Raw genomic sequence first — 144,179 nt, forward strand, 5'->3', positions numbered from 1 at the left:
TGTCAGAACCTGGCCAGCAGGGTCCGCTCCACTGCAGATCAGCCTGAATGACACCTCATGGCAGGAATATGAGCGTGAGGACCTGGAACAGTTCACGTTGTCGGTTCTGAACCACATAGTGAACTGCACCAACTCAGCCACCGTGGACAAACGTGTCCGGGTCTACCCCAACACGAAGCCATGGATGACTGAGAAGGTCCGAAAACTGCTCAAGGAGAGGTACGACGCCTACTCAGCGAAGGACACACTGCTGTACAGCACCACCAGGGCTAACCTAAACCGTGGCATCCGGGAGGCCAAGGCAGACCACAGGGAGAAGATTGAGGAATGCTTCCTGAGCAACGACTCCAGGCGGGTGTGGCAGGGGGTTCAGCACATGACAAACTTCAGAGCCAACAGGCTCACAGCCGCGGAGGACGACCCCCTGCTGGCGGAAAAGCTGAACTCCTTCTACGCCCGGTTCGACGAGGGGCGAACGGAGGTAACCACAACACAAACACCACTCTCTCCAGCTCTCAGCAGCCTCACCCTCACAGAGCATGAAGTGAGACGCGTGCTGAAGGCGGTGGACCCCAGAAAAGCCTCAGGGCCGGATGGTGTCCTGGGACGGGTGCTGAGGGACTGCGCCGACCAGCTGGCCGGGGTTTTCACCAACATCTTCAACCAGTCCCTGTCCCAGGCCACCATCCCAACCTGCCTGAAAACCTCAACTATCATCCCAGTCCCGAAGAAAAGCACGGTGAGCTGCCTAAACGACTACCGCCCGGTGGCACTCACACCAATCATCATGAAGTGCTTCGAGAAAGTGGTCCGGGCCCACATAGTCACACGCCTCCCGCCCAACCTGGATCCATACCAGTTCGCCTACAGAGCCCACAGGTCCACAGAGGACGCCATCGCGACGACTCTCCACTCCACTCTATCCCACCTGGAGAGGGGGAACAGCTACGCGAGACTGCTCTTTGTGGACTTCAGCTCTGCCTTCAACACCATCCTTCCAGACAGGCTAGTGACCAAACTACTAGACCTGGGACTATCACACTCCATCTGTGCATGGATCAAGGACTTCCTGTCTGACCGCCCCCAGAGGGTGCAGGTGGGCTCCGGCTCCCACACCTCCACAGCCCTCAGACTCAGCACTGGGTCCCCCCAGGGCTGCGTGCTAAGCCCCATCCTCTACAACCTCTACACCTACGACTTCACCCCCGTCCACCCCAGCAACTCCATCATAAAGTTTGCAGACAACACCACCGTGGTGGGCTGCATCTCGGGGGGGGACGAGGCGGCGTACAGGGATGAGGTGGAGCAGCTGGGCAAGCTGTGCAAGGTTAACAACCTGCTGCTGAACCAGTCAAAGACCCAGGAAATCATCGTGGACTTCAGGAGGAAAAGATCTGAGGTCCAGCCCCTGCGCTTCGATGGAGGGAGCGTGGAGAGAGTCTCAACCCTCCGATTCCTGGGGGTGCACATACAGGATGACCTGTCCTGGAAGACCAACACAGCAGCCATCATCAAGAAGGCACAACAGCGGCTCTACTTCCTGAGAGTCCTCAGGAAATACCACCTCAAACAGGAGCTGCTTGTGACCTTCTACCGCTGCACAGTGGAGAGCATCCTCACCTACTGCATCTGCGTGTGGTTCTCCAGCTGCACAGCCGCAGAGAGGAAAGCGCTACAGAGAGTCGTGAGATCGGCCTAGAAGATCATCGGCGCCCCCCTCCCCTCTCTGGAAGAGCTGTACAACACACGCTGCCTCAGGAAGGCCTCCAAGATCTCCAGAGACCCATCCCACCCTGGGAACGAACACTTTGTTCGGCTGCCCTCGGGCAGGCGGTTCAGGACCATGTCCGCAAGGACAAATAGACTGAAGCTCAGCTTCTACCCTAGGGCCATTCAGGCCCTGAACACAGCAAAGACCTAGGTTCTAGGCCCTGGACAATCTAGACAATTTGATGGCAGCTACTAGATCGTAATCAAGTGCAATACTGAAACACAACTGTGAACATTTCAAACCTGCAAACTGCGACACTTTAAATGAATGTGCAATATGACAACCCTCGGGTACAAAGGTTTAGAGATAGGAAATGTTAGGATATGTATAGCATAGCATAGAGTACAGCACAGTGTTTTATTTGTATAGTATAGTATAGTGGATAGTGTACATAGCCTTTATTTATGTAAACCAGCTATTTTTCCCTTCTTGTTTTTAGTAAAAAAAAAAATCCTAGCACCAGGGGAGCCCCCCCTCCCAAATTTCGTTGTATGGTACCTGTAGTGTACTGTATTAATGACAAGAAAGACCATTCATTCATTCCTTCATTCATTCATTCATTCATTCCTCATTCCATTCCTTAAGCTGCGAGCTCCTCCAAAACCTCCTTAAATCATTAGTTTTTTTCTCTACAACGTCCTGTTTGTTCCTGAGGTAATCTTCATGCTGTCTCTGTTCGGATACCTAACCTTCCTCATCCTTTGCAAGTGGTGTGTGCAGTGGCGGCTGGTGGTGATACCGAGTGGGGGGGCTAATGAATCCATTAGGCCTAGGGTCTATACCAGGGGTGGGCAATTAATTTTCACAATGGGCCACATGAGAAACCGGGACTATTGTGGAGGGCCGGACCAGTAGGCTGAACTTAATTCTGCTCAATATTACTTTTATCGCTTTATAAAAAGCAGTAAATGATATGGTTTTGACTAGCTGCTACTGGTAAGAATACATGTTACGATAAGGCTATACAAATGTGGAGTAGGTCAAATATAGACGAGCAAGAGTGCTCATTTAAACACTGAAACTTTTTTTTCTGACTTTTATTCTGAAACCTTTTTTTCTGATTTCTATTCTGAAACCTTTTTTTTCTTCTGACTTTTATTCGCAAACTGTTTATATCTGACTTTTATTCTGAAACTTTTTTTTCTGACTTTTATTCTGAAACTTTTTTTTCCGGACTTTTATTCTGAAACTTTTTTCCGCTCTGACTCCGCCTGACTCCACACTGACATGATGCTGTTTGACTACAGCTCCCAGGATGCAATGCTACACACTGCACAGGTTTTGGGTTTCTGCTTTCAACCTCAAAAAAAGGTCCTTGAACCTTGAAGTCCTCTCTTGTTTGTATATTCACCCTGCTAACCGCTTGTTAAGTCTGACGTCAAAAGTGACGTTTAGCAATTTCCGAGTCCAAACCAGAAATTCCCTCCACCAGAGTACCTGTGAACTACAGCGGTAGAATGACAGTTTAACCGTTTTTTTAGACTCGGATCTATTCATACAACAAGGGACACAATACTTTCCCGTTTTCTCCATATTGTCAGGGTATTTGAGCCTCGGAAAAGCGCTATATAAATATAATTTATTATTATTATTATTTCGGCATTTCGAAGACAGCGCCTCAGCCAACGTTGGACCCGGAAACACGTCACGACTTAACAAGCGGATGGTTCCCAGGCAGTGGAGGGTAGTGGAGGTAGAAATCGTAGGGCAGGTGTCGTGTATTCTTATTGATTATGAATCAAAGAACAGTTAGTTTAAGACACTTTAATTAGTTACAGGCAGATTCATACATTACATGCGTTCTCCATGGACATCAGGGTGGGAAGAGGGCTCTCTGTGTTCCTCTCTCCCCTTTCCCCTCCAGAGGGGAGGGGCCAGCGTGCATGTGTGTCCCTGCCCACCCCCCAAAGGTCCCTGCTGGTCATCTGTGTCCCTGCATGCCCTGGCATGTGTGTGTGTCTAAAACATACCACATATTCATACATACTACAGAAATATACTACACATCCCCCCTCGGACCACCCAGAGGGTGTTCCGAAACTAAACTACCATAAAACAAAAACAAAAACACAAAACCCCACAAAACATCCCAAAAAAAATATATATTTTTTTTTTTTTTAAATAAAATTAAAAATTAAAAAATAAACAACAACAGACAGAAAAACTACACCAACACACAACACAAGAAGCACAATAACACAGACCAACCCAGGACCAGTATTAGGAACCAAAGATATCATAAACAAAAAATAGAAAACAACCAATAATAAAAAGAATTTTGAAAATAACAATCACAATTAAACTAAACACAGTTTATCATGCACAAATCAATACAGAAACTTCCAACGACCGATGTTTTCTTTGTCCTTGAAGCGTCGGGGTCAGAGGTTACTAGCACTTGTACCCAGTTGGAGAACAGCCTTTACCGCTGTCTCAGATTGATAACACTTCCATAGTCAGGAGCTTTCCATTTTCGTTGCGCTAGGAACAGAACCTCTCTCCTAGCTTTGTATAACCACCACATCACTTCTCAACTGACCTCAATCACACGATATAGAAACAAACAAACAATACACAAATAATGACATTCAGTCATCATAACACATAATTCTCCAACAGTAAGCATAGGACAAAGGGAATGCATTAATGCATAGATCTTCACCTCAGGTGAGGACTAGTCTTCTGAAAAGTTCATTAACGTGGACTGAGTGACTGATTTTCCAAAAACAGTCAATGAGGCCCTGCCTCCTAAGAAAGTCAAAAATCATGTCTGCTATAATAGGTGCTCCTATCTTGGCAAAATAAGTTTCCCATGCCCCTAAGACCGTTTCCAGCCATGCTATCATCTGCTGTCCATTCCCGTCGTTCCCTTTGATCTGCTGCTTCACTACCCTATTCATAGTCTTTAATCTTTTCCTAACTGGTCGTCGTCCGTCAGTGTCATTGAGGTTAAGGCAACCGCCTGGTCCCCTCCCACGCTGATCAAGGTCTGGGGAGTCGCCCTCAGCATCATCTGAAGCATGGTGCAGGCACTCGCCAGCATCCCCAGTAGCATAGGTGTCCAGGCTTTGGACACCCCCAGGCTGGACCTCCAGACTGTCAACACTCTCTGCTTCGTTGGTTTCTGGTTCATTGGCATCTGGACAGCTTTCCGCTGTCCCCTCGGTTTCAGGCACTGCCGGTAATGTCACTGGCTGTAACACTGGCATTGCCACTGGCTCTGGCAACACCACAGCATCTCCTCGTAGCTCCTCCTTCTCAGGTTCTCTGGGGACCTCGGCACCTGTTGGCACAACATCCTGCCTACTCTGTACATCCACCCCCCTGTCCACCACCCGTGGCCCTATTGGGGTAGGGATATGCCCAGACACCACTGGTGTACCCACTCTGATGTTGTTTCTCCAACAGACCCCACATTGACCTAAAGCATGGTCAATCTGTTCCATCAAATATGGACTCCAAAACCCATATTTCTTGGTGATCTTGCGTCTTACCTCCCCCCTAGCCACATGTGCTAATCCATGAGCTTCCTGTATTAACATGCCTAATAAATCTGAGGGTGCTACAACCAACCCCTCATGATTCCTCCACAGACCTGTGTCATCCTGACTTGCCCCCCTTGCTAGCCAAACGCTCTTGTCTAACGTAGTTACTCTACTCTGTAACATCAATAAATCCTCAAGTGTGACCATGCCCTGTAATTGCTTTTCATGTGTGACCAGAAGACCTTTACCTGCCTTGTCTGCTCCTGTAATGGCTTTGGCTGCATCTTCTGCAGCCCTGTTACCTTGTGTGACATGTGATGAGTCAGACCTGTGTGTGGCACACTTCACTATAGCTAATTCCTTTGGCTTCATCATGGCTTGTAACAGCTTCATGATCTGTGCGTGATGCTGTATAGGCGTACCATCAGTTCTCTTAAAACCCCGCCCCCTCCATACAGCTCCATTAAAATGACAAACATTATGTGCATAGGCAGAGTCGGTGTACACTGTCACTCTCCGTCCGGTTCCCAAGTTGCATGCTTCTGTGAGGGCAATCAATTCAGCCAACTGGGCTGAGCAAGGCTGAGAAACTGCCTCAGCCTGTTCTACAATAAACTTTGAATTCTGTGCTTTAACTAAGGAATACCCAGCGCACAAAGTTTCTCCTACCCCGTAACAAGACCCATCAACCCAATATTCTATATCAGCTCCCTTTAAAGGCAAAGCTTGTAGGTCTGTTCTATGCTTAATCACTTTGGCTGTCGATGGAACCTGAGCACCGCTGTCAGGTGTGCATTTTACTGTACAGTTCAATTGGCATAGAGCATCTCTCCCTAGCAGCCCTGTTGGCGTGTGTTCTGACACAAGTGTTGACAGAGTTGCTCTCTGTCCCTTGTACTCTAAGTCTACAAGCTCAGTTGTAGGAATCAGCTGTTTAATTCCCTCAAATCCGATTGTCTTCACATATTCTCTAGACATAGGGAGGTGCGTGGCGCCTTCAGGCTTCTGTGTCACCACCAGCTGGCACCTCCCACTCGGATCTTCCGGGCACCCCTATAGGCCAGCTGCTGGGCCTCCGTAAGGGTTCATCACTCCTGGAGCAGGTGTAGTAGGGGGCCAATATCCTCCTCCTTGGCTCCCCCCTGCGCCCCCCTGGGGCCTGTTGCAGCAGGCACAGGCTAGATGTCCATTCTGGTCACATTGGCATGGTTCTAGCATCTCCTTCCCTGCTGCTGTCCATCCCCCTGGTGGTGGTCCTTGGCCAGGCTGTGTGTACATCTGGTATGGAACCGCTTGCACCCCTGGTGGCCCTTGTGGGTATGGATACCCCCCTTGTGGCCCCTGTGAGTAGGACTGGTAAGTAGCAGTCTGCACTCCAGGTGGCTGTTGCTGTGGGGCTAAAGCCTGCACTCCCTCTATGTTCCTCTCGCTTTCAGTCAATTGCAAATGGGTCAATATTCTGAGGGATTCTTCGTCTCGTGCCTTCTGTATCTGAATGTTCTTTCGATATAACTCAACTTGATGAGATACGTGGTCTATATAAACAGCTTTGTTCATGTGTCGTAGCCCCACCACTTCTGCTAGCTTATCCTTAACTGGGGTAGGAAGCCCTTCTTGTATTTTTTCCCTGATTATGGATTTTTCTAAGGGGTTATCTTCAGCGTCTTTCCCTGTCACACTTCTCCATTGAGAGTACACACGGGCAATATAACCCCTGGGATTCTCATCCCCCCCCAGTGGCTTCACAATGATATTGTCTGGGTGAATGTGAGTAGGGTAGGTCTCTCTGATTGCTTTCCACAGCCTGCCTCTGTTTGCTGCGAAGAGCTCTGGATCATAAACTGATGTATTGATATATCTATGAAGTCCTGCCTTCATCAATATTTCCTGCATTGTATCCAATCCTGCAATAAAAGCTAAGAGTCTTTTCAGGTCTCCCATCGCGGCCTGCGTTCCTATCAGTATCACGTCGACTTGCGCCGTCCAAGAATGTCCTCCCTCTTGAAGAACTGGGAGTTTCTCGATCACTTCAGACAAATCTGTATGATGCCACGGATGATATTCCATCTTGTTACCCCGAATCAGCACTGGACAGTTCTTTAATGTATTTGATGACATTCGGTGACAATCTCCCTCTTTCTCCGGGCGTCTTCTCCCACCTTTCCTTTCGGCTGTGGCTATCATCTTCCTGCCCTGCGCGTTGTAGCCTCCATCTGCATTGTCGTCATCACTTGAGTCTGCACTGCCATCTTCGCTGTCATCTTCCTCGTCACTCCTGTCGTCCCCTTTTCCCCTTGGCTCCTTCTTCTTCTTCTGGGAATGATCCTCCAGTGCCTTAGCATATGGAGGGGGACTGGGGGCAGGACACTGAGCTATTTTCTGTCCCTCTACCTTAAATAGATCTAAAATAGCTAACTCTAACTTGCGTTTCTCTGATCTAATCTTTCCTCTTTGATGTGCTTTGTGCCCATTGATAAGTATTTCCAATGTTGCAATTAATTGTAAATTAATGCTGCCCTCTTTCGGCCACGGCTGTTCAATGTATGCCCAACGGCTATTCCATTTCGTAGACATTTTGCTAATTTCCCTAACAAGAGGATTCATTTTTTCCACTACAGCCATAGGGGATAACGTAGCCAACATTCCACGATGTTCACTAATATCTTTTAACAGCTTCGTGGAATTCGACCCCATTCTACTTGGCTCAATATGCTGACAATATTCTATATTAGATAAGGTGTACGCTTCTTACAACCCACCTTATTTTGTCTTGTTTGCTAAACAAATGCTAGTCCAATATAACTGTATTAACCATCCCCACAAAAACCCTGCAACTTCAGAATAACAGACTTGCCTCTTGTGTATGTCAGTGCAGTATTAACTTAAATCTAATCTCTGTGTAAGTACTTTATACTTAAATGTGTTTCCTAATTGTTTATGAATGTATCTTAATTACTCATTCAATACTAATTACAGTTCTGGTCAACACAATTATTAAATCACAAAAGCTGGTCACACCTAAGTATTCACTGACCCACAAAAACCCTTTTACTGCTTAATTATCAATACAAACTATTCTGCTATTCTTAATCAAAAACTGTGGAAATGACCTAACTAAAATAAAAGATGTAAATTACAAATATTAATTATAACCTGTAAAGTAATCGACTTGTTATTTGGAAAAGAATGAATGATTAATTATTAATTACACACTTAAAGAAATCGACTTGTCATTTGGAAGGAATAAAATGATTAATTATTCATTACAATCTGTAAGGAAATCGACTTGTTATTTGAAAGGAACAAAATGATCAATTCTCAATTACAATCATTTATAACCATCTATTTATTAATGTATCGGACTGTTTCATCGACCTCAGCTGTATCTCCCTGAGGATTTAGTGTTTTAAAATGTATTGTCGTATTTCGACCAGCAGATGGAGCTGTGCTCCGGCTAACGCGCATCGATTGCGCATGCGCCAACTCTTAGCCAAGGCTATGAATGTTTTAACCGTAACTCTAAACTATTTAAAACACCCCGAGATCAATTCACTATATCTCTATCTTTTCTCTATCAATACTAGTCTATTTGTATGGTTTTATCGCTATCTTTAAGAGATGAGCACTGAAATCCATCAAACTCAGGCTCCCCTCTAAAGGAATGTTCCACTGTGTGTCTGCGCTTTTTGCAAAGCAGAAAGAGGGAAGGGCTTTATTGTTCTTGAAAGCCCACGGCCGTATTGGGGCCTGCTTAAAACAATCTCTTTAAACGATTACTTTTCACGACACAGCAACATCTTTCAATCCAGTTAAACCACTATTTATCTCATTCAAATATTCTACGTTCACGCTTCCCTCACAAAGATGGCCTCTGTGCGTGTCCTTCCCCAAGGACAAAGAAAAATGGCGTCTAAGAATGGACTCTCTGACACACTGCAAATGGCGTCACGTTTCCCTCATAAAAATGGCGTCTAAGAATGGACTCTCCGACACACTGCAAATGGCCGCCCACACAACGGCGTCCTCTCACACAGACAAAGAGTAATGGCGACCACAGCTCTGCTCATATGTTCTTCACTGCTACAATAATGCTCTTTCACATATCTTACAAAATAGACTTCATAATCCACCCACACTCCAACACATAAACACAACCTCACCGAATCTTACACAGACACACACGATATTCCAATACCGTACAAACAAACCTTACCATTAAACACTATATTTTACAAAAAACGGGCTTCCAAGTCCGGCTCTCACCACCCACCCATCAGATTATGATTATGAAAAGTTTGCTTCTATTCCAACAAGATTACCGTTACACAGATTCTTTTGACTATAACTTATCTGAGATTTACAGTTTATTTTAAACACACCAATCGACTAGAGAGAGATTTCTGCAGAAAATCTGCCTTCTTCGTCGAATTGAAGAGTCCGCACAATACTGTAAATTAAGTTATATTAACTCCGTCGCTTGCTCGCCATTTACTGTCGTGTATTCTTATTGATTATGAATCAAAGAACAGTTAGTTTAAGACACTTTAATTAGTTACAGGCAGATTCATACATTACATGCGTTCTCCATGGACATCAGGGTGGGAAGAGGGCTCTCTGTGTTCCTCTCTCCCCTTTCCCCTCCAGAGGGGAGGGGCCAGCGTGCATGTGTGTCCCTGCCCACCCCCCAAAGGTCCCTGCTGGTCATCTGTGTCCCTGCATGCCCTGGCATGTGTGTGTGTCTAAAACATACCACATATTCATACATACTACAGAAATATACTACACAGGCTCATTGTAATGCACGGAATGGAATGAGGAATGGTATCAGACACACGTGTGCTACCTCCAACAGCCTCCACTGTTCCCACAGGATGTGCTGCATGCCTTTCCACTAAGTGGTACTACTGTCCTCTTAATCACACACTGGTACCACAGAAATCCCTGCATCTCTTCAGAACAAAACATAATACGTTTTTCTACTACACATGTTTATTTGTCTGTAACGGCGCAGATGTTCTTTGTGGTTGTTGCTGTGCTGATGGTGACCTGGCTTCTGCTGGTCAAACCTCTGATCTTGTACAGAGAACACATATGGCGCTTTTCCACTATCGGCCCGGCTCGGGTCGGGTCGGCTCGCTTCGGCGCGCTTTTGAACAGTTCTGGTTTTCCACTATACACAACAGACCAGGAACGAGTAGGAGGAGTAGGCGATAGTAGGCGGAGTTACGCGTCATAAAAGCGCGCCATGGTGGTGACGTATATTTTCACAAGACACAACACAGCCACAACAATAGCAACATGGAGGAACTTGAAGCTATCGTATACTTTTTCCTCGGCATGTGGTATATTATTAACCGTGTTTTTTTTGGGAGAGAAAGAGAAAGAGAGAGAGGAAGCTATGTACACATAATAAAGTCATGTTTTTTGAACCCTTAAAACCACTGCCTTCACTTGTCTGCTTTATGAACTGTAGTATCATTGTGTGCCGTGTTATTCACGGACAAACACGGTGCCCGGAGGCACCCTTTGCGGGTTAATAAACTAACTTGATTTCCCCGGATCAACGGTTCAAACTTTAGTCCGTCAGTGTGGTAACTTAAGCCGCTGCAATATCAAAACTGGCGCGCTCGTACCTCCTTCTCTCCAAACATTTCTCTCAAAACAACCTGGCGGACTAAAGTTTGAACCGTTGATCCGGGGAAATCAAGTTAGTTTATTACACGGAGATCACCAAGACTCTTTCATCACCGTCGTATGTGGATCACCTGGTCATCACAAGTGTTGACCAACCCTATTCTACTCTACGCTCATCGCTGTTCCACATCTCTCCCAAGGAACGGGTGAGAGCGATCTATTTTGTTTTCTTCTGGGTTTTATGCAATTGCCTTTTTGGGGGGGTTTAATTAAGACTGATCAGTCTCGTTGCGCCGTGCGTTTTTTCCGTCCTGCGTTGGATTATATGACTTTGATTCAGCCTGGAACCCTGTGGACGGGCCTAATAGGCTAGGGTTGTTGAGACTCATTTTCTTTGATCCAGCTATAGTTCGCATTGCGGACAAACGGGACTGGTTAGGGATTGTTATTTGTGTTGTAATATCGTTGTTGTAAACTTTCATGTGATTTGGAAATACAGTTTACTGATGATTCAAGCCATTGTTTTCATGTCATATATCAATTCATTACTTAAGCAGAGGGAAGGTAACTCTATCCATAAAAGAATCCGAGTTTGCTATAGCACAGATTAGTTCACTACAGGTCAGATTGTTATAGATGTTGGTGTCATCTAGTGGCTCACGGCCACACTAGCCTCTCCCCACCACTAGGGGTTCCTCTCAGCCAAGCAGCTGGTGGGCCTGTACACTTTACTAAGCCTCCTATCAGGATGGACTTCCCATTCTTTGGGGGTTCAAGGGAAGTATCAGATGTGATGAACTTTATTGAGAAGTGTGAAACATTTCTAGCGATCAGACCGCTCTCAGATCCAGAACTCATTGGAACGCTGTCGATTGTTCTCAAAGGACCAGCCGTGGAAAAAAAGAAGGTCCACAACTGGACAGTTTAAAGAAGCCTTCCATGGTGCATTTCTTACCTCTGATTACATGACGGAGGTGGAGGAGAAACTGAGGGATATGGTCCAGACCCCCACCCAATGTCTGCGAGATTTTGCCTATGACTATCGTGCACTCTGCTTGAGGTGGAAGTCTGATATTTCAGAGAAGGAGCTGGTGAGAAAAATCCTCAACAACTGTAACCCCAGGGTGGCCGGGTGTCTGAGAGGCACTGTCGACACGGTGGAACAGCTAGTCAAGGTGGGAACGATGGTGGAAAAAGATTTTTCCTCCTCAAAAGATTACTGGCAGAAAGTGAACCAACAGAATGCCAATGAGAAGGGATCGGGATGAAAAAACTATCAGAACAAGAAATAGCTAAACAAGTCAAACAGAGGATGGGAGTGTGCCAAGCCAGACAAGCCAAATATTACAATGCCCGCAGGAGAGGTGCACAATTCCTGCAGGGAGATTTGGTCTGGGTCAGAACACACCCTCTCTCAAAACAACCCCTTGTTACTTCCTCCTTGACCCCTCCCTTATAGTGGACAGGTGCCTCCAAAAGTCGCGTCTTTCCCCGATTAACCCGTACATTGCCAATGGACATAGCATTGAACATAGACAGAAACACATGACCTTTCACCACACATTACAAGTTTATTTTTCATTTACCCACACCATATACAACTTTGAGGACATTTCAATTCAATAACCCCTTTCATAAGTTATTTTCTGGGTAATTAATTATAGTGCACCATATACATTTATGGCACATGTGGCATTGCCACAACTTATTCTTAAACCACTCTATTTCTAAAAAAAATAAAAAAATAAATGCTACTCCTGTAGATCTGAAAGAATTTGACAGGCATAACAGTTAGCCAATCCAAAATGGCACGGTGGAGCCATTGCCATATACCTATCCAATCCTCAAAGATCTATAGGAGAGGCGAGTAGGAGCTATAGGTACTAATGGTTGATTTTTTTTATATTTGACATGTGCTTGTTTGGGACACTTTCTTACCAGCAATATACATAATCTTTTTTGAAATCATCTACCTCTTTACCATGGTGGATATTATTTAGATATTTCTCATGACCCCAATGACTCCTCTATATTTCCCCGTGGCAGGAGAGTATGGGGGATGTTTTTGTCCACCGGGTTTTTTGTCTACCAGGCTATCCACTAGGGGTGTAACAAAACGTCATTATCTGTGTCTGTATCTGTTTAACCCCAAACATATCTGTTTAAATAGCTGTATTCGGATAGACCGGAAATGGGCGTGGTTTATACCGGAAGTCACACAATCTCGTATTTTCGAATGTTTGTGCCTTCAAAGCTTCAAATTGATTTCATATTCTCATATAATTCATTATTAAATATATTTCCGCATGCTCATACTGTACTTTTCATCTCTCTCTATCTTTTTAATTTTAATTTATTTTATAACTAAACGTTTTAACAACTGTCTGAATCCCACCACCACCCTTTAACTGGGGTTAACAATTATTTTAAAAAATAAATCAAGGGAGTAGGTTTGGTCTCAACATTGGTAGGGACCAGATCAAGTGAAGAAAACCATGCAGGGAATTATATTTTTTCTAATGAAAATGAATAGTCCCCAAGGCTATGAATTTTGGATAAGGCTGGTATGGCTTACTTACTCCCTATGTCCATGGCACTGCTTGCTTGAGGATCCCTGACACTGACTGAGTCCTAAAGGGAAAACAAAATGTAACCTCAACTGTTTCAAGATTAGCAAATTATTCTTTTGCATATTGTGTTATAATAACAACTTACAACTATGTCAATATAAAAATAGGTAGACCATCATACCAGAATGGTTACATAGTCCATCATTCATAATAGCATGTTTAATCACACAATCATTTTATTCTTTTGAAAGTTTGCAAAAACTGAGATTAAAAAATCTCTCTCTGCCATCCTTCCTATCAGTAAACATACAGATTAGTGTAGCAGATAAAGTAAAAAATAATTCACTTGTGGGTAACATTTTGTGATAAGAGTGTACCTCTTGAGTCTTTATTTAGACCCAAGTTTATTGAGAGTTTATTGACTCTCAAGGAACACTTTTTGAGCTCGCGGAGTCTGTTCATGGTGGCTGGCATGTTCAATTGTCTGTTTGGCTACAGATGCTGCCTCATACTGTGTGACTAAGTGACTGACTTCAGGGCCGGAGAGCATTTGTCCCAATTTTGCTTTCATCCACTTGTCAACGAATTCCCTATAAAAATGCATTTAGCCACCCCACTGCTGACAGGAGGCAGTTAGAACGTGCAAGGTTATGTTTAAAGTATTTGAGCTACTGTCACAACCACTTCACTTGAGCTCTCCCTACCTATGAAGCAAATAAGCTTTTCTCCTTCTGACCTGACAGAACAAAGGTCCTCTTTTTCCTGTTGTTGACAAAAGCCAAGACCTTTTATCCACTTGTCAATGAATTTCCTATAAAAATGCATTTAGCCGCCCTACTACTGTCAGGAGGCAGTTAAAACGTTGCCATTACAGCTCACCCACTGGCTGGAAGATTGTTTGAAGGTTGTTGGAAGTGGTTTAAGAAAAAAGAAAAGAAAAACTTTAGAAAAAACTTTTGCCAAGTCCCTGGGTCCAGAGAAATCGAAGGCTCTTCCTGTGTTCCATGCTTTTACTGCCTGTGACACAGTCACATTTGCATTTGCAGCCAGGGGCAAGAAGGCAGCATGGGACACCTGGAATGCCTATGACATGGCAACAGAGGCCTTCATGGCTCTGTCACAGACTTCAAACAGCATACCGGAGGAAGTTGTCTACTGTGGAGCGCTTCACAATTCTCCTCTACAATCGCACCAGCAGCCAACTCAACAACGATGAAGCCCGTTTTGAGTTATTCACTAAGAAAGGATGGGGAATGGAGCAAATCTCCCCAACAAAGGATGCATTGGTGCAGCACCTAAAAAGAGCAGTGTACCAAGGAGAACACTGTTGAGGACAAACTCTTGTGGTTGCCCCTGGCATCCCATCACCAACAGACTGGGGTTAGATGGATCCAAGTGACTGGAAACCTTTGTGGGCAACTCTTCCAGGCAAGCCAGTCCATCCTTGAACTTTTGAGTTGTGGCCCGCAAGAAAGCAAAATGCAGGTGGAGGCAAGCAATAGAGGGTGCAATAGTGAAAGGATTTATCCAATTAACACATGACAGCGGACTGACAAAGAGAGAATACACTGGGAAACGTGAGAGACAGTGTGTGACAGGAGGCAGGACCCTATAAAACACAAGTGAACAATGATACTCACACAAGAGACATCCACGCTCCAACTCCTTTCCACCACCGCTCCACCTACTCACACCCAAATCCAAGACCCTACCCAGACCTCTTCCAACACTCTTGAACTCAGACCCACAAGGACTCCCTTAATTAAAGACTCTGATTTGGCATAGTCCCTCACATACATGTACAACACGTCCTCCATTTACATTTTGCACCACACATAGCTTTTGCACCACAAACACTTAGTACACACATAGCCTAGTACACACTACATTTCATTCCATCCATCCAGGCACCCACACACTATACACTAGTTTAGGTTTAGTTCTATAATTTTTTGGGGCCTTTGTCCCAGTGCTTCTGCTTCTGTGATCCCTGGCAGATTATGAGGTCACCACTAACTATTCACCTGAACACTTTATGATGTTGCAAAATACATTTTCTTCCCGCTATGGCGGAAAGGAAAATGGCCGCCATGGCCACCTGAACCCTTTATGATGTTGTATATGGTATCATTGTAATCCTTGACCTTCAAAACATAGTGGTAGACATCATCTGTTCGGTGTTGTAATGTTTGGTTCAGGAGATATGAAGCAAAATACTCAATTCGGCTATGGCGGAAAGCAGTCATGGAATGCCTCTTATCCAATCAAATTACTTGGTCCCTTTATTACGTTGAGCCCAGTGTGCGCTCCGGCACTCTCAGAGAGAATTTACCAACCATCATGTCAATCGTTTTTTTTTTCTCTCCAAATAATATCAAGCAACTTCGGATAGAATCTGTATCTGTTTAACTCTCATTATTCGTGCTATCCGAATACCGTATTCGTAATCTTGTACATCCCTTCTATCCACACGATAGAGTACTGCCTCTGCTACCTCCACCTGTGGGCCCTCAGTCTGGGTCACGCTGGTAAGGCCTGACCTCTACTGGCAGCCAATGGTACTACTCTGTAGAAGATGCCTAACGCCAAAAATAGACAGCAAGCGTCAACCTCATGCGGAAATGCTGTGGTTTCCATACTGGAAGCGTTTCTGCTAAGGTTCTATTGTAGAGCTGCTAATGCCAGCCCTATAGAATAGAATAGAATAGAGTAGAATAGAATAGACTTTATTGTCGTTGTACAGTTGCCTATACAATGACATTGTAGTGGTTCTTCTAAAGGTGCAAAAACAGAAAACATTCACATATTCACAAACATATACACATATAACATATCACAAATATTACACCATGACAATTAAAAAGCGAAAATGCTATAAAACAAACTAAGAGACAATGAGGTCCGTGGTGTCAAGTGCAAATAAAGACAACAATCTTAAGAAAATAAAAACAACTATAAATCAAGCTAAAAGACATGAGGTCAGTGGCGTTATAATACTATAATAATACTGTAAAATATATATAAATAGGCACTTAGAATAGAGTTATTGCACAATCACATTTCTATTGCACTTTTTCCCCTGAAGATAAACATTTATGAACATGTCTTATGTCTATTGTTCAGTGTCATCCATCCTTAATGAGCAGTTCGAAAAGTGAAACGGTTATAAGCAGAAACTAAGCATTCATTCATTTGTCTACCCCTCTTTCAGAGCAAGAGTACTGACAGTTTTTCTCTATCGCTTTAACACGTTTAGTCAAAGCATAGCTCATTTTCACACAGATCATCAAATGAATAGACACTTGTAACAACCAATTGAACACTGGTGTGCACAATGGAAAACACTATGATCAGCGGAAAACAGTACTTTGATAAGATTGTCAGTAGGCCTTTTGCATTTTCAGTGTACATACAGTAGCCTGTTATAAAAACTGTTATGTTTTCATACTCAAATATAAAACATACAAATACAAGAATAGAATGTTTTTTAAATTCTGAAATACTCTATATATCTCAGCAAACACAATTGGATTTGTAAAATGTTCTTCATACTGAACAAACAATAGAAAAAAGAAAATAAGCCTTCTGCATATACTGTAAAGAAAAAGAAAGTGAGGCTGCATCATCCTGCCTTTCGTTTGGCCACAGGCCTCTGTTCTACCTTTCTCTGCAAAGTTGGCTTCTATTGTTCTCCAACACAGGAGAGCTCATCTCATCTCCCTTAAAAGCTCCCTCATCTCATCTCCCTATTCTAACATAACCTAATTCTATTCTAACCTAACCTTAACCTAACCCTATTCTAACCTAACCTAACCCTATTCTAACCTAACCTTAACCTAACTAAGGCTGCCACGATTAGTCGACTAGTCACGACGACGTCGACTACCAAAATCGTCGCCGACATATTTGGTAATCGCCGTAGTCGCATGTTTTTTTGGAGCTGAAATAAGCGTTTTGTTTTTTTTTTGCCTAGCACCAGGGGAGCCCCCCCTCCCAAATGTCGTTGTTTGGTACCTGTACTATATCAATGACAATAAAGACCATTCATTTCATTCGATAAGCATTCGTTTTTCTTCCCTGAAGCTGCCACTGGCTAGCGTCTCCCAGTGTCTTTGATGTACATGCGCAGTGTCGGTCATCCGGGGCACATGTGACTTCCCCGGAAAAACAAACAGAGAAATGTCTTCCTGTCCTCGTACCTCTAAAGTGTGGGAGCATTTCAACCACGACGTTGAAAAAAAGAATGTAAAATGTAACATTTGCAAAGCTGAACTCGCTTATCATGGCAGCACGTCTATGATGCGCGAGCATCTAAAAAGGAAGCACGTTGTGGCAGATGACGAGGAAGACGATGGCTCGTCTCGGTAAGCTAGTTAGCTTGTTATTGGCTAACGATATCATTACGTTAAAAGCCTTCTTACATTATTTTACGTTGTCATCAAAGCGATACTTATCAAATAGCTAAAAATGTTGTCTTAACGTTACAGTGCTAAGAAGGCGCGTTCTACTATGAGATGAGTGAAGCAAAGCAAAACTTTTGTACTCTGTACAACTATTTATTTTTATTTTTTTGTATTCTTTTGGTTGCCTAGTGCCTAGCCTACCTCATTTTACTCAGCAGTTTGCACCCTCTACTACTCTTTACATTACATTACATGCAAGTGATGCCAGAAATAAATCTGCAAAGTTCATAAAAATATCTATTTTTGAGTGAACAATCATTTTAGTTGTCTTTATTTTTAGTTAGCACATGCCTACAACAACAACTAACAACTTCAAACTAAATTTAGAAGCTGATTTAGAAGATGATAGCTAAATAAGAGCGATTGAGTAATTGTGCGATAAGCTGTAATTTATGATCCGATTAGTCGACTAATCGTTAAAATAACCGGTGACTAGTCGACTATGAAAATAATCGTTTGTGGCAGCCCTAAACCTAACCTTATTCTAACCTAACCTAACCCTATTCTAACCGTACCTAATGTTAACCTAACCCTATTCTAACCTAACCTTTGTATTCTGCAAGACTCCATTCACATAGAAAACGGTGCTTGAGGCTTGAGCTTGTTGACATAACTAGTCAAGTCAAGTCAACTTTATTTGTATAGCACATTTACGTACAGCAATGCTGAGCCAAAGTGCTTCACAGTAAAAATAGATAAAATGCAGGAAATAAGTAAGCACAATGCACACATACAATAAAAAATATGGTAAAATTAAAAGAGAAGAAAAAGGACTAAAAACAATAAAACAATAAGACAATAAGAGCCAGGGACCTACAATAAAAACTAAAAAATAATAAAAGCCAGGGACCGATAGCTAGGTGGGGGGGAAGGCTAGGGAAAACAGGTGTGTTTTAAGGAGAGATTTAAAAATCTCCAGGGTCTGAGTGGCCCATACGTGGAGGGGGAGGCTGTTCCAGAGTTTAGGTGCAGCAGCCACAAAGGCTCTGTTCCCCCGGGTTTTCAGCCTGGTTCTGGGCACCACCAGCAGCAGCTGGTCTGCTGATCTGAGGGATCTGGAGGGGGTGTGGCGGTGCAAGAGCTCAGAGAGGTAAAGGGGGGCCAGTCCATTTAGTGCTTTAAAAACGGTCAGGGATAATTTAAAATCAATGCGGTAACGCACAGGCAGCCAGTGGAGCGAACACAGAATTGGACTAATGTGTTCACACTTTTTAGTCCTCGTAAGGAACTAAACTAAAGCATCAACGACAGAAAATAGCACATAATGTGTCACTATGTTAATCATTGCCTAGTATATATGAATATATTCTTCCTAGTATATACTATATGTCAAATCTCAATTATGGTACATACATACATTTAGAAAAGTACGGTTAGGTTTGGTCTGATGTGTGGTCCTTTTTTAGAATGGCTGGCCCATCATTAGATAGCACTGTAGAGCAGAGATGTGTATTGAAAGTCTATAAAAGCCCAATGCCTGTCTATGCCTAATATAATATATAATAAGAGGACAACATCACATGAGTTATTCATACAGATTCAGCATGGACATAAATAATTATACATGCACATAGAAACATCCATGCAGTGTGCATGCATTACCTGCCAAAAGTCTATTACTCAGTCATGGTTTCATCTCACAAGTGTAACTCCTCACAATCCGGACAGACCAGGCAGGCACACAGGTTCCAACCACCACTAGGGGCACTACACACCGTATGCAACCATGGGTAAATCAATTCAAAACACTTTACCAAATGATAAAAAGCAAACGATTTTGATTAACTTCAACCTATAACTTAAATATAATTTATAACCCTGTTACACAAGCAAGCAGCATTCAGCAACAAAACACTAGTTCCATCCCACGTTTTTTTTTTAGACATTGCCCAGTATGAGAATTTCCATTTATAAACACATGGTTGTTAGAGAGGTATTTTTAGTTTTTGCATGCTAAATGTCTAAATGCAAAGCACTAATGTTCATAGATGTTTCTTTTTATAATTATGTGAATACAATCTAGCCATAGTGTTGGTCCAATGGTATCTGTGAAAAGGTCTTCTTGTCAGGATTCTGGTAAATACTATACAACATTAAAGTCAAATTAAAATCCAATACGTGGATCCAATAATCCCCCCAATAATCCAGCCTCAACTCAAGCTGGCCCGGGTCCAGGACGAGAATCAGAACAGTATTGCGCTTTCCTGGTCTCTGGCCCAGATAGACCAGAACTGTGCTGCTGTGGACTGCTATTACCTATATGCCTACCAGCAGGTTGCCTCGGCCTCCAAGGACTCAGCCCCCTCGTGTCCCTGGAAGAAGCTCGGCGAGGTGAAGGCTCTGCCTCTGCCGATGGCCTGCGCACCCTCTCACAGTTGTCTGGGGTCAACGTACTACTTTGCGGTGTGTGCCAGAGATGTGTACGTACGGACGCTGCGGACCGTTCTCCGGGCCACCCCCTCCTCGAACGTCTCGAGGTAAGCCTCCGGGTCGTCGTCCCCCTCCGTCATCCGCTGCATCCGGATTCGGGTCCCACGGTGCCGCCTGCCACGCCGTGGTCCCCGTTCCCCTCCCGGCCGCGGATGATGGCCCGGAGGTCCGCCCGGTCCTCGGCCTGGGCGCGGGCCATGTCCATCAGGGCGTCGTGGCTGACCCGCGCCATCGCCGCCTGCTGCTCTTGCAGCTGTGCCAGGTGGGCGAGTACATGTCCTAGGGGCGACCCCATGCCCCCGCCTGTCCGTTATATTGGTGTTGGGTCCGCCTCTCCTCTGTGCCTCACGTTGGGCGCCACTGTAACAGGTTTGGTCACAGAGGGAGACGGACAATAGGACTGGCGGGTATAAGAACGGGCCACTGGCTGATAAATGTCTCTTTCCGCTGAGCCTCGCTCAGGGGCAAGTATATCCAGCTGCGGACATCAAATCCATCACCCGGAAACTTGATGGACCGCTGGTTTGCAGTGCTTTCCGTTCTCCGTTCTCCGTTCTCCGTTCTCCGTTCTCCGTTCTCCGTTCCGTACTCCGTTCCGTACTCCTTCGCTCGCTCTCTCCTCCACCCACTGCTCTCCCGGGGGAAACAAAGCAACACATTAAGAGGGCGCTTTGATGAGGACCTAATTGGCATCAGGCGGTGACAATTCCGCCCCCATCCCCTTCACCAAACCGTCCTGTGGCTCCCCCTGCAGGTCGGAACGCGCCATGTTCCCCACAAAGACCTTATAAAATGTATATAAAAACTGTTATGTTTTCATACTCAAATATAAAACACATAAATACGATAAGAATAGAATGGTTTTTTAAATTCTGAAATACTCTATATATCTCAGCAAACACAATTGGATTTGTAAAATGTTCTTCATACAGAACAAACAATAGAACAAAGAAAATAAGCCTTCTGCATAATACTGTAAAGAAAAAGAAAATTAGGCTGCATCCTGCCTTTTGTTTCTGTCTGGCCAGAGGCCTCTGTTCTACCTTTCTCTGCAATGTTAGCTCATCTCATCTCCCTTAAAAAAAAAAACTCTATTCAAGAGTGTTGAATACAGATGAAAACCGGATAGCAAAAGTGATAATAGCTGAGATGACGTGAATTTCCAGGGTATATTGATCAACTGTAAGATCACTTATGTTGGGAGCAGGACATAAACAATATACTGTATATGGGCTCTGTCCTTCTTAGTTGTATTTGCCACCCTGACCGTTACCCTCCTACTGGCCATGGTGGGGCTCTCTGCCTTCCTGCACACCCTCAGCCTGCACTGGTAAACTTAACCAGAACCTAACCATACCTAATCTAACCATACCTAACCTTAACCTAACCCTATTATAACTACATCCTCAGACCTTACTGGTACCCTTACCTAACCTTAATCTAACCATATTCTAACATAACCTAACTCTATTCTAACCTAACCTTAACCTAACCCTATTCTAACCTTAACCTAACCCTATTCTAACCTAGCCTAACCCTATTCTAACCTAACCTAACCTAACCTAACCTAACCCTAATCTGACCTAACCTTAACTTAACCTTATTCTAACCAAACCTAACCCTAATCTGACCTAACCTTAACCTAACCTTATTCTAACCAAACCTAACCCCAATCTGACCTAACCTTAACCTAACCATTATTCTAACTTTACCTAACCCTATTCTAATCTAACCTAACCTAACCTTAATCTGACCTAACCTTAACCCAACCTTATTCTAACCAAACCTAACCCTAATCTGACCTAACCTTAACCTAACCATATTCTAACTTTACCTAACCCTATTCTAATCTAACCTAACCTAACCTAACCCTATTCTAACCTTACCTAACCTAACCTAACCCTATTCTAACCGTACCTAATGTTAACCTAACCTTATTCTAACCTAACCTTTGTATTCTGCAGGACTCCATTCACATAGAAAACGGTGCTTGAGGCTTGAGCTTGTTGACATAACTAAAGCATCAATGACAGAAAATAGCACATCATATTCAGACAAATCTACATTTAACAGTAGGAAGAGACGTCAACTATGGATATGGCTCAAATAGTCATCTGTTGTTGTTGTTGTTGTTGTTGTTGTTGTTGTTGTTGTTGTTGTTGTTGTTGTTGTGTCTTACTTGTCTTTAATGCGGTTAAATTCCAGAACAAATTCTACAAAGGATCAGGTTACAAGTTCACTCCACTCGCCTTTGAAACATACAATATACAGTGACTACAGATTACAGTAGTACTCAACCTATTTCACTAGTCACGTAGATACAGTATGTGTCATTATGTTAATCATTGCCTAGTATATATGAATATATTCTTCCTAGTATATACTATATGTCAAATCTCAATTATGGTTAACATACATTTAAAAAGTAAGGTTAGGTTTGGTCTGATCATGTGTGGTCCTTTTTAGAATGGCTGGCCCATCATTAGATAGCACTGTAGAGCAGAGATGTGTATTGAAAGTCGATAAAAGCCCAATGCCTGTCTATGCCTAATATAATATATAATAAGAGGACAACATCACATGAGTTATTCATACAGATTCAGCATGGACATAAATAATTATACATGCACATAGAAACATCCGTACAGTGTGCATGCATTACCTCTTGATGGCGCCAAAAGTCTATTACTCAGTCATGGTTTCATCTCACAAGCAAGCAGCATTCAGCAACAAAACACTAGTTCCATCCAAGTTTTTTTTAGACATTGCCCAGTATGAGAATTTCCATTTATAAACACATGGTTGTTAGAGAGGTATTTTTAGTTTTTGCATGCTAAATGTCTAAATGCAAAGCACTAATGTTCATAGATGTTTACAAATATAATTATGTGAATACAATCTAGCCATAGTGTTAGTCTAATGGTATCTGTGAAAAGGTCTTCTTGTCAGGATTCTGGTAAATACTATACAACATTAAAGTCCGCAAGAGGCGAGTGTGACTAATCGCGAAGCATAATAGAGACAGTAGGTTGAGACATATTTTCATAGAGACATGAAATTCATAGAGACATACAATTATTTAAATGTAAAAAAATAAAAATAAATTGCCATTTGGCGCCCTAGGCGACCGCCTAGTTCGCCTATGCCTAGGACCGGCCCTGCCTGCAAAGGTTTAACATATAGAGTTGACTAATACATCTCTGGGTTCAAGGATAGTTGAGCCGTCTCCCCTCCTCTCTGACGTTAACTAATTGGCCCTGAGAAGACCATGGTAGAGGAGGGCTTGAGTGCTTCTCTGGGGCAGCAGATACGAGGGCTAAATTGGTCCTTACCTTAGTTATTACTGTATGTGCATCATTTCATTAATCTCTCTCAACGTTACATAAAATGGGTATAAACAACAGAAATACACAAATAAAGGTCTCGCCAAGGAATTGATTTCATAAGATACAGTTGTATCTCATCAAGAACCATTGTTCGAATTTAGATTAGTTAACTGATGGGTTGTGAGAAGTGAAGGGACAAACTCCCAACATTGCGGAAACACCTAATTTGGTTCTCAACAGCACCATCAAAACAAAGGATATTCCATGATCATAAAGAGATCAGAATACTGGGGGGACACATCACAGTATATGACCACAAGAACAAAACATACTCATCTTCCTATCTTCAGCAGATCATGATTGTTATCAGTCCATGGAGCCAGGGCCAAGGAGCCCATGTCCAGTGTGCTGTGTAACATGAGGTTGGGTCTGGTCTGCTGTGTAACTGACCGTGTGTGTGTCTGTGGAACCCTCCTGGTCACAGTGGAGGCTCTGGCTCTGTTCCATCCCCCCACGTCTGCCATGGGGTTATTCTGGGCACGGACGCCAGGGGAGGATGGTGGAGGTAGACATCGGAGGACAGGGGCTCATTGTAATGCATGAAATGGAATGAGAAATGTGGAATTCCACCTTCCATTCCATGCATCCCCTCCTCCGATGCCTCCACCAGCCTCCACGGATTGGAACGCACAGTATGGCTGGCCAAGGCTCCTCCACAGTACAGTATTTCCCCCCATTGGATTGAGTAGCCTATGCATTGGTCTGACAACGCTGCGCTTTCACTAGTCAGCTTAGGCACTCTGGCACATGGCTAACGTGAACAGGAATGAGAGCTTTAAAAGCAATTAGTGTGTTTTAGCAACGCTGGCGGGTTTGGTGAGTCTGGTGCAGTTGGTTTGTAGATTTGCAGTAAGTGGCAGGAGAGAGGTCAGGTGAAAGCAGGTGAATTGAACGGGGCTTTAAAGGTGGTTGATGGAGTGTGTGAGAGCAGACGTGGTCACCTCACCTCTCTACCTTCATCTGTTATTCCCAGCCAGGACCACTTATTTCACTGGCTGAACTGCTTGTGGTTCACGCATGGTCGAACTCTACGGAAGGGTAGCAATTTGGAGGGTTATTTTGTGTTATTTTGTAGGTTCTGTGTGTGTGTGTGTGTGTGTGTGTGTGTGTGTGTGTGTGTGTGTGTGTGTGTGTGTGTGTGTGTGCGTGTGTGTGTGTGTGTGTGTGTGTGTGTGCGTGTGCGCGCATGCGTGCGTGTATATGTGTGTGTGTATGTGCATGCAGGCGTGTGCGTGTGCGTGTTCGTGCGTGCATGTGTGCGTGTTCGTGCGTGCATGTGTGTATGTCGTGTTGACCCAGCGTTCGACTGAAAAGCTTTTTTCAATGATTAAGCTGATAATGAAAACAATGATTAAGCCGAAAATGAAAAGATGAGGAGCAGTGTTGTGACATGTCGAGGGGGGCATGTACAGACACTGAGACTCACAGTGTGAGATCCAGAAGAAGAACAAAAAGAAAAAGACAGTTGACCACCGTGTTTACACAGCATGATACAGCACACAATCACATACACTGTTAGAAGTAAGTGACTCAACACACGTGGATGGCGTTTTGAAACCATAGAATGTGGTGTACTGTATCAACAGACACTCACTGAACACTTTATTAGGAACACCTGTGTCAACAGTCCGAGCTGGTGGAAGTGGTGTAATGGTGTGGGGAATGTTTTCTTGCCTGTTCAATCAATCATCGCTTGAATGCCACAGCCTATTTGAGTATTGTTGCTGACCATGTGCATCCGTTCATGACCATCATTTACCCATCTTTTAATGGCTACTTCCAGCATGATAATGCACCATGTCACAAAGCAAAACCCATCTCAAACTGGTTTCATAAACACGACAATGAGTTCAGTGTTCTTCCCAGTCACCGGATCTGAATCCAATAGAACCCCTTTGGGATGTGGTAGAACAGGAGATTCACAGCTTGAAAGGGCACCTGAATCCATGATGCATGGATCCATGAACATGTCATCATGGACCAGAATCTCAAAGGCATGTTTCCAACATCTTGTGGAATCAATGCCACGAAGAATTGAGTTGGTTTTGAGAACAAAGGGAAGCCCTATCCAGTATTAGTATAGTGTTACTAATAAAGTGTTCAGTGGGTGTATCAAACACAAGAGTGTTTGGAAACTCTTTAGCAACACTTTCTTTCAACAGTGTACAGCCCACGTCTGATTAATGCAACATCTTTGGAACTTTCTTGAACCAAAGCATGCAGTCATCCGTTCAATAACAATGTAATTGAATTGGAAATGAAAAACCATATTGTCATAACTCCTACATGAATGCATTGGAGTGCTTTTGAAGTGGGAACAACTCTTCAATTAATGAGCTTTTGTTTGCAATTCATAATGAATGATAACAAACTACAAACATACATACATGTGTGATTGTTAACAATTCAATATGTTGATATTAAGGTTACAGTGGACATGTCACAACTCGTAAACTCGGGCATCATCCTACTACGTCCAAGTTTCACACTTGGAACTCTGCCTTAATGGTCTTTCTAGTGGGTATTTCCCACTCAGGAACTTGTATCTCAGAGTTTTCTACAACTGTCGAACGCACCATTAATCCAGAATTGAACTGCTTGTAAGGAAATGTTATCACTAACCCTATCAAACAAGTCTGTCTAGTAACCATAGTGTGAGAAAATGTACAAGGGGCCTCAATGATGTAGCTGTATTTTAACTGTGTTTCATTACCAGGTACTCAGTGTGCCATACAATACTATACAATACTATGTGCCAATACATTTGTTACTTGACTAAACACTTTTGCTTGCTTTTGGAAATGCAAGCCATCTTATTTCGCAAGGGCGAAATTATTATGTTTTCGTCCTGTTCAAAATCACCACGTGTGACTGTTTCTTTCTGGTCTGAAGGCCCTTCAAAAGAAATGTCATTCACTGTCACCTAATGTACAACGATGGAAATCCATTTGCCATTTGGCATAGTACTCAGAAATGCATTGTTTGCAAAGTGATCAGCCATGCATGTACAAAGCCTTTTAAACAAGAAAAAGGACCGGGAGTAACACTTGAATAATAAATGTAATACATTTACATCAAAAGTCCAGAGAGTGTCCTCCATGTTATGACCAAGCAACAACACAGCACATGTTCTTAAAATACTCTACATTGTATATCAACATTAACAGTGTTTGGAAACTTCAGATGGAAGAGTGTCCAGTTCTTTCAATTTTGCACATGAAATTATTCCAAACATTATCGTATGGGTGCTCAAACACCTCAAGGTTTGAGTCTCTGAGAGGTGCTTCAAAAGTCTTGATTTATTGGTGTAACAACACACCATGTCATGTTTCATACATCCTAAAACATGTTTCAAAACCTTCACAAAGATGTGTTTCGGTACTTGTTTTTGAGGCTTCAACAGTGTAGTTCCAGTGTGTTTTTTTAGCAGTGTAGTTCCAGTGTGTTGCATGTGGGGCCCTGTAGCGGCCTGTACTGTGGTTGCACCATCAGCCCGCAGTTACCTGAAATGAAGGCTTCAGACTTGTAGAGTGTGGGAAAATGCTTCATTTCAGACAGCCGCAGAATAGCATGCCCAATTGTTTCTATAACTACAACGAAATGTAGTTTGGCATCTAACCAGAACAATAAATGCTGCAAATAAGCACTTGTCATAGTGCAAAAGACATCATATGTAGACAGTGCATGGTATTACAGTATGAGGTATTACAGAGAGTATAAATAAATATAAAAGGTGATATACATGAGATGAGTATCAATATGACATGTACGGGTGATGTACAGTATGGTATGTACAGAACAAGGGCAATAGGTATTGTGCAAACACGCAGTAGTGTGCAAACAAGCAGTAGTGCAAAGCTAAATTCAAGTCCTGAGTGTGCGTATTAATATGAAAATATGATACAGAACAAGGGCAATGGGTCTGTACAGGGCAAACAGTCCGTGGCTGTGGTGAGTCCTCTGCGAAAGCTATTCAGCATGTCTATGTTACAGAGTCATCAGATGTTGTGTCTAAATATGTATATTTCATTATTATCATTAGCATAATTAGACCCGAAATGTTTATACAGTACAGGCCAAAAGTTTGGACACACCTTCTCATTCAATGTGTTTCCTTTATTTTCATGACTATTTACATTGTAGATTCTCACAGAAGGCATCAAAACTATGAATGAACACATGTGGAATGATGTACTTAACAAAAAAGTGTGAAATAACTCTAAATATGTCTTATATTTTAGATAAATGTTTGTTGTTAATAAAATATATAATAATAATAATATTATATATATAATAACATATTATTATTAACACATGTGTTAATAATATATTATATATATAATAGTATTATTATATATTTAATAATATAATAATATATAATTATAATAATAACATATATATATAATAACATATTATTATTAACACATGTGTTAATAATAATATGTTATTATATATATATATATATATAATATTATTATTATATATTTTATTAACAACAAACATGTTTTATTTTATTAACAACAAAAAAGCAAAGGGTGGCTACTTTGAGGAATCTAAAATATAAGACATATTTAGAGTTATTTCACACTTTATTGTTAAATACATCATTCCTATATGTGCATTCATAGTTTTGATGCCTTCAGTGATAATCTACAATGTACCAAATAGTCATGAACATAAAGGAAACGCATTGAATGAGAAGGTGTGTCCAAACTTTTGGCCTGTACTGTACAAATATTTAAAAATCTAATTCTGAATACAAAATGCAATACTGCATGTTCTATGCAAAAAGGCAATACTTTCTTCTAACGTGACAACTTCTACAAGCGTGACAACTTCTAAAAAGTCCAACATTTCCCACGTTCAAATGTTCTGTTGACAGTGATGAATGTGTGTGCAAACGAACAATCTAAAGAGATGTTATCATAACAACGTTATGTGTTATTTGCATCATGCCACGGAGTGTGACAACGCAGTGCGCTACTTACTTCTTCCCAAAACGGTCCTCCTTCCCAGTGACGTGGAGAGAGTAGAAAGTTGCCCGTTCTGCTTTAGCGGAGAATGAAGAGAGGGTCTGAACCCTCAACTGTCAGAGCCAGAGAGAGAGAGCGCTAATCCCACCTGGTACACCCGCAGACCGTCCGATCTCCAAACGGGACTAGATTACATCCATTTAGCGGTGTGTGTGTCATAGATCATGGAGAAGTTACCCCAGCGATCTCACTGAAGAGAAGCACAATATCAAACCATGCGACCCGGAGCTGGACTAGTTCTTGCTGCCCTGCTCAGCCTGGGCTGTTGTCTGACAGCGGAGAGGATAGGTAAGATCTAAGACTCTGTCCCGTCTTTGCTGGGTTGGAGAGGGGAACTTTTGGAAACGAAGCCATCGTCAAAACTGTGTGAGCTTGTTGTACAATAAGGAACATTCTCCTACAACGAAGTGCTTCATTGCTTATTGCATAAGTAGAAATCGTAATCACTGCATGTTATATGAAGCCTCGCATAATATCTCGTGCGCTTAGAATGATAAGGTTCTATCTCCGTTTAGGGTAGTTCAGAGATATTGAGCGTCAAAGTTTTTACATTCCATTATGTTCTGTGAGATGGAACCTTTGTATTTTATTAATTACTAACTCAAAAATGTCAACATTTTAAAAATAACACCACACAGGCATTAATAAACACCTAATGGATCAGATTATGTAAAAAACTCAATTTTGACAAAAATGGAGATAGAACCTTATAATTCTAACCTCACGATCTGTATTGACGAGTGGAGTATATCCTGGAGGCACTAGTTAATTTTCTAACGAATCGTATTTAACACAACCCAAGCAGAACATTTCCTTTCTCCAGGCACCCATTAAAAAAGCTATTGTAACACCTTGTTGAAGTCACAATGACAAATTCTTTTGGGGGGGGATTTTTAGTAACATTTCTTCAAGTGACTTAGCCTAATATTATTTTAGTGATTTACAAGCCTCTCTTATTAAAAAGGCTCTATCCCTACAGTATGTGCAACTCTATTTCTTGTAAGAGCAGTACATTTCATCAGATTTGTTGCAATAAGAATTTCATAATATTTTGGAGAATTCCCACTAGGACTAGAGTTTCTGTGTCCATCCCTCCCTGTCCATGTCTTAATAGTCTTGGCACACTAGTCACTGTTGGGGGCGAGAGGAGAAAGCTGGTCCTTTAGTTCTGCCAAAGTTGGGTCTCCCATCCAGATGGCTCTGAGAACAGACAGACAGACAGACGGGGTTCCCCACAGTGGAGAGGGGTGCAGGGACGACCTCTCACACCCCTTGTTTCTCTCTGGAGCCCAAACAACACTGCTGTACATACAACACAAATAAGGATTGTGGTGGTGATGTTTATTTATTTATGTGTTTCCTCCACTCCAGTGCTTTTTACAAGAAATCCACTAACAGTGTCATTTATTTGTAAATTAGCAGGAGTAAGAATTGATGAAGATTGTGTTAATGTACCACAAAATACTTCCTTTTTGGTTAAACGTATTTGAACGAAGCTACAAAAGGCTGGCATTCTATACTGTATTAACAAATCAATGTGTGATTTAGTGAGCTTCGACGCTTCTCTTTTTGGGTGGATACATTTTTCAATTAATATAAAACGCTGACATGATGTTCCTGTAATTTGCAGGCCTCCCCATCAGTGTGAGATGAGGACTGTGTTATTGTTCATCTGTGGTTTAGAATAGCTGACAGCTCTATCTCTTTGTCTGCTGTCATACAGCAGCTAACACAATGGCTAGGGTGAGGAGGGACCATCTCACAAGGCTCACACCCAGATACTGGATGGATGGTTCATGTCTGCTTCAGATTACCATCAGCCGGCACTTTGAATTGACAGACAGGTCTTCCGTCCTATAATGTATCTTTCAGATCTCGGTTGTCACCGCGGCATCACCTTATTCAGCCAGATCGGTCAGACACAGGTTGGTCAAGAGAAAGATGTTTTTAGATGATAGCTCTACGTATATCTAAAGTATTAGGGTTTCCAGTGCCAGCCCTCACCTCTCTCCTTGTATGTGTTCTGACCTGTTACAGTAAAGTGGCATGGGTTTTAACTTGACTCTGTTGTCAGCCCTATGCCCTGCAAGAATATCTTGCTTCAATCAACGGAGGCTAGTGGAGGTAGAAATCGGAGGACAGGCTCTGTAATGTAATGTTCTTGTAATGCAAACATTTGATACCATTCCTCATTCTATTCCATGTCCATTCCCAATGAACCTGTCCTCTGATTTCTACCACCACCAGCCTCCTCTGACTTCAATAGTATAATAAGAAAGTTACAAACATGTAATAATATTTAAAACAAGGTCACAATGACACATCCATTGTCAGGTATAAATTGAACACATGAATTGGATGTGATAGAATATTGAACAACTCTTCTTGAATAAATATTTATCTTGCCTCGCTAGCGGTGATGCTTCAGTCGTTTGGGAGTCGTATGGGGAGCCAGCTCTGTGTCTGTCAGTCTTAGACTACTGTGGAGGTGGCGTGTGTCTGTCTGGAGGACAGAATGGTATTGTTGTCTTATTCTGCAGCTTGACTCTCAATTGCCCCCGTCTGCATGTCACGGTAATGTTATTGTGCTGACGGTCATTATGGACTTGTTTTGGTCTATAATGAATGGTGAAATCAGCTGTTACATATTAGAAAGTTGACATTTGAGGAGAAGGCCTTCTTAGTTTGAAATAGCCTATTTAGCCGGAACAGAGATAAAGCACAAGGTCGGAACCGTCACAGAAGCCAGACAGTTCACCACAAATGATCACATTGGATTGCAGCAAAAACAACGGAGGGCCTCTACAGATTCAAGTCAGGGGTTATGGCCTCTAATCCAGTGGATGCTAGACTACTATCCTTTAGACAAATGATTAGAATTCCTCAGATTCCAGGAGGATAAGACTCTTGTAGTACTTGCTACTGTAATAGAGGTGGTCATATGGCGCCATGGCTCAGCTAGCAGGCAGGCAGGGAGCGAGCTGGGAGGACATCCCGTATGGCAGACTACAGGAACCAGGATATCTGGATATTATGGCTGCTTGCTTGGGGTTGTGGTGCGCAAATTCAACAATTTACAAGTTGATGTCACAAGCCACCGGGGGAAAGAATAGTCTTTATATTCCAGGACATCAGTTCAGTGATCTGCGACCATTTCACTGTTCAGTGCTCGGCTTTGACTGGAAGCTCTTTTGTTATGGTTTTCACAAAGACATGCACCACGTGTCTCCATTCAATGCATTGCCAAGACAATCAACACTTGGCTTGAGATGTTGCCCTCTTGCATATCAAGAAGCTTAGACAAGAAAGCCTGGGTATATGATTGAGGTTTCAGGGTAGAACCATGATGCACATTTAGGAAAAGGGAAATCTCTTCTATCAACAGATTAGTGAAAGTCTAGTCGAGTTAGGTTCAGGTACAGAATACATCCATTGGAATGACATTGCGAAGGAGAGCTCAGTAGAAATGGTTAAGTAGAGAGTGGTGAGTTTTGTGTCTCCGAAACGTGTAGCGTCATGTCGACTTCCAGAGCTGTTGTATCTCCAGGCTGACACTATTGTCAGTTCCTCAGCAGCCAGGGCAGTATATCAATCAGCTCCTTCTCTCAGAACTAAAACTACAGATTCACATACCGTGTCAACCTTGTCTTTATTTATTGAATTTGATTCCCATGTCTTGGGACAAGCTGTATTATAAGTTATAACAAGCTGGAGACCCCATGTCACAGTGAACTGAAGACTATTCAATCTGTCAAACAATATCTTACTGAGTTGTTTTATTTACTTCATGACTTGGCTCCCGGGTTGTTGACCTGTTTTTTTCCGATTTTGTTCATCTGCCAACCAATACCCTGGTAGTTGTGTCTTCAGCAGTAGGTCTAATCAGCTATGTGCCTGAACAAGGTCGCTGTGTCCAGCCTCGGTATGCTGGTATTCAGATACAGGGTGCGTCTGTCATCGTTCTGGCTGGCCACAGCTCTGCTCTTCCCTATCTTTCGCCTCGATTACATGTGTGTAACTCAATTACTCCATTTTTGAGAATTTTACTCAGTCTAAACAACCAATCAAAAGACAGTAAACACCAATAAAAACATGGAGTCAAAAATCAATAAAGCACTTGTCAGCGCATTTAAGCATTTAAACCTGGCCTTTCATTGAGTGTTTGAAAAGTGAGCAAAGCTCCATTGATTTCATGCGTGAGAATATCTGACGTGAATATCACATCACCTCAGGCAAGGTCACTAAGGAGCGTGCCTGTTCTATAACACTTACCACTGTTTTGTTGGAGGTCATTGAATACTTTTGATCAAAATATGTATCAACAATCTAGATGAGGTGGTCCAGTGGTCTAGCACCACGGTCTACAGTGCACACGTACTGTGTTTGTCCACATGGGTTTGAATCCGGCCCATGCCCTCTTCTCCTTACTTTCCTGTCTATCTTCATTATCTCTATTCAATACAATGAAAAATATGAGTGGGACTGCCTCATTCAAAAAATATAATAACCTTAAAAAAAATCTGCATGTATCATTTCTATGGATCTTTTTCTCTAGCCTATTGCAAAACCCTAACCAGCACAATTGACATACATGATCTTATCTCAACACACTGACAGGTCCTATTTTCCCAAGGTTTGATATTTTTATCTGCTAATACATGACATCATAAAGGTAATTTATTGGACAAGTTTTACTGGATTAGTGTACATCAGATAATACTCCTCTTATACCACCAATTACAATGCTCGAATGATATTAATGTATTATGTGAAACGTCTGTACATAAACCCTCTTTGTTCTTTAGAGTTTATGTATAACTCTGGTAAGGCGGGTGAGCTAATTTGATTGATGTTGCATTTAGTATGAAAGTAAGAAATAACAGATTGGCCAGTTAAAGTAGTAGAGTAAAGTGTTTCAAGGTCATGGTGTTCTCTCAGTGTCAAAACATGGAGCTCTGTGATGTCAAATCAAGGTCGACACAGGACAGACCGTGTCGATGGAGGCTGGTGGAGGTAGAAATCGGAGGACGGTCTCATTGTAATACATGGAATAGAATGAGGAATGGTATCAAGCAAGTGTCCTGTAATGCATTACAATGAGCCCCTACCTCCAGCCTCCCCTGGGTTGTTTATATCACTCTGTAGAGATGTTATATGAGTCATATGAATATGAAACCTGATGTGTACATTGCAATGGCTTCTTGGAGAGATGATCTTGTTCTATAGACACAAATTAAGTATTCTGCTGAGTACAGACACGTATTAGATCTGCCAGACTGAAGGGAGAGGCGTTTCTATATGTACTCTATATGTTACGGTACATGTGGGAATACGGTACAAACTAGGGTTAGGGTTAGGTGCTACGTCGACTTGGTACATGCTGGCATGTCTAACGCTAACCCTAATCCTAACCCTACCCCTACCCCTAACCCTAACCGTAGCACCCTAGGCTAGCACCTAACCCTAACCCTAGTTTTCCCACATGTACCGTATTCCCACATGTACCGTAACATATATACCAGTTGTTCATTGTATTATCTTGTTTAAGGCGCTTCTAACTTCATTAGCTAAATATGGCGATTGCTGTTGGTACATTCATTTCATTCTGTGTAACATTCCAGGGGACCAGTGATCAGACAGAATGTTCTTGTCTCTACATAGAATATGTGAAAGAAAGGGAGACAAGATCTAAAGCCTTATCTCCAATCTGAAAGGGGTTGTGAAATTCCTGGGTGAAATGAGACTTCCTCATTCTCGGTTGAAGCTCTTCCAGTGAGGTTTTGTTGTCATACGCAACAATATGACTATTGACAACAGTTAAGTAAATCATCTCAGTGAAATATGAGATGTACACCTGATAAAGAGAAGGGAAGGGGAGAAAGAGAGAATGGAAGAGTGTTGTTTGTTGAGCACCTTCTCCTGGTTCAGAAAGTGAACCCTCCGAGGGTTGTTTTAGGCCAAGTGTCAGGTTGCAGGTGAGTTTTGTGAGGGACTTAAATTTGACATGATGTTTACAGCTACAGACCTGGAACATGACAGATGATATTAATATGTAGGTGAGGTACCATCGCTAACACGCCACAATGGCTATGTCTCCCTGCCAATGACAGGGAATGAACCCAAAATAGAGTCTGTGTAGAGTGATGAATTTGTTTATGGAATGACGTGAGTGAAGGAATTACACTGTTTTATCAATATACCTGACAGTGACTCCTATGCCAGTGAGTGTTGTGAGGTTGTGATGATCAGGGGTACTACTGTAGGATGATGACTCACACAATATATTTCTCTCTGAGAGGATCTAGTCAACTGACATGTTGTCCTGTTTAAACAGCAGAGTCACCCCTACTGTAGTCAACTTGGTTTTCTCTTCCCAGTACCTGAGAGGTCAGATTGTTCGTCCTTGTAGCAAAGAAAACAGTAACACGTTGTCCTGTTTAAACTCCAGAGTCACTAACCGGTCTCTATCTCATTTCAGTGTTGACTGTGTGGAGGTGTCTTGGTCATCCAACCTTTAGACTAGGGTCATCTGGTCACGTGCCATTTCCATTTAGACCCTCCCATGTCCAATTCTCTGTATCTCCCCACATCTCTGACCTGCCACGGTAAACATTCTAGTTCTCTGGGATTTATCAGAGTATAATGTGCATAACAAGATACAGAAACTCTTATTCAATGTTTCTCAACCTCTGGACTGTGGTCAGGCACTGGTCCCTAAGAGTGTCCTTGTTAGCTGGAAAGATCTACTCAGTTGTAGAGGGCTAGTTTTAATATACACTCCAAGGTAGTATATACTGTGTATATGATACTGTTCCAGTGTCATTCAGAGAGAGGAGAGGTCAGTGTTGTGGTAAGGACAGGATAAACACTTCTGAACTCACGCTCTCTTCCGTCTCACGGTCAATATCACACTGGTGATGTTAAGTGGTGGGCTTTGATGTGGATGATCTGCTGTAAGTCCTATTGATTGGTCCCTGGTACACCTATCGATCTACACCCCATAGGACTGTGTGTTCGTGTGTGTTGCCACCCATAGGGTTCATCGGACACATGCTTGACTTCCAGAGATACAGCGACTTTGCGTCGAACTGTAGGGTACAGGCATCAAGACTGGAGCCCTGACACCTTCGATTTTTTTTCAGGAATCTACTTGCAAAGGACATGTCTGAGCCAATGTTTGTAAAGGTTGTCTAATTGATATGCCAATAGACATGCAACTACACCAACTGCTCAGCGTCTTTGAGCCTCGGAAAAGCGCTATATACAGTATATTTAATGAATTATCTGAATGATTATTACCATCAATTGGTAATCAATCAAGTTCATTCCTATTTAAGTCTCGGGATTTCAGCCTGAAATTCCAGCTTATGTTCAGGTCATTTAGGGAAAGCATGTGACTTCGTTGATCCACGCCCAGTTAAGAGATCAGGCTAAGAGAATAAGTGTTGTCATAGGGAACAGTAGACAAACATTAGCCCAGGGGTTGTATTAGGATCCTGGTGGTAATATACTAACCTGCACACCTCCTGACCTTCACAACCAGTCACATCAACGCCAACCAGGCCAGACCACCATTGACCGACTACAGCGGAGACAGGTTGGCACCCAGGCTAGGATGATTATTCCTGTGCCAATCATGGTTTGCCTGATCCCACTCTAAACATAATCGAGAGAAGATAGCGTGGACTACAGAGAGAGAGAGAGAGAGAGAGAGAGAGAGAGAGAGAGAGAGAGAGAGAGAGAGAGAGAGCAGAGAGGGTGGTTAGCAAGGGTTAACTGCTGGACCAGACCAGAGAACAGTGCGCGTGTGTGTGTGTGTGTGTGTGTGTGTATGTGTGTGTGTGGGGGGGGGGGGGGTTGGCCTTGAGAGGGAGTACAGGACAGATGATGGATATGTTGGCCAATCGCTGAGGAGTTGTGTGTGTGTGTGTGTGTGTGCGGGTGTGCATGAGTGTTGGATCAACATATTATTATCTTTCAGATACACACACAACCTAAATATTGTGTAAAAGTACACTGAAATACCTACCTATGCAATACTCAGTTATTTCAACTTAGAGATGTCAGTGTGGAATGTAAGCGGAACCGCAGGCGATGTTCCCAGGGTGCATTGCTACAACAGAGACCTGTTCAGTCAGATACTGCATTTGAGGTATTCTCCTCTAGGGTTGCCTCTAGGGTTGCCAAACGAGGGCTAAGTACACCCTAGGCCCAAATATACAACATTAAGACTAAGTACAAAGTAAGTCTAAATACACTCCAGGGGCTGTATAGTGTACACATCGAGATAGAGGTAAACACTACAGCGGAAGTGGACTGTATAAGTACACGACGCTACAGTAAACTGTATCCGGTGGTGAAAATTGAATGATTCCAGGAAGACTTACTTTGTCTTAGTAAGGGCAAATAATTCAATGCTGAAATACGCTATAAAAGTCCATACGTCACAAACCATAGAATGTAAAACAGAACAGAACAGAATGGAAACACTTTAAATAAATAAATAATTGAGACAGATGTCAGTGTATTATCATTGTTGGCGACCACAAATCTGAGTGATAAACATATTCTGATTCGCTACAAGGTTGACTAAGCTTTTCAGGTTGAAGTAAATTTAGTAATTTACTTGAATTTACGTTAGTTACCGTTCAGATTACACAGATTACGCAATCATTACGCTGACAGCTGTCTCCAGTTTACCGTAGTTCACATTCTGCAGGTTGTGATGTATGGACTTTCACAGCCGGAGGGTTCCCTGCCATTCTACCACTGACTATAACCTATCCAGACTTATTTACATCTGTTCAATGAATGTCTGACTTGTTGTGGGGTCTTGATACAAACACGTGGCTTTTGAGATGACAATGGAATGATTTGAGCGGTGTGGTCAAGACCCAATGAGCTATAGGAGTGTCCTGAATGGTCATTCTGTTGAGGGGACACAGACAGGGTCTTCAGTATTAGGAGGACTGCATTAATAGGAGTTCAGTAGGTGTGAATTAGACTCTAATGACGTCACGTGAAGGGAAAGTTAGGCCAGTTTTTATAGTTAATAAATCAGGGATACTCTGGCAGAGGATGAATGAAACCTTCCTTGACAGTTAAAAGAGACACCGGTGATGAGCCGCCCACACACATACTCCACTCTCCGTGTTTCCTGTGTGAATGAATGACTTGGACCCTCTGTGTGTGTGTGTGCTGTGTGTGTGTGTGTGTGTGTGTGTGTGTGTGTGTGTGTGTGTGTGTGTGTGTGTGTGTGTGTGAACCCACCATGCAAACAACCCCAGTATGAAAGTAAAGCCTCTCCTGTCCCAACATCCAACCACTAACCTCTCAGTCCGTCCCCGTCCCCCCATCTTTCTCTCTCTCTTCCTCCTTCTGTTCAGAGGAAATATGGCACAGTCTCAGGGAATTCCACACTGCCTTGTTAGGAGGAATGAGGGAGGCAGGAGAACATAGAGATACATAGAGAGAGCTCTTAGGGTCTGGTGTCCTCAAGTAGGGAAATGTAATTTAATTTTGTTTAAATTATGAAAGTGCAGATTGTAAGCATTCAAAAGATGTGTCATAGAAATATAATTATATTTGATGAAGATATGCAAGAAATGATTTGAATGTTGGTGCCCCTCAAACTAAAGAAACTTACTCTGAATCAAAACACACACAAAAACAGCTGCTAGTAGCTAGCAAGCTAGCCAGGAACATTGCTATGAACATCGAACTGCATGTTTAGCACATCACAACTTGCTGATAGAACATCAACATGCTAAAAACACATAACTCCACATAATTAGATGATCACACAGTCCTTGCTTTTGCACACGTCCTAAAACCTAAGTAGCACTTACCCTGTAACCTACAACAGACTATACAGTGATTCCAATTCACAAATGATAAGTAGGCTATTTAGTGATCCTAAAACTGGTGTTTGTTATATCGAGTGGCCTCTTCAACACTTAAACTTTTTGTAATATGCAAAAAAACTATTTCATAGGTCACACACACACGTCACACACACACGCACACGCACACACACACACACACACACACACACACACACACACACACACACACACACACAACCAAGGTTGAATCCCAAGGCCTCCCCCCAACAACAAAAACATTGACTGGACCCTCTTCTCTGATTTCACAATGCAAAGAGAGATCAAAATAACTGAGGATTTTCCCCAAAACTTTTTGTGTGTTCGCAGAGCCTTCGGCTTGTCGAGAGACTACGAATGTTGCGAGGTCAGACTCTTATTCAAGGAGACTGAGGGGGAAAAAACACACACACACACACACACACACACACACACACACACAAGCACACACAGGAGCTTGTTGAGGATCACTGTGGCATGTCTGCGTAGTGGAAGCTGTCCAAGATAAACTTTCCTCTCAGATCAAACCTGTTCTTCTCCAAACACAAACAGAGGAGGATCAGCGGGGATCAGCTAAAGAGGATCTAACATGCTTATCCCAGGAATCTGAAGGCCAATTAGCTTTAACGTTAGCGTTAACGTTTTTTTCCCCCCCAAAGGCTACACTCTGTAGGTTTGGAAATAGGAACTAACTTCATATGCTCTCTCTCGTAAACGAACATCATCGATATATAGGCAGCTACTATATAGCGGCAATTCTGCCCCACATCTCTACAGCTCCTTGAGGAGGATTAGAAATGGGTTAGGGGGGTGAGAGAGGGTAGAAGGGATGGAGGGTTTGGATGTCCAGCGGCCATGTTTCAGAGCAGTGAGTGACACGTGGAGAAGTGATTCAGTTCCGGGAGGAGTGTGATCAGTACTCTCCTTCGTCCTTCGGTGCCTTTCCCCCTTGGGAGGCGATGTAGGGGAGGACACATGGGTGGGTGGCACGGAAGGAGAGGAGGAGGGAGGGGGATAAAGGACGGTGTAGGGAGAATAGGATGAATAGAGGGGGAAAAAGTAAGATAGGGAGTCAGTGAGTGGGATGAGGCTGGGATTATGGACTGAAGAAACAAACTGCAACAGGAAGTGTGTGGAACCGGGTCAGGCTCCTCCGGGAGGGCAGAGAGAAATAAAAAGAAAGAGAGAGAGAGCGGGGGTGTGCTCAAATATGAGGAAGAGAGAGGTGATTTAACTCTGGTGAGGTCAGAGTCGAGGAGTGGTTCATATCCATCCAGATGTCACTGAGATCTTCCAACGGAAGTGGAGATTTAAAAAACTAAAAACAAAAAAAAAACACAGTAATGACACATCCGCTGTCACGGATAAGGAATGAATTAACAAATAAATGATTGCATTTTTTATTCAACCCATCCCTGATGGGATTATTAGACACTCTACACACTGCTATCCACATCCAGACACTTCATTATTTGAGCTAGGATGTGTATCCAGATGTCATATTACCCCTGGGTGACATTGACCATCACTGAGCTGCATAAGGAACAGAGAACAGAGGCTAAAGCCCTCTATGTGAATGTGTGTGTGTGTGTGTGTGTGTGTGTGTGTGTGTGTGTGTGTGTATGTGTGTGTGTGTGTGTGTGTGTGTGTGTGTGCGCGTGCGTGCATGCCTGTGCCTGTGTGCGTGCTGGCGTGTCACTATTACAGCTGTGTTGATCTTAGTGACATCAGAGAGAGAGAGAGAGAGAGAGAGGCCGTTTTGGGAGAACACAAATATGAGCATGCCGATAGGGAGCTCTCGAAGGCCTGTGCAGCTTTAACCCTATGAACTACATGTATTTCTCTCTTTTAGGTGATCCCATTCCCTATAAAGTGGATCAGTACTTCGACTTGATATTTACACCAATTAGCAGACACTTCAATCAAAAGCGATTTAGAATTACAGAGGCTAAGTGCCTTACTCAAGGGCACACTAGTGGTGGTGTTCTCAGATGGGATTTGAACTCATGACCTTCTGATCACCAGTCGAACTCATTAACCACTAGGCCACCACATTCCCCCTGTTGCCTTTTCATGAACGGCAGTTGCAGCTTTCAGTACATTCGATGCTAACAACCATTAGCCTGTCATAACAGACGACAACTTACTGCAGCAGCTGTGTAATCACGTGAATATGTTATGTTCAATAAGTCATCTGGCCTATTGGTTTAGGGGGAGCATACTGAGATGTCAGATTAGGGAACCCGCAAATCTCATATTTGACTTATGATCATAAAATTGATAAAAAAAAAGCTTCCTGAGAAGCTGTACCAGCTACTAATATGAACCATACATTCTGTATCAGACTGATTGAATGATTGGCTCCATCTCTCTACTCATACTGTGAGGGATCCTCTCTAGTCCCATGATAGATTAGACTGGGGACGACTATTCCCATACCTGCTGCTGCCCTCTACCCACTACACCTCCCACTGACTACAGCATCTGCCTCTCAATGCACAAACACATGCACGCACGCACAAATGCACACACGCACACACACACACACACACACACACACACATACATACACACACACACACATACAGACATACACACACACACACACGCACACACAAGCACACACACACACACACATACCACACACACACTTATTTCTTTGACAGCACAGAGGGAGTGGGAGTGGGAGTATTTAATTTCCCATCGTCCTTACTGTTACAGTAATGATGAAATGTAGCAAATTTGTTTCCTTGCCGCAGTTTAAGTATGTGTCAATCACTCTCCTTAGAGCCTCGGTAACCTGCCCGACCTGTTGTAGAGAGACTTTCAGACGGTTCAGAGATAGCTACAGTAGATAACAGTGGGATGTGGTAGACGAGTCAGAGACGAACTCTGCCCAGTCTGTTGTTTAGGTTGAGATACGTGTGGGATTGTGGTCTTGTGGTTTGCTTTTGTCCAAACACAGGAAATGGACAAAACACTTGGCAAAGTCATTTTAATGAGTGATGATTTGACAAATAATTCTCTCTCTCTCTCTCCCTCCCTCCCTCCCTCCCTCCCTCTCTCTCTTTGTCTCCCCCTCTCTTTCCCTCTCCCTCCCTCCCTCCCTCTCTCTCTATCTCCCCCTCTCTTTCCCTCTCCCTCCCTCCCTCCCTCTCTCTCTCTCTCTCTCTCTCTGTCTGTCTCTGTCTCTCTCTTTCTCTCTCTCTCATCTCTCTCTCTGTCTGTCTCTCTCTCTTTCTCTCGCTCTCTCTCTCTCTCTCATCTCTCTCTCTCCCTCTCCGTCTCTCTCTCTCTCTTTCTCTTTCTCCCTCTCTCTCCCTCTCCGTCTCTCTCCCTCTCCCTCTCTCTCTCTCCCTCTCCCTCCCTCCCTCCCTCCCTCTCTCTCTCTCCCTCTCTCTCTCTCTCCCTCTCCGTCTCTCTCCCTCTCCCTCTCTCTCTCTCCCTCTGTCTGTCTGTTGCAGTGTGCCAGGGTATCAGTAACAGACTGACTCTCCTGGGAACGGTGGACGACCACTACAACAACCTGGTGAGGATGTACAGTAACTGCACCGTGGTGCTAGAGAACCTGGAGGTCACCTACATACAGGAATACCACGACTTGACTTTCCTCAAGGTAAAGGCTGAGGTCCTTCATTCATTTACCTGGTCTCCTTTTCCATGTCGCCCTGGCTGTCAAGTCTTTGAGACACTGAATTTCTTTGAATTTCTTTGAACAGTGTTTGAGACTCTGAATTTCCTTTGTATGTCCTTTGTGCCTTTGCCACCCCTGACATGTTAAAAACTGAGAAAATACCTTATAAAATAGCTGCTCATCTTCTTTTCTTTGAGTTTCAAGTTTCCTCTGGCCTGCATCTCGCCAAAAGTGTGTCTGGGGCTTCCACTGTAGACACATACAGCACACATGATGATGTCAGTGTCTTCTCCACTATACAGTCCATCCAGGAAGTGGGCGGCTACGTCCTCATCGCCCTCAACAAGGCGTCGACCATCCCCCTGGAGAACCTGCGTCTCATACGGGGCCACGCCCTCTTCTCCAGCAAGTACGCTCTGGCCATCATGTCCAACTACGAGAGGAACCACTCCTCCCAGAACCTCAACTACACCAGGGGACTGAGAGAGCTGCAACTGACCGGCCTCACGGGTGAGTGAAAACCCTACCTGTGTAAGATAGGGTACAGCAACAGGGTACAAGGTACAGTTGATCCTTCTACCCCAGGTTCTTAACCTTACCTGTTCTACCTGCCCCTGTATGCCGTATGCTGTACAGAGATTCTGAAAGGAGGCGTGAAGGTGGCCCATAATCCTTTGCTCTGTAACGTGGAGACCATCCAGTGGTGGGACGTCATCAACAAGGCCAGTAACCCCAGTATGGAGCTCAAACTGGAGACCTACGGACGGCACTGTATGTATGACACCTCTATTATTCAAATTTACGGTCATAATCATGATTATCTATGATTGATTATTTGTTTATAATGACAGTTTAGTGATTTACAAAAAAGTCTTCCTTCAAAAACATCTGTGTAGAGTCCGTTTCTTGATGTGTGTTAGATAGGAAGTTCATTGATCCCAAAGGGGAAATTAAGGCCCCAGTGAGAATTGAACTCACGACCCCTGGTTTACAAGACCAGTGCTCTAACCACTGAGCTATGAAGCCTCGTCTGTTGTGACACAGCTGTGTGTGTCTGATGTGACAGGTGAGAAGTGTGACTCTGGCTGCTACAATGGATCATGTTGGGCAGGAGGACCAGGCCACTGTCAGACCTGTAAGTATTTAGACCTTCACACACTCTTCAGCATCAACCACAGTCATTTGCTGTCGTTTTTTCCACACTAGCAGTGTCTGTAACCACAAAGGACTTTGGTGGAGACTAGTGGAGGTAGACATCAGAGGACAGGGCTCATTGTAATTGCATGGAATGGAATGAGGAATGGTATTAAGTATTAAACACACTGCGTGCCGGCCTCCCCTGGAAGGTATACACGTTCCATTGAATAGAGTTATATTGTTTTGACGGCCTCTGTCTCTCCTCAGTTACCAAGATGACGTGTGCAGAGCAGTGTTCTAGGAGGTGCCGAGGACCTAAACCCAGCGACTGCTGCAACGAGCACTGTGCTTCTGGCTGCACCGGACCCAGGCCTACTGAATGTCTGGTGAGACCAAACACACACACACACACACACACACACACACACACTTGAATACTTTATTTGGTTCCACAAATCATATTACACAAACAGGGAATCAAATATTTCGGGGCTAAGCAGCACTGAACACTCAAGGGTACACATAACACCTCCTTCTCCACACGGCCAAGACACACACACACATACACACACACACACACACACACACACACACAAACAAAAGATACACTAACAATACTGGCGTGAGGTGATGCTATTAGAGATGTTTACAACCTGCAATACATCAAGCAACAATACACACTCGACGGTTTAGTGAGTATTATCCTTTATGATAACTGACACGTCCTGATCCTTCGTTCTTAACAGCTTATGTGAATGTTGTTCCTCTTCCCCCAGGCGTGCAGGGACTTCCAGGACGAAGGGACGTGTAAGGACACCTGCCCTCCCCTCATGCTGTACAACCCCAACACACATCAGCTGGCTGTCAACCCCAACGCCAAATACACCTTCGGTGCTACCTGTGTCAAGACCTGCCCACGTAGGACCCTCTAGCTCCTCGCTCTCTGTTGTGTGTGTGTGTGTGTGTGTGTGTGTGTGTGTGTGTGTGAGTTTCTTTTAGTGTGGGGAAATCTGTGTGTGTGTGTGTGTGGGTCTGTGGGTGTGTATGTGTTTGCGTGGGTGCGTGGGTGGGTGTGTGACCCAGCGTGTGCTTGTTGTCCTCTGTAGATAACTATGTCATCACGTACCACGGAGCGTGTGTGAGAACCTGCAGTGGAGACACACACGAGGTGCAGGAGGGCTGGGTCAGAAGGTGTAAGAAGTGTGAAGGACCCTGTCCTAAAGGTACAGTACTCTGAATGGTCTAGAGATCTAGTGTAGTGATTGATTGGTTTATTGGAATGAGTTTATTGGATCAAAAAAACATATTGCAATGTTACTACCTACAGGTCTGTTGGACAGCTAATGGCTACTATATACAGTGGTGCTTGAAAGTATGTGAACCCCTTGTGCAATTATAGATTTTTTTTTTTTTTACCATGAAATCTAAATCTTTATGTACTAATTTCTTTATAATTTAGTTTTCCCCGCGGTGGCGTAGCGGTCTAAGCATTAGCCACTAGTGCAAGCTGCCCACCGGGGACTGGGATCGAATCCCGGTCTCGCCAGACCCGGATATGGCCGAGGCACACAGGGAGTGGCATATTGAGCGGCCGCTCCAGAGGGCGGTATAGGACTATTTCCGGACAAGGATCCGTCGCGCAACAGCGCCCCCGGGGTGCCGGAATAACGGTGCTGGGCTCGAGGAGCCAGTCAGCTAGTCTGCCTGGCGATCTCCTCTGGGGCTGCCGGCCACGGGGTCGTGCGGCGGATCCTACGCAATAGGCAGGGGATAATTGGATGCTAGGTTGGGTTCAATTGGATACCAAATTGGGTGAAAAAGGGATAAAATCTGAAAAACTAATTTAAAAAAAAAAAATGTAGTTTTCCTACTCCACACATGATTCACTCTAAACCAACATATGGAATTAGTAAGTATAAACCTGTTTATGTAAAAAAGACTGGTTCTGATTAAATAAAGATTTCATGGTAAAAACAAACAAAAAATCTATAATTACACAAGGGGTTCACGTACTTTCAAGCATCACTGTATAGCAATCATTCTGTAAAAATCATTAGAAAATTGACTTTGTTGAGAACTTTTTCTTCCTGATGGAATTATCAGAATTATCAGAATTATCAGAGTGTGAACTTCTCTATTACAAATTACAGTTCCTTATTGCATCTCTATCTCATCTTCATAAATCAATCACATACCGTCATGGTTTGATGTACCATCAGCCTTGCCTCACCCTTTTGTCTTGCTATAAAAGAGACCACAATTGAAATAGGTACTAGACCTTTTTCTACCAATCAATCAAATCAAATCAAACCTCATGATGCCAATCACCAGCACCTTGAGGAGATGATTATTTCTCTTGTCCCTTCCTAGCTGTATTGTCTCCCAACCCTGGGTGCTGCAGTAGAAGAGAAGTGATGTGACTGTGCTTGTGTTCCTCTCCTGTAGTCTGTAACGGACTTGGAATGGGTTCTCTGACGGGCGTCCTGTCAATCAACGCCTCAAACATTGAGTCTTTCAAGAACTGCACCAAGATCAATGGAGATATTTCAATCATTGGGACTTCTCTACTGGGGTAAGGTGTTAAATCCACGATGGTAAAGGGTTAGATATACTGTGGTAAGGTGTTAGATATACTGTGGTAAAGTGTTAGATATACTGAGGTAAGGTGTTAGATATACTACTGGAGTAAGGTGTTAGATATACTGGGGTAAGGTGTTAGATATACTGGGGTAATGCCACAGGTGTGACCAATGGCCTTGATAATCAGATCATATTACGTCAGCTGCTGTTTGCCATATCTTTACTGCAACTCTAAATATGCACTTGGCGTCATTAGAGAGACTTCCTGTAATCTGTGTCCTGATTGGCTCTAACAGTGACAGATACACCAACACACTACCAATGGATCTTTCTAAACTGGAATACTTCAAGACTGTCAAAGAAATTTCAGGTAACGGTTTGTTTTTATGTTGTTATACAATTACTATACAGCCGTGCAAAGGCAAAAGGCAACAACTTACCTTTTTTTTCCGAAAATGAGTTTGAAATGAATGAAATGTTGGTAGAGATGGCTTTGAAAAGCAGACACCAAGACACCAAGGCAATCTACTACTGCTCCCATTATGCGATCAGAATGCAAGCAAAGCATTGAAAACAAACGATAACTAGATGGCTTGCCAGCTATAAGTAATCATAAATCATACGCAATGAATGCTTTTTTGTGTCATGCAAGCTAGTCAGTGCCAACCTGTCACAGCCCGACACTGACAGCCATGGAAACAGCACGAGTGGGTTAGGACTCGCATGGACACACAACACTAAGTAGCATAATCACACACACAAAACGAGCTCAGCAGTAACAATTCATAATTATAGCCTAACCCTACCCATACCCTAACCCTAACCCTACTCTTTCTTGTAACCTGATAAAAAAAAAAATCCATTGCAAACAACGTCCTCTGAGAAGTTAAATGCTAGAGCATTATACTCGCATTACTCACTGGTTTTCAACACATTAAATTATAACATAACATAACATGAGTCAAGTTTGAGCTCAATATTTTATTATGTAGATAAATAACTACAAATAACTATAAAAAAACTAAGAATTGCCACATTTCCAATATTCTGCCTACAATTTATTTGGCTGCATAACAAAACGACTTTAAAGTACATTTTCTCAGTTCTACACTGTGGCGACATACGGTCTTTTGCCTTTGTAGAGCAGTATAATGGTGTTTAATGAGTTAAGCTTGTTATACTATAAGGATGGGGCTTTCTTAGAACTAATGCAAGGTTACTAAAGAAATGTGATCACACTATATATCATATAGTCATGTATTATTATGTTGTGATATGTAAATGTTTCTAAATGCTTTGATAAACTTTCTGTTGTTTTGCTGTGAAGGGTTTCTGCTGATACAAGCCTGGCCAGATCACCTGACTTCTCTAAGTCCCTTTGAGAACCTGCAGATCATCAGAGGACGGACCAAACAATTGTAAGCAGCAACATCTACTTTAAACTATTACCCTGAGATACCCTGTCATGATGTTTAAGAAGCGAATCTGAAATTCAACTGTACTTTTCTCTCTCTCCTTCTAGTGGCCAAGTGAGTTTTGCCGCCCTGAACGTCCCTCATCTGCAGCACCTTGGGCTGCGTTCGTTACGAGAGGTCAGTGATGGCAACGTGGTGGTCAAGAACAACCCTCAGCTGTGTTACACCAATGCAGAACACTGGAAGACACTGTTCAGGTCCAACAAGCAGTTCACCAGGGTGGGGAACAACGCAAACCCCAGCGCATGTGGTAAATCCTTTATACACTATCTATACAACTGCCCACTGGCTTCTGTGGTTAGATTAGCAACTAGCACTGCCGTAGCTATATGGACCAGATATTAGCATACATTTAGCATACTTTGTTAATACCACTATATCACTTAAGACCAGGACCCTATCATACCTATCACCATTGTTGGATAGACCATTAGCTCTAGATATGTTGTTGTATAGACCAGTGGTTTGCAAACTTTTTGTGCCCAAGGCACACCGAAGGGCAAGCCAAAATCCCACATGGCACACCTGTATTTATATTCGAGCTGAAAAATGAAGTAAATAAATGTCACAAGCTATTAGATCTCACACTAGATCATCTCTTAAAAGAAAAACTGAATAGAATAGATAGAATACATCTATTAAAATGTTTGTGGTATTAGTAGTTTCTGCGTATTTCAGAAAACATGTGATTCAACAAGCCATTCCGATTTTTCCGTGTCTTTGCTACGTCACGATTGGCTCTCATCTGCACAACATTTCCCCCGCTGTGTTCATCCGTCTGCTACATTCGAAGGGAATCTCCAATTGGGAACACAGGGATATTTATTTTTAAAATTGGATTCACCTGGAAACCGTGTGTTTTTTCACCGCGCTGCCACACAGCGAATCTGCAGAAAAAACGCTGATGATTTCCCGACCTGTGAAACAGCCCAATTTTCCTTTGTATTGGGAAATGAGTGCTACTGGGAAATATATAATATATAGTCAATTAAAATAGTAAACAAAAAAATGCAGTCATAACATTTTGTATAGTTGCAATAATAATAATGCTTGTATGCTTGTCACAAAATCCCACGGCACACCTAGACTTGACTCACGGCACACCGTTTGGGATCTAACTGGTATAGACCATTAGCTCTAGATGCGTTGTTGTATACCATTAGCCCTAGATAGTTAGTTTGTATGAGGAGAGTGCAGTATTCTCCATAGAGCCTCAGTGTTCCTCTCTGTTCCTGACAGTGCTACAGAACAGCACCTGTGATGAGCAGTGTACTGAGGAGGGCTGCTGGGGTCCCGGCACCACCATGTGTTTCTCCTGCCAACACTTCACCCGTAGGGGGCGCTGTGTAGGAGCTTGCAATGTCCTACTGGGGTGAGTTAATTCAGAGATGGGCATATATTTAAATCATTTTGCATAAGTAATGGGACAGTGAAGCATTTTTTTCTTTTTTCTTTTGGCTCTACACTCCAGAACATTTACTAGCTATGAGTTTACTATGAGTTTTATTCTGTACATATTGCTTTCACCATTCAGAAATGGTGTAAAAACACTTTTTATGCATAGTCCCCCCCCTATTTTAGGGTAACCAAAAATAATGGGGCTTGACAGGTGTTTCTGGGAAGTCAGGTGTGTCATTTGTGCAGTCTTAAGAAAGCTGTCAATGTCTGCTATTGATTCTAGGCTTTGCATTTGCCTTGTCTGTCAACAAGAGGACCAAAGTCAAGTTTGTTTTAAACCATTCTCTTCTGGTTGTTTGTTTTTTCCAGGGAGCCTCGAGAGTTCTTGGTGAACAACACGTGTGTAGAGTGTGACCCGGAGTGTATGGCGGAGAACGGAACCCAGACCTGCCGTGGCCCCGTACGCAGCTTAATCTCAAATATACATAGATAATCATGTGATATTGTACTACAGATAGATAGGCCTATACGTAAGGTTAGACAAATACAGTGAATTCTGTGATTTTGTGTTGGTGTTATTACTGTGGAGATAATACTGTGGAGAGTTAAACAACAAGAGATGCACAACCAACAATCATTCCAAGTAGACCTATACTGGTTCAAAGTCACACGACAGAAACTTGACTAACCCATGTCAACACCTTCCTGTGCCCTGCCTATCCCAGGGCCCTGACCAGTGTCTCCAATGTGCCCGTGTCAAAGACGGCCCTCACTGTGTCTCTCGCTGCCCTCACGGAGTGCCTGGTGATGGCGACACGCTGATCTGGAAATACACCAACGCCAGGAGGGAATGCCAGCCATGCCATGAGAACTGCACCCAGGGGTGAGAGATTTCTTAGAATGTTTAGAGTTTATGGAACAGAATTTTACGGAGCCCCCCTGGGGTCACATGGTAGAAAAAAAATATTTGATGTGTGAATCCGTTCCCTCGATTTAGTAAATCTGTTCCCTCGGTTTAGTAATCCGTAACAAATTACTAAACCGAGGGAACGAATTACTAAACCGGGGGAACGGATTCACACATCAAATATATTTTTTCTACCATGTGACCCCAGGGGGGCTCCGTAGAATTTCCTATTCATGTAATATCGTTTTTTTCCCGAGAGTTTAGTTTAGTTTTAGTTTAGTTTAGTTGATTTAGCACACATGAAACGGTGCAAGGAGAGAACGGAAGCCCAGAAGGCTTGTACATAGTTCCACTCCCGTCGATAGCTAGGTTTCAAGAATATACCACAAAGAACACTTAATACATGTAAATAAGAGTAGTAAAAAAGAAACCGCAAACAAAACCATATCCGTGGGGCAAAAATGGTAGAGTATCATTGCCTTCTCTCTCTCTCTCTCTCTTTTTGTAGATGTTCCGGGCCAGGCTTGTCTGGCTGCCACACCAGAGGGTGAGTATCAGACAGCAAACTGATACAAACAAAAGTCATTATGCACATAAAAGGTATCACAGTGTACAAAAAGAAAGGACTGTGTAAACAACTTCAGTGTTTAAGGAATCTTTTACTGTAAACACTCGCATAAGTTTCAAGACCTTGGTGCTTGCCTACTGGGCAGCAAAAGGGACCTGCCCCTGCCTACCTGCAAGCAATGGTCACCCCCCACCCCCCCCAAACTTCAGCCTGTTCACACCGCTCCTCCACCTCTGCTGGCTGACTGGCCCCACCCACCTCTACGCCTACGCGGCAGTCACACTGCCCAGTCACGTGTCTTCACTACACTGGCTCCCTGGTGGTGGAACGAGCTTCCTAAGGTTGTCAGAATTGCAGAATCATAGGGCTGCTTAGGTGGCGTAGTGGATTAAGTGTTGACCATGTACTGCAGAGTCCCCGGTTCGATTCCAGCCGTGGACATATCCTGCATGTCATCCCTTCTCTCTCTCTCACCCATCCTTCCTGTCATAATCTCTACTGTATCTGTCAATAAAAAAGAATAATATGAGTGGGACTGCCTGTATTGCAGAATCAGTCCGTCGGAGACAGAAGACCCATCTCTTCAGGCTCCACCTTAACTGCTCCTCCTGAGACATCTACGACCCCTCTGCACTGTGTCTCCGGAGACACCTGCTTCCCCCTCATACTGTTTCTCCTGAGACATCTACTACCCACTTGGCCCTCTTGTTTTTAGTCTTTTTTTCCAAGCACCAGGGGAGCCCCCCCTCCTAAATTTCGTTGTATGGTACCTGTACTGTATTAATGACAATAAAGACCATTCATTCATTCATTCATTCATCATTCACTGATTCACTGAGCATAGATTACTTTTCCTGCTACGACTGGTGGATAGATGATTCACTTAGTCAAATGTATTGAATGTAAGTCGCTTTGGAATAAGGTGTCTGCTAAATGCCTGAAATGTCAATGATAACAGAATTTTCACTCAGCTCTTGTAATGGTTTACCCCTTTGATCTATCACCCAGTCTGAAGCATTTACATTTGACATTTTGGGCATTTAGCAGACGCCTTATTCCAAAGCGACTTACAATCAATACATTTGAATACTAAGCAAGTGAATCATCAATCCACCAGTCGTAGCAGGAAGAGTAATCCAGCTCAGGCCCGGGGGCCATTGATAGAAGGAAAAACCTTCTATCACCTTCTTCTAAACCTTTTTTGTTTTGTTTTTTTGAGGAAAACAGAGAAACAGTACAAGGGGGGCAATAGAAGTTTTTAGGGACACAGTAGAGGGGAAAGCGGGTGTCTTCAGGAGACATAGCAGCAGGATACATAGCATTAACATGTTCGCGTCGTACCAACCTGTATGCTAATTGGTTGGATCGTTCTTGTCACACCTAAATTGACTCACCTTCACTGGGTGTGACGGAAACCAGTTCCAAATGGTTGGCCTGTTTAGCATTAGTTCCCTACAGAGTCTTACATCTTACACCGGTTTAGAATAACACACACTGACCACCCTCGTGGCTATCCTCTCATCCTCTCAGGGCTCACATCCCCTCTGTGGTGGCTGCCAGCGTGGTGGGAGGTCTCCTGGTCTCTGTTGTCCTGGCGCTGGGCATCTTCGTGTTGCTACGGCGAAAACGCATCAGGAGAAAGAGGACTCTACGTAGACTGCTGCAGGAGAGAGAGGTAGGACACACACACACACTCACACACACACACACACACACACGCACACACACACACACACACACACACACACACACACACACACAAACTACAATGCTAGAGGAAAGACTTAGTGTAGGCACATCATTATAACTGTACAACTACAGGTATGATAACAGGTATGATTTGTTGTCTTGCTATGTTGGTTCTATAGTTGGTCCAACCCCTGACCCCCAGTGGAGAGGCACCTAACCAGGCGTTACTCCGCATCCTGAAGGAGACAGAGTTTAAGAAGATCAAAGTGTTGGGATCAGGAGCCTTTGGAACGGTCTACAAAGTGAGCAGTCTACAGAATTGGTCTTAGATCATAGACATTTTTATCATATCCCAATTGAACCCAATCGATAGACAGGTTGTGAGTCAAATGTAGCTTAAGTGTGTGTGTGTGTGTGTGTTTGCGTGTGTGTGCGTGTGTGTGTGTGTGCGTGTGTGTGCGTGTGCGTGTGTGTGCGTGCGTGGGTGTGTGCGTGCGTGCATGCGTGGGTGTGTGCGTGCGTGCGTGGGTGTGTGCGTGCGTGGGTGTGTGCGTGCGTGCGTGGGTGTGTGTGTGCGTGGGTGTGTGTGTGCGTGCGTGCGTGGGTGTGTGTGTGCGTGCGTGTTTCCCACAGGGCTTATGGATCCCAGAAGGAGAGAACGTGAAGATCCCAGTGGCCATCAAGGTGTTGAGAGAAGCGACCTCACCTAAGGCCAACAAGGAAATCCTGGATGTGCGTCAGTAGAAGAGCCTCATGAATCCACTGATTTGATATTTTCACCGTTTGTATTTTCTGTTCCATGACTACGTGTGACTGTATGTGTGGTGTTGTACAGGAGGCATACGTGATGGCGAGTGTGGAGCACCCGCACGTGTGTCGTCTCCTGGGTATCTGCCTGACGTCCACGGTGCAGCTGGTCACCCAGCTGATGCCCTACGGCTGTCTCCTAGACTACATCAGAGAGAACACGGACCACATCGGCTCACAGTGCCTCCTCAACTGGTGTGTCCAGATCGCCAAGGTAGCTGACCTTCTCTGTGTCTCTCTCTATCTTCACTGTCTCTGTGTCTCTATCTCTCTATCTTCACTGTCTCTGTCTCTCTATCTTCACTGTCTCTGTATCTTTATCCCTCTATCTTCATTGTCTCTGTGTCTCTATCTCTCTATCTTCATTTTCTCTATCTATCCATCTATATATTAATCTATCCATCATCCCCTCCACACACACACACACACACACACACACACACACACACACACACACACACAGACACACACACACACTCCTGTCTCCTGAGTACAGCTCTTCTCTTTTTCCCAGCCTTGTACATGACCTTGCCTCTGGCTGTTCTCATGCCTACCTGGGGGATATCCAGCAGCATACCTCCTGTATAGTGAGCTTACTGAAGCCTAGCGTAGCCCACTGAGGACTCGTTATTGAAACACACTGATCTCTGATTCTGCTCTCAGTCTTCTCTTCTCACCCTCTTATTGATTCTATGGAAATATGTTCAACAAAGGCACGTGTCTAACTATGAGGTCAAACAGTGTTTTGTATAGAGGCTGGGGGAATTCGGCATCTTAGATACCTTTTAGTCTTATTCAAAGTCGTCTTCCACGGAAAGGTCAACTGTCGGGAGGTATGTTAAGCTGCCTGGCCTAAAGGACTGTGTGTGTGTGTGTGTGTGTGTGTGTGTCCAGGGTATGAGCTACCTGGAGGAGCGTCACCTGGTTCATCGTGACCTGGCGGCCCGGAACGTTCTAGTGAAGACACCTCACCACGTCAAGATCACTGACTTCGGCCTGGCCCGGCTTCTCACCGCCGACGAGAAGGAGTACCACGCTGATGGGGGCAAGGTGCTGATCACATGACACTCATGTTGATGCCACTGTTCTAGTTGGGACTAGACTGCCCCTTGTGACTCCTGCAGATATGCACGGATGCCTTCTGATTAGCCATGTGGAATTTTCTGAATGCTCCATATTATTGTTTGCTCAATCCAGGATCAGATCGAGCTGGTTGACCTCCCCTATGTGACAAAAAAATCTGCCCGATAGATCTGATTCTGGATCGCAAATTCTGATCCAGATTAAATGTTTTGACAAACACAACACTGTTGGAGGGGTTTACTCATCGTCCGACAGGGTTGGGGATCAGGGGAGATGGTGAAGGTAGAAATCGGAGGACGGGCTCATTGGAATGGATGGAATGGAATGAGGAATGGTATCGAACGCACAATGAGCCTCCCATCCTCTGATTTCTACCTCCTCCAGCCTCCTCTGTTGGAGATGTTGGAGTACCGGGAATGTTTGTGTGGTTCGCGGCCCTCTAAGCAGGGACTTAACGACCGGTTGTATGATCTCCACCCCTACTGTAGGTGCCCATAAAGTGGATGGCTTTGGAGTCCATCCTTCACTGGACCTATACCCATCAGAGTGATGTTTGGAGCTACGGTGAGTCACACAGGACAAATGTATATTAAAACGCGTATATTAATGGCACCCAGATTTCTCATGACTAGTTCTAGAACCTATAGTCAAAAGGACCCATCCTATGTCTGGCAGTATTGAGTCAATACCTTGAGTCTATTTTAATTAATACCTTTGGAGTTTATAAAGACCTATTAAATGTTCTCATATAAATCTCATATCCCTGGGGCGCTTAGGTGGCGTAGCGGGTTAAGCACTGACCATGTAACCGCATGGTCCCCGGTTCGATTTCGGCTGGGGACATATCCTGCATGTCATCCCTCCTCTCTCTCTCACCCATCATTCCTGTCTAAATCTTAACTGTATCTGTCAAATAAAATGAAAAATAATGAGTGGGACTGCCCCACTCAGAAAAAAATTACTTAAAAAATTAAAATCTCATATCCTATTGCTGCTGTCCCCCCCCGCAGGTGTGACCGTGTGGGAGCTGATGACATTTGGATCAAAGCCCTATGATGGGATACCAGCCAGTGAGATTGCAGGGGTCCTGGAGAAAGGAGAGCGTCTGCCTCAGCCTCCCATCTGTACCATCGACGTCTATATGATCATGGTCAAATGTGAGTTATCTACCGTCCACGTTAGCAGTCATCACAGGGAGAATATCATGAGAAATGATAGAATGGTACAGGATGTGAGTTGGTGTAACAGCTGTTGGGCTTGATGGCTCTAACTGTCCATCCAGGCTGGATGATTGATGCTGACAGCAGGCCCAAGTTCCGTGAGCTCATCGCTGAGTTCTCTAAGATGGCACGCGACCCGTCTCGCTACCTGGTCATACAGGTAACATTGCGTACTGAACCTTCCAGAATCCAATATGAATACAACATCGATGTGTTAACTGAAATGAGGTTTAAGTACAGCTTGGCTTATTGTCCGTGTGTTGCTTTTGTCCTGTGTACCTCAGGGAGATGAGCGTATGTACCTGCCTAGTCCCACAGACTCGAAGTTCTACCGTACCCTCGTCAGTACTGAGGACATGGAGGATGTGGTGGATGTTGAAGAGTACCTCTTGCCATATAAGGCTAACGGACAGACAGCCCAGCATCTCACGTCTACGGTAAACACGCACGCACACACACGCGCGCGCATTCACGCACACACACACACACACACACACACACACACACACACAGTGTAACCATCCTCTCTCTCTCCGACAGAACGGCCATCCTGTGATGATGAGAGAGAACAGTGTCGTCCTGCGCTACATCACAGACCCCACGCAAGCTTCTCTAGAGAAAGACTTCTCCGCTCGGCCAGGTATCCCAGACAGGATGTCACATCTGTGTTAAACCCACATCGGGACAGACATTATCTAGGTGGGACAGTATGCGACGACAGCATGTGACATCATTTGTGTTTTTTTTCATTGTGTCTGTTCCAGAGTACATGAACGAGAGCAGGACCAGACTCTCTGATGTGATGAACCCGAACTACGAGGACCTCGTGTTTTCACCCCTTCCTGATCTGGAGCCAGAGTCAGACAAGTACCTCAGCTCTCTGAATAGTGTACCGGAGGGACCCGAGTACCTCAACACCGCCCGCTGTTCGCTCCCCCGCACCGTCTGCGAAAGTCTGGATAACCCAGACTACCAGGAAGACTTCCTGCCCTCGGCCACGCCCACAGACAATTACTTCCTCCCGGCAGCAGAGAACTTGGAATACTTGGGTCTGAGTGCAGCGCTGCACGCACCTGTACGCTAGACGCGCCTAAACCTATGAACCCTAAACCTGACCTAAACCAGACCCAAACCAGATCTAAAAGGACCTAGAGGACTGATGCCAATCATCAGTAAGGGTTTGTGGACAACTGTTTTTTGTTGTTGTTTTTTTTTTTACTTGTGTTTTGTGAGTGACTGGGCATGTGTGCTTTTACATGAGACGAGGCGGCACAGAGTCTGCCAAAGCTAAGATGGCGTATGTTCTCAAACTGACTGTCCTGGAACATGGGTTCAAAGTTCAGGGAGTGACCCTTGACAAAATGATGACCTTCTATTGACTGAGGCAAGAATGTGCCAAAGCCTTGACGTTACTGCTATGTCCCGCTTCTAATGTTCACTGTTGTTTACTGAGCGCCCAGGGCAGGGACGTGGAATTGAGTGTTAATTTGTTGTCGCCGTATAATGTGAACGAGGAGGGAGCGGACTACACACTGAAAGACTGACTGTTAAAGGCAGGGTTGGAACCTGATGAACCCTGTGCTTCCCTTGTATTATATAACCCACGTTCCACACCGTGGAACACTCCCGTGTTGTACAGTATATGAATGTTGTTGCTGCTGTCGTAATGTCCCCGATTAGGTCACTAGCGTGATTCCATTTTTAAGTGATAGTGTACAATTGAATTCATGATGATCATTCTGTTACTATGAGTAGGCCTACGGTAGGTCTGCAGCAGAACGGTCAAATGGCTTCGGTCATTCAACAACACAATAACTAGTAACTAGTATTTTTTCTTTAGATTTGAGGCATTGATGCTCTATGATGATATTCGATATCATAATAGGAAAACAATATTGTAACAGTGTTATTTCTGTTGTATGTTACCTAAAGCAAGTCAATCTATGTGTACTGTGGCTAGAGGCTCATTGAACAGTTGAACAGTTTGAAGCCGCTTGTAGTAAGTACATCAACATGTCATTTATGTGTTGGAAGGGATCACATTTGATACCCTACCATTTAATGATCCATATGAATGTTTAGCTTTTATGGATTATTATTGACAACCTTTTGTCCACATACAGTAGAATGACAAACATCTGTCACTATGCTGGACTAGTTTTAAATCTGTACTAGTTTGCTAGTATCACTTTCATCATTCACAAGATACAATATGTTAATTTTTCACAATTGCTTGAGCACATTTTCTTGAAACAGTATTCAACTTTTCAAAACAGTTAAGACTTCCACAGTTGCCAAAACAACACATTCCTTTTAGAAAATGCACTACAACTCTCAAAACAGATGTCACAAAAGAAAATCAGTTCCACCAGGAATTCCATCATTCATTTCATAATGACACACTAAATAATAACTATAACCATCAATATGCATTGTGCAGGTATTATTAACCTGACTGACAGCATGACTGAAAATAATGTTGAAGAAATCAGTCAGAATTTCACTCAGCATAAACACTTTCCATTTTGTGTAGCACTGCTCTGGTAACAGAATACGCTTACTATAATTACACATTAAATTCATCTAGAATATTCATAACCAAGCAGGTAGTCACAAAAAACAAGATTGCATTACTAAGTCAGTTGAACTGTTGAGAAATGTACAGGTACAACTGTTTGTGAGTTTACAGGTATGGAATAGAGATTCACTATAAATACCTAGAGCTGTAAGGACAGTAGTATTTCAGTTTTATTTCTCAACACTTACTCAATGGATGTCTGTGTCTCATGTAGAACGTTGTTAACTTTTTGTAAAAAGGTCATTTTGTGTGAAAGCAAAGAGAAATTATTAGCAAAAATGTTTACTGTTGTGCTCATGTATGTTATTGTGGTGACCATAATGTGAACTCCAGTTTCAATGGTTTCAGCAATGAGAAAAACTATTGTGATGTAATATTGTGAGATAGAATCTCTCGTAATTCAGTGTTCAGTCGTTGACCATTTGGAGTCAGTATCAATGGAGAGAGGACAATGGGTTTAATAATTTAGGACAATTTTAGCTGTCTATCCTACATTCAGAATCAGTGTTTATATACCAATTCAAATACATGTTCCTACAGCAGATGGGGAATCTATGTTTGCATTAAGTTACGATAATATGTACATAGCTTCCAGCTAGACTTTGTCCATCTTCTGTCAAGCCTCTTTTTTACCAGAAACGCGGGTTTCAGTCAATGCAGTTGTGTCGGTCGGTCAGTAATGTAACTAACTGCCCCTTGTGACTCCTGCAGACATGCACGGATGCCTTCTGATTAGCCATGTGGAATTTTCCGAATGTTCCAGATTGTTGTTTGCTCAATCCAGGATCAGATCGAGCTGGTTGACCTCCCCTATGTGACAAAAAAATCTGATCCTGGATCGCAAATTCTGATCCAGATTAAATGTTTTGAAATACTGGGCCCTGGAGTAGTTAGTGGCTGATTCGGAGCTCAGAATACTCCACTCTCCGTTAACTAATAGTCTGACAGTTTCCTTACCTTTCCTGTGTTTCTCCACCCTTGTGCACTTCACACACTATATGATGACGTCCACTGTGATGTTTCTGTATGTGTGAGACATGATGCTTTAAAATAAAGTAAAGCCATTGCATTTTCTTCAGCTGCGAAGTAGAAATAATCTGTTTTACTTCAAATATGTACACACAACAATGATCCAAGAATACATTGCTTTTGATAATCAAACTGCATGAACAATCCTCCCCTCTATGGTCCATTCATACGTTTGATCAAGCAGACCAAGAATCACAATTCCTCATACATAATTGAGTGTTATAATATACACAAATATGACTTACAGAATTATGCATAATAAGTTAATATTGATGAAAGTTACACACAGGCATGAAGACGTGATGACAATGGAAACATAGGAAACGATGAGTGAGTCTTCCAAAGAAGAAAACGCACAAAAAAAAGATAATAAAACCCAGGGATTGATCTATGTCCAAGTCTCAGGTAAAACCCTAGGGTTCATAGTCCTTATTTAGTAACCTTTGACGCTGGTGGAGGAGCATGGTCACTGTGACCGGTCAGACGGCGGCTGGCTTCATCAGGGCTTGATCTCCAAACACCTGCTTGAAGTAGACCACATGTTCCTCGCAGTGTTCACCTGTAGACCAATCAGAACATGGGGGGAAGGGAGGGGGGGGTCGGAGGGGGTTAGGTCAGCCAATAAAACACAGTAGTGTGTGATTTGTGTGTGGTTTGTGTGTGTATGTGTGCGGGCAGGTGTGCGTTAGGCTTGGACGGTTTCCAATTTTTGATAGCGTTAAACCGCCCCCAAAACCGCAATTTGCTGTTTAACCACGATTTAGATATCATGACTGTATCATTACTATTTTCACACAATGACAAACATGTGCCTATAGCCTCCAGTAGGCTTATCAAATAATAAAAAAATAAAAAAAATGCCAGTAACAATGTTAGACTATTGTTCAAGTCTATTCTAGGTTTTTTGACCGAAGAACAAGAATGTTTTGTGCAGGCAACGGTCTGGGCACGCACGGTAAAGTCTTTCTGTTTGCCTCAGTCATTATCGTCAGAAAGCGTAATCGGTATTGCATTATGAGGCTATATTATTGCTATATGAAGCTACGCTCCTGTTGTTCCAACAGCTCTTTATAGAACATTTCCCACTGTTCTATCATATCACACACCTGTGTTACGTCACATTGTCCGTCTCCATTGCTTCATGTTTGATATAGTTCACTGGTTGTTAGGTCCTCAGGTATAAAAAGTTGAATGAATGAAAAAACAATAGGACAAAATAGTCATCCAATGTCACTCGTAGATCGGCGAAAATTACAGCGTACAGAACGCTAGAATGTTAATTTCAAAAAGTTTGTTTTAAACACAAAAGACAGTTGTGACACAGTGAGAGCGGAAGTCACGTGTGAATGGAAGAGGAAGTGGAGGGAAGAAAGGACACTGTTAAGGCGTTCTTAAGGTGTTTATTATATATAGCAATTTCTGACGGTTTTATGACTATTGACAAAAAACTTGGCTATTTTGTTTAGAACCGAGGTTTACGGTTTAACCGTAAAACCACCCAAGCCTAGTGTGCGTGTGTATGTGTATGTGTATGAGAATGGTGTGTGTTACCTGGGTTGAATCCAGGGTTCCCTCGTAGACGTAGGTTCCTCTGTTCGAAGAACCTGAAGATGGTGTAGAAGAGCATCTGATCTTCAGTCTGCTGCGCCGCGTCGAGGAACTTCCGGGCCGAGATGTTATCGTGGCCTCCGACACTGCGGATGAAGCGTAGCGCTCCCAGAACCTGCTGCTTGGACAGCAGCACCTCCACTATCTCATCATTAGCTGTGGACAGTCTCTGTCACACACAGATACACAATGTTACACATTGACATTCATATGATACAGATCTGTGTGTGTGTATCTGTGCGAGAGAGAAAAGTGAGTGAATGAGTGAGTGAGCATACGCTGTATGTGCATGCGTGCGTCCTACCTTTAACATGTCTAGGGAGAGCTGGTGTGCAGGAGGGTAGGTGCTCTCCAGAGACAGGAGAAGACAGGCCTGCCAAGAAGTCACACATTTAGGTACATTTAGCCTTGCCAATCCAGATGACTGTTACCCATTAGGGTTCGACAGTAACGCTTTTTTTACTTGCCCGGAGCAAGTAAAACATTCGCTGGGTTTGTTTGTGCGAGCCCGACGACGCTGCTGGATCCCGCACCTGCGCCGTCTGCTGTTCTTTCTGCACACAGGTAGAAATATCCAGGATCTAGCAGCGTCGTCGGGCTCGCGCAAACAAACCCGGCAAATGTTGTACTTAATCCGGGCAAGTAAAAAAGCGTTACTGTCGAACCCTGCCTATGTCCTCTGTGTTTCCCCACTCACCAGCGGTTTAGAGTCACTGAGCACATGGTACTGGAGGAACTGGTGCAGCACGTAGAAGAGGTTATGATGAACCAACGTCTTGATGACCAACTCGTACAAGTAATGCTGTAGGGGAGAAGAGGCGATAGGCAGTGTGTATACATGTTCACAGACCACAAACATAAATCAAGCAACGGTGAGGTGATTTTGCCTCAAACTAAAATAATGTTTGCATGGGAAAAAATGTTGCCTGACAATATTGCGTTGGTACCTGTACAGTGATCTGGAACTGGTTCAAAGATCTGATGTACTCCATCAGCACTGCGATGATGAACTTATGAGACACGCCCTGTGGAAGAAGCGGAGGGTCAAATCTCACCCATCTGTCATCTACTGTATAATCCTCCCAGAAATACTAATATGAATTATTATTATTATGATTACAACCCAGGTTTGGTTGCTTCTATCCATCAAGACTAAAACGACAAACCGACACATGAAGAGCTCTATGCTGCGTTCTAGTCACCTTTCCCTCTGTGAAGGAGGAGAGGACGTGAGTGTACATGTCCGACTGGTCGATCACCGCCTGGGTCCTGACTGGCCTCTTCTGAGCAGCGTTGCCTCGACTGGGACCCGCCTCCATCGCCTGGCAACAGAGACAAGAGCTTCAGAGTGACTGAAAACCCCATCAAATGACCTGACAAATAATGACCACTGTGAATGCCGCCAACGCAACGATAACATTGACGTAAGCTCATGTCGCTACCCATCAGGACATTGAGTTGCAAAATGTCTAGCCGATTGTCCAAAGTAGAGTGTGTACATTAGCAAAATGAGTGACAGCATTTTGGTTAGGCAGTGCTTCATCTGGGGTTTAGGGTTAGGGTCTAGGCAGCAGTACTCACCACAGTGTAGCTCTGCTCCACCTCTAGATATTCCTTATAGACCTGGTTGAGTTTGTCAAAGACTGTAGCAACCACCGGTAGACTACCTTTATCTCCCTCTACCAGCACTGAAACACAAAGACAGACACGCCGGTGAAACACAGAACGCATGCACAATCACAAGGCACACAGACATCAGACATGGCACGCACGCACGCATGCACGCACGCATGCACGCACCACGATTTGGGGAAAATATCTAATTGCGATTTTTCTGACAGATATTGCGGTTGCGATTTAATTTGCGATTAATTTTGTTTAAAGCCACCCAATGGAAGTTTATTGTAAAGTGCGGCCATATCTCCGGCTAGGAAGGTCGTATCAACGTTTGTTTGTAGGCTACATGTTCAGGGGACTTAGAGCACAAATTGGCTCCCGTCTCTAGCACCCCCACAGTCCGAGCTACGAGTGAAATAACTAAACTTAGATGAAACTTCTGTTGGGTTGCTTTAAAGTCAAGCTTCAGTTTCAGGTCATGTTCTCACATGAAAGTCTGAATCGAGACCCGGAGCAAGTGGATGAGTTCGCAACAATACTTCTCGGATTTGCGTTCTCACAGCCCTTCATGTAAACAAAGTAACATACGCAATCGAAGCAACAGACGTGGTAGTTGATTGGTCAGAAAAATTTAGAATTGGCTGTTGTCCCTCTCTTATCCAGATGTTTTCCTATGGACAGCCTCGAGCAGCGTTCTCACCAAAAGCGAAAATGATGGATGGGTTGGAAAAAAAACAAGAAAAAACATTGAATCCGACGTGCTGTGTAATGTATCCCAAATCGCAGGCTTTGCGATTTGCTAATCGCATCATGTCAAATTTGGATTTAAGATTTGGATTTAAAATCGATTAATCGTGCAGCCCTAACACACACACACACACACACACACACACACACACACACACAGTCTTACTCTGTGAGCAGACAGACAGGATGACCATCTTGCAGTCTCGTCTCCGCAGGAGAAAGTCCATCAGTTTGCCCTTGTCCTGTAGGAGGTTGACCGCTGGTGGCAGCTTTACCTGTAGATACCACAGGTAGCCTGTTGGGGGAGGGGGGGGGCACAGCAGAGACAGGTTAACCATCAACCACCTTCCCCCTCTAGGAAGTACTATAGAATTGAAGTGATCGGTGTAGGAGGGTCTGGGGTGGTTTTTTGGACAGCATACTGTATGCCAAAGAGCGAGAACATGTCTGTCACACATTGCGTGCCGTTGCTGCTCTTACCTTCGCTAGCACTGATGATGATATCCGGTTGAAAGACGCTCCAAGATGAAGAGTCTGAACGTCAAGAGAAACATCTGAACATCATCAGTTCTCAGTGAAAAACGATCCAAATATTTGTGTGTACTCCCTCATAAGACACACACAAAGCGTCTGGTGTGTCAGCTGACCTGACATCCAGTACAGCCTTAAGGCAGCAGACAATCTGATGGGTGAAGTTTGTTTTTTTTGGCTCAAAGGATACAGAGTTCACACGGTACAGGAGGCTGGGTGGGAACAGCGGAGGGACCTAGAGGAAGAGACACAGGGGGTTCTTTTAGTGGAGGTGGAGGAGGAGGAGGAGGCGAGAGGATGTGAGAAGGAGGAGAGAAGAGAAGTGGGTTTAAGATGAACCAGAGAAGTGTTTAGAGAAATAGAGATAGTTGGTGGGGTTTAACAGACATATACGACACAGGGGAGTCAGTGAGAGAAGGACCAGGCGTGATAGATTGTTACAGAACAGGGACAGATTGGTCATGTCAAGATGGCGGGGAGAGGGAGAGAGAGGAAATGTACACACGGATAGAACAAAGGAGCAGATAGAAGGTGAGTCTGTCTGTCATACAGCAGAGCGATAAAGTCATAGATTGACAGCAAGTAAGTGGTAGAGAATAGCAAGAGAGAGAGAAAGACACTAATGACAACTAACAACGTAGATAGATTGACAAGAGAGTGAGAGACAGAGAAAAAAGACATCGATAACAACCAGTGTAGTTCGATACGAGACGTACCTGTGAGAGGGATCCTGTAGGGGTGTATAGACCTGGCAGGCAGCACCGGCTGGTGGATGTTGACAGCACAGTCTGGTTCCCTCAGCTTGATGTCAAATATGATGGACGTCTAGAGCAGAACACCTCATTATCAGCACCGGCCCCGACCACGTCTCGTCGGACAGGACCACATCCGTTCATAACAACCTCATCACAGCCACAGCTGCGCCAGGGCGACATGGGCTCAAGCCGAAGCACAGTCTCTCATCAAAGTCTTCCCCTCATGAGGGGAAAACCACTCATGTAAAAAGGGTAGGCGCATTAATATAGTTTTTTGTTTGGTACTTTTGAGTTTTCTGTTAAGATGCGTAAGTGACATTTTGTTTATAAAAGTTGCAATGTTTTGATTATGTACTCATGGGGAATAAACAAACATACATGTAAAAAGGGTAGGCGCAATAAGCCATGGCTTCAGCCTACACCTTTTTGGTCCTGGTGTTACGCATTGTGACTGTGTACATTTTTAATAACTGTATTATGAATTGACCAAAAGAAACATTCTCAATCAATCAATCAATCAAACATGATCTGAAGTGAATCACCTCACAAGGCCTTGAGAGAGAGAGATACATTTAATGAGAGAGACACACACAGCAGACAGACAGGCAGGCAGGCAGACAAGAGGCAACGGGGGGGAGAGGTAGAAAGTCCGACAGGACACTACAGGATAGGACAACCTTGACAGCATGGGAGGTCTCTTACCTGAGAGCTCTGGTGATGAACTACGACTAGGTTATCCACCACGTTGAGAGCAAACTTCCCTGTGGTGTTGAGTTTTAACACGTTGGCCTTCTTACAGGTGCCCTCTCTGTGGAACAACAGGTATGGCATCAGAACAGCCTGTTGGGGGTAATTACCCTAAGATGTTTTTTTTTTTAATGAGAGGGTACCTGGGCAGGTGATCATATTGAAGGGTTTTACCTGGGCAGGTGATAAAGGACCACCTCGGCACAGGGACTGTTGGCTGTTCTGGAGTGGTGCTTCAAGTACATCACGTACAGCTGCCCGTAACTACCGTGACAGATAGGGGGAGAGGAGCGATTAGCAGATAGAACAGGTGTTTTACGACAGGCTGTGTCACAGTTAGACAGTTGGTCGGTCGGTCGGTCAGACGGTCAGACTCTCTCAGGCTCACTTACATGGTGGCGACGGCGATGTCCCTCTCAGACAGGCTGAGTTTGGCAGGTTTGGGAACCGCTGGCAGCTCGATCTCAAACTTGGACATCTTAGACATTGTCCCACTCTGATAGAACAGAATGACATTTAGAGAGAGAGAGTGAGAGAGAACAGAATGACATTTTTTTTGTAATCAATTATTTATTGCAAAACAGTACACATGGAAAAACTCACATTATTACACCAAACAAAATAAGCATCTGTCCTGATTTTCTTTCTTACCCTTATCTTCCCCCCTTCCCCACTATAAACACATGAGTAACCCCCCCCCCACCCCATGGCGATAACATCCCTTCCACCCCCCCCCCCCCCCCCCCCCCCCCCCCCCCCCCCCTACAAACACAGTCACTCCATCAACTCTTTTATCTTATGTATTGCAGAGGTCCATGTTTGAATTGTCCTTTCTTTAGCTCCATGTATTCTGGCTATAGACTGTTCAACAGAATGACATTTAGAGAGAGAGTGAGAGAGAACAGAATGACATGTTAGACAACAGTGAGGTGACGACTGACGACTGAGGGTGTGTCCGTTTGTGTTGAACCTCCACTCACCTTGAAGGCGAAGGGCTGCAGTATGTTCCCCTGCACGGTGGTGGACAGCAGTATGACAGCCGTCTCTGGACAGTACATGTACCAGTTTACATTGATACTCTGGCTCTTCAACAGCTTCAGACTACGCTTGTCAGGAAGCACCTAGGGTGGGCGATGGGGAGAGAGAGAGAGAGAGATTACTATAAGCTATCTATCAGTAAGCTCTACTCTGACCTCTGGTGGTTGAAGTTTGAATTGAACCCAATTCAGTGAGTCACGATAGTTCCAGTGACAATGTTTTAGTTTAGATGCGAGTCTAATCCAATTGAACAGACTAACTTAATCCGAGCGATACAATTTAGGCTATGCAGTCTGTGGATTCCAAGTATCACGCCATAAACAAACAAACAATGTGTTCATTATACCTCACGCGCCATGTGAGAAACAATGTGAAAAGATGTCGAGTTGCATTTACATTTTTTGCATTTAGCAGATGTCTTTATCCAAAGCGACTTACAAAAAATAAATGTGTCTAAGTAAGTGAATCATCTATCCATCAGTCATCATAAGACCAGGGGCCATTGGCAGTCACCATGCTAGAAGAAGGAAAAATAACTTTTTATATTTTAATTTATAGTAGAGAAACTGTACAGGGGGGGTAGTGGGGATGAGGAGGTCTTTAGGAGGGACAGTTAAGATGGGTCTTCAATCTACGACAGAAGACAGGTTACCTGGTAGAACTCTATTCCTTGGTCTGTTATGAAGACTATTTCATTCCAGTTGGTCCAGCAGAATCCTAAAACACTGGCATTCTTGGTCTGGACGGAAACAAGATCACAAGCATGGAGTCAGTGGAACACTCAGGGCTGGTTTCTCTCTAGGCCATCAATCAAACCCTGGCCTATCAATCCTAATGGATATTTTCCTTTGGACATGATCTTATATCCAGGACCAGGCTTGATCTGGGTCTCTGGGGAAAAGAAACTCAAAAAACATGTTTGGCAACGGTAAAACATTTTGGCAATACCTTGCATTCCTGAGAGAATTCCAGATGTGGGAACTCAGGCATGAAGTTGATAAAGTCCTGTTGAGATAATACAGAAGCCTGCATCAGATCATCAGACAGCCGAGAGAAAGCAGTGATGTAATGAACCTTGGCTGAATTGAACAATCTTACCACTGATTTAGGTGTTCTTTGGACCGCTAAGATCTTATTTCCGATCGAAAACTTGATGCATTTAACCTCCCCTTTGTCATCCATTCTGTGAAGAAAAGTCAGACGACAGTTAGTTAGTTAGTTAGTCGTTACAACCACCACCACTCTTGTTATGGGACTGCTTTGTGAGATGGGCTAATATGCATGTCATTTTGATATGGGTAGTTAGTTATACTCTTATACCTGAAGGCAACAGAACTTTTGTCATCTGGTCCTTTAACCACAACTCCTGTCGCTCCTCCTGATCGCACTGCAAACACCTTAGAAAAAAACACATGGGGTAATAATACATTAACTAACCCAGCTCCATTTCTAACCCTAGCCCCAAAACTAGTTCCAGCCCTAACCCTAATCGTAGTAGTAGCTCCATTCTTAACCCTAGCTCTTGCCCTAACCTAGCCCTATCCCAAACAAATCCTACACTGACTGCAAAAAGTAAATCTAAGTAAGATGAAATATCTTAAATCAAGGCAATATATGCTTGTTTTTTTGTCTGACATCAGATATTTTAAGATATCTTTGACTTGTTTTAAGAAAATCTTGGCAAGTGAAATCTTCCTGTTCTGTTGGCAGATAATGTAGCTTATTGTAAGCAATATGTCCCCCATTTTATTGCTTTTTTTGTCTTGTTTTTGATAGCTGACTTTAACCCCAGCTATCAACCCCCCCCTTGCCTGCAACACAGGAACGTCACCCTAAGCTTAATACTTTCTCTTTATTTTACTTTTTACACATTGATGTTGGATGAGATCAAAGACAGCCAATTATGGCTTTATCTATCTCTAGGTAACCCTCCCCATGGCAAATATGACTGACAATCAAGTAATAACTCAAAGATGTGCGTGTGTGTGTACTAATGTTAGTTACCTGACTACTTTACTAACCAACTAAGCAATGTATCTCCCTAGATAATGATCTAGCATTTCAATCACTGTACTTCACTCCATCACTCACACTCTGCTAACCAGCTAAGCTGTCAGATGGAGCCAGCCTATGTCAGTTACCTGTTTGTTGGCTTCGTCGAAAAAGACATTGTTGACGCTGGAGGCGTTCTCAAACTGCACAGGCGTCTCACACAGCTCCAGGTAGTGTTGTTCCTCACTCATCCTGCTGTTATAAGTTGTGACCAGGGATTTATAATATCGTCAGTCTTCGTGCAGCATTTCAGATTTACAGATTTATCTGAAAACCTCTAACAGTAAGTTAGTTCCGGGGTGTAGAAATCACGTGACTTGTCACTTGTCACGTGTTTTGAAGCCGGGTTGATAAGCTCCTCCCATTAGAGGTTCTACTTCTTGTTTGTGTGTAAAATTCTTTAGAATCGTCTCAATATCCACAATTACTAAATGTGTGAACACTTTTTTATTTAGTGTTAGAGAATACATTGCAATAACATCCACGTTATACTGACTGGAATAAAATGAAGGACAGGGAACAACTTTTCACCATTTATTGTCACCATTGCAGTTATGGTGAGCACACACACCATGGACATGTCACACACAGACACCAGCCTCCCTCGGATGTCCAATGAAAATGATCAAATGTCCCATATCAGAGATAACGACACACACAACTCATCAAGTACTGTAAATTCAAGACAGCACCTTTTCGTCATTATTTATGTACTAAACTCTACTGGTTCTTCACTCGTCATAATTATATCGTCTCAAGCTTATTTTCGTTTCATTCATTCTGATCTCACAAAGAGAAGACATTTTTAATGTGATAAATGAAATGCTTGAGTTTTTTTGTTTTTTTTCCATTTCCTTCGGTCAGGCATCCCGGTCTGTTCCAGACTACAGCCGTAGTGGAAAGACATGTTGACGTGGGGTACGTCACAGGAGCGGGTGAGGTAGAGGGTGGTATCTTCTACCTTCGTCCTGGGGATGCCATGACCTCCAGATACCTCCACCAAGCCTCATGATGAGAGACACCGTAAAGGGTCTGTCTAGCCCCCCCCCGTCCTCTCAAAAGCACATTCACTTAACAGTTCCATGCGGGTTACTCATGGTATCTACTGTCTAGTGTCTGCTGTGTTAATCGTCCTCGTCGCTTAATAAGGGTGGGTCTATGTCGTCGTTGGTGGCCATGCAGTAGGTCTTCTTCCCACGCCTCTGGACGTGGTCCTCGTTCCTCTTCTCCAGAGCCTCGATCTGTGGAAATGAACACAGACACAGAAAGTATTGAGACACAAGATGATACGGCTTCAAGAAGAACCAGGTTTTCGGGGTGACTGTATTCATCGAGTGATTTCATCAGTCGTTTTCCTGATAAGAGGAGCAGGACAGCTTGTGATGAATGATCCTAGTGATAAAAAATAAATTAAAAAAAAAGCCATTTGATTTGAAGGATACCACCAATCAGGCCCTTAGGTAGTGTACTCATCTCCTAGTTCCCCCTTAGTTCTTTTGTGCACTGGAATCTTGTTGTACATGGGAGTCAAGTCATGTGAATCTCCACCGACACTGTCTGACAAATGTCATTCAGTAAATACAACTTGTATGAATCTACCACAGCCTATATACGGTGTGTGTTCCAGATGCACACATTCTATGCAGGGTAATCAAATTGTTACATCAAATGGATGTTGTTCCTGCAATGTCTGAACACTTGAAATGATCTGGTAATCTACACAAGGCCACACAGAATGTGTACATCTGGGACAAAGCCGAGGTTTTATTTTATTCTATTTATTCATATCGTTCTTGCTTCTGTTTTATATGAAAGTCCCATTCTTTTATTCTATTGCTCTGATCAGATTGTATTTTGTCTATTTTTTTGTTGTTGATCTGGTGTTGTTTTATTGTGTAATTCTGCTGTTTGTTTTAACTGTCAAAACTGTTGTCTTGGCCAGGCTTGCCTCAGAAAAGAGATCATTGTGTCTCAATGGGACCGACCTGGTTAAATAAAGGCTAAAGAAAAAAAAAAGAAAAAAAAAGAAAAAAAAGAGGTCCGCCTGGTGGTCTGACCTGGGCGAGGAAGTCTGCCGCGTTGTCCCCAGTGATCTGCAGACCCGACACGGCGTTGAAGAGGTTGTACTGGTCCATGGCCTCTGACACTCCGCCCTTCTGGAAGAACTGGGGAACAGAGATAACAAACATTATCTGTGTATTAAACCCAACAGCTTGGTATGACTGATACGAAAACCTAAGAATAGTGTACATGAACAGATCAACAAGTTTGTGGTCACTCATTTATCTTAGGAATTCACATTTCACAGTAGTTAAAAATGAACTTGGCCGAGTGCTGTGAAGCAAGGCATGTGACATCCATAGACGGTATCGTTGTCAGCTGTGTGTGGGTACGATATTGCCTTCAGACCAGTACGGTGTTAGCTGCTTTGAGCTGTGAGCTGACTTACCGTAGCCACGTTCCTACAGTCTCGGAAGAGAAACTCGAGGCCGTGAGGGTGAGTGGGCTCGATGGACTGGCTCACGTCAATCAGCCAGACCTACAACAACACACACAACCACATTAAAACCTGCACTGAACACAGGTGGTACATCATCATGCCTGAATGGCTCAACTCAGTTGGATATTATATGGAGAGAGAGCACCCATCGAGAGCACCCATCAAGCCACCCATCCTTCCATATACAAGAGAGGAGTCTCAGTTTAAGTCCACTGAAAGGATGGACAGATAGAGTACCTTTCCCTCGTGCCACAGCATGTTGTATTCACTCAGGTCAGCATGGACCAGGTTACACTCCTGATACATCTGCTGCATCATCTGGGAGATGGAGATGGAGGGGCAGGGGGAGAGAGAGAGAGAGACAGACACAAAGCAAATCAATAAAAATCCACTACAACATTCTCAGGGTTTGGTAACAGAAATACTTCTAAGGGAAACGAATAGCATTGACACTACTTCGGTGCTTACAACCAAACACATGACTGCAATGAACAGGGCTCCGTTCTAACATAATCATCCGGTTGTACACGCCACGGTAGAGCAGGTACACACATTGTCCCCTAGGTGAAGCTCTTACATGCAACACTTGGTAGTAGGCTCTCTTCATGTCCTCAGAGCCCAGCTGGGCCTCCTTCAGTTTGGGAGCGGGAATATGGTCCTTCCCTATGAATGACATCACCAGGATGTGCTTCTTCAGAATCACCACCTCAGGGCAGGGGATCTGTGCCTTCTTCATCCTGGAGAAACAGGAGAAGAGGGAGTTATGGTGGAGTATGAGACACCGTGACATACAAGTGCAACCTTAGTAGAGAATTTTGACTCTGAAGACCAAAGGCCCAAAGACCCCTAATGTTCCCCAAAATTGGGTAATTGCGAGGTTAGAGAAAGTGAGGAGATTGAAGTCTGAATGCTAAGATCTGATCAAAGGATTTGATTAGGGACAATGAATTTTCTGTCATTTACCGATTAATGTGTTAATGGAAAATTCAAAATTCCATCTGGAAATTGGACTCAAATATTGCAAAAGTGTTAAAAGGGGCACAAACTATCTAGAATAATACTCTCTAATTATAATTGGTTGACAGACTGGGTAATCACTCAGTAGAGTTCAGTAGCCAAAATCTCACATCTGGGGATTTTTGCAGTGTCCCGTGCACTGATAGGTACCGTATTTTCCAGACTATAAGTCACACTTTTTTTCATAGTTTGGCTGGTCCTGCGACTTAATAAATGCGACTTATAGATGTTTTTTTCCTCTTCACGACACATTTTTTTGACTGATGCGACTTATTCTCCGGATCGACTTATAGTCCGGAAAATACGGTAATATGATGTCGAATATGATGACGGGTAAAAAAAGCAAAAAGCAAAAAGCAAAAAAGGACTGTGAAAGTCTGTCGCGTTGACGGATTAAGTTCTTTCTAGCAAAAACCCCCTGCTGAGGTGGTTCCATCTGAGCGCTGACCGTCGCCACCCACCTGGCCAGGTTGTGCATCTCTTTCTCCGCCCAAAGGCGAATGATCTTGCGGGGGTTCAGTTTGCTGAAGCGGTCCTTGAAGCGGTAGTCGTCCTTGATGTACTTGTCGCGGTTCTTAAACTCGTTGAGTGTGGTCTTGAACACCTTCAGTACTACCTCCTCTGGGACAGGAATCTCCTCCAGGCTTAGAGAGGAACACACACACACGCACACAAGTCAAAAACAAACTACACTACACTTCTACACTGATCGCATCTCGAGATACCAGTACTTAGTTTACCACATCAATTAAATTGATTACATGGGACTTTGGATGGAATCATATATCACCTTCCTGACTGACTAATCGACAGGCAATACATAATTTCCAGCCACGCCACCTTTGGTCAGTCTTGCTTCACCATCTTACGCTTGGTTTACACCAGAAAGCTGTACCTCAGCAGCGTGTGTGAGTGGCAGCGTGTCTACTGCGGCGCCAACTGCAGAGCTGCTATTGCCAGCCCTATCTTTGTACATTGAGTTTTGCCTTCGTGCGTGCGGCACGTTGAAAAAATAGGCGAGAGTCCGAATCTCTAGTTGGCATTGTCGCAGCAGCCAGCGTGAGACACACTTGAGACGCGCATCTAACGGCCGCTGTATGGCTGCTCTAACACATTAGCATGGATGCCGAAAAGAAACGCACACGCGCTACTGAGCTTGATGTCTAGGGTGTGAACCGGCCCCCCCCGTTAGCGTCCATCTCACCTCCCCCCTTTAGCGTGGAACACTACAGACTCCTTCCCAGTGCTGATGCAGCCATTAATGTTCTCCAGCACGCCCGCATTCACCATCTTATACATCAGCAGACGAGTCCTCGGGTCCACCGCTTGTTCCTGGGGGACACCCGGGAGTGAAGAGAGGAAGGAAATAGAAAGAGAAAGGAAAAGAGAAAAGAACAGAAGAATGGTTGTGTTATTAGGAACTTCAAAGTGTTTTCTACACTGTGCCTTTTTCCTATCCGGCATGTGTGTATACTCACAGAAGTAGAGTGCTCCTTCTTATCGTGAATCTTGGCGCTGCGGCGTTGTTCGGAGTAGCAGTGCTGCTTCAAGGCGTTGTACACCTGGTTAGAAAGCTTCAGGTCCATCCCTAGACCGTCTCCCACCAGCACCCCCGGGGCAAACTAGGAACACATCACACATGATAAATAATAATAATAATACATTTTATTTATAAAAGCACTTAACATAAGAAATCTCAGAGTGCTACAATTAAAAACATGAAGATAAAACAATAAAAAAAAAGGCTCTATTAACATGAGAGCCTGGTGGAAGACTGACGGTAGGTTGTATATACAGTGATGACAACATCAGTACGTTTGTATACAGTAAGGATAGGATAGTGTCTGTTCGTTTGAAGGAGAGAAGGAAGGAGAGACGGGAAGGAGGAAGGAAGGGAGGTAGATAGGTAGGAAGAAAAGACAGAACATTTGGTAATAATATACATCATATTTATATATATAATAATGTAATATACTAAATAACATCTGTTGTGAATGATGCGTCTCTTCATATTGTAACGACGGCCTGATATAACAGGTCATTCTAAGAGGTGAATCAGTCATCAGTCTTACATTGTCCATGCGTGCTGTGTTCTTCCTTCCGCATATCACTTCATCATGTTTGGTGGTGATGTTCTTGCCTTTCCCAGTGAAGCCCTTCCTAGGCGTGATCTGGGGCTTATCTGCAAGACAACAACAGCAGACACAATGGTTCAGTAACACTTCCCAATAAGTTATTGTTAAACCTGTAGACAGGGGTCACCAATTACATTTGTCTGAGGGCCAGAATTTTTCTAAGCATACACTGTGGGGGTCGGACTTTAAAAAAAGATATATACAGTACCAGTCAAACGTTTGGACACAACTTCTCAATCAATGGTTTTTCCTTTTTATTATTTTCTACTTTCTGCACCTATACTGCAGCCAGCCACCAGGGGGGTGATCGAGATATTTTGGCTTCCCTTTACACAAACAGCACTGGGAACTGGCGAACAGCACTGGTAGATAGCTCGCTCTAAGCGGGTCTCGAGCCCCGATATCTCGCTTACCAACCGGCCGCACTAACCGCAACACCAAGAGAGTTAACTCCCATGGCGGACCTGCCAACGGGCCTTATACAAGTTTGTTCTGCAGGCCAGATGGGAAGCTTTGGCGGGCCTGATGTGGCCCGCGGGCCGCCTATTGGTGATCCATGCTGTAGAGTAACACTTTACGAACATTATGCTGACTGTACAGGGATGGTTTACTATTTTACATAGTCAGATTGTTCCTTACCTTTATATGAGAAGAAGATATGAAAGTAACTCTTAGTACAAGTCAGACTGTTCATTTCAGGTGATTTGGCCACAAATGTAGAACATTTTTTGTTCCCCAATAACTTTCTCCCGGCCCATCGACTAAATTAGTAAGGAACCGTCGCATTATACAGTGTACAGTAGTGAACTATCCCTTTAACTGAATAAATATTCTTTATCATCTTGCTTCACCGAGATGACATGATTCACAGAGGCAGACAGTTTGAATGAGAGATGTTACCTGCCCTGTAGGGGTCATGGGGAGTGTCCTGCCAGTCAACTTCATCCTCAGAGCTGTCACTGTCTTCATAACGGTGGACCATGCGATAGTTCTCAAAGGAGACGGATACTGCAACAGCAAACGACAAAAAACACATCAAATACAACCATACTTCTTACTTTATCAGACACCAGACAACCAGCATACTTGCATTATGGAAGTCTAAGGGGTGATGTTCCCCTGGGCACTGGTCTAGGGTCAGCTTGACCTCCCCAAAACCTTTACAAGGGGGGGAAAATCCAAAACTGACCCTAGACCAGCATCTCAGGTCAACTCCACCCTTCTCTTGTCCACAGACTAACTTTTGCTATCTCCGTTGAACTTCTTCTCTTCTCTCCGCAGCTGAGTATCACACTCTTTGTCAAACTGCATCTGCAGCATCTGAGCCAGCATGCGATCGCTGTCCGTCTCTGGCTCCTCATCGGCATTCAGTCCAGCGTTCACACTGAAAGACAGAGAGAGAGATCAATTAGACCAGGACTGACAATGACACAGAGGGCAATGATAATGAAATAATATTTTTGCCATTTAGCAGACACTTTTAATCCAAAGCGATTTACAATTACGAATTACAGGGACATTCCCCCTGGAGTAACTGAGGGCTAAGTGCCTTACTCAAGGGCACACTAGTAGTGGTGTGGTTTCAGGCGGGATTTGAACTCACAACCTTCCGACCACAAGTCCAACTCACTATCCACTAGACCACCACTACCCCTCTGGGCGTGTCACCCTGGGTGTGTCACCGACTGTGACACTGACACAGAGAGTACTGATCGCAATAGGGACAGAGGGGCCCTGAGGGTAGTGCTAACACTGACAGAGACATAGAGAAATTAGTGTCAATGCGGTGTCAATGTACTGACACCGCAACAGAAATATTGCCATATCTAGCCATATCCCTCAGGTGTGGATAGTAGATGGTATGATATTTGAAATAGAGGTTCATTTGGAACTCAGCAAAACAAAATGTGATGAATTTGAGAGCCTACTGAAAGTCAACACCGTGGAGAGTGAGGTGAGATGGTGATGATGATAGCCAGGAACTTACACAGGAAGCTCTGGGAAAGTGTCGTTTTCCTCCGCCAGCTGCTTAGCCAGTTGCTCACTCATGACGTCAGCCAGGGAACAGGGAGACACAACGGTCTTCGTGGCGCCCCATGGGCTCTGGGCTCCATGGGCGCCCCACGGGCTCTGTGGACAAACCACACAACACCGTCATAGATGTAGTTAACGGATCACACAACAACACACGTGGTTGATAATGCTTGGTTTGTATCCATTTGCTGTCACCCCCCTGACAGTAACGTTGTACTACTGTCTGTATGAGCCTGAACACGACAGTAACTTACAGGGTTAGAAGAACAAACAGAAATTCAATTCAAAGGATGAAAAAGCCAACATTGAAAATAAATGTAGTTGTCAAATTCACAGATTGGATATCAAGCATCCGCCTAGTATTTACATAATGAAAGCTGATTGGATTAAGCTGGCTAAGTAAGTTATCTAGAAGTGGCATGTTAATGTTTTGACTTGAATAATATATGACAGCTGAGATAGCCAGCTGGACATGTTGGCTGTCTGGGTCTGAATACCCAGTTTAACCCTTCTCTTTTGGAGATCAGTCATGATTAGAGGGTGTATGTTGTGAGTTAGGTGGGCAGCTAAGTTCCCTGGATAGATTAGGTCACTGTATCTGTCCTGGCTAAACAAGTCAGACCTTGTAAGGCTCGGTCACATACCGAGTACATTGTACATACTGTATATCACCAGTCCAGACTTCTTATAATAGATATCCCCCCCCCCCCTCTCTCTCTCTCTCTCTCTCTCTCTCTCTCTCTCTCTCTCTCTCTGACTCTCTCTGTCTCTCTCTGTCTCTCTCTCTCTCTGTCTCTCTCTTCTCTCTCTCTCTCTGTCTCTCTCTCTTCTCTGTCTCTCTCTCTCTCTCTCTCTCCCTCTGACTCTCTCTGTCTCTGTCTCTGTCTCTGTCTCTCTCTCTCTCTCTCTCTCTCTCTCTCTCTCTCTCTCTCTCTCTCTCTCTCTCTGTGTCTCTCTGTCTGGCTGTTTAAAATGGCTGACCTGACTTGTCTCCCACCGCTCGTGTAACAGCTACCAACATTGCTTAGGCTATATCCAATCGCAAACAAAAAGCTAATCCTGATCTAACATTGCTACTCACCTTCGGTCCTTCTGTAGTCACCCCTATTTGATCCATGATTATACCAAACACAGTCAGTTGTCAGGCTGGATGTTGAGTGAATGTTTAGGTAGATATGGTAGATAGCTTTAGTACAGTAACAGTAACGCCCACTGTAAACCGGTAAAACGTTTACAATTAACAGTTTCCGCAGCAAGACACCTTATGGCAATGTGCAAATGAGTTGAATAAAGAAAGATAGTAGTTGAATAGCAGCAATAAGTCAAATATCACGTTTTGTTTTTCGAGGTAGAGAGATATTATAATTATGTCTTGTCTGACGTTCTTGTTCCCGAAAAAGGAAATGACGTAGTGAGTTTCTTCTTCTCCTGGACAAACAGGGAGGGGGAGAGGATGGACAAGACCTCTGCTGCCACCCAGTGTTCAATACTGACATTGTAACTACAGTACAATTGTTTTGCGTTATGTGCTCTCCAGGGTCCTGATTCCTGAAATTATGTTTTTGTCCTGGCGAATGCCCATGATGGCCTCTGCCAAAATGTATTTTATTTTTTATCAGAACAAAATCACATGCTTTTATCCTGCAAAAATGTTTTCATTGTTTAGTAGTCAATAATGTCTATGTATACAATAACATATCTAAGGGACAAACACATCATGTCTTCTTTACATTGGCTCATATGTGTTTGTTTGTGCTTATTGTGCAAGAACATTATTTAGGCCTATAGGATATAAGACAACACACACACACACACACACACACACACACACACACACACACACACACACACACACATACACACACCGTGTGTTACATAGATATATAATATATTGCATTTGCAACCTAAGATCAGTGTGTATCAACTATACGGGTATATGGGTATCAACGAGACATTGGATGGTCTGAGTGTTGTAAACGCGATGCTCAGAGAAATATGACATACGTATCAAATATGGGGGCTGAATTGCAGACAACACAATTGCGTAATTTCTGTAAATTTCTGTCGTGGATTTGAAGGGCAATAGGCAACATCTGACCAATGAGATGGCGGATCCATTAGCGTGAACTGAAGATGCTGTAATATTTACATTGCGGCACACGGCTGAGCGCCGCGGGGGGTCTCTTCCACCTCTGTGCGCTTCTTCCATCACCAGTGAGCCTCGTCTTCAGTGCGCCTCCCGGCAGTGCGCGTCTACGTCCAACCATCATTGGAAGCTGTAGCCGCGCATGGCCGTCAAGCTGTCCCGTTTATGGGTCACAGCATCCTCCTCCCAGACAGAGGCTTCATGTAACGGTAGAATTGAGGACAGCGCATTCCACCACCGAATGCAAAGAAAGAAATCTCCGAGGAATTATAGTCATATTATGATTTAATTTTTCGTTTCCACGCCAACTGAGGATTTCCTTCCCCCCCCCCACTGAAACCTGATGGCCAGTATTTATATCAGTGAGATGATATGTGTGCTGTGCGTTCATACGCTTCTCCACACCGACACCTAGCAGGTTTACACAGGGCGTGGTGTTGATGTAAGTATGAGATTTATCTGAAACTGTGATGAATTAAATGTTTGTCGGAACATTATTTTCCCGTTATTTTCTTCACCGTTTTAGACGGGTTTTCGGTGACGAAGGTTAGTCGGCTGGTTCCCAAATGATGGTGGGTGAGGGAACGTCATCTGACGCAATTAATATATGAACGGCATATAGGAGAGGTGTATTGAGCAATGGGGGTCACAATATCTCATGTACATCATCTAAGCTTTGAAAAAAAATAGAAAAATGATATTAATAAAATGTGTGTAAACACCCCCCCTGGCTTTAGCCTACAGTACATGGCCCTGAGCGTCACAGGCAATGAATGTGACGGCTAGCCTGAGGGATAATGAGCTTTCATAAGCTACGTCAGCCTTCATAATGTGCAAACCACCAACAGTGTCTTTTAGTGCGATTAAACTGTAATTGTGTGCCACGTAGCATGTTTAGAATTGGAGAAATAGGCCTTTTTCATAATTCTTAATGTCATTATGGGCCTATAACCTACATCAAAGGCCCACCTTTGGCATGGTTTATTCCATGTAGAGTCTGGAGAATTATGTGATGTGATCTCTTTCGTGTATCCTAGGCTACACTGTGAAATCATGACGTGTATGTTGTTAACATCTTCCAATAATATTGAAACTGCTTATTTGAATGGATACAATTGCACTGCGAGTGTCACAACAAGTCGAATTGTAAAATGTATCACCCTCATATACAGTCAAGTGTTTTCACACATCTGACCTGTGAGAAACACAGATCTGGGGGGTATAAATGTAACATGTCCTGCTCTCTCCAGGCCAGATACGACAGCTGGAGCAGCCTTATACCTGAACCGGTGGTGGCGGCGTGACCCTTGGGGAGACGTGACACCAACGATGTACCCGACAGCCGTCAAGACTGTGTCTTAAGTGTATGATATATAACAGCCGTCTGAGAGAGAGAGGCCTATTGAGAGAGACAGAGAGCTGGAACTGGACCACAGGGAACAATGGCTCACTTGCACGCAGGCCTGAGCTCAGAGACCACAGAGAAAGCTCGTCTGGAGCTGAACGAGAACCCGGACACCTTGCACCAGGACATCCAGCAGGTCCGCGACATGATCGTCTCGCGCCCCGACATCGGCTTCCTGCGGACCGACGACGACTTCATCCTGCGCTTCCTCCGCGCCAGGAAGTTCAACCAGACGGAAACGTTCCGGCTACTGGCCCAATACTTCCAGTTCCGTCAGCAGAACCTGGACATGTTCCAGAGCTTCAAGGTGGACGACCCGGGGATCAAGAGGGCCCTGATGGACGGGTTCCCGGGAGTCCTGGAGACCCCTGATCAACACGGACGCAAGATCCTCATCCTCTTCGCTTCCAACTGGGACCAGGGCAGGTGAGGAGTAGAAAGACTCAGTCGGCTCATGTGCAACACTGAAACCACTGTCAGCGTTTGAATCGCATATTATGATATTTCTCTCTACCTCACTTTCTGGCCCCCCCTTTATACGAACTCACTCCCCCTCACTCACTCACTCTCTCTCTCTCTGTCTCTCTCTCTCTGTCTCTCTCTCTCTGTCTCATTCTCTTTCCCCATCCCCACTCTCTCTCTCTCTATCCCTCGTCTGTCTGTCTTTCTCTTCCTCACTCGTTGTCTCTTTCTTTGTCCCTCTCTCTCTCTCTTTTCCATTCCTCGTCGTCTCCCTCTCTCCTCGTAGGAACTCTTTCACAGACATCCTGCGGGCCATCCTTCTCTCCCTGGAGGTGCTGATCGAGAACCCCGAGCTGCAGATCAACGGCTTCATTCTGATCATAGACTGGAGTAATTTCTCCTTCAAGCAAGCGTCCAAACTCACCCCCAACATCCTCAAACTGGCCATCGAAGGCCTCCAGGTAGGCTTGACTGGCTCAGAAGTCCATTTAATGTCAAACATTCAACAAGGATATGACACAGCATTCAGAGCTGGAGATGAACATGCTTATTGTGCCCTGGGATCACCAACGTTGATCATCACGAGCCAGTAACTCATTCTCCACCGGTTCTTTTCCCCTCTTCTCCCCACATCACCGCCACAGGACAGCTTCCCGGCGCGCTTCGGAGGCATCCACTTTGTGAACCAGCCCTGGTACATCCACGCCATGTACACCATCATCAAGCCCTTTCTCAAGGACAAGACCAGGAAAAGGGTAACAATGGTCGTTTCTCTGGTTTAATCTGCCTCACCGATTGTGTCACCAAACATGTACTTTATACAGTATAGGCCATCAACAACAGAGGTATCAGCTAAAGTACATACAGATCTGGAACCAGGCTTCCCAAATGCTATTTCACATTATATCCGTTTATATCAGATTATTTATCAGTTATGATACTTCATGTGACGTTTGCTTCTCTCAATTCTTACCACCAGATCTTTCTCCATGGCAACAACCTCAACAGTCTACACCAGCTGATCTTGCCAGATTGTTTGCCGTCGGAGTTTGGCGGAACACTGCCGCCGTATGATATGGGCATCTGGGCCCGGACCCTTCTGGGTCCTGACTACAATGATGAGACGGAATACACCCTCACCTACGACGCACTCCATGTGAAAGAGACGTGTGGCAGCGGAGAGAAGGAACTCATGAAGAGGTGGGTGACAGGAGAGGAGAGGAGAGGAGAGGAGACAAGACGAGACGAGACGAGACGAGACGAGACGAGACGAGACGAGAGCAGAGGACAGGACAGGACAGGAGAGGAGAGGAGAGGAGAGGAGAGGACAGGACAGGACAGGAGAGGAGAGGAGAGGAGAGGACAGGACAGGACAGGACAGGACAGGACAGGACAGGACAGGACAGGACAGGACAGGACAGGACAGGACAGGACAGGACAGGATAGGAGAGTCTGCCAAACAGACAGTTAGCTATTAGTCCGCAAATAGTTCTAAAAAGAACATCTAAGCTTAGGCTAACAAAGTGTTTTGGAACAGAGAGACTTAAGTTGGAACCCGGTCTGTGGACACCTAGACTTGGCTAGTGACTAGACAACTAAACAGAGAGAAGAGCAAAGTACCAATCAGTCAGTCCAGACTTCAGGGTCTTCCGTCTTCATTAGTATCGACTTCCTATTGTTTGAAGTATGTCAGAGTCATTAGACGGACCACAGCCTCTCCAGTAATGATCGTCACGGTGTGACAGCCACGACTCTGAGCCGTAAGGACTGCTGTGTCTGACCAGCGTGAACAAACCCTCAGAAACACCTGCTGTCTATAGAAGGGTTCATTAAGAATGAGTGGCTAACACCACTGCTAACACTGACCTACTGCAGTCTAGAATCCGTTTTTTGGTGTGTTATTTGTTCATTTATTCAGTCCAGGCTCTTACAACCTTTTGAGATGCCACCCACACCCCTTGACTAGCAGACAGTTGATCTGGCAGAGACCGAGGGTGAATGGGCAGAGAGAGTCTGTATTTTGATTTGATTACAATTTTTATTAGGAATTTACAATAGAATCATTTACACATCATGACACTAAATAATGTCCAGAGGATGGCACTTGAAAGCATTATTTAAAACACTTATTTCCAAAGTGGTCCTCGATGGAAACATAAAATGAATAAAACAAAGCATCACACAGTATAAAACATCAAATGAATAAAACAAAGCACAGAGTATGAAGCACAGAGCGTTAAGAGTGTGGATTTAAACACAGAGCGGTAGAGTGTGTTGGATGATTGTTCTATAGACTGTGGTCAGTATTTTAAATATCAATGTTCTGTGTTTATACTGTGGGAATACTTGATTGCGATTGGTAGAGAGGGGGGTAGATTATCTTTTTTTCAATAAACGCACATTGTTGTCCCAGTCATAACCTCCTCACAGGTCCACACAAACATGCTCAATTTTGTTTACCATTGCTGGATTTTTCCTTTAGCGAAGTTGATGGAATACCCCCCAGTTCCACTACATTTATAATAATCAAAACTAGTTGTGGTTGGTTGGATGGGATGTTTCTAAAACACAGAGAAACAGAATGTGGTTGGTCGAGGCTCATCTCTGTGATGTGGCTGAGAGGGACTCATTAATTGTGAACCCTGTGTGGCTGCCTGACTTCCCTGTCCAATCAACAGACCCGTGTAGGATCATCCCTCCAGGGGACGCCTCCTCAGAATGTATTTCATTAAAAAAAGAACCTTTGTCCTGACCTGCCAGCGTCTCCTCCAATCACAACGCTCCCTCCTCTCGTCCGCTCTGCCATATGACTTATTAGAGCCTGCCTCGGGGGAGGGGCCTGCTCAGCTGGAACCAAAACCTCTCCTCAATTTCATAGGCAGGGATGGAGGGATGGAGGGATGGAGGGATGGAGGGATGGAGGGATGGAGGGATGGAGGGATGGAGGGATGGAGGGATGGAGGGATGGAGGGATGGAGGGATGGAGGGATAAGGGAGATTGTTATCGTGGCGATAGATAGATAGATAGATAGATAAATGAATAGATAGATAGATAGATAGATTGATAGATTGATAGATAGATAGATAGATAAATAAATGAATAGATAGATAAAGGTAGACAAATATATAGATACATAAATAAATAGATATATAGATAAATAAATGAATAGATAGATAAAGGTAAATAGATAGACAAATATATAGATAAATAAATAGATAGATAGATATATAGATAGATAAATGTAGATACATTATAGATTATATAGATAGATAGATAGATAGATAGATAGATACATGTAGATAAATATAGATAAATAGATAGATAGATAGATAGATAGATAGATACAGAAGGAGGTATCTGTGTTAGTACAGCAGGGTGTGCTGTCCTCAGCCAATGGTAGACCAGACAATAGAAGTGAGAATAAAGATGCTCATGACCATGCCAAGGACCTCCTCACCAACAGGACAAGGGAAGACCACCTCTGATAGCACTGCCTGATAGCACTGTAGAACCATTCAACTAATGCACCATTAAACTAATGCAAACTAACATTTTGGTTTGAATACATCTTTCATTTGCATATGGACATGTTTCGCACACCTCGTCCTTAAAGTTGCACCTTCCATTTATGAGACACATTTCAAAAGGGTAAAATTACAATACGACTCAATATTTCCCCTCAAATGTTTCAAATCGGGGAGATAGAAGAAGGCTAAAATGAGTAACAGTGTCTCTGTGCTATTAAAGAGAGAGGGGGGCTTGACAGAGGGAGAGGTTTGCAATCCTGCTCTTTGACTGCTTTGATCAGTGAGATTTCTCTGTAGATCCATCTCCGTCTGGTGGCAGTTTTAATCAGCTAGCTTGGATGGGAGAGGAGGCCTGGGTCTGGGCCACTAAGCTCCTCTATGGTGTCCAACAGGCCAAAACAGGGCCTGGGTCTGGGGTGCGGTGCTAAGCTCCACTCTGGTGTTACAGCAGGCAGTGTAACACACACCACAGCAGCCCCAGAGCAGGGATTATCACAGCCTGAACTACTGGATATGCCCTCTGCATCTGGGGCATCCTGCTCATCTCTTCCTGACCCAACACAGCCTAACTAACCAGTCACAGCCTCACGTGGGAAATGAACAGACCAATCGCAGTCTAGCATACTAGTATATAGTACAACAAGCACTTCCTGTAACCTCTGGAAGCATGAGAGGATAGCATGGAGGTTATGTGATGATGAGAACTTCTCTAGGGATAGGGTTAGGGTCAGTGTGGATAGCAGCAGTCCAGTGTCTCATATTAAAGCGTCATCTCTCTCTCTGTCGTTTGTTTCAGGTCTCAATCAGCTGTGGAGCCAGGCACGCTACTGCAGTCGGACAGAGACACCACTGCACAGCCTCTCCTGGCTCTGGACTGATCACACACACACACACACACACACACGCGCACACACACACACACACACACAGACACACACACACTAACACACACTGCTGGCACTGGACTGATATATACTACTGTATAGCACTCACGCACGTACACATACACACACACACACACACACACACACACACACACACACTGCTGGCTCTGGACTGGTCACACTCCCAGATTGGATTAAATCCCTCAAACACTGAAAACTGAACTCTCAAAGTCAAAGTCAAGCCCAGGCTTTGGCCCAACAGGAGCCTCCAAACCCTTGTCGCTATGGAGCTGCCGAACCTCCTCATCCTCTCTGAAAGCACCCCTCCCCCACCACCTCCCCCACCCTCTCTGAGCCAGCCAGCCCAGTGCCAGACCTGCAACGCTGTGCCATGCCCCCCCACCCCCACTCACTGGCAGACCTCTCACCAGCCACGCCCATCCAGGTCCATGCCGATAGGTGTAGAATGATTAACTAGCGTCTGTGTTACCTGGAGGAGGAATGTCTAGGAGTCTCATGTCTAAAAGCCCTGCAGCAGAATGCCAAACTGTAACTCACCTGTTTAGGGGGCGTTTTTGTTTTTAATGAAAGTAATTTATTTGAAGATTGTATAACCATCAGGGCTTCACTCTCAGAGATCTCCATCCAATTGCAATGTATTAAGTAAACTTTAAAAGAATGTATAGAAAAGTATTTCTATTGGTGTGGCCTCAAGAGTTCATTCTATCTGTGTTGTGTATGTGTGTGTGTGTGTGTGTGTGTGTGTGTGTGTGTGTTCAGGTTTTGGAATTGAAATGGAGTCATTATTTTCTGCATTGAAGAAGTTAATCTCAAGCTATAGGGATCAAATATGCGCAGTAAGGCAGCACAACATTCTGTTCATCAAATAATGGGACACAGTTGGGACACTGTTCAGTTGTTCAGTTCAATCGTTCAGTGCAACTCATTACAACATACAAAAACATACTTCTAAAAGTGATGATTGGCAGGGCAGTTACAACAACAGCTCAACAGTGACATCAAAGACACACAATTAACTTCATATCTTGAGAGGGATCCATGATATTGTGTTCGTACCACATGATGAAACCATTTCCAAAAGGTTGTGGCTGTGCTTGTTACCCCGGTTACCAAAACAGACTCTTTCTCTTTTCACAGCGTATCTCCCAGTTGGTGAAATCAACTTGCAATGCAATGCATTTGAAGTGGGAACAACAATTCAATCAATGAGATTTCTTTTTCAATTCATAATGAACTTTAACAAACTACAAACATACATTATACACACGTGGGATTGTAAAGACTCAAATATATCCCTTTTCTGGTAAATAAGGTTACAGTGGACACATCACAACTCGTAAGCTTGGGTATCATCATACTGGTTCAAGTTTCTCACTTGGAACTCTGCCTTGAGTTTATTTTTTTCCAGTAACTCTCAGAGTGTTCTACAACTGCCAAACACGCCATTACAGTCTGGTGTATTTAGGTCAAATATTCCAAATCGACTGCTATCCCCTCCCCCTAGAACACTAGTGTGGATCTGAGAGGCCTACCGGTACATAGGCACAGTATCATGAAAATGGCGAGATTATCAGAGTAGAAGGAAAAACATGCTGCCGTATGGACCATATCAAGTATGCAACCACCAGAGTTGCCAAAGGATGAGGGCAGTGACATGGTCAGCCCTGGGCATCCAGGACTCGAGCCCAGAATGTTTGATGAATATCCCTGGATCTCCAGATCCTGGAAAAAAAGAAAAGATCACTATCGATTTAGTGCACCCTGCCACCAAAAATCGGGAGCTGAGGGGCGCTTAGGTGGCGTAGCGGGTTAAATGTTGACCATGTAACCGCAGGGTCCCCGGTTCGATTCCGGCCGGGGACATATCCTGCATGTCATCCCTCCTCTCTCTCTCACCCATCCTTCCTGTCTAAATCTCTACTATATCTGTCAATAAAAATGAAAAATATGAGTGGGACTGCCCCACTCAGAAAAGATTACTTAAAGAAAAGAATCGAAACATTGGCCCCCAATGTTTCAAGATCATAACAACACCTCTGGATGAAGGGTAGAGAAAAATTATTCTACCCATAGATCCTCATGGAAAGACATTCCACAGTAGCCACAGGCCTTTACTGAGGTACCAAAGTGCTGTTTCCAATGTAGAGGGGCTTCAGATTTCCGGGATTTGAAAGCTTCCGGCTGTCCCTATAACTACGTTTAACCCCTAATGTGAACATGAGGTGCAGTTAGATGAAGGTAGGTTCCATGACAGCTAATGGGATCCGTTGTTTGATGGGCAGCGCTGCTTAGACCACAGTCCCCTCTCCCATCCCTGTGGTTTCTGGTATTGGTATTTTACCGATTTATATTTTACCAATCACACAACAAGCAAGATACACCATTCAGGTAGTAATAAGCTCAAACAAGACTGTTTAGATAAAGAAGTGGTAAAACAAAGTAATTGCCTCTTTATTTCAGGGGAGCATTACATTCAAGATAATGCTTTACTCCACATTCTGGAAGTTTCTATACGCTTTGTTGCCGTTAATGGGCCACATGTCATTGATGACATCTTCACTTCGTCTAATGGTTCTACCTATCCAATCATTTCAGATCTACACAAGTGCACCGGCTAGGGGGCTAGGAGGGGACTTCAGGACTAGAAGGTAGACATAGAGGGTGTCATAGGGGACGTCATCACAAGTCAAACAGCAGAAACACAGACTGATTGGCCAAAAGGACGAATGGTAATGTTCGTTTGGTTCTGGGAAAATGTGTAGCTCCCAGTTGGTGAAGTTACAACGATATGAATGCATTAGAGTGCTTTTGACGTCAGGACAACTCTTCAACCGGTGAGACTATGTTTGCAATCCATAAGGAATATTTACAAACTACAAACATACATTATACATAGGCCTACATGCATCAACCAGGTTATCATCACTGGTCCGAGTTTCCCATTTTGGAACACCAACTTGGAGGGTTCTAGTGGGTATTTCCCACTCAGGAACTTGCATCTTCGAGTTTCTTACAGCTGCCGAACGCACCAATAGTACACCCACACTTAATATATAAGGCAACCCTTCTGTCTTTGATGGACAGGACGAGATCCAATCAAATCTGGGCGATCTGATGCCAACCAATGGTATGACTCTGCACAAAACATGATCAACATCAATTCACTCTTCACAGAGAGGCAGGCAGCCTATGGAGACACAACATTAAATAATAACATTTTATAAACATTTTAGGTTTTGTGACACATTTTCTATTCGCCAAGGTGTATATGACTGTCAAGTGAGGCTCCACCCTCCCTGGGACTCAGTGTAACCAGACCGTCTACATTCATGATCCTGACATGGTTCACACATCAACACTTATTATCATCTATTGAAAACACACATCTTCAGTCACATGTAAATACAGCAATTTGGCAGGATGTTGAATGACAAAGACTGAACTGTTGAGCAGACTGCATATTTCATGTGCTTTACCAGGAACAGGCACATAGCATCAGCATACAAAAAAAAGATCACTTTTCTGCATTATTAGACATTCTACAATAAAAACCTATTCTTGGCATTGAAATGTCCATCCACGCACTGATCGGAGGTGACATGCATAAATCATAAGTGAAAAGCAGGACCAACGTGAGTAGTGTGATACTGTGATACAACGTGATACAGTGAGAGACATTCTAATGTAGGAACCTTTTGAGGTTCCATGAATGTAAGGTTACACTCCATCAGTCTGCGTCTTGTATTAGCTGTGCTATAGTGGTTTTAAAGCTCAACTCCGCAATACATGGGGGTACTGTAAGGAAAAAGGGTCCCGAAATTGGATCTGATTGGACAGAGGACAGACCTCTCCACCGTTTGGATTGTGTAACGAATGCCTTTAGACATTACAACACATCATAACTACAGCCTCTTTGATATTCTACGTTCATGGAACCAGAATATCCTCATGTCCATGTAGCACAATTAACAGCCAGTTATGTGGAAAAGGCTTTTTCAGATCTGACAGAAGCTTCATTAACTCTTCAATATGTCACCACATACATGTTTTGGTCCATATTACCTAGAGTGGTGATTGTGGGGTCAGGAATGTGGAGTCAGGACCGTGGGGTCAGGACCATGGGGTGAGGAATGTGTAATCAGGACCGTGCAGTCAGGACCATGGGGTCAGGACCGTGCAGTCAGGACCATGGGGTCAGTAGATTTGAGGGAGCAAGTTGGGACAGACACCAGTATTCTTCCCTTCTATAAGAATAGTCTTTCATCCCAACTCTCCACTAGATGGCAGTCTGTCTGATAAGTCTTCACATGGGAGAGACAGCCTGTACGCTATTCTTTAGACAGTCAGTCAATGAGTCAGTGAGTCAGTCAGTCTGTCTTTCTGTCTGTCTGTCTGTCTGTCTGTTGTTAGTCTACAGACGGCAGAGACAGTCCAGTAGTCTTTAGGTGGCAGAGCCTAGTGTGGAGTGGTTAGATGGGCGACAGTGTCTGATGTTGGTACTGGGTGAGCTCCGGGTGCCACACGTCCACGATGAAGATGAGTCTGTAGCTGTCGGCGTCCTGCCACACCTCGTGCTCGAACGAGTCGTCGAAGATCAGGACCTTCCCTTCTTCCCAAGCCCTGAAAGAACAACACAGAGCGCAGACTTAAGATTCAGGCCACTATGAAGCGTTTTGAAAATACACTATTCAACTACGCAACCCAGTCTGCTAATGATTACGTTCTGGAGGATTGTTTCTGCGAATCAAAGAATACAATCTGTGTGGTCGTATTGTCTAGGTATACTGGCAGCTAAACACAGAAGTCATTTTAATCTCTTTTTTTATTAATTATTTATTTATTTTTTGTATTTGGCCAGCCCTGACACTTCTGTCCCTTGTGAGAGACTTTTCTCCCTTGCAGGCAACATAGTGCAAAAGAGGGCAGCCTTGAGCTCTGAAAATGTAAACAGGCTAGTTTGTCTCAGCAACTGGCTGAAACAGAAGAAGCAGAAGAAGTAGCAGGCTTAGAGGCATCCTGAGACCAATGGGTTTGTTGTTACTGTGAAGGGTACTGTTTTTTTGTTTGTTACCATTTTAGATGGCACTTTATGTTAACGTGACTTTATGTTAAACTGTTGGTCTGTTTATTATTTTGACCAAGGATATTTGGGTGGGTAGGGGAGGGTGGGGAGGGTTAGTGTAACATAAGGTTATAACATTGTGTGATCTGTTGGTCTGTGTAGCTAAAATAAACAGGATTTTGCTGCTTTAAACTTATGTATATGTCCATTCATTGATTCACTCATATACCAAATCCATTTTAATTGAAAACTGTTGCTTCTCGTGTCAAATATTGATATGGGATTAAAATGCGATTAATTTAAATTAATTAAGCCTTTAATATGATATTAAAATATATATTAAAATGTCATCACGTTCCACCTCTAGTCAGAACATCTCATAAGGAGGTGGCGGAGGGCAGAACGTAGTCGACTTGTACCCTGAACTTAATCAGTCAAAGTTATGCAGGTCGTAATTCCAAACGCAAGTCATAATTCAATAACTCTTAAGCTTTTTTTTACGTATCTTATGTTAAAAACAGGTGGTCAAACGCTGGTATTTACGATCCCCCAGATTGTATTTCCAGGTCTGCAGAAACCCATCCCCCGGCATGGAGATTCAGGGTAGATTCAACGTCGTCTATGTAGATTCTGAGGGTGTAGACTAGGGTAGAAAAGGTAAGGTCAGGTGGTTACCTGGTGTCGTTGGTACAGCGTATCTTACACCCCTGCTTGGGGATGACCAAGCCCAGGTGCATCCGTAGACGACAGTTCGTAGGACCTGTGTGAGGCCACACATGAGTCCCTGGCTGCATCACTGAGAACTTGATCTGGAACACAGAGAGATGGATGGAAAGACAGAGAGAGATAGAAGAGAAGGAGGGAGAAAAGAGAGAGAGAGAGGGACAGGGGGTATATACACAAAGAAGAAGAGAACAGTGGATTATAACATATTCGTTGTAAGAACTCAGACACCTTGTGGTGAGAGTAACATACTGTACTTGTAGGATTTCATATTCAAATCATACAAAGGCACTTCTGTCAGAGATGTTTAAAAACCAAAATGTGGGAGTGTTGAGAACGGGGATGGTGAGGTGAGGTGGGGCGAGCTACCTGTCCCCTCTTGCAGCCAATGGCCTCTGGGTAGCGCTCTAACAAAGCACATGTCTTGGGAACGCTACGACACGCGTCTCCCGCCTTCCTACCTGAACAACCGCGAGAGAGAGAGCAAATACATGAATGAATGAATAAATGAATGAATGTATTTAACAATAAAAAACACATACAGTAGTAAACAGCCAATACATGACAGTGCACACATGAATAAAAAAAAAACGGCAAGGATAACATCATAAAGTCACTGACTTATTTTCATGGTGGTCCTTGGCTCAACAAGAATGGACATACATGTTAAGTGAAACAGTTGCAGATTCACACATTCATACACAAAGTGCATGATGCGGCACCATGCAGTACCTTGCTGCCAGAGCGTGAACTGGCCCCACTCCCCCTTCTCTCTGAGGTTCTCCTCCTCAGGAACAAACAGACCAGTGGTTCTGTCCATCACTGACAGAGCCTCGTCCCTGATGCTCCTCCAATTCTTCTCCAGGCTCTGGAACACACACAGGAGGAGGAGGAGAGAGGAGACGGTCACAGAGAGACACAGATCACAGCCCAGGGCCGAGTGTACGGGCACGGACACAGACACAGACACAGACTCAGACACAGACACAGACACAGACACAGACACAGACACAGACCACAGGCACACAGGGAAGGCAGATAGAGGCACATAGCAGCGACACAGTACAGACAGACATTTGACTTGACTTTAAACTTCCGATGTATAAACCCCTACCTTGACCAGTTCAGTGTAGCCTGTATCCTGGGGGGACCACCAGGGCTGGGCCTTCAGACCGTCCACATTGTAGAGAGATCTCTGCCACACAGACGCAAAGTGGCCTCTCTGGTGGCCAATCTCATACCAGTGGTAGGCCTGGAGGACGACAGGCATGGATTCGTATTCAATACGATCTGAGCCTGAATTCAATTCATCTGTTCTCTCTCTTTCTATTATGAGCAAAGGGCTGTGAAATCATATTGATTCTTTTTTCATATTGACCCCAAAATCATTTCAGCTCTGGGACTACTGAGGGACAGAGTGCACGAGGATATACATATACAGTGCAACAATAATAAACACAATAAGAACAATAACAATAACAATAATGAACACAGAAATCAACAAGGATCAAACAAAGCAGGTACAAATAGATAACACAAAAATCCTTAGTCATCGCCTTGAATTGACTAATAGATGGGAGAGAGTTTATCTTAAAAGTGCTTTGTAGCAGTTTCCAGGAGTGTGGAGCAGCGAATAAGAAGGCAGTTCTTTCTGCAGTTCTGCACGCACACAGGGGACGTCTAGAGCGAGCCAATCGTTTGATCGAGTGAGGTAAGAGCCAAGATTCTGATTGAACAGTACAGAAATGTATGGAGCACGACCAAAAATGTTTGCAGATGTCAACCTATACTCTGTACCGTAGGTTGGTACCAGTACAGCCAATCAGACGTTAACCGGAACTCACACTGTCATCTCCGATTCGCTGGAGGGCGTCGCCCAGGTGGAAGTAGAACCTGCCGTCGTCTGTGCCGGGGTCACCTGACTCCAAACCCTCCTGGAAACAACAGGGTTTTCAGGATGCAGAAATTAAAGCAACATTAACATGCTCACATCACTCCCAATACTGTGTTGGTGAGTGTGAGTGAGTGACTGAGTGTGTGTGTGTGTGTGTGTGTGTGTGTGTGTGTGTGTGTGTGTGTGTGTGTATACTGTATGTGTCCATCGGTAACTCACCCTCAGGTACGGGATGCTCTCTTCAATCTGGTTCTCTGACTTGAGGATGAAGCCGTAATGGACTTTAGCAAAGCCATCGTTTGGTGCAACAGCGAGCACCTATCAGGGTAGACGAGACAACAATCAATGGATGGCCTAAGACTGTAGGAACCAAGCCCTGTTGTCAAACCTCCGCCAACCAAGCAGTGGAGGCTAGTGGAGGACGGGCTGATCGTCATGCATGGCATGGAATGGAATGAGGAATCAAAGCCCTCCGAATTCTACCTCCAACAGCCTGTCTTGCTACACAATACACCTAACAGGGTTCCTACAAGTTTCAACAAGTCAAATTTAATACCTTTTTAGACCTTTTCTAGACCTCTTTGAATCGAATTTTAGAGCTATTCGCGACACCATATGATAGCTTTTTGTCATCCTCGAGTTGATGAAATTAGGGATTTCGCATTATAAATAAAATTAACATAACATAACATAGGGATTTCACTGCCATACAGACAAAAAAGTCTGAAGGATAATTCAGATAAAATAAACAAGTCCCATAATTACTCAAAAGTAAATGTATGAACATTAACAGTTAACTGTAGAAAGTCACTTCAACGTGAAGAGAATAAAGTGCACAAAAATGTCCTTGCAGGATAAGCTAATCTCATTTTTAATTTTTAATGTAATTTAACAAAATTCCTTAAATTGAAGACCCTTTTAGGCCTTATAAATCGAATTGCTGGATTTTAGCCTATAAGGCTTTTTAAGACCAACGCGGGAACCCTGACCTAAACTTCCGCTGCCTGAGCCGGTCTCACCTCCTCGTAGACCCTCTTGGCACTCTTGTTGTCCCCTATGAGGAGGTGGGCGACGCCCAGGTCGTTCTTCAGACTCACGTCCTCCGGGAAGATCTGCAACAGCTTCTCTAGCGTGGCCACGGCCCCCCGCATACGACCTACGGCACGCAGCAGAGAGTCACAACTCTCTCCTCTCACACAGCCCTCATACACAACTCTCATACAGACGACACCAGAGAGAGGGCTGGAGTGGTCACTCTTTCCCCCCCTTTAAGGTTATTTTTGGGAGTGGGACAGTTCCATTCTCGGATTTTGTTCACTTTTTATTGGACAGAGACTGTAGAGAAAGACAGGAAAGTAAGGAGGAGAGGGCATAGGCTGGATTCGACATGAGCGTATGTGTGCACTGTTGGCCGTGGACTACTGGACCACCCCAGGCCAACACTCCTTTATAACATGGGTCAGAGTCACATCGACAAGACTGAGGCACAGACAGAATGATACAGTGGGGGAAACAAGTATTGAACACATCAACATTTTGTCCAGTAAATGTATTTCCAACGAGCCTATTCAAGTGAAATTGCACCAGACTTTGGTATTAATCCAATAATTAATAACAATAATCCAATAATCCAGACCAAAAAAATCGAAACATTAAAGTCTTTATGTAAATAGAATGATGTGTAATAAAGTGGAATGAAAACTGAAAAAAGGTATGTAAATAGAATGATGTGTAAATGATGTGTAACAAAATGTTGACGTGTTCAATACTTATTTCCCCCACTGTACACCGTCACGTTGTAGGCTGCTAGGCCCAAGAGTGTTGGTTGAGTTACCGAGGAACTGCTGTCTCTCTGCCCGCCTCTTCATGGTGGTCTTGATGAGGTCGGGCGTGGCGTCAGGGAGCTCTGCTGCCTCCCTGTAGGTGTTGATGGCCGTCAGGAGCCCCTCGTTACTACGCTGCTTCTCTGCTTGGTCATCCTGAGCCTGGAGACACACACACACACAGACACAGACACAGACACACAGACACAGACACAGACACAGACACACAGACACACACACAGACACACACACACAGACACAGACACAGACACACACACACACACACACACACACATACATACATTACTACACTAGTATCGACACACACACACCACTCATTGTTACTGTGTGAGCAGTCTGGACACAAAACACATAGTGTTCCTGTAGTCTTACCTGAGCTTTCCCATAGCGACACCTGGGGCTGTGAGGGTACTGTTGAACCAGACTCTCAAACGCCCGCAGAGCCTCTTCAATTTTACCCTGGGGTGAAACATGGCACAACACAGTTGTGAATGTATCATTCATCACCTTCATCATCATCATCATCATCATCATCATCATCATACAGAATATGTATTATCATAAACCTGACAAATGCACTCTTGGTGGAATCCTAATTCGAAATCCGCGTGGGTATAACTCGAATCATCGCACGCATTTCCCAATGACGTCACCGTGAGATTTACATGAATGTAGGGAGTTGCACGGGTGGAATACGAGTAAGTATTCTACTCTCTGTGCCAAAACCTTGCTTCATTGGTTTGTGAAAATACATGCTTGAGAGTATTAGTGTATGCGATAGAAACAAACATGTTCATTGATCTAGATTACAAACGTGATCGTTACCGAACTCACAGTGTTTCTAAAGTGAAATTAAACGTCACACCAACCTTCTTACGTAACTTCTCCGCTGCGTCGATCTCCGCTTTGATGGTTTTATCAAACTTATTCAGGAGCTTGGGCTTCTTCTTCTTGCCTTAACATGAAGAGGCAGGAACGGACACAGTGAGTGGTTGGGGCGGATGTATTTAACTCATTTAGTGGCAGGGGTGAATAAAGTCGCCCAAATTGTCAACATTCTAGAGTGACTTTATTCATCCAAAATGCGAAAAATATGATGATGCTTCATTTTGTAAATACCACATAAAACACTGGGCACTCTACTGTAGGTGGTGAGTGTTCCGGAATGATTTGTCAGTTGAGTGAGTTAAAACAACCTCAGACCAGAGACCCTCGGAGTGTAGTCAGTGGAATAGCTTTACACTGTAGTCACTGTTATAATAGAAGTCATTGGGACAGGGGGTAGTGTAGTTTCAGGACATATAAATGACATACCAGGGAACATCACTAAAGGGTTCTCATCACCACAGCATCAGTGGCAGTATGATTAGGACGGGAGGACGCTCACCACTCCACAGACAACAAGGACAACAGCTGCAAACCATACCAGTTTCACAATGGTCACAATGAAAGTATCTGGGGAAAAAGGAAAACACACTTATAAAACACTCACCTTTGTCTTTCAACTTGTCGTCAGGTTGGTCCGCACCGTGTCCTGAAAGACAGGAGAAAGACCATGAAGAGGTGAGGTGCCATGGCGATAGCTAGATAATAATAGCTCCGCTGATGACGCATATTGAATAAAGGCTGTCAATTTAGGACTGGACGAGATTATTGTTGTTACATGATTATTGGGTATGAGACGCTCTCTTCAATCTCGTTCTCTGACTTGAAGATGAAGCCTGACTAAAGAAAAGAAGACTTGGGCCGATACGACTTGCAACTTCCGAATGTCTTCTAGAACCTTCAACGACTTTCATCACGGCTTGTAAAGCAACTAGGGTTAGGGTTGTATTGAATTTCACGAACGACCACTAGAGGGGGTTGATAGGCCGCTACTCCAACACGCTGTTTAAAGGAGAACCTAGGAGAGGGGCAGCAGAGTATTCAGAAGGGTATTCACCTCTTTGACATCTTGGCATATGGCTCTACACATCTCCTTTCAAAACGGACCACAGACAGGAACCTATCATTACTGTATTATTACCCCACACCACACTCTAAGGCTGTGTTCCTAAGAAAAATATCCGAAATCACCAGAGAAAGCTGTGGAGTATTTCTGAAGCCACCATCTAACAGACTAGTCTCTCCAACGCTGAATGAGAGACCTAGGGATTGAGGCTACCGACAAACTATCACAGACTAATCACAGTCTACACCAGACATGTAAAACATTCCTCTGAATGAGTGCCATTGACATCAGGGGAGGCTGATGGAGAGTGAAATTGGAGGACGGGCTCAATAATGCATAGAATGGTATCAAACATGTGTGTGTTACAATGACTCCGTCCTCCGATTTCTATCTCCACCAGCCTCCCCTGATTGACATGTCCTTGAATCAGAGAGCACTCTAAAATGAACATGCTCTCAACATGCAGAGCTATAGGTGACAGCTGTACAGAGCTGCTTGCCTGCCTGTCAGACACACACACACACCCACACACACACACCCACACACACACACACACACACACACACACACACACACACACACACACACACACACACACACACACACACACCCACACCCACACCCACCCACCTGGCTCAGATTCAGCCTGGGGTTCTGTGACCGCTTCAGACTTGCGATCTGTGGTGGACTGGCGCTCATGTTCAACTTCAGTCTCTGGTTCGGTGACTGATTCAGCCTCTGGAGGGTGGGATGGGAGATGAAGTCATACTTTGATACAATCTGTGTGTGTTTGTGTGTGTGGGGGGTGGGGGGTGGGGGGTGGGAGAGCTTGAGAGTGTGCGCGCAAGAGAGAGAGCAAGAGAGAGCGAGAGAGAGAGAGGCATACCTGTATCCTGTGATCGTGACTGTTCCTTGTATTGTTCTGACTCCTCTGCAGGTCAAAACAGACAAAACTAATTTCACTCAACAGAGTCCATGTACATGACCTGTGTAACACAAGTGTTTATGAGAGGCACTGCAACAGCTGCCTACTATATGCCTACTATACATTCAATATATCTTATTCAAACATGTCTCTCCAAACAGAAAGTTACATCCGCTACAGTATACTCACCCGCTGTCTCCTGATGCGAAGCCTCCTGAACTAACTCTGAAAAAGACATGAAGACCGTTAAGTCTTAGATCAGTAAGTCCAGGCAGCGATGTAATCCGTCAACGTATGAGATGGACTGTATCGTATTGTATCTGTCAGAATGTGGGCAGCCATTTCGTCGTTGGTCTACGAAATTCTAGCTTTAACCGACGCATTGAGCAGAAACCTTGGCTTGTCTCACCTCCTTGAGTGTCAATGGCGTCGGACTCAGCCTCTGAAACAGACCGTGGAAGAGAGAGAAGCGTGAGTATCAATGTGTGAGAAAATGATAAACGGACGGTCTAATCGTGAAAACACAACTACTGACCGTAGGGATGTGCATCGAGAGGATCGTCGCTCCTGTCGTCGTCTACGGAGACACATAACAGTCAGTGTTTAGGCTAACCACCGGTGTATAGATCTAAATCCTGTTTTGGATAGAACAGCGCTGGGATACACACCTGGGACAAAGCTGTTATCTGACGGCTCGGGCAGAGGGACGGCTGCTGAAACGACAACGACACCGAGATTTAATACTGCTGGACAGTCAGTCAGTCACACCCACACACACACACACCAGGCGGGACTCTAAGGTTGTGTTCAGCAGGGCACAAAAAAGCAGAACGTTTTGCAAATGGAAATCGACCATCTGTTTTCTTATCGGACAATGCTAATGAGTGCCCTCTTCATTTGAATCTGTTTAAAAAAAAACATTTTTTGTTTCTTTCGGGCCGTTTGAACACAACCGTGGGTAAGGAGAGTTAGTCATATACAGTATGACAAAGAGAAGAATAGCAACTGAAAGTGAATGAGAATGATATGGTGCACGATGAGTGGATGGGGGGAGAGAGAGAAAGAAGACTAGAAGACGTGGACAACCCCACGCCATGTACCACATGACGAGCTGAGGTATGAGGGCTACACAACTAGAAACAACCGCTGTTCTATTTCAGTGGAGGCTGGTGGAGGTTCCATCATTGCATGGAATGGAATGAGGAATGGAATCAAACACATGTTTCTACTTCCTCCACAGGCCTCCGCTGCTGTTTCCATCTACAACATGCTGACTCGCACAAACCTTGGATTTCAGATTCCACATCCGTGTTCTGAGATCCAACAACTGTTATAAGTAACAACATTAAAAACAGTTAGGAGACCCTGATCTGGTGGACAAGACAGACAGACAGACAGACAGACATACAGACAGATAGATAGGCATACAGACATACAGACAGACAGACAGCTGGACCAACACAGACACAGAGATACAGACTGACTGAGACGCAGACACACAGAGATGCAGACAGATATGGATAGAGACAAAAATACATTGAGACCAACAGGCAGACAGGCCAAGGGACAGACAGGCAGAGCTATACTATTCTTTTTTTCTTTTCTTTTTTTCTGAGTGGGGCAGTCCCACTCATATTTTTCATTTTTATTGACAGTTACAGTGAAGATTTAGACAGGAAGGATGGGTGAGAGAGAGAGAGAGGAGGGATGACATGCAGGATATGTCCCCGGGCGGAATCTAACCGGGGACCCTGCGGTTACATGGTCAGCGCTTAACCCGCTACGCCACCTAAGCGCCCCAATATATACTATTCTTTTTAACTTACCATCATCATTGCCAGGTTGAGGGGCACTATCTGGAAGGCAAATAGATAGATTTATATAGGTCCATATGTTTTTGTTATTGTAGCTGTTTACCAAAGTTACAGCTATATAATGAATATGGGCTTAAAGTGCAGACTCTCAGCTTTAATTTGAGGGTATTCACATCCAAATTGGAGGAAGGGTTTAGGAATTAAAGCTCTTTTTCAAGGGACCAGAAGTAATTGGACTCAAAAGCTTTTTCATGGACTTCTTTTTCTGGGCTATTACTTCATTATTTCTTTATCAATTAAGCAGGTAAAATAACACATAATTTATTTATGATTATGTTAATTTGTCCAATTTGACAATTTCTAGCCCCTAAAAATAGAGGACTGTGTATAGAAATGGTTGCAATTCCTAAAGGTTTCATACAATATTTTTGTTCAACCCCTTGAATTAAAGCTAAAAGTCTGCACTTCAATTGCATCTCAATTGTTTCATTTCAAATCCATTGTGGTGGTGTACAGAGCCCAAATTATAGAAACTGTGTCACTGTCTAAATATTTCTGGACCCAACTGTAGATTGCCATTGCAAATAGAACCAAGGCCTAGCCTATGTCTATTATGGGATGTGTTATGTGTAGGCCATATTGCTGACACCTATCCAAACCTCGAAGATCACCAGATGTGGCTAGCGGTTCTAACCTGCCACTACCTGCCACTCAAGTCTGCCCTCCGACCTCCAGCCCGACCTCCACAGCCTCCTTATTGGTCCTCACAGGCACCTTGTCGCTGTCTGCCCCTAACTCTACATCCCTACCTCGTCAGACACCTGCTCCTCCTCGAACCCTGAACCTGTCCCCCATACAGCACAGACAACATGAAGACAGCTGAGGATATTATATGGTATGTCCACAGGTCTCTAGACATTATAGTCAATTATACAAGTTAGTTCCGACCAAGTAATTTGATTGGACAAGAGACATTCCATGAGTGCTGATATACAGTATAACAGCACTGGGACTTTTAACTACAGTATATGTATCACTCCGCCGCACAGATGTTCTACTAAATGACCGTTAATTAGACTACATGTTTGTGTTCAGGTTACGAGGCAACAGTCCATTTGAAGTTCAGTTGCGGAACTATTTTTTGTTTATTCATATGATTAAATAAACAAACAAAGCATAATCTGTTGTCGCTTATTACTGTTAACTAATAAATTGCGCTGTAGAACTGTTGTATAAAAGCAATATCACACTCGAGGTCGTGCTGTTATACTGAATATCAGCACGGCTGTGATCGTCTTCGGTACTCGGCCTGTGGCCTCGTACCTACGACCGAATCACAGCAGTGCTGATATTCAGTATAACACACTCTCGTGTGATATTGCTTAAATGTTCAACATGGTATCTCAACAGATAGCATACAACCCTGTTTTTGGGGTAAGATGAGTGCCTAGGTATGTGTGTGTAAAGGATAACACATTGCCATTTTTAACTGTGAGGAGACACTGTTGGTTTCGGTCGGTGATTTAACCGTGTGCTAGGAGGACCAATCAGAGGCAGGAGGGTGTGGCCGTACCTTGTTCTTCTATTGGTTGATCCTGAACAGCTTCCCTCTGCACCACAACCACTGGCCGCTCCTTGAGTCCTGTTTGTTTGAACATGTTGATGTGCACTCATGAAACATTACGTTCAAAAACACATCTCTCTCACCACTCACTACTTGAATTCCTATCTTAGCTGCTCTATATCAAAAAAACATGTTTAGTTATATTACCTCCATCTCTCAATATTGTTAAAATGAAGATCAAATGTTTAAATATGTTGAAAAAGACAAATATTTTTATGGGGTGTTTTTCACATGACTGTATATTATAATACAGTATATGCACAGGTCACTTTTTTTCTCAATAATTATAAATCATTCTAATGGCCATCTTTGATTTCTTTAACAAAAGTGATAACATGCCTGCAGTAGATAGCCAACAGGCATTATATGATGCTTTATAATTTGTGAGAAGAAAGTGACTAACAGTAACGAGGCATTACATTACTTGACCTCGCATGTAATTATGATTTTGCTTATAATGCATTAGTGGGTATTGGTTTATAGAATTATTAATCATTATGTACAGTATGCCTATAATTGCTTTTACTTCATTATTACTGAATTATAACTTCAATAACAACAATTCTGAGGATATTAGAATATATAATTACAATATAATACATAATGCATTATGGATATGTTCTTCATAGTAAGGGTTAGGGTTAGGAAATAAACAAAAACAGATTCTCAAGGAAGTGAAATCACAGTCAAACAAACAACAATGCACAACTGACGTTGGTTTACAATCTGTCGAAACAGTGCCTGACCCAGTAGCTAAGGGACACCCACATACCTATGACATCCTCAACCCCTAACCCCCTCCACCTGGTATAGATGATTGTATGGTTATCTTAAGGAGTGCCCATGGATGGTCCTGCTCTACTCTAAAGTCTATTTAAAGTCAACATACACAGGTTATCTACAGTGAGATGCAAACATGTGGGCACCTCTAGTCAAGTCTAGACCCCTACTAATGAACTGAGAGGTCTGGTGAATACCAGTCTGTCTGTTGAACACTTTGGGTCACGTTTCATTGGATAGGTGGCATAAATACTATACCATTGTTACTAAAAGAGCACACACGCCAATTTCAGAACAATTCTTTAATAATAAATACATGCCAATACATTTGGTGAACCACGCCCCCCCTTCCCAATTCTCCCTTACTTGTGTCATAATTGCAATTTTTTGGGACCAAAACATGTTAAGTTGGCATGCTATGATTTAACAATTACACTCTGTTGCAAGTACTGCAGTATAGAAGATTTTAAGACAAGAAAACATAATTTAATACGCTTATTACAGCTGTCTTACTCAATCTATAACAAACACGCAAACAAGCAAGCCACACAAATACAAGGTATTTTTTTATCATGCATTTCTAAACAACAACTTTGTAGCAATTAAATATGCTCCGTTCTGACGCCATCATTCAAGAACTGTAGCAAATCTGACTATTTCCATTCATCATGATAGGTAGTTTAAATCTTTACTGAATAACACTTCATAGCACAAAAATGCTCAGCATTTATAGTTAAAATGCATGAACAATAACTTCAAGCAAAAGGATCACACTATGTATTTTCAGTTATTCAAAAAATGACTTCTATACATGGAGGTTTTAGAGATTTTTCAACGAGTGAGTTTACTGGTAACCATCTTTACACACCATGACTACAACCATTTGGGTTTTAGTTACGTAATAAAAGGATGATCAATGTTTTGTAAAGTTGCTTTCTCATTTAATGGGCACACTAGGTTATTTTTTTGGGCAAAGTACAGTATGTGGCAATCAGTATGTGGTAACACTCCAGTAAGATGTCTAGACCTATTTACACCATCATTTTAAGGCAATAACACCATGTATTGTCATGTGTTATAAAACGTGTCATAAAATGACAGCACCGACACATAGTTGTGAAAATATACTGAAAAGAAAGGAGAGGTGGAAACATAACTTTTTGAATTGTACCATCCAGTGACCAATATCAATATACAAAATAATAGAATCTATTACTGTAACAACACAGCTATCTATCATTGGAATAAATATCCATCAAGAGTTCAGCACCATTAGTTACATCATCAGCCAGATCCTACTGTACAGACGCTAGGGTCACTTCTTGCTTCCCTTGCCCGATTTAAGTGGTTTCAGAAGGTCTCTAACAGACATCGTCTCCTCATTGTGGCTTCTCTCCCTCTTGACGGCATCCTTATCCTTGTCTATCTTCTTGACATCGGCATCTAGTGGGTCTGATTTCTTGGCCTGAGTGTCTTTTTCAGTTGGCTTTTTGTCATCCTCTTTATCCTTAGCCTTTCTCTCCTTCTCTTTCACCACTCCCTCGGTGTCTGCCCTTTCCTTGGCTTCCCTCTCCTCTGCATTCTCCTTGCTAGCCCGTTCTCTCTCTCCCCTCTCCTTCACGCCCCTCTCTTTGGTCAACTGCTCTGTCCCCACCTTCTCTTTCACTGCTTTTTCTTTGACTAGATGATCTTTCTCAGACCTTTCCTTTTCTTTAGCTGCCCTTTCTTTCTCCATTCTCTCCATTTCTTTAGCTGCCCTCTCCTTTTCTACCTTTACCTTGTGTGCCCTCTCCTTAGCTACCCACCCAGCTACTGCCAGTTCTCTCTCTTTCTTTTCAAGTTGTTCCTTTTCCATTCTCTCCTTTTCTGCCTGTTGCTTTGCTGCCTTCTCCTTCTCTAGTTCCATTTCTTTAGCTGCCCTCTCCTTTTCTACCTTTACCTTGTGTGCCCTCTCCTTAGCTACCCACCCAGCTACTGCCAGTTCTCTCTCTTTCTTTTCTTTTGCAAGTTGTTCCTTTTCCATTCTCTCCTTTTCTGCCTGTTGCTTTGCTGCCTTCTCCTTTTCTAGTCTTTCCCTTTCTTCTTTGGCTGCCTTTGCTTTCTCTAGTCTTTCCTTCTCTTCTTTGGCTACCTTCTCCTTCTCTAGTCTTTCCTTCTCTTCTCTGGCTGCCTTCTCTTTCTCTAGTCTTTCCCTTTCTTCTCTAGCTGCCTTCTCTTTCTCTAGTCTTTCCTTCTCTTGTCTTACCTTCTCTTTCTCTAGTCTTTCCTTCTCTTTCTCTAGTCTTTCCCTTTCTTCTCTGGCTGCCTTTGCTTTCTCTTGTCTTTCCTTCTCTTTCTCTAGTCTTTCCTTCTCTTCTCTGGCTACCTTCTCTTTCTCTAGTCTTTCCTTCTCTTCTCTGGCTACCTTCTCTTTCTCTTGTCTTTCCTTCTCTTTCTCTTGTCTTTCCTTCTCTTTCTCTAGTCTTTCCTTCTCTTTCTCTAGTCTTTCCTTCTCTTCTCTGGCTGCCTTCTCTTTCTCTAGTCTTTCCCTTTCTTCTTTCGCTGCCTTCTCTTTCTCTAGTCTTACCTTCTCTTTCTCTAGTCTTTCCTTCTCTTTCTCTAGTCTTTCTTTCTCTTCTCTGGCTGCCTTCTCTTTCTCTAGTCTTTCCCTTTCTTCTTTGGCTGCTTGCTCCTCCGCTGCCCTCTCCTTCTCCGCCCTCTCTCTCTCCATTCTCTCCACCTCAGCTTTCTCCCGGGCTTTCTGCTCTCTCTCGGCCGTCTCTTTTTCTTCTTTCAGTTTCTTAAACTGCTCCAGCTTCTCTTGCTCTGCCCGTACTTTCTCCACCCTGTCCTTCTCCGCTTGCTCCTTTTCCCTAATCTCAGCCTCTCTTTTCCCCTTCAATTCATTCTCTTTCTCCTCTCTCTCCTTCTTGAGCTTGGCCTCTAGTGCTTTCTGGGCTTTCAGGGCAGCCTCTGACCTCTTGAGCTCCAGAGCTTTGGCCAGCAGTTTCTCCTCCTCCTCTTTAGCCAGAATACTCCGCACTTCAGCCAGAGCCATCGCTGCTATCTTTTTAGCTTCAATCTTCTCATGGATGATCCTCAACTGCTCTTTCAGTGCTGCCTTTAGCTTCCTTCCCAGGTCTTTAATGGGGTGCTCTGGAGATTTGACAATTGTTTTAACAAGGTAGTGTGGCTGTGGCTACACACCTCAACTTCACAAGTCTGTTCTACAAGCTGCAAGGGTCGGGGGGGTTACTGTCACTCAAAACAACCGGTGAATGTTAGGGTTTGTATGTATCTGATCTTGTTTTTTAAAAAGCAGCCTAGCATCTGAGCATAAACACAGAATCTAAGTCATAGCCCCACTGCAACATGCTAACAGCCATTATTACTGTTATCATAATAAATACTAAGTTGAGTAGTAATATACATGCAAAGGAGACCATTGTGGTTCTTGTGTTACCTCAGATCCAGGGAAATAAGGGTTAGAACCACAGCAACTCCAGAACCACACAAAATCAGTCCACATCCCCTTACAGAAGGAGATGGCAAACATGTGTCCAATCAACTCAATCCAGTTGTGTTAACACCACTACAAACAACTATAAAAAAACAAGGTTAGTGAAACTATGGGATATAATGTGATCAATCCACAACAAATGTCCTTTATTCCATAAAATAATAATAATCCATAATCATTGGAAATAAGGTCTCTGTGGGAGAACCCTTTTATAAAGCCTGTGGGATTTCATCTATGACCCTTTCCACAGAGGGTTCCACACAGAGAGCTGAAAAACCCTTTAGAGGACCCTTTTTCTAAAAGTGCACAATGTCAGGTCTTAAGCCGTGCAACTCACAGTTGAAGGTCAAACCACCACAAACCAGCTTTCAAAACCAGGAGGTGCAACATACTGGTACCTTTAGATTTGTTCTTTCTAGGGGCCACATCTGCAGACTTGTCATCTGATGAAGGGGGAAGACCAGAAAGAAGTTGGAGAAGGTTGACCCAGATCTTCTTCATCTAGAGCAACATCACTAACTGCCTTGTCTGGTGGTCAAGGTCTTGAATTCAGGGCTTTTCAAAACCTGTTCTTCTCTACCGTAAGAGCCTTGGATTCAGAGGTACTAAGATCCGGTTTTGTATACTGAAGTCTAGAAAGCAGATTGTTACCCCAATATACTGTAACTTAAACTATATTTGAATAGAACAGGACCTCTTTTTCAGGAAAATGGGTTAGCGATTAGCTTTAGAAGACAAATTTAACACAGTACAATTCTAGCCTTTATGTGCAACCTCTAGCCGCAAGACCTCGGACTGGACTGGAGATGAATACTGTAGGCCAGTGTTTCTCAACAACTGGTGGGTCGCGCCCCAAAAGTGGGCCGCGGACTCATTCTGAATGTGTAATTTTTTTATTATATATATATATATATATACATATTTGAACACAAGAGAAGCCAAACGTAGTTCTAGTGTTTAGCTTTCGGATGTCAGACTTTTATTTTGACAGATGTGCGTGAATGACGTGCAGTAGGCTAGCTGTTGCCATGGCAACATGAACTTAGACTGTCACTTGTCATAGCTAAATATTGGCGAACCGCAAATTTGACTAAGACTATGTTAAAAACGGAAAAATGACCGTGGCTACTAACACCAGCTGCTGTCCTTATGGATTTACGTACATTGACAATAAAAAGGGACTGAAACCCCAGTAATTGTGTAAGTGTTTACTAGTACATTTGGGGGAAATTTGGTTGGTTTGAATTCTACAAATGTTGGTTGCGACTCCCTGACCATGGGAAAATGTGGGTCCCAAAGCCAGACCATTTGAGAACCACTGCTGAAGGCTATAGCCCATTACCCAAAGTACCTTCGATTTTGACTTTTTTCTTAGCATCCTCAGGCTTGTCTTCTACATACAAAGAAAGGAAGAGCTATTAGCCACAAAGTCACAATAAAGAAAAAAAAACACACAACCATGATCAAATACTGTCTACAGTACCTTTTGGCTTTTCTGCTTTTGAAACAGGAGCCTCAACAGCCTCCTTTGACACTTTTACAAAGACAAACAAGAAGTTAGGCTACTGTATGATGTGCCAGATAAGACACGTCAAAATAAGACGCTTTCATGCCATTTCAGAGTGCAAGTTCATCATCACACAATTGTCGGTTTTGATACCTCGACCAGATATTCACTAAGCATGTTTTGTACCGGTCATACAGATGTTCAGCTGGACCACAGGAACAAAGTAGGGTTGGGCAGTATAACGCTAATACAGTAACTTGTGAGCTTTTCAATACCATTTCAAGACAATTGCTGTTCCATTATCTATTAGACTGCCAAATGAAGAGCTGTTTTATTCACAAAATGTAACAGCAGCGCTGAGGAGCGAGAGGGAAAGGTCCTCGCTGAGGAAAACAGAACGGATCAAGGTTATGTTGGCGGGATTAAACATGTGGATGGCAGAATTTATTTGAATGAAAACTGGATTAATAGCTTTGATTCAAACGTCTTCAATCAACATCGAACATCGACAGATTATGGAAGCCAAAATCCTGAGTTGAGTCAAGTCAAGCCAAGTCAAAGTTTATTTAACATATGTAAATGAACACGTTGTCAACAGAACAATGAAATGTTTACTTTACAAGCTCTACACTCCAAAAGTTTGGATTTCAAATCAAACAATTACTATGAGGTTAATCTCTGAAGTTTACATTTATACCGCGGGAACATTTTAGAACGGTATAAGAAAAGATTACATTTTGCTGTAATATGAAAATGAGAAGAACCGGAGAGGCTTGTCTACTATCATTCAATGGGGGAAACTGAGCCACATGAAATGTATGCTAAATCCCGCGATCAAACCTAGAGTAGTGGTGGTCTAGTGGATAGTGAGTTGGACTTGTGATCGGAAGGTTGTGAGTTCAAATCCTGCCTGAAACCACACCACTACTAGTGTGCCCTTGAGTAAGGCACTTAGCCCTCAGTTACTCCAGGGGGAATGTCCCTGTAATTCGTAATTGTAAATCACTTTGGATTAAAAGCGTCTGCTAAATGGCTAAATTAAATTAAATTAAATTAAACCTTACCCTTATTTGGCTACCTATGACCGCAGACTAACAAAATAATATATATGTATGTACACACCTCAAGCTAAGAGCTCACTGTTAAGATTGTGTTGTACAATGTCGTAATGGAAGCTACTATTACTATAAGCTACTATTGCTGTGAGCCTTTATCTCATGAGCAAATGGGGCAATGTCCACAGAGTGTCTATTCGCTGACAAAATGCTGTCAATGTCATGCTCACTGCAAATCAAACTATTGACAGATGCCACCTCAAAACACACACAGACACAAAAAGCTGGAAAAGTGCAAAAACAGGAAGATACCTTTAGCTTTTTTCTTAACATCAGTCTTGTCCTCTTTTAGATCAAAGAAAATAAAAGTGATTCAATAGTGGCACACTGTAAACAACCTTTTCTAATACTGTAAAATAACAGTCCCACTTGCTAGGGAGTTCACAGTGTCTAAACATCAAGGAAACATAATAAGCACACGTTGTCTAGTTTCTGGTCAATTGTTTTGGGCTCACATTATTTAATCACTGTAAAGTGTCCTGATCAAAGTATTACTTTGGATGCATGTTGGCTAAATGTAAAGATTTAAATGTCAATGTCAACACACACACACAGCGTGCCACCGGAGGGAACAAGTACCTTTTTTCAGACTTTCTCTTTGGAGAGCAGGGGATTTTATCGCTCTTTCATCTAACCTCACACAGCACACACAGAGAACAGAGATGAGACACAGCATGGACAGAGAAGCATGTGTTCATCAATCAAACACCTGTGCATCAGACCATCAGACCACCCTGTCAAACTCAGTAGATCAGGCAACCACAAAATAAAATGCTATGGCTTATACCGGTTTGTCTTGATCCACTCCTGAGGATACAAATACAAATAAATCACCTAACTTACAACATACTTGTACGAAGCTGTTACAAAAGTAGTAGTTACAGTGTTACTACACAGTAAGGGAACATGTAACCAAAAGGCTTAGCTCACTTTATCCACTCACGTCTTTCACACATAAAATAAATCACAATCAAAACTGCAGCAATATTTATTGCATAGAAGTACGCTAAAACAACCTCACGCCATAATTAAGAGCTGACGTGACGTTTCCAATGGTGGCTTGGATAAACGATTAAACCAAGGTGCTCTCTCTATGAATGTTCAGTGTTATTTCTAACTCTTCAATTCTGGGGTCAGGATGACTATTACGGCTGTTTGGGGAACTATGGGAACATGTCTGCTATCGATTTATAAGTTGATAACTATGGGTGAGATTTTCACATGTTTAATGCAACAAACACTTCAGAGTTGCATGCATGCACTGTACACACACACACACACACACCCACACACACAAGAACTCATTTGCGACCTGATTGTTTTTGTGCATCATTTCCTGCATCGTTCCAGTAACACTGTGTTAACACATTCCATTCGTTGTTAGGAATTTAGGCATAGTGGTTGTCCTAGAGTGGGGCTAAATTGAATAAACATTCTATTGCTGGGAAAACAGATGGAATGTATATGGCATGGAATCTGCTCAAATTATTCAGGAAGGGCTCTTCACAGTATGGATGGACAGATAGATAACATTGCAACTCAAAAAACTAAAAGCAGCTTGTGAGTTGCTGAAAGGTTAGATTAGAAGAGCGAATCATGCACACAGCCACAGAAACGTCAGTGTTCGGAACAGTGAGAATTGCAGAAGCATCGTAGCGGTGTAAGTGCAGAATCTTAGAAAAGTGCAAAGAATATGTCCAAAACTCAGTCCAAAGTTCAATCTGCTATTCCCAATGGCACACACCATTGCAGCAAGGCCAACACAAGGAGAGAGAGAGAGTTTCCCCTGGTCAAACTTTCAAAAAACGTATTTTTCTTGGACAGGACAAGCATGATACTCCTCCAGTGAGAGTTGGGGGGGGGTAGGTAGGCCTGTGCACTAACTGGTCTGGTCCTCACAGTTGGGTAGGAGAGAACAGTCAGTCGCCGTGCTATTGGTTCATGGGTCTGGTTTTTCTGCTCTGCTATTGGTTGTGGAGCTTGTCTAGTACAACCCCCTGAACTCCCTCGTCACTCTGGGACGTACCACCAGCAGCCTCCTCCTCCTCCTCCTCCTCAGCTGTCTGCCCCTCTTCTTCCTCCTCCACCTCCTTCTCTACCGTGGTCACTACGTCATAGAGAAACGTGAAGAAGCCGTGAAACCAATCAGAGCCCTCCTCCGCTAAAATATCAAGCACCTCCTCTAGGGACTCAGCGTTCTCATTAGCGCCATCTTTGGTCAGGCCTGACAAGAGAAAAAAACAGGAGGGAAAGAGCAAGAGAGGACAGAGATGGAGAGAAGTGAAAGAAGGGAGGCAGGGAGAGAGAGAAATGAAGAGAACGGGATGGTAATGCAGGAAAGAGAGAAGCTTTTCAGTTTTGAAGAATAGAAGAGTAAGAAAAGAATAAGAAACGTTCCCGTCTATGCTCTCTCTCTCTCAAAGAGTCGGCTATCGCTTCTCCTCCCTGCTATTCTGCTACGGTCTCCAGGTCTCCTATTGGTTAAGGAGGTCATTAGTACCCCTCTCGGAGGCCACACGGACTGGTGTGTGTTAGGGTTTTAATGGGTAATGGGAAGTGTCAGTGATGAGCCAGGAGTTTAGATTCATGCGGCTTGCTGCAGTAAGAACGGCCAACGTCACGACAATACAACATGGCTCATGGTTGGTTGTCAGTGATGTTGTTATGAAAAGCTACTGAAGCAAAGCCACATTTAGGTCAACTCCACTACTGCTGAAGACATGTAAGACTGCAGACTAGACTGGTAAGAGTACTGTCAGAGTACCTATCCTACGATATGGTGATACCTGCATCTTACATCCTCTTTACATCTGAGCATGGTGTCTGCAGATATGTCATATGTTGTGGATAGAGTATATACGTATATACGTGAGGATATAGGGGAGGCTTGTGGAGGTAGAACTTGGAGGACAGGCTCATTGTAATGCATGGAGTATGTTTAATACCATTCCTTATCCATGCACTGCAATAAGCCCATCCTCCGATTCCTATCTCCACCAGTGAAGACAGAGACATACAGAGCTCTGGTTAAATTGAACTATTTGTTACTATGCCCCAATACAAATGCGAAAGCTACCTGTGCAGTATGCTAGAGGTCAATTGTGAAGATTTTACCCATTAAGAGGAAGCTTTCGTAATGATGATGTATTGGGAAAATAAAGCATTAAAGTGATGGTGTTTTAGGCTGTTCTTTCTTTCTTTCTTTCTTTCTTTCTTTCCTTCCAAGCAAGCTCATTAAATACCAGCACTGCTAGTCAAACAAATGTAAACCAAGTCAGTCATGCATGATGAGAATATTTCAGAGATCACAAAAGGTTTCTGTAAAATGCACTACTTGCCGAGCAGAACTTTGGCGTCCTCCACGTCGAAGTCACCATCTCCGTCAGCGTCGTACGCTCCCAGCCTCCCTGTAGAGAGGAAGAGTCTGGATCAACGTCTCCGTTTGTCATAATGACTTCAGCTGTTGCCACACAACTCTGTGACCCTATACACTGAAAGATGTATGCACTCATGTAAGTCCTTTCCAATTATAAACATGGAAATAGTGGAGCATGGTTTATGGAACTTTTATAAATGGTAAATGAACGGTGTTTACTAGGGACGCCCGGATCTATCGGCTAGCAATCGGAATCGGACGATAATCAGTAAAAAAAATTAGATCAGGGAAATCCGATTTGCTTTCTAGTCGCCGTTCACGACAACCGAAACATTCCTTGATCACTACCGATGCCGATGCCACTACCGATGCCCATCACCATTTTAAAGCTCAAATCTTCATACAGACTTTGTCAGGCTTTACCGTCAGGCTACTTGCAGAAGCAATAGACCTACTGGCCCTTGTGATTTTGTATCCTTTATAAACACTGTAATTATAATGATAGCAGGGGAAGCTGGTAGAGGTAGTAATCGGAGGAGTTGTGTTTGATACCTTTCCTCATTCCATTCCATGCATTACAATGAGCCCTTCCCTGATTTCTGCCTCCACCAGCCTCCTCTGAGTGATCCTGTGCTTGCCAAAGCATGGTATTAAATAGGCTACTAGAAGTGCAGCCACAGTGTACAGCATCTGTGTCAGTCTTGCTGGCCATTCTCATGATTCGGACTCTGCAGCAGTAATAAAGATACTGTCTGTAATCTATTTCTGCATCTTTGAGGGGAAGTGGTAGTTGCGGTGGTGCTGATCTGCAGAAGCAGCAGCAGAGAGAAGCACAGAACTCAGGTTCCAGACAGGTTCCTCTCCAGGCTTGTCAAACTAAAACTAAAACTCTTTGGACAATGTAAAGAATGTGTTGGTTAACAGGTGGGAGTGGGAGGGTGGGGTTCGTCAAAAAGAAAGAAAAGTGCATTGTTCTGTATGAGCAAGGTGAAATATTGCATGCAACTTCAGCTAGCCAATGTTGTTTCTGCATGCAGTGAAACACTGCAAGCAAATAGAATGGAACATATTCTCAGAAAACATTGTTGAGTGGACATGGTTAGGCCTTAGTATATGCAGTACATGGCAGATGGATTTGAAGTGTTACATGATAAATACAAGCAGGAGAGACTAGTGGAGGTAGAATGTCGGAGGACATTATTGTAATGATTATACATGTAATGAGAAATGGTATCAAACGTGTTTGAAATGGTACAACACACGTTTGATACTATTCCTCATTCCATTCCAATCATTCCAATGAGCCTGTCCTCTGATTTCTGCCTGCACCAGCCTCGCCTGCATGCGAGTCATGACCATACCTTGCAAAACCCCTGAAAAGTTCATTTGAAATTCCTTGGCCCTGGCTGCATGTACAATTAATACAGAGAGCATGGAGTATTTAGGGTAAGTTATAGATATCAAAAGTTCATGATTAAAAGTCAGAGTCTCTATTTTAAGCTAAACATGTAAAAATGTTGAACTAACTCACCTTTTCATGAACAATAACTTTTTGTAAAGTGAATTCATCCTTCCTCTTTCTTAACATTACCTCATGGCCTCCTGTCTGAGATAGTTTCCTGTCCCAACCACAGACAGCCAGTTCTCACGTAGTGATGCCCTCCATAAATATTGGAAAGATGAAGCATTTTTGTCTGTTTTCTTTTTATCTATACTCCCTACAGTTTGGATTTTTCAATTACTATGGAGTCAAAGTAGAGATTCTCAGATTTAATTCAATGTTCTTCATATTGGGTTCACCATTTAGAAAGTACAACATTTTAAAAACATACTCCCCCTATTTCAGGGCACCAAAATATTGGAAAAAAGTATTAATGTCCAAATAAAGCACTCATGTTTAGTATTTGGTCAACAACATGCAATAACTGCCTGATGTCTGCAATAACTGCCTGATGTCTATCAGACACTGGGTATCTTCTCAGGTGATAAATTCTATCATCATCAGGAAATTAAATGCGTTCAATTGGATTTAAATCGGAAGATTGGCTTGGCCAGTCAAGAAGTTTCTGCTTTTTGGCCAAACTCTAGTTGCTATGGCAGCATGTTTGGGGTCATTGTCTCAAGCAAACAAGATGTTTCTGTACACTTCAGAATACATTCTGCTGCTGCTGCTGCTGTCAGCAGTACCATCATCAATTAACAAGTTAGCCATTTCTTGTGGCAGCTATAGCTAGCTATATGCCCAAACCATAGCACCCCCTCTACAACGTTTCACAGATGAGGTGGTATGCTGTAAACCTTGGGCAGATAATTTTTTCTCCAAACTGTCCTCTTGCAATCACTCATGATCACATTCATCTTATTTGTCCACAGAGCTTTTTTCCAGAACTCTGCAGGCTTTTCAGCAAACTGTAACCTGACCATCCTTTTTGAGGATAACTAGTGGTTTGCACCTTGCAGTGAAGTGTCTGTAGTTTGGCTGAATGGTAGTGGAACACTGTGTGACATAGTAATAATAAAAAAAGAAAAAAAAAAGAAAATGCATCACCAAGAGCCTGACTTCCGGGGGATGATTCATCTGTCCAGTGAATTTTGCAGTTGCCAGCTGTCTCATTAGCTCTGGAAAATGCGAATTATAATATTGATCCTTTAGAAACGCTTGCGTGGGCGGAGGATCATTAGCGTAGCGAGTTTCCAGAGCAGCGAATCCTCTTTGCAGGCTACATTCTAATAAATCTACTAGACATTGACAGCTCTGTGTCTGTGATGTAGCACACTTGACTAACCAGAAACACCTGTCAAGTCAATTTTGGGGACTACGTATGAAAAGGGTTTCTAATATAATAAAAATATATACTAAAAAAAAGTATAATATGGTTAAACCAATCTGAAAAAAAGAAAACATCAAATTAAAAGCTGAGAATGTACTTTTTTCTTTTTTGTACCAGTCCAATGTCTGCTCCACTGCTCTAAACGGTTCACCATCTAAATATCTTTATAAGAAATGCAAACTGCACTCAGAATATATGCTTTGATATTCATTCCTCTAGAGTGTAGCCTAATCTTAATCTATAGGGGTAGCCTAATCTTGATCTCAAGAGGCCCAATCTTGAATCTGGCAAAGCGAGACTAACTGAGAGGCGTGTGACTCACCGATGACGTCGTCGTAATCGACCAGGTCGAACCAGACCACGGCGACTGAGCTCCAGACACCCAGCAGCGCTAGCACCATGAACCAGGTGAAGATGGAGTTCCTCGGGGCTCCAACACCTCCTCCTGCCTCCGCCTTTCTGCCATTCCTACTGGCCTCAGCAGGCTTCACCTCTGGAGAAGGAAGGACACAGTGAATATAGCATAATATCTTCTCATTTCGGAAGCCTCAAATTCAGAGCATCATCATTCCCATGATGGGCCACAGGCATCTGCATTTTGCATACTTAAATACTGTTACATACTACACAGTTGAATTAAAAAATCAACTACCATTTCGGCCAATCTGTGAGTGAGTGAGTGTGAGCAGGTAGAGCAGAGAGGGTTAGAAAACACCCTGTCAGGATCAAGATATACAGGCTGATCCTAGATCTGTGTCTAAGAGCAACTTCTTCATAGAGGAGCAGACTAAACAAGCAGTGAGAATGTGTTGTTATGACATAACATCGTAAAATAACATCATAAAATACGATGTAGGCTAGTAAAAATGAAACTTGATCTTGGTTAACAAGCCTGGAAGTAGAGGAACAAGACCACAACAGATAATCTCGCGCATTAGCCTGGTACAATAGGCCATGGGAACAGCCATTTTTATTTGGGATCACAGATGCAACTACTTGTAACGTTTTACTCTGTATTGGTCAGGTCTTCACTGTTTCTCTATGAGATCTCTTGCACAAAACTCTAAAATTAGAGACAACATGTGATTGACAAGCATAGCCCATAGTAGGCTACACACTGTACGGTATGGAGAGCCTTGGCTCTCACTATGTAAAGCACTTGGCGATACCACACTGAACTAAATAGAGAGGAACTATTGCAACAGCTTACTACAGGTGTGCTAAATAGACGAAGACTACTAGTCTAAAAGCACAACTCTTCACAAATCATAGAAGGAGAATAAGAACATCTCAAGAACTGGAAACATCCTGGGATTGTGTCCACAACATGAGCTGGACCCTGTAAATAGCAGGACAACCTGATGAATAGAGAGAGTGACCCCATGACCTGGCTGAGGAGGGGAGAGAACAGCTGCAACTCAAACACTCCAAAGATAGGCGTGCAGCACGTATGAAATGGCCATACTTGTTCAAAAGCATTGCTGAAGACAAGGTAACCGCTAAAGCTATGAGCTGTACAACAGCTTATAGGCTAGCTAATGTTTGACAGAATAGCCTTGACGGGTCATTTTGCATTTTTGGCACTGTTAACTTACTCTTTTATAAACTTAGACAAACACACCACACACATGTTCTTCTACTTTCCAACTGATCAAATGGACGCGCTCTAGTGCTTTATATAGCAGCAAATGTAATAGGCCTAGGTTGTCATGGTTGCTCTACAACCTTTTGTCACAGTATACTGTTCTGTTAGCTCAGAAAAGGACACTATTCATTTGAACCAGACCTCTCAATCTCAATCCATGTTTGCCATTTCACACTTAAGAACCAAACAGGGCAAAACTGTTTTTTTATTATCCTATACTTAACTAAGACCCCTGTACCCTACCTGTCTCTTTAGCCATAATGAGTTCCTCTGCGTTTGCCTCCTCCATGGTGGCAGATATGTCCAGGTCCCCAGAGTTTCGGACCAAACCTCCAGTGTGAATCAGCTGTATAATGCTGTGACCACTGGCTCTGTTAGAACTCGATACGGGTCAACACTGCTTGCCCGAGGGACTATATTTAGAGCTGTCAAATGAATATAGGGAGGGCATGCTGTGTGTGTGTGTGTGTGTGTGTCACTGCTGTGCCATAGTCCGATGGGAGACAGAGAGAGGACTGTAGGCTAACAGAGTGGGCACAAAGACGTGGTCACCACCTACCTGACCTCTAGACTACTCCACTTGCACCACTGCACACTGTATGACAGTGTGTCACATCTCACTGTAACCTGCACAGCGTTTTTGCATAACCTGATAATTGAATCTGAACTCGCGTAATGTTGTTTACGCTAAGAATGTTGATATGCTAATTCGCATTCTGCTGCTATTACTTATTCTATTATTGACGCTCTGACGCTACTGTATAGGCCATTGTTGATTGTTGTCTATATTATGCTTATACTTATTGATTGTTGTTTATATCCTGCTTATTCTATTATTTTCCTATCCTGTACCAAATAATTGTACTCCTTGTATCCGTACATCGATGTAGGCTAATAAAAGCAATTCTCATTCTGACAGAGGCTTGGTTGAACTTGCAGCAAGCTCAAACTCAGGCTGAGTGAACTCCAGCATCGAAGCTTTGTGAGAGAAGGTTTGCTTTAATGAATATTGCCTTGCCATTCTTGATATGAAGCGTTCAGGCTATACAACGTCGTCATCTTCTCACAACATGGGTAGAGTAGTGTTTTGTTTTATTTTTTTTGTCAGAGAAGCCACTGTTTCCATAAAAAAGGAGAGAGCATAAAAGCTATTAATCTTTTAGCAGAAGGTGGCGACATCCCTGCTGTTGTCAGCATAAGAACTGCATTTGAACACAGATGCCATGCAACACGACACCTCAGGCTTTAACTACTCTATAGGGCCCATGAGGACCAACATTTGAAATCCAATAGAGCATATCAAATTGGGAATCAAATGAAAAGAGTCTAGCCTACATATTTTTTAAATTGTGTCAGACACACATTTCTCAACTATCTTCCATTATAAAAATAGGGATTACAAGCAAATGCTTTCTTCTTCTTCGGCGTATGGGTCGTTGTTTTCCTCTCCACTCCACCAGGCTCGGGGCCGAGGGGCTACCCTTTTACCACCCCGAGACCTGGTTGAGGGGCTCACCCGAGCTATATTTCTGGACACCCCTCCAGAAGCCACGTTATCGTCTCGTCATCTAATACCGACAGACCATGCATCCCGTTGGGTGGGTGGTACACCGGGCAATCCAGGATAACATGGTCTGCGGTTTGGCAAAGCAAATGCTTTGATTTCTCTGGTCAAACATGGAAAAGCGTTCAAGAAAACATCTAGCCTACATAAAGTATTTAAAAAGCTGCTAAGCAACACATCAAACCTCATACTAATATCAACACTTAGGCTATGTTCTAATTTATCTGCCTCATGAGGGAAGGTAATGAAAGTTCTCAAAAGTAAGAAGTATAGGTAGACTTCTAGACAAATAATGATAGGCCTAGGGCCGGTTTCACAGACAAGGCTTAAGCCTAGTCCTGGACTAAATCACACTTTCAATGTAAAATCTCCATTGAAGATGCTTTTTAGTCCAGGATTAGGCTTAAGCCTTGTCTGTGAAACTGGCCCCTAGTGTTTTAACTAAAATGCTTCCTTGTTCCAATACGTATGGAGGGCGCTGTACAGTATAGCCTATAAGTTGATAAAAGAGGACATTATTACCTTGATGAGAGCATTGCTTGTATATTTCTAGCATTGGGTCTGTACTTTGGCTAGCCTATATCATCATGTACAGATTGACATTCAAATTCATAAATTATGTAGGGGATGCCGATGCAGTCATTCTGTTACCGTTATTCTGTTACAGGATGTAAATTCACCCCACTCTTTCTGAGGGCATGTTTAGGCTAAATCTTAATTTAGAGCAGATATTTGGGGAAACATGGTTACATACATTTTTTGGGTTATATGTTATGGTGATTCTGTTACCAAACATTGAATCTGCAGTTATTAAAGTACATTTTTGTTATTAGGCTATTATTTTCAGTTGGAATTGTTAGAAGTAGTCCCTATGCATAGAACTGTATCGGGTTGTTATACTTTGCTATCAAGGTTTTTTGTTTGGTATACGTTTGAAAGTGAAAAATCTCAAAATCATTTTGTTACCGTGGAATTGCCTATAGGCTTTATGCATCTGTAATGGGCAGATGTGTTTGTTTGTGTTCTCAGAGGCATAGAGTTGCATCGGCTGCCTCAGTGACACTGCCTTAGCAATCTTAAACCTAATGACAATGACGCCTGATGGTCTGCTAGGGTTATCAGCTAGCCTCGGTCTCTGTCCTTTCATAGTCTCTTGGATAGACACCATACCATCAATATGGCATGCCAAAGGCGGCAGTGAATTTGGCTGAGACAAACCATTCATACTCTTGTCTAAATGCTACTCTTTAATCAAGATGCAAATCAAATGACGGTGTCCACTTCACACAAGACCACACATAGGTTAATTGAGAACCGTCAGACAGACAGTCATGCAAGCCTGTGATTTTTTTTTCTTGTATTTAGTCTCTCAAATGTTGACAATGACTGACTGTCTGTCTAGCACAGCCAACAATAGCAAACTGGGACAAGCATGGGCAAAATCGAGCTACATCCAAATGCATGGTGGCGGGTAATCTTCTGACATCTCAAATCCCCTGTATTGTTGCATAGATGCTTGGTGGTCTATGACTGGCACAACAGGGGGGGATGATAATATGGGATCAGTGAATACAATGAAGCAACACTTAAAATGCATGCAACATTTACTTCTAATTCAGGAGCTGTTAGCAAAAATGAACCACTCAAAACCATGTGAGACTAAATTCCAGTACTAAAACACACCACTCACTCACTGGGTTACTGGGTTAAAACCCAACAACTCACAGAGTACCCAGGGCAGGCTTTTTTTTTTTTTTTTTACCAGATCTACCCCATATTTCCAGGAATGGCACTGTAGATGAATATCATATGATGTGCACTAGAAGGAATCATTTGAAAGGTATTAGAGGAGGGTAGGCCAAGGATGTGCTGCAAGCCTGCAAAGCATTTTCTATGAAAGTCACATTGTGCAATTGGACCAATGAAAGATCATCATGGGACTGTAAAAAAAATATATAACCAAGGGGTCAATGGACGTTTCTCAACTTGTTTACTTGCTGGCAAGATTCCATGGCAGAGCTTTCCAGCTAGCTAGATCATCCAATGGATGGATGATAGCTAATCAGCTAGTAGCCCTAAAGCTTCACTTTCTTTTGGTTAACTTAAGCTGCATAGATTGCCCTGCCCAGACTGAGAGAGACGAGAGACATCGCTATGATGCGGCTAAATGCAGCTGGCCAGATCGTTATCTATCTTATGGCTGAATCAAACATCAATTTCGCAAGCTAGCAAAACAGCAAAGAAGGGAAGGGATACTGACCTTTCTTGGCATGATTTCTGGAATTTTTCCTGCTTGGAGCCATTGCAAAACGTTTCTTAAGTTGACCGATTGCAGAGAAGATCAAAGATGAAATGTTATATTTTAGACTAAAGATCACAAGACAATAAGCCCCGTCAGCTACTTCTTTCCAAATGATATCAATATAATCAGATCTTCTGATATCTCCTCCTGAGAAATGGTTAGCAAGCAAGCTAAGACCTCTCTACCCCCTTACGAATCCAATTCCACAATTCCTGTCCTCATGGATACTGACAAGCTAATGTCCATGGTTACCACATTGGATGTGATTGATCACCCATCTCTCCAGTCACCGGATGGAGAAAGTATTCGCAGCGGATTGTTTTGGGGGGAGAATTCAACTCTGATTGGACCACTAGTGGTCTGGGACCGCCCTCTGTGACTCCGCCCATGGAGCTGCGATAACAGCAAAAACGTGGCAAAAAAAAGGGAGAAAGAAAGATGTTCCCTGTCGCGAGATCTTGATCTTTGTGCACGTCTAAAGTGTGTGTGTGACAGTATATAAGATGTGATTCTGTGTCAAGTCCTTCTCCCTCTGTGTGTGAGAGAAAGAGATACACTGCAAACCTGTGTGATATTGAAATGTAGACAATGGATAAAGGGTGTGTCATAACAAAGCTACCCTAGAATAACCCATTTTTAGATGTACTGGAAATGTGATCTCTCTGACTCTCCCCAGCCTTTTGTGTGGTGATAAAAAAGCCATTTCTGCCCACTACCTTAGACCAGAGCTGGGCTCGACCAGGCTCGTTGATGACTCAATTGGGGTCATTGATGTCCCACTGGGGTCTGAGTGTGCACGTACACACGTACCTGTTCACCAAAACTCACCCACGAGACAATGTCACCTCTGTAGGTTTATACCTTTGTCAATGAGGAGAGAAAGTGTCAGAATGACTGAATATACAAACACAACAATTACTCAACAAGCTGCGTTGAACAGACCGTTCCGACTGAGTATAAGGCTAATGGGTTCTGGTAATCTTACTTTGTGTGTGTCCTTGGAACAGCTTTATGTCATTTTGCTCAAATCATTCAACGACCACAGACTTTCATTAGGATTTTAATTTTTGGACTAAAACCAAATAAATTCTTTATTATAATACATTTGCTATAACACTGTGCCATTCACATTGTTGATGTGTTCCGTTTTTAGGTTGTAGAGCACAGTCTTTATTTTGTTTGCATAAATAAAAAATATGAACTGATCTTTGTGATTCCCTCTGGTTAACCATTCACCTTCTAGAACCTTCTCCCCCTGAATTCAAAAACAACCACCTAGGTCCAAAAGCCCTTAAGACATGAGTGTAGATCTTAGGAGGGTTGGATAAATGCGGCAAACATTCCACCTGGCTTATCCGAAGGCAAGGCGGTTCTGTTACCATAATTGCCTATCCAATCATCTCAAACCTACACAGGGGTCCAAGGTGGCAGGGTCCAGGGGGGTTGGGTCGATGGGATCAAACCTTTCTCAATGTATAATGTACAGTAGGTAGGCTGATGTTTAGCAGCAGTCATTGGTAAGACCAATAACAACATTTTAGCTTTGCTCTCAATATACAGCAGCCTTTAACATCTTGACCACAGGGTGAGATCCTTAAAGTTGTACCCGTCGCTTCTTGACACGCTCATGTCTCTTCACATGAGAAAGCACCCTTTTATGAACACAACGTAGGTAGATTTGCTAAAATTGGAAATAAAAACATCCTGATAATCAAGAGTACAATTTGTGCCAAGTCGCCTACAAAATAATTACAGTCTATTTACAAAAAAAAAGATAGCATCAGTAATTTAATAACAGCATTAGCTAAAGAGATACAGTTGGGAGATCGTGTGTCTGTTTCGTGAGAGGATCTTCACCCATCCTACTACCTACATCATCCAGTTACTGAGGGGTACATGCATACAATAGAGGCATCCCGTCCTTACATTACTTTATAGTACTGATTGTTTAGACTGGTCACATGACTACCCACTAATGCTTAGTCAACCTCTGGAATCTGCATGGGAGATGAACGCTGAATCCCCAAATAAAGCCACACACTCCTACACACCAGACACTCCTACAGATTTAAGGAGGAATGGATCGGAAGTAGAAGTATAGCTGAGACGATGAACCAAAAATGACATTTAACGACATGTAAGTGGCTAGCACTTACCGAAGATCGGTCATTTTCAGTACACTACGTTGCTGCACGCATAAAATCAGCCTTTCATCAATGCTGTTTCATTTATACCAGCCAACCACAACTGTTTCCCACGCTTCACTGAACCTTTTGGCAGTTCTCCTAAAGTGATGCTGCGATTACCGAAAGTAACCATGCACTTAAAAAACAAAACAAAAAAAAACGATTCATTCTTATCGAGAAACCAATGGATTCATTTAGAGTGATATGTTTTTGGTTTTGTTCATATCACCCAGCTTTATGCATCGTTTCCCCCCTTCGTGGCTTCTTTAGAACTTTTGCCATATTGCACTCACCCTTCCAATCAGGCCAGGGGATAGGAGTTAGGGGAACGATTTGGGATTCAGCAGAGTGGTGATCATAGGTTGGAAACAAGCATGTTCCCGGGAATGTATGGGTGAAAAGGAATACAAAGGTGTGCGGTCAATCTACCCTTCACGTCACAAAGTCAATTCCCACGCAGAGCGACTTCTCAAGATGGTCATGCCCTCTCCTAAGAGAGGCATGTTAATATATCATTTTACTTCCAGAAAGGAAAAAAAAAGAAACAAGGAGGAGGAGGCAAATGGAAAAAAAGAAAAACCTAAATGGCAAAACCTTTAAAATGCCTTTGAGATGTCCTCAGTCCATTCACTGTACACAGCACAATAACCTCTCCTCCATCACTCCTCCCTCCCTCCCTCTTCCCCTCTCTCCCCTTTTTCCCCCTCTCTCCCCTTTCCCCCCCTCTCTCCCTGTAACCTCTTGCCTCTATTGCGTACATGACTGATTGGAGAACAGTGACTGTGTGTGTGTGAAGCTCCAGTTACAGGTCAGACGGATGCCTCTGAAGGGTTATAAGGTGTTGTGAGTTCTTATAAGGAGTCGTAGAGTTCTGCTTTTTGTGGCAGGGCCTCACCACACCGCACTACTCATGGGGTTGGGTCGGATGAGTTTTGAACAGTCCTGGGTGGTGCCAGAAGAGAAGGAGAAGGAGGAGGAGGTGGAGGAAGAGGAGGGCAGCTAGCTGCAGACGAGCCTTCTACCCCGCCGCCCTCACGTCGACTTCTGCCGGTAGTGGAGTGTGAGGTCTCCTCCGCTCTTCCAGATAAAATGCTTGACTGTCCTCAGGTCCATGTTGGGGTCCAACACCTAGAAAGAGGATTGTGAGTGATGCTGGAACCCCCTCTATACCTACAAATGGATTGAATTGAGGTCCAAGAAGAACCTGATGGTGGTGTGCAGGTCTAGTGACAGAAGAAGAAGAAAAATGACATAGGAAGAAGGCTCTGGTAGGGGCTGGGCCTATCTATCTACCTACCAATGGCTTCAGCCTGGCTTACCTGGTCCTGACAGAGCAGTTCGATCTTCTCCTCGGCGAGTACCGCCATGTCTTCGTCCTCCTTCTGCTCGCTGGCCTTCTCGTTGGCCGAGGCGCCCGTCTGAGATTCGTTGTCCAGGTTGATGATCTTCTCGTACACGTGCTCCATCACCTTCCTCACCTGCAGCATGTCGCTGGCAGACAGACGGTCCCTACGGAAACCACCACACCATAATATCAGCCGAGTTCCCACAACACTGTACCCCGCGGTGGAAATGCATCGTGTGGCATTATTTCAAAGCTTACTTCTTTAACGTTTTTGCTCCCGATGAGGAGTGAGGCTGGAGGTAGAATGGGATTTTGTTGAATTTGGGCATGTTCTTCTGGAAGCGGAGAACAGAAAAGGGGAGGGGGGGGGCGCGTATAGGAAGCCATTACAACTACATCTAGTACATTGTCACGTCAAAACAGTGATGGACTTGGAGTGTTCTCATGGAAAGGACTAGAGCTTACGTCTACGGTGATGTCAATGACCCACTGAGGGACCGTCTCGTTCAGCAACATGGACTCTGTCTCTCCGCCTGAGTCTCGACACAACAACCTGAGGGCACACAGAGAGGTAGGAACACACACACCTGAGACTCCTACAGATGGAATATCTTGAATTGCTTAAACGATACACCAAGTCATAAAGAACACTTGCTTAATCTGGGGTGGACAAAATCTTCATTCCATAGTTTCTAAGTGAATACTCGTCTGTGAGACGAGTAGGCAGGACAGGAGTGTGCACGGTACCTGAAGAGGGTCCTCCCTCCCGCCTCGCCAAAGATGACAGGAGTGTGTGGTGGCACCTGGAAGTAACCGTTTCCTTTCTGTATCCTGCTCTCATGCTCTCCGTTCACTGGTAACACACAAACACACACGCACACATACATACAACAGTCAGGATACCGAATGTAGATGATGCGATAGCAAAGTGTCATTAGATGTACAGTCATGGGCAAAAATATTGGCACCCCTGCACTTCTGTCAGATAATGCACCACTTCTCTTTTACAAATGCTATGGTATTCACGTGTTTATTTGTTTTGTTTTTGCATTGGAATAACACAGAAAAGCAGAGAAAAAATGGCAAATATACAGGGCGGAATTGTGTGTATGTGTGTGTGTGTGGCAACTGACCGTGGTTCATCTCTGTCTCCTCATCCATGGGGTTGATGTGTGTCCGGGGCCAGTACTCTAGTAAAGCCTGCAGCAGCAGTCCACCCAGGTTCACTAGCAAAGCAACAGAAATACAGCACATATCAGCACCACCTTGTATCTGCCACATATGTCTCTTTGTGTAGACTCCACCCACCTCCCACGTCATGTTGTTATCGTACACAAACGCATCCTTGAACAATTCATACCTAATAGTATTAGAGCACCATCCTGCTCTCTCTCCTTCTCTCCCTCCCTATCCTCCTCTCTCCCTTTTGCTGTCAACCAAAATGTAAACAAAACAGCCAGAGTATTTATAATCGAATAAGAGGCATAAATTGATCCATATCAATTTATAACATAATTATAATTGAATATTGGATTGCTGTGGGCAATGCAGTCAGATAATGTCAATTTGACTTTACTCTCTCACCTGAAAAAAATGTGTATGTCCAACTATAAAAAACAGACATTTCCAATGCTTCAATCAACTGTCCATGTACTGTAAATATGCCATTATGGTATTACCATGAAGCCCAACTCTAGCAGAATAAGAAAGATAGTATATCTACTTTAAGTAAAATAATAAAGTGCCTCCGGTTAGCTCTTTAGCTGGCAAGTGTGCAAGGAGACTAGCTCATCTCATCACCTCTGAGCTAGCTAGCTAGCTTGCTAGTTCTTTGACACTATTTACACTATGGAACTATAGTCAGACACTTTCTAGTCACGATAATAACGACCAATTTTAACCAACTTTCTCTGTCAGAACACTCAGCAATTATATTTGCTAACGTTTCAACTTGCTTACTTTCAATCTGCAGACATCACAGCCGGCAAAAACTCTCGCATCTCGCGCGCACACTTGCGCAAAATCTTGTATTATTCTCCAGCGCTGGCACAGCGTGAAGTGTGGAGATAGGTCTGGCTATGCGAGACTACGGCGGACTAACGTTACCAACGAGCCTATGGGCTTGCCACTCGCCAGATTCGGGTTGGATGCGTTTAAAAAACGCGGATATTTTAGCCTGCTTGTCAGATGTTTGGTGTCCACGTCCGTAATAATTCCTCTTTCTTGGGGGGGCGGGGGGTTCCGTTGGGAGGGCGGCCCGCCCCCCCAAGGCAATGGTAGGGGAAACACTGGGTTTCATGATTCCCGTAAGTTTGGGAAACCTTCTGATCATTTCCAATGTTTCCATATGGGTTTCAATATTATCTGAAAGTTTCCCGTACTTACATAACTTTTGCAACCCTAAACAGTATACACAAACACATTCTTGAGCAATTCATACCTCTAATAGTATATACAAACGCATCCTTGAACAAATCATACCACTAATACACAGTATTCTCAAGGTGAGTGTCAGGTCATGCACTAATAATCAACTCATTGTCGCACTCACGCTTGGGGTCGGATCCATCTGGGCTGGAAAAGCCTGCGTCCTTTGCCGACACCCACGCGGCGAAGCAGTCACTCTCGTCCAGAGTGATGGTCAACATCTAATACATAACAACGTCACGTTGATATTGCAGGCTAGACACTAGAATAAGAGCTATGCATCAAAAGAACAAAAAAGGTCCCCACACAAATGCTCCTTTTACCCTCTTTTATGGTGACGATGTGAATCTCCATTTGTAAAAGTTGTAAAAGAAGGATTATATACGACAGGCTTTTGGTCTTTAACATGTGGAATAACAAGACAACATTGGTAGTCTTGTTGTAATTTTCGACAACCCAGAGGCCTTTAGCTTAGCGTCTTACCCCAGTCTTGAGGTCCACAGAGAACCAGTTTGGCACGTAAACCATCTTGAACCTCTTCTTAATCTCCTCGTCAAACTCCAACTTTCCCAGGTCTTCCACCTTACATGCCTGAAGGGAGAGGGAAAGGATGGGGACTCAGGAGTGTCGACTGAATCAAACACTGGTCAACAACAGAAACTGTCGACGCAAAAACACACAAGAGGAAAGAAAGTGGGGAATACCTTGAGAACATCCCAGTAGGCAATGTTGTTGTTGGTGTCTTTGGTCAGAATGTGTCTCTTGTCATTCAGAATGTGGCACTGAATGATGCTAGCTCCACCTACAGGACAATCACACACACACACAACACTCACTGTGAGACTTGCTTTAGTTCAAATGAAACAGACACTATGGCCCAATCCCGATTCCCTTCGGCTCGTTTTGGAGTGCCACTCGCTTTGGAGCCAAGGCCTCTGAACAGAGCCACAAGGTCGTAGTGGTTGAAAACTTTCCCTTTGAAACGTTTCATCAGGGTCTTGAAGGGTTGTCCCATTTCATAGACGAAGATTCAAACAACTACCCCCTTGTGGCTCTGTTCGAAGGCCTTGGCTCCAAAGCAAGTGGCACTCCAAAACGAGCCGTAGGGGGGTAGAAAAGGAAAACGGATTGGGCCTATGAAATCTCTCCTGCTAACACCTGGACCTTCTGGAGTGCCATGCCACGTGTAGGAGCCAGATATGGTCCTGTGATACGTGTTGTAATTCACTGTGTGGGCATGGGGTGGCGCTGTCACAATACCTGAGGCAGGTGTAGACAAGGTAGCACATTTGCTGTTATCGTCAGGTGTTGACCCTGGAAGGGCAAATAGGTTTGACCGCAAGGGCGCTGAGTTTGTTATTGTTATTGTTCTGTACAAGTGATTAAGCCATTGATGGCACATAGTAACGCAATAAATGTTTATTATGCAGCAAACCAACGACTGCGGATCTTGTATAACCAACAGCAACACATTAAACTAGAACGCATGGAGCGTCAACCGAAATTCCGCGGGTTAGCATCTCAGTAGCTCAGTATTAGACTGTGCTCCTATAACACCATGTGTGAATGAGGTGTTTTGCAGGCGGTGGGATCGTAGGTGTTGAATAGACAAATGTCAGCCTAATAAAGCCTAACCCTTCAAGTAGACCTCTAATGACCTGCCTAATGTGTGCGTGTGTGTGTGTGTGTGTTCGTGTGCATCTGCATGTGTGTGTGTGTGTGTGTGTGTGTGTGTGTGTGTGTGTGTGTGTGTGTGTGTGTGTTCGTGTGCCTCTGTGTGTGTGTGTGTGTGTGTGTGTGTGTGTATGTTCACCTTTGATGACCTGTTCGGGCTGTGTGCAGAGGGGAGTCAGGGGAGTGGTGCAGTCGTTGTCGTAATCGCCAGATGCTCTGAAGTTATGAATACCCTTCAGAGACTGCCGTACATCAGGACAGAGAAGAACACAGCAGTCAACATCGATAACAACTACACAGACGTACGGGTTATCTTAGAGAAGACGAGGAATTATCATGACCTATGATCCAATATTATTTGTATATGTTAAATTGAAAAGGAACTTGTTTACGTACAATTTCCATCATTTCAACTCTACATTTACAACTTACTACTTATCTAATTTAGCCCTACTGTAGCTAACCACCAGCTGCTGTATGATGACATCAGGTGACTCAGTCCCACTGTCTGCTCCATGTCGATGGGGGTAGGGGGCGGAGCTTACCCATTTGTTGACAGTGGACTTGGTGGTGGACACCCAGAGGGCCGTGGGGGGGTCAGCAGTCCGGTCCAGCTCCATCTGAACCGCGGACAAAAACACAGTCAATACTATTGACCGTTTCAACCTCACCGCAACTACATTACCCAGGGTGCCCCTCTGCCTCTCACCTTGAGGACAGGGGCCTTCTCCTCACAGATGAGGACCCTGATGTCAGGGTTGCGTAGGTCTGTACAGTAGATCTTCCTGTCCCTGCCGCCCGAGTACACGTGTGTGAACGCCTCGTTCACCTGGAGCGCCCACACGCCTTCGTCGTGGACGCGGTAGGTGGCGATGCATCGCTGTTGCCCCAGCGACCACAGCCGGATGGTCCCGTCGGAGCTGCCTGAGAGACACTGGAGGGAGAAGCAGCGTTATAATACTGTATTATTATAGCATGAAATACTGTGTTATTATACCATGAAATGCCATGTTATTATAGCATGAAATGCCAGGTAAAAGTTTTAAGTTTTTTTTATTTGTTTCACTCAATCTTACCTGGGTGCCATCGCGGTTCAGCAACAGTGATTTCACGTTGTCTGTGTGTCCCTTCAGCTTCATCAATTTAGCACAGGTTCGAGGATCCCACACTCTCAGCACCTGCAAGTCACACTCACTGACTGAGCGATGTAGACTTTAAATCATCACAATAAGGACATCTTTAACTGCCAAACTGACAATGTCATGTGACTTAATATTTTGCAACAAAGTAGTAACGATCAGTGAAGCAAGTCTTTTTGGACCCTGACATGGTGACGGTCTGACCTCTGACCCTACCTTCTCTGTGGACCCTGACACGATGACTGTTCCCATCTGGTTCATGGACAGACTGTAGATGGAGTCTTTGTTCCCGCTCAGAGAGGATGCTGGGATAGGACAGGGACAGCAGAGTTAAGGAGGACAACATGACATGATGACTGCATGACCTTTGACCTAACCTTCTTTTGTGGAGAAGACAAATCCTCACGCTGGTGCAAACTTACAATACAGCAGAGACACACAGACACACAAGGTCATTAGTCCCATGACTGTGCAGGGGAATCTAGGCTAGCTGTCTAAAGTCAACGACTGACAGTTTGATGTTGTGAAAGCTTCAAGTTTCAAGTTGAGTCTACATAGACATGTTAATCCATTCCAATTCTATGGAATTTACCTGGTACGGTGTATGTGTGAACGCGATTTACATGGACATTGTCTCAGGCTTCCTTTCCAATCATAGTTAGCTAGCTTACTTACTTATCAAATGTACATTTTGTGATATAAACGCATTACGGAGCAGTGAGCACCCCCACCATCTCCCAAAAATTGGAAACCGTCCATCCCTAATCCAGTTGAATGCGTGATTCAAGTAGCTTGTGCAAAGCCGAGACGTGTGTAAAGGCGCAACCCGGCAATCATCTGGCATTTAGCTCATGTGTGAACGGCGAAAATCACTGGCGAACCAGGGTTGGGATTCCTTGCAATTTACAGGGAACTATGTCTGAAAGGGGCTTTACTCACTGGTGACAGTGTTATTGGAGGCAGTCAGTGCTGTCAGTGTGTTGACATCCCAGAGGAAGATCTGTCTATCCAGCCCTGCTGATGCCACCAGCTCCTTGTCCTTAGCATAGGCTAGGGCTTTCACATAGTCCTACAAACACACACACACACACACACACACACACACAAACACACAAACACACACACACACACATCACATCACTAGTTAGTCTGAGAGAACATAGTCCTGCACAAACACCCCACACACAACTAGTTAGCCTGTGAGAACAAGCCCCTCAAACACACAAGAATGTGAATATGAGTTAAAATGTTGGGGGGGGGGGGGATTACCTTGTGTGTTCGTAGTGTGGACATGCAGAATCCTTTATGAGCGTTCCACACCTTCACTGTAGTGTCTGAGGAAGCAGATATCACTGGAGAGAGAGAGAGTTGCAGAACACATGATCAGAGGGCCAGGGTACGTCCAATTTAACACTATCTGCGAATTGAGTAACTTTTCCATGGTCAATATTAGGGATGTAACGGTTCACGTATTCCTACCGAAAACCTTTGGTACGGGTCGTTTGGTTCAGTCCGTGGGTAATGCAGCATTGTACTGCACGTGCGAAACTTTTTAAAAGTAATCTCAGGTGGTGCGTTCATAAATTTGCTCTGAGAGCGCAGGAGCTCACACTGGGTTCAACATCATAGAGCAAGTCATTTGATTGGATTACACCGACGGCATTTAAGCAACCACTCGCTAATAATACAGACCGGGCCAAAGCAATAACAAACGCCATAGGTGTTTTTATAGCAGTGGACCATACTCCGTTGTCGAGAACACAGGTTTTAAACACATGAGAGTAATGGAGCATCGTTACGTAGTTCCCTCTCGTCCGCATTTCAGCCAGGAAGTCATACCAGCCCTTTATAAACAAAAATATGAAAATACAATGATGTCAGTTGGCAAGTCCTAATGTGAAGTTGAAAGCTGCTTATGTGAATACAAGTACAGTTCCAGTGTTTCCTCCAGGATTTTTCACATTAGTGGCGGAGTGGTCGTCTTTCGCGCGCGCAGCGCAACAAATATAATTTCTTAAATAGCGGTTAATTCATTAAAGCCGAGCAGGTGATTTTATATAGAAGGTGATCAAATACCAATATTGTTATGCACGACAGTATGTCATTGCAGCACTTTACGACGTCACGTTCTGTTAGAGCTTTACGACTGCGTGTGTGTGTTGTCAGAATGAATGGCACTTGGGGGGGGGGGGCGGGTGCTGTGTGTGTTATTGAGACCGTTGGGAGAGAGCGCTCCGGTGAACTAAGAAAGTTGTGTATGAGATAGTTTACAATTAAACGCACAGATTACATGAGAGAAGCTATCTGTCATTATTTCAACCACTGTCCAAGTGGGGACGTTACAATACTTTCGTTTTAGAACGAAACGCTAGCAGCGTTTTTAGCAGTCACCATTCTTGAGCAAAACATGATACAAACAAACATTCAAATACTCGTGTCGTCTTATTTTTTTTTCCGATTTCAATGTATGACGCATCATTTGAAAGCTTACCATCTGTAGTTTCAGACTATGTAAACAAACGAAAAATTACGTAAGCAAATGGTTATTATTTATCTAGTATAGATACCACTTCTGCGCCGAATGTACCGCCACCGGCACAAATCCGCACCTGACATTGTAATTACCGTAATTTCTAAACGGTTTGTGCTATCGAAAAAAATCCAACTGTCCCTGAAAGCTGAGATGTTGCACTTCAACCAACATATAGGGTATTACGGTAAAATGTGACGTGAGGACATTCTCAGAGTCAGTTTACTCACAGTGATTGGCGGAGCGTTCAGGGACACATGCTTTTTTTCAGTTCTTCGGTCATAATAACTCGCTGCCTTTCTGCGCAGCCTGAATCAAAGTGGACTGTCTGAATCATTTGGTGGCGGAGGAAATTCATTCGTGGCGGCCCGCCACCAATAAATGCATATAGAGGAAACACTGAGTTCAAGTACAATACATTTTCTAAATGCTGCACCTTAATAGATGTTTTATTATATTTTATTTTATTATATTTTTTATTTATTTGAGAGAATATTCATTTTTTATTTACATTTCAGTAAATGTAACCTTATTATACAAGTAGGTACAGTACAGCTCATTTTCTAAATGCTGCAACTTAATGGATATATTTGTATTATATTTAATTTATTTGAGAGAATATTTATTTTTGATTTACTTTTCAGTCAATTTTACTTTTTATTAGTAGGTTGCAGCTGGTTGCAGCAGTATTGACAGACTTTATTTTATTTAAGAAAGAAAGGCCCACTGTTTGTTCAGTAAACCACTGTATAATAATAATTAAAAACACATTTCTTTTTCTTATATTTTGTGATCATTTTTACCCCGCTATAGCGAAAACGTACCGAACTATGACTTAAAAACCGAGGTACCAATTGTTTTGTGAACTGTTACACCCCTAGTCAATATAAATATCTATATCAATATCTAAAATGTCCCACTGATGTTGTCTCCCATCTTGAGTGATGAAAATCAGCAACACTCCTCTTCAGTGCCTGTTTAACCCTGCAAATCTGGACTAACTCATCTCACTCACATGTCTTCCCGTTGCAGCAGAGGACGATGTCATTGACCCAGTCTGTGTGGTGCTCCATCGATGCGATGTACGGGTCCTGCTGCAATATCGAGCATTAGTAATGCTATATCAGTGTTTCTATGGCTATATCGAGACTACCAGGGGACCGTTATCACCACATCAATGACCTTCACTCTTTACCACATCAGCATTAAAAAAAAAACGCACCATAGTCTAGGGTATTTCCTTAGGAACATCAGAGTATACGATGTTGCATTATTTGTATACACTAGAACATACCAAACGAAGCCTACTGTATCAAGACCACAGTGTCATCTTGAGACAGAGGGTGACATGGTCATAAAAGCGTCCTATCGGGGTCAAGTGTGTCATAGTGAGAGACAGTTTACCTTGTGCTGGTTCACGCTCCATATCCTGATGATGGAGTCTCTGCCCGCCGTGAAAAGACGGTTCAGGGCCGGGTCAAGCTGGAGAGCGTTTACCCCGTTACGGTTATACCGCTCCACCTCATCTCTGATCACATATGACACCTGCGGACATGAGAAAGAACCTGAGTGAGAACACTACATACAACAGCCAAATGAAGATGGATGATGTACCAATTGCCATTGTTGGCACTTAATGCATCTCTGCTCAGTGCATGTCAGCGCGGCACCATTGAATTGAACTGTCAACAGCTGATCATGGTCAAGGAAAATGGGCTCTAATGGATGATGATGACATTGTTATAAGAGTATGTTCTGTGAATTGAGCTGTCAACAGCTGATCATGGTCAAGGAAATGGTGCTCTAATGGATGATGATGACATTGTTATAACAGTGTGTTCTGTCTGAGAGTTACATCAATAATGTTGTCATATGTCAGCCTCTTTTTTTTATGATCTGCCTGACCTTTGGTTTGGTTTCTGAGCGAGATAGCCTACAGACTGTCAATGATATGCAATCGTCTACGAGCTATCATTGCATATCAAAGCTACTACTGGTGATTTGAACCCACGACTCCCAACTGGGTTGCATACTAAAGCTTGAAGCTTCTAGCTAGCTTAGACATTGCAATGCTCGCTTAGACAGGACGTGATCTCTCCACAACTGGCCATGCTAGTCACGGGGGGCGGGTGCCACTGCTGACATGCACATCTCTTCTTGACAGATCGCTAATGTAGCAGGATGATCTCGGTCAAGCGATCAAGCTAGATGCATTATTCAAAATGCTAGTGGGCCTCAGAATCAACGGTCTGCTTAGCAGTAAGGTAGCTAACACAGCTTAGCTCCATCACTAGTGGTGCTACTGCTAAGCGAGAGCAGGTCTGGGGGTCTGCAAGCTGCACTTGCCCCTCACACGTTGTAAGGTTCAGTGACATGATCCATAGATCGCAAAGGCTATATGTCATGTCACCCCCGGCTAAAGTGTTGCATGTGTATAATGCAACTGTGAACACCTCCACTCTGCATGCAGCAGAATGATGAGTTAATAAAGATGTTACCTGGACTTTCCTCCGGCCAGCAGCATTCTGCCTGTGATGAGTCGCCATCTTACATGTTGACAGCCTGACGTCACTTCCATAAAGAGAGGAGTAACGGAACCTTCCGGATGCGAATTTGCGGAACCTAGGATGGTAGGGGAAGGTAGGGCAATACCGCTACCTGATTGGTTGGCGAAGCAGGGAAGGTAGAGCAATACCGCTACCTGATTGGTTGGCGAAGCACTCATGAAGAGCCCCCTCATTGGCTACCTTACCCTACCATCCTAGGTTCCGCAAATTCGCCTTCCGGATAGGAGAGGAGGGAACCTGTCCGCCCCCACACAACTTATTATAAGGACAGGTTATTTATGGTCATCGGGCATCATGGATTGGATAAATTACTAAATTAATTTAATCGATGAATGAATGAATACAAATAATATAATTACACTGTTTACACTATTACTTGATGTCCGCTTAAAACATTATGTAGATCTCATTTATTGTTTTCTTTTTCTTTTTCTTTGCAACATTATTGTTGGTAGTTAGTTATGATTTAGGTATGGGGTCCTGCTCTCTGTGCTGGTCCAGAGTGACAGATGTTCACAACAGTCAAATCGACAGAATAATGAATATTCTCTCAAATAAAATAAAAAATATAATAAAATAAAATAAAACATCCATTAAGGTGCAGCATTTAGAAAATTAATTGTACTTGAACTGTACTGTACTTGTATTCACATAAGCAGCTTTCAACTTCACATTAGGACTTGCCAACTTGTACTGACATCATTATATTTTCATATTTTTGTTTGTAAAGGGCTGGTATGACTTCCTGAATCATTTGGGGGTAGGAAACTATCCTGGAATCATACCTGGATTAACAAGAACAAGTAGCCCTAAATCTGTATGTCAGAAAAAAATGTCTGGTCCACATTGTTTGTCCATCCATGACATTCTGCAGCAGCCCCACTGAGAGCTCAGGCCAGGGGTGGGAAATTAATGTTCACAATGGGCCACATGAGAAACCGGGACTATTGTGGAGGGCCGGACCAGTAGGCTGAACTTAATTCAGCTCAATATTACTTTTATTGCTTTATAAAAAGCAGTAAATGATGTGGGTTTGACTAGCTGCTACTGGTAAGAATACATGTTACGATAAGGCTATGAAAATGTGGAGTAGGTCAAATATAGAAGAGCAAGAGGACTCATTTAAACACAGGGAAGTAAATGCAGCTATAGTTTTGACCCTTTGCAACATCAGTTTGTGCCTATTATTTATTAACATTCCATACATAGGCCTACAACATTACAGTCACAGTGTAGTATTTCTACCTTCTGAAATGATGGCTAGGACTGGTGATATCAAGCGAAAGGTTCTTTATATACAAATCTGCTGACATACACTTGTGATCACTTTCTTTTTCAATAAAACGAGCTATTAGATATTCACTTTCAATTCAATGTACAATTCACATTTCTCAAAAACAACAAACTGTCAACTTTTATCACGTCTTTCCACAAGACATTCTGGAACCTGCAGTTCTTCTTCTTCTTAGCTAATACAACAGAAATGTACTTCTGTCAATCAATCATGTAACATATTAATCAATCTCTTAACTGTGAATCAATCATGTAAGATATTAATCAATCTCTTAACTGTGAATCAATCATGTAACATATTAATCAATCTATTTTAACTGTGAATCAATCATGTAACATATTCATCAATCTATTTTAACTGTGAATCAATCGTGTAACACATTAATCAATCTATTTTAACTGTGAATCAATCATGTAACACATTAATCAATCTATTTTAACTGTCTAACTAACTATAAAGTCACAACACACAGAGCTAAGCATCTGAGTAGAAAAAGCAACAAGTGCTTTTGATATTTTTCAGTTATTTTTTGTGTTCAGTGAGAAAAGTCCAGTCTGCCTTGGGCTTGAACAAGTGCACTGAAGTCTGGTTGAATGTCTGAGGTGGAGATGCGAAGGACAGCTGACAGGTGATCATCAGTGAGAGAGGATCTGTATCTGGATTTGTTGAACTTCAGCACTGAGAATGTTTGTTCACATGTGTAGGTAGATCCAAAGAGAACTAGCATCCTCTGAGCATGCCTCCTCATGTGTGGAAAGTTCTCCTCTTTGAGAGAAGAGTAAAAGTCCAGCAGTGATACTGACTTAAAGTGCTCTGCCAGTAGTGTATCAGACTGCAGGTCAATGAGTTCGAGCTGAACGTCGCTGGGTGTATTATCCACACTGCAGGTTAATTAAGGGAGAACAAATCATGTTCATTTCATTCTCAATTGTTTTGAAGTCTTGAAATCGCCTTGAAAACTCACCATGCAGAGCTCCTAACATGGATGAGTACCTGCAGAGGTGATCAGCTGAGGGTGTGACTTGCTTTAGTATTGGCAAGTGGGTGAGAATGTTGTTCTCAATTTGGCTGGAGAGAAACTGCAACTTTCTCATGAAAGCCTTCACCAAGCTGTACATTTCATGTACAAAAAGGCCCTTGCATTGAAGTTTGGTATTTAGTTCATTCATTAGTGCAGTCACCTCTACAGCAAATCCAAAATCTGCCATCCAGTCTGCATCTGAGAGCTGTCCCCTCCCAAACATTTCAGAATAAAAGTCCCCCCCCCCCCCAAAATGTCAGAATAAAAGTCTGAAAAAAAATGTTTAAAAATAAAAGTCTGATTTTTATTTTCAGAATAAAAGTCCCCCCAACAATATTTCTGAATAAAAGTCAGAAAAAAACTGTTTCAGAATAAAAGTCAGGGAAAAAATATTTCAGCTATTGTAATAGCCTTCGCTTCTTCTTCTTCTTCGGCGTATGGGTAGTTGTTTTTTTCCTCTCCACTCCACCAGGCTCGGGGCCGAGGGGCTACCCTTTTACCACCCCGAGACCTGGTTGAGGGGCTCACCCGGGCTATATTTCTGGACACCCCTCCAGAAGCCACGTCATCGTCTCGTCATCTAATACCGACAGACCATGCATCCCGTTGGGTGGGTGGTACACCGGGCAATCCAGGATAATATGGTCTGCGGTTTGGTCCTCTGCGCCACACTCGCACGACGCATTTGGGGACAAGCCCCATCTGTGCATTGATGAGTGGAAACGCCCGACGCCGGTCCGGAGACGATTGAGCCTCACCCAGGATAGCCTTGGCAAGTCCATCCCGAGGGGCTCAACGCCGGCGACTGGGATGTGGTCGCGGAGTTTGGAGGTGTTAGCCTCCCACTCCGCGCGCCACATATAATCCGCCCATCTTGCCGCACTGATGTTGAGATCTCTGCATTGCTGCCTGAGATCCTGTGCGGCAGGCACAAATGGGTGTCTCCACACACACACACACACACACACACACACACACACACACACACACACACACACACACACACACACACACACAGACACACACACACACACACACACACACACACACACACACACACACACACACACACACACACACACACACACACACACACACACACACAGTGCATGGGATAAGTGACAGAAAGACAGAGCATAGAAATAGATTCGGTAGACATGATATCTGTCAAAAGAGTGTCAAAGTCTAACTCGTTTATTGTTTGAAAGTGATCAAAAGTGTATGCCAACAGAGATTCTTATATAAAGAAGCTTTTTCAACTGATGCTTCAATCACAATCATTTTTGGTTTCTTTTTATTTTACTACTCGATCTTTTCAGTTAGTAAAGCGTCTTTGAGTGTCTGGGGCATGGGATAAGTGACAGAAAGACAGAGCATAGAAATAGATGGGTAGAGGGAGGTAGACATGATATCTGTCAACAGTTAATAGTTAGCAATAGCTATCGAGTAGAGCGATGTGAGTGAGTATAGAAATAGATTACGCAGAACTGGTTGAACAGAAAAACAGCAACCAAGTAGCCTTGAGCAGAGTGGTATGTTAGAAGAGTGGCACCAATGAGCTTCAAATAGTTCCACATAGCTTCCTGGTTATACTGTCCTGATTTACCCAAAATTGACTTTTTATTGGACTAACAACCAGTTGTCAGGCAACATGCTCTGTTGGTATCATGTAAAGGAACTATGGTGTTTGGGCCAATAGAAAGTTGACCCCTTCATTGGTACCACTCTTCTTCATAGAACACTCTGACCTAGAGCAAGTACCTGACCTGTGAACAGCTTCCAAATGCAAATGCCACACTTGGAATCAACTCAGACCTTTTACCTGCTTAATTGATTAAGAAATAATGAAGGAATAGTCCACACTGGCCCATGAAACAGCTTTTGAGTCAATTGTCCAATTACTTTTGGTCCCTTGAAAAAGAGGGAGCTACATATTAAAGAGCTGTAATTCCTAAACCCTTCCTTCAATTTGGATGTGAATACCCTTAACCTAAAGCTGAGAGTCTGCACTTTAAGCCCATGTTCATTATAACTGTAACTTGAAGATGTTTTGGTAAACAGCTAAAATTTAAAATAGTCAAAATATATATTGACCTAACTGTACATATATGTTTAACTCTGTTACACCAGTACATACATTCTGTGCCCCCCACCACCATCCAAGTTGCCCGTCCCTGTGTTAGACCACAGACCGTTACCGTAGTAACTGGGTGTCAAAGCCACTGTGTTAGCTAGTCAACAAACAAACGTCAAACGGCCAGAACAGATATTCAGATGTGGAGTGACAGTGTGAAGAGATGAACATTTTGATGTAAGATATCTGTGTATTGTTAAATCTGTAGAAACAGGCAAACAGGTTTTGTGATTTTCACGTTTTCCACGTGGTCTTGTCTTGTCAGAGAAAGGGCTGCCAGTTCCCGTGTCTCAGTGGTGCTCTTAGACCTGTCGGACACGTGTATATAGTCCTGGTTGACTTTGCCTACAGCAAGCACACTAATTACTGACTTTTGTAATGAAATCTCACATAAAATTGGAAATGAAGTCTCACATACATTTTTTTTGCACGCTTTTATTGAAAAGATAGAACTTCTGGCATGTGTGTGTGTGTCATTCAAACACTTTTAGTTTTTTTCAAACACCATATAAATATGCCAAGTAACCCAAAAATATGTTAACGAATTAAATGTGCTAACCCAAACCCTAAGCCTAAACATTTAAAGAAGGGAACTTTGGACTTCTTCTTCTTCTCCTCTCTCTTTTCTTTTCTTTCTCTAACCCTAACCCAATAAACGTTTTAACCCAAAGCCTAACCCTAACACTAACCCAAAGCCTAACCCTAAACATTTAAGATTTTTGGACTTCTTCTCCTCCTCTCTCTTCTCTTCCCACACGGCGTCCAACTCGTCGCCAACCAACGTCAGGTCGTCCAGCTCCTCCTTCCTCTTTGTTAGAGCCTGGACCTCTACCTGCTGCAGCTTGGCCTGGTCCTCTACCTGCTGCAGCTTGGTCTGGGAAAGCGAGAGCTGCTGACGAGAGGTGACCAGGTCCGTCTTCAGCGCGTCCACCTCCGCCCTGCTCCTCTCCTCAGCCTCAGCGGTGAGCAGGTTGGCGGCTGTGAGGGAGGCCTTCTCCTTCCCCCACCGGTCTCTGTCCTCCTGGAGCTTCGTGCAGGCCTCATCCCTGCTCTTCTCCAGGTCCAGCAGGGCAGCAGCTCTGGTGAGGACCAGAGCCTCAGCTGCCTCACTCTCCAGGGCCCTGACGTTGGCCTGGCTCCTCTCCTCCTGCTCCATGACGTGGACTTTTTGTTGGAGGTCTCTCTCTCTCAGTCTACTTTTCTCCACCTCCCTGTCAAGCACCAGAGCCTTCTCAGCTGCCGCCAGCTTGTCCTCCAGGGCCTCACTCTGCAGGTTGCTCTCTCTCACTCTGCCTTCTTTCACCTCCTCCCTGCAAAGGACCAGAGCCTCCTCCGCTGCCTCCTTGTCCTCCAGGGCCTCTCTCTGCAGGGCCTTGATGTGGTCCTCTGCCTCCCTGGTGGCATTGGCGGTCTCCAGGAGGGTCGCCCTGACTCCGGCCAGGCTCCCCTCAGTCTCTCGCTGGGCAGCGAGGGCCTGGCTCCTCTCCTTCTCCAGGTCGGAGTTGCCACAGACAAGACTCCTCTTCTCCTGCTCCATAACATGGACTTTTCTTTTGAGGTCTCTCTCTCTCAGTCTGCTTTCCTCCACCTCCCTGTCAAGCACCTGAGCCTTCTCAGCTGCCGCCAGCTTGTCCTCCAGGGCCTCTTTCTGCAGGGCCTTGATGTGGTCCTCTGCCTCCCTAGTGGCGTTGGCGGTCTCCAGGAGGGTCGCCTTGACCCCGGCCAGGCTCCCCTCAGTCTCTCGCTGGGCAGCGAGGGCCTGGCTCCTCTCCTTCTCCAGGTCGGAGTTGTCACAGACGAGGCTCCTCTTCTCCTGCTCCATAACGTGGAGTTTTTGTTGGAGGTTGCTCAAGGACCAGAGCCTCCTCCGCTGCCACCAGCTTGTCCACCAGGGCCTCACTCTGCTGACTCTTGTCCTCTGCAGTGACTTTTTGGAGGAGGCCTTTCTCTCTCCGTCGGCCCTCAGCCTAGCAGCCTCCTCTAGCCGCCTAGTAGGTTGCCGAAGCGTCCTGTTTCTCATGGCTACAATATAAAAACGGAAGGAAGAGAATGTGAAATTACTTAATGTGAAATGACTACAAGGATACGGCCAAAAAGCTGTATCCTTGTAGTATTTTCTACCTTCCTAAATGATGGCTAGAACGTCGGGTTATAAAGCGAAAGCTTCTTTATATAAAAAAATGTGTTGGCCTACACTGGATATTCACTTTAATTCTGGACGTTACAATTTGCATTTCTCAAAAACAACAAACTAAACTGTCAACTTCTATGACGTCTTGTCGCAAGGTCTTCTGGGACCAATTAAAGTTAATCATGTAACCTATAACTTTACAACAATCTATTAATACAGGCGGGCCGTCAAGCCCATAGACTTTTACTTGTCAAGGCAAATGTTTTAAGCGAAAATCTGTAATTCAAGACTCTCTGGTAATTTACACACAAGACCCACATTGATCTCTACTCAGCGCACGCACACACACACACACACACACACACACACACACACACACACACACACACACACACATACACACACCTCTGGGTTGGTCCTCCAGGCTGGCTGCTCCCTTGGCCTGGGGGGCTGCCTTTTCTCTCCGTCTGCTCTCCTCCACCTCCTCCCTCGCTCCCTCCAACTCCGCCTTTGTCAGAGCGCTGCTGGCCTTCTCGGCCTCAAACTCCTCCAACCGGGCCTTCCACTTCTCCTTCATCCCCACCAGCACACGCTCACACATCGGGTCCGTACGAGACTTCTCCTTCTCGGGGGCTGCTCTCTCGGCCTGGGGGGCTGCTCTCTGGACCTGGGGGGCTGCTCTCTCGGCCTGGCTCGCTGCTCTCTGGGGTGCCTGTATCTGCGGAATGCTTACCTCCAGCACATTGGCATATGAAGTCTTAATAGTTCTGTCCACCTTCAGCTTAGCAGCCTCCTCTCTGCGCCTAGCAGCCTCCCGAAGGCGCGCTTTCTGCTCATGCTTCCTTCTTGTCGTTCTTGAGCTACTGTTATACATGGCTAAAATATGAAAAACAAGGAAGAGAATGTGAAATTACGTATTTTAGATTTATATATTATTATTATATAATTACTTAAATTACTTAATTACTTCATTTCTCAAAACCAACAAACTAAACTGTCAACTTCTATGACGTCTTATTCACATTTTTAAAGCGCACATCTGTAATTCAAGACTCTCCGGTAATTTACACACAAGACCCACGTTGATCTCTACTCAGCACGCGCACACACACACACACACACACACACACACACACACACACACACACGCACACACACACACACACACACACACACACACACACACACACACACCTCTGGGTTGGTCCTCCGGGCTGGCTGCTCTGTGGGCCTGTGGGGCCGCTCCCTGGGCCTTGTTGTCCCCGCGGGCGTCCAGAGATTTGGTTAAGGCGATGTAGTCATCATGAAACTCCTTTTCAAGCTGCCAAGCAGACTGGAAATTGAAGTCATCTCCCTGGTTCTTCTTCTTATTTGGCATTTCTATAACTTTCTACAAACAACTGAACAAGGAAGAGAATGTGAAATGACGTATTTTATATGTATATATTATTATTCTAGAATGACTTGTCCCCTATGAGTTCATGGATGACTGTGAGGCTGTTTGAACTTCAAAAGTGACTGACGTTGATATTGCGTGACATTGTGATTGAAGCATCAGTTGCAGGTGCAACGTGCCAAAAAGCCATTATCCTTTTCGTATTTCTACCTTCAAAAAATATGTCTAGGACGTCGGGTTGTAAAGCAAAAGCTTCTTTATATAAGAATCTCTGTTGGCATACACTTTTGATCACTTTCAAACAATAAACGAGTTAGACTTTGACACTCAGCACGCGCGCGCACTCACACCCGCGCAGCCACATCCAGACCCCCCCCCCCCCCCCCCCCCCGTCCACAGGCGCTTACCTTGTGATAGCGTGTTGATCCTCGTGAAACTGACATCAAACTGGCTCGATTGCCTTTTATAAACCCACATGTGATTGTGACGTTATTATGTCATCTCGACTGTTGTGATTATGACGTCATCCGTCTGAGTTTTGTCTGGTCTCAGGAGCTCCATTTTTTTTACCCCCCCAAAATAATTTAAAAACAATTATAATCAGTGTGGCGACTGGTGGTGATACTGAGTGGGGGGGCTAATAAATCCATTAGGTCTAGGGCCTATACACCCATCAATAGTTCACACTGCAGCAACAGCAGCATCACATCCGAGATACAGTGCCAACTAAAGCGGGGTACACACATAAGGATTTTCTCAATCTTAACCGAAATCTTATCTGAGACAGACCCCACACATGAAGAAACAACATCTTGGATTGAACAGCCTTGATCGTGTTGTGTGTGGTGTGCGCCAATTTCCCCATTTCAGCACCCCACAGACATAAAGATGTTCGTTACGACAGACTCCAAACTCTCGTTAGTCTCGTTCCCCAAGCCAGAAATCTCGCGTGAACTCATCCTTTTAATATTGCCTTTATGGATATGATTTTGTTTGTGGTTTATTTTCTCTTATTGACATGCATTAAGTGTTCCTTGATGTTTATTTGAAACATAAATATTGACGGGAGTGGAACTATGTACAAGCCTTCTGGGCTTCGTTCCCTCCTTGCACAATCTCTTGTGTGCTAAATAAATAAACTAAACTAAATTACAAAATAATTAAATTAAGATTATATAATGATTAAAGCACTTTGAGCCGCAACGTTTGCAGGAAAAGCGCTATACAAATAAAGTTGTTATTATTATTATTATTATTATTATTATTATTATTATCTAACGTAGTACCCTGACTGACCTGTACGAGACAACCATGTGCGACAGGGCAAAAAAAGTGCCGAATAACAAAAAGAAGAAGTCAGCTCGCTTCTTGATTGGCTACCTTATAGTTGGACTCGCGAGCAGGGTTGCCAGATGGAAATGACAATTTCCACCCTAACCACAGTCTAAAACCGCTAATTTCACCAAACAATCTGGCAACCCTATGATTTCTGCTTGTAATTATTGAACACATTTCACATTTACGATTGCCGGCCACGCCCATTTTCCGAGCAGGTTGTCGGGAGAGTTGATTGAATCTCTGTTGGCATACACTTTTGATCACTTTCAAACAATAAACGAGTTAGACTTTGACACTCAGCGCGCGCGCACACACACACCCGCGCAGCCACATCCAGACCCCCCCCCGTCCGTCCGTCCGTCCGTCCGTCCACAGGCGCTTACCTTGTGATAGCGTGTTGATCCTCGTGAAACTGACATCAAACTGGCTCGATTGTCTTTTATAAACCCACATGTGATTGTGACGTTATTATGTCATCTCGACTGTTGTGATTATGACGTCATCCGTCTGAGTTTTGTCTGGTCTCAGGAGCTCCATTTTCTTTACCCCCCCAAAATAATTTAAAAACAATTATAATAATACAAATAATAACATTAAAAAGCCCCATATATATTCATCTCTCATTCCGATCATTAAAGCATTAAAGCTGTTAACGTTAATGATGGCAGCTTCCACCTACGTTGCACTCGGAGAGAATCAGTATTGGACGGAGACGATGAACTGTTTTGGACAAGTGCATCAAGACATTAACATATAGCACAAGCCTGCTGTCTTACGTAGCGCCCCTCAGTGGTATAACAACAGTACTGCATCCCCTTATTACAGTTTTTTACGATTGCTAACTCACCATGTTCAATACTGAAACCACAGTTTCACAACTCTTCATACAGTCAGCAGAGCAGAAACCCATGTGAACAAAACTGTGACTCTTTCTCTGTGATTTGTGCATTGCTTTCATACAGAATGCATTCAATGACTACGTTCTCCAAATGCCATAACACTGTCTCGACTTGAGACGCCGCCGGGAGGGCTCCGCCGTTATAGTGAGCCTATCATGGAGCAGATGGTTATGAAGCTCCATGGCCCGGCAGGCGAGACGTGCTGTGGCTCCCATGCGGAGGAGGCCTGCGGGCTGGATGCCTGCTAGGATGGGAAGGTTGTCCACGGGGGTAGGACGCAGGCATCCTGTCACAATGCGCAAGGCTTCGTTTATAGGCGAGTCGATGAGGCGGGTGTGGGCACTGCGACACCATACTGGGGCGCAGTATTCACTAGTTCATAGCCTTCGCTGTAGTATAATAATAATAATAATAATAATAATAATAATAATAATAACAACAACAATAATAATAATAATAATAATAATAATAATAATTAATACTATGAAGAACATAATGAAACATGAAGGCATTTTTACATTTTGGGTTGGACACATACCATATTATCATTTTAACTCCAACGAGATTGGTAGATGACCAATGGACACTCCAATGCAAGTTATATAAGGGTATTTTAAGACTCACAGTATGATTTCTCAAATATTGAGGCTTTTATTAAACAGAATCGATTCCAGAGTCAAACCTTTCTCAGCCAGAAAGCAAACATAACTTTTTCAGAGCAGAACACCCAGTTTTATCGACTTTGTCCTTGTTGCAGACCATCTGTTGTTTTGGGTGATAGGCAATGAATTTATCACAGGTTTATTTATTTTTATTTTTTATTAGGACCTCTTTTAGCCAATGGCTAATCTTCCAAGAGTAGGTGTTTAGACGAAGACCATGTTTGGAGGCCATATGGGGATTGACTCATGGCCCACAGAAATGCTTACAGTAGACCCAAGGCACAAACAGAGGGGTTCAAATTAATTCTTGACAGCTGTTGTGGAGCCATGACATGAATGTGTTGGTAGTCATGATGGCCTCTAGATGTTCTCCTCCTCTTGTCAAACAGCCCGGATACAAACTCTCCAATTAGCTGTGATTCTGGGGGCTCATCTGTCTTTTCTGGGGGGTAGGGGGATTTGGCCAGTGGCCTTAACCACTAAGGAGGCAGTGAGCTGGACCTGACCTACAACAAATGAAATGCCTTTCCTGGACTGGATGTGCTTGATTGAGTCTGAGTCTTGAGTCTGATGACTGTTAATGAAGTTGGTTAATGATTACATTTCTGTGATAGATGGCTTTAGGTTGTGTTAGCGTTGATGGTCTCTGACTGCTGGGATCATAGTAAATCATGAAAAATGTATGCAATGTAAGTCGCTTTGGATAAAAGCATCAGCTAAATGGTATATAATATTATCAGCTAAATGGCATACATATGATGCTGTCTGGACTGTAAGGTGACTGTCACACTGATTTAGTCCACACATGGCAGCTATGGTTTTACAGTTTGTTGTGTTCTGTCTGCACTGCTGTCTGTCCTGTGTTGTCTTGTTTGCATTGCACCTAGAAATGCTCTTACTGTAACGCCAAATCAAATTCCTATATGTGTATGCTTAATGTGTATGCATAAATGGCAATAAACGTTATCTCATCTCATCTCATCTCACACTCAAAT

The 144,179-nt window shown here is 43.6% G+C and overlaps 7 protein-coding genes across 15 annotated transcripts; 2 read left to right on the forward strand and 5 right to left on the reverse strand.

The window, feature by feature from the left end:
- Positions 1-28,800: 28,800 nt before the first annotated feature.
- On the forward strand, positions 28,801-58,803 carry LOC308168344 (melanoma receptor tyrosine-protein kinase). The gene is made up of 27 exons (XM_080542904.1): positions 28,801-29,060; positions 42,118-42,269; positions 42,590-42,797; positions 42,924-43,058; positions 43,354-43,422; positions 43,692-43,810; positions 44,201-44,342; positions 44,531-44,647; positions 45,870-45,996; positions 46,301-46,374; positions 47,332-47,422; positions 47,527-47,729; positions 48,719-48,851; positions 49,247-49,337; positions 49,603-49,760; positions 50,293-50,331; positions 51,883-52,027; positions 52,221-52,343; positions 52,675-52,773; positions 52,877-53,062; positions 53,743-53,898; positions 54,420-54,495; positions 54,942-55,088; positions 55,214-55,311; positions 55,436-55,588; positions 55,692-55,791; positions 55,916-58,803. Exons 1-27 carry the CDS (start codon positions 28,988-28,990, stop codon positions 56,233-56,235), a joined length of 3,534 nt encoding a protein of 1,177 aa, XP_080399030.1. The 5' UTR covers positions 28,801-28,987; the 3' UTR covers positions 56,236-58,803.
- A 30-nt stretch (positions 58,804-58,833) lies between these two features.
- On the reverse strand, positions 58,834-67,194 carry rmc1 (regulator of MON1-CCZ1). Its single transcript, XM_080542905.1, has 19 exons — positions 67,122-67,194; positions 66,900-66,984; positions 66,750-66,806; positions 66,454-66,540; positions 65,744-65,884; positions 65,156-65,259; positions 64,938-65,027; positions 64,719-64,824; positions 63,978-64,086; positions 63,452-63,496; positions 63,211-63,264; positions 62,897-63,025; positions 61,948-62,054; positions 61,569-61,688; positions 61,314-61,391; positions 61,064-61,168; positions 60,671-60,739; positions 60,310-60,535; positions 58,834-59,317 (listed from the first exon to the last, which is right to left on the reverse strand). The coding sequence occupies exons 2-19, from the start codon at positions 66,981-66,983 to the stop codon at positions 59,238-59,240; spliced, it is 1,791 nt and encodes a 596-aa protein (XP_080399031.1). The 5' UTR covers position 66,984; positions 67,122-67,194; the 3' UTR covers positions 58,834-59,237.
- A 1,197-nt stretch (positions 67,195-68,391) lies between these two features.
- On the reverse strand, positions 68,392-76,914 carry riok3 (RIO kinase 3 (yeast)). Its single transcript, XM_080543051.1, has 13 exons — positions 76,621-76,914; positions 75,493-75,635; positions 74,747-74,889; positions 74,406-74,513; positions 73,443-73,552; positions 72,849-72,992; positions 72,575-72,702; positions 71,832-72,014; positions 70,931-71,090; positions 70,591-70,671; positions 70,303-70,392; positions 69,911-70,018; positions 68,392-69,094 (listed from the first exon to the last, which is right to left on the reverse strand). Exons 1-13 carry the CDS (start codon positions 76,654-76,656, stop codon positions 68,978-68,980), a joined length of 1,551 nt encoding a protein of 516 aa, XP_080399177.1. The 5' UTR covers positions 76,657-76,914; the 3' UTR covers positions 68,392-68,977.
- Positions 76,915-79,127: 2,213 nt separating this feature from the next.
- Positions 79,128-83,958, forward strand: LOC308168327 (clavesin-1-like; the record flags this gene model as incomplete). The annotated part of the gene is made up of 5 exons (XM_080542877.1): positions 79,128-79,516; positions 79,839-80,013; positions 80,197-80,307; positions 80,532-80,752; positions 83,877-83,958. 5 exons carry the CDS (start codon positions 79,128-79,130, stop codon positions 83,956-83,958), a joined length of 978 nt encoding a protein of 325 aa, XP_080399003.1.
- A 943-nt stretch (positions 83,959-84,901) lies between these two features.
- LOC308168190 (aspartyl/asparaginyl beta-hydroxylase-like) lies at positions 84,902-118,710 on the reverse strand. Of its 4 annotated transcripts, none has more exons than XM_080542684.1 (23): positions 118,400-118,710; positions 113,253-113,423; positions 110,062-110,130; positions 99,772-99,840; positions 98,211-98,240; positions 97,053-97,097; positions 96,920-96,961; positions 96,794-96,826; positions 96,574-96,609; positions 96,346-96,390; positions 96,090-96,197; positions 95,001-95,042; positions 94,378-94,463; positions 93,881-93,967; positions 93,499-93,649; positions 92,684-92,820; positions 91,884-91,982; positions 91,615-91,704; positions 90,885-91,022; positions 90,503-90,638; positions 90,140-90,231; positions 89,723-89,856; positions 84,902-88,594 (listed from the first exon to the last, which is right to left on the reverse strand). In XM_080542684.1, exons 1-23 carry the CDS (start codon positions 118,440-118,442, stop codon positions 88,441-88,443), a joined length of 2,037 nt encoding a protein of 678 aa, XP_080398810.1. In that variant the 5' UTR covers positions 118,443-118,710; the 3' UTR covers positions 84,902-88,440. The 4 variants fall into 4 exon arrangements, with proteins under 4 accessions (XP_080398810.1, XP_080398811.1, XP_080398808.1 ...); XM_080542685.1 differs by lacking the exon at positions 118,400-118,710 and adding an exon at positions 114,819-114,938 and having other exon boundaries at positions 97,053-97,094; XM_080542682.1 differs by lacking the exon at positions 118,400-118,710 and adding an exon at positions 114,819-114,938.
- LOC308168192 (uncharacterized protein) lies at positions 101,873-103,951 on the reverse strand. 2 transcript variants are annotated; one of them, XM_080542689.1, is made up of 2 exons: positions 103,169-103,951; positions 101,873-103,006 (listed from the first exon to the last, which is right to left on the reverse strand). In XM_080542689.1, the coding sequence occupies exons 1-2, from the start codon at positions 103,637-103,639 to the stop codon at positions 101,918-101,920; spliced, it is 1,560 nt and encodes a 519-aa protein (XP_080398815.1). In that variant the 5' UTR covers positions 103,640-103,951; the 3' UTR covers positions 101,873-101,917. The 2 variants fall into 2 exon arrangements, with proteins under 2 accessions (XP_080398815.1, XP_080398814.1); XM_080542688.1 differs by having other exon boundaries at positions 101,873-102,811; positions 102,848-103,951.
- A 2,654-nt stretch (positions 118,711-121,364) lies between the features above and the next one.
- wdr48a (WD repeat domain 48a) lies at positions 121,365-132,320 on the reverse strand (the record flags this gene model as incomplete). Of its 5 annotated transcripts, none has more annotated exons than XM_080542981.1 (19): positions 121,365-121,755; positions 121,947-122,136; positions 122,231-122,307; positions 122,438-122,525; positions 122,720-122,825; positions 123,106-123,198; positions 124,524-124,620; positions 124,883-124,990; positions 125,104-125,201; positions 126,213-126,315; positions 126,619-126,693; positions 126,783-127,007; positions 127,150-127,267; positions 127,424-127,517; positions 128,152-128,281; positions 128,482-128,564; positions 130,758-130,836; positions 131,147-131,287; positions 132,241-132,320. In XM_080542981.1, the coding sequence occupies 19 exons, from the start codon at positions 132,286-132,288 to the stop codon at positions 121,660-121,662; spliced, it is 2,049 nt and encodes a 682-aa protein (XP_080399107.1). In that variant the 3' UTR covers positions 121,365-121,659. The 5 variants fall into 5 exon arrangements, with proteins under 5 accessions (XP_080399107.1, XP_080399110.1, XP_080399108.1 ...); XM_080542984.1 differs by having other exon boundaries at positions 127,150-127,251; positions 127,429-127,517; positions 132,241-132,312; XM_080542982.1 differs by having other exon boundaries at positions 127,150-127,251; positions 127,429-127,517; positions 130,758-130,833; positions 132,241-132,288.
- Positions 132,321-144,179: the final 11,859 nt, after the last annotated feature.

Source organism: Nansenia antarctica (genome assembly GCF_963989245.1).
Source record: "Nansenia antarctica genome assembly, chromosome: 12".
Taxonomy (NCBI): domain Eukaryota; kingdom Metazoa; phylum Chordata; class Actinopteri; order Argentiniformes; family Microstomatidae; genus Nansenia; species Nansenia antarctica.

Bases quoted from the DNA above. Each gene is read 5' to 3' on its own strand.
- LOC308168344 (XM_080542904.1), top strand. From the start codon at position 28,988: ATGCGACCCGGAGCTGGACTAGTTCTTGCTGCCCTGCTCAGCCTGGGC. The intron at 52,344-52,674 runs GTGAGCAGTCTA...TGTTTCCCACAG, and splicing joins CCTTTGGAACGGTCTACAAA to GGCTTATGGATCCCAGAAGG. The intron at 53,899-54,419 runs GTGCTGATCACA...CCCCTACTGTAG, and splicing joins ACCACGCTGATGGGGGCAAG to GTGCCCATAAAGTGGATGGC.
- rmc1 (XM_080542905.1), bottom strand. From the start codon at position 66,983: ATGGATGACAAAGGGGAGGTTAAATGCATCAAGTTTTCGATCGGAAAT. The intron at 64,087-64,718 runs GTAAGAGACCTC...GTTCTGCTCTAG, and splicing joins TTCATCACCAGAGCTCTCAG to ACGTCCATCATATTTGACAT. The intron at 63,026-63,210 runs GTAAGAGCAGCA...CTCCCCCAACAG, and splicing joins CATCATCAGTGCTAGCGAAG to GCTACCTGTGGTATCTACAG.
- riok3 (XM_080543051.1), bottom strand. From the start codon at position 76,656: ATGGATCAAATAGGGGTGACTACAGAAGGACCGAAG. The intron at 73,553-74,405 runs GTAACATCTCTC...GTTGTCTTGCAG, and splicing joins CCATGACCCCTACAGGGCAG to ATAAGCCCCAGATCACGCCT. The intron at 70,393-70,590 runs GTACTCTATCTG...GTGTTGTTGTAG, and splicing joins TGCTGTGGCACGAGGGAAAG to GTCTGGCTGATTGACGTGAG.
- LOC308168192 (XM_080542688.1), bottom strand. From the start codon at position 103,639: ATGGCTCTGGCTGAAGTGCGGAGTATTCTGGCTAAAGAGGAGGAGGAG. The intron at 102,812-102,847 runs GTAAGACAAGAG...GAGAAAGAGAAG, and splicing joins AAAGACTAGAGAAAGAGAAG to GCAGCTAGAGAAGAAAGGGA.
- LOC308168190 (XM_080542682.1), bottom strand. From the start codon at position 114,864: ATGGAGGAGGCAAACGCAGAGGAACTCATTATGGCTAAAGAGACAG. The intron at 92,821-93,498 runs GTAACTCAACCA...TGCGTGCCGTAG, and splicing joins AGAGAGACAGCAGTTCCTCG to GTCGTATGCGGGGGGCCGTG. The intron at 91,705-91,883 runs GTGAGTTACCGA...TGTTGTTTCCAG, and splicing joins AGAGCATCCCGTACCTGAGG to GAGGGTTTGGAGTCAGGTGA.